The 144,179-nt window shown below is 42.5% G+C and overlaps 1 protein-coding gene across 1 annotated transcript; it reads right to left on the minus strand.

Annotated features, from left to right (window-relative positions):
• Nucleotides 1-14,448: 14,448 nt before the first annotated feature.
• On the minus strand, nt 14,449-111,707 carry lamc3 (laminin, gamma 3). The gene is made up of 28 exons (XM_062412181.1): nt 111,156-111,707; nt 102,611-102,915; nt 87,974-88,104; nt 85,708-85,874; nt 73,201-73,389; nt 72,106-72,223; nt 67,754-67,852; nt 66,790-66,926; nt 65,821-65,940; nt 55,648-55,846; nt 44,873-44,976; nt 42,076-42,303; nt 30,942-31,130; nt 30,426-30,671; nt 29,101-29,254; nt 28,865-29,007; nt 28,483-28,661; nt 25,659-25,839; nt 24,064-24,296; nt 22,380-22,456; nt 21,912-22,046; nt 19,342-19,561; nt 18,720-18,866; nt 17,989-18,091; nt 17,318-17,520; nt 16,406-16,546; nt 16,207-16,306; nt 14,449-15,677 (listed from the first exon to the last, which is right to left on the minus strand). Exons 1-28 carry the CDS (start codon nt 111,541-111,543, stop codon nt 15,415-15,417), a joined length of 4,899 nt encoding a protein of 1,632 aa, XP_062268165.1. The 5' UTR covers nt 111,544-111,707; the 3' UTR covers nt 14,449-15,414.
• Between the last annotated feature and the right edge of the window lie 32,472 nt (nt 111,708-144,179).

Below are 144,179 nucleotides of genomic sequence, written 5' to 3' on the forward strand. Positions count from 1 at the left end.
ACTCCCCTGCAGTGATTTGTCTCAAATGTAAAGGAAACGAGACACCCCCAAAATATTGCAATAGACGCCGACATTATGGTAAAATAGGAAATCATGATAACACAGAGGAATAAAGATGAGCAATTCAAACCTGCTTCTATGCGGGAAAAAAAAAAACATATTGATGCAAACTTAAACCTCCAAGCTCCAGTCCCTTATCTATCACACGGGTCTACAGTGGCAGCCCGGTAGATGAATGTGCAGTTACATATGCTGGATGCTGAATACAGGGGGAGGTGAAGAGACAGTGGAATTAGCATCCCGAGTTATTCATAAGGAGCGTAAAGGCCAGCTAAATCTGCGGGAGTCAGCGAGTCGTCAGCTCAGCACATACACTTCATGGAGTGAGCGACTTACTTTGCTAAGTTTCATGCTGAGCCGCTCAGATGAATGTCAGGGGATACACTTTAAATTCCGGCCTAAGTCATAGACGCGGGAATCCACATGGAGCCTATGACACTGTGGCAAAAAAGAGCCCTAGTCTGAGATGGCAATCTTCCTCCCACTGAACCTGTGTAGCAGAACGATTAGTTTAATGGTGTCGACTGAACTTTAAGGGTCTCTGAGATAATCTGGCTGTATTTAGGTTCCACAGCTCATCTGCTGGAGGACTTAGTGTTGAAGTAAGATGTGGAAACTTCACATGTTTGTACTTAAAGGTCCAGTGTGTAACAATTAGTGGGATTTCACGGCCGAAATTTAATATAATATTCATATATATGTTTTTATTAGTTTTTTTATCACACGGAAAAGAGAGTTGTTTTGTTTTCATTACCTTAAACTGAGCCTTTCAATTTAACACACAGCTCCATTACGTCCTCCATGTTGCACCTCCATGTTTCTACAGTGGCCCGGAAGGGACAAACCAAATAATGGCTCTACAGGTGCATTTTTTAATGTAAGGAATCAGATGCAATGTACAACTTTACCTCTAGGTGTCACCAAATGCTACACACCGGACCTTTAATACTACTTCCTAAATGCCTGTTAAACTTCAGGTAACTCTCTAATATTAACTCATGTGATCAAAACTGATTGACTTAAATTACCCCAAGCAGATAACTAGGCTAATTAACTTAATATCATGTTAAATAATTACAATTATAATCTACATTGATGACATGAAATAAACCCAGAAAATTCACTTAATTTGTTTTAAATGAACTATGAAACAATGACTGATGCACTGCTTAAACAGTTATTAGCGTTTTCAATTTTAGAATAGGAACTTTATATTCCTCATCATCATATCATCATGTTGCATAATCAAAGAATATAATGAAATAATGAAAATATTACTAATGGTGCTTTTATCACTTATTAAACTGAGCCTGCAAATGTGCCATTATTAATTAACCTCTCGGTCCATCATATCAATGTTCATAATGTTCGTTCAGGTAAAGGAAGTAAAAGTAAAAAGCAGGACGGTCCTGAAAACATCAATATGTCAGTGGCAAAATCCCAACAGTTTATTCTGGTTCAACATCATTTATGACGTCTCCATCGACGCCTCGGAGACCGGGATTTCCCAAATGCTTCCACGCACACGTCTGACGGAAACCATCACTGAATATCTGATCTTTACAAGGTGACTACGAGCTTATCGGACACTTTGATGAACATATGGACGGACGAGGAGTGGTGCGATAAGGAAGCAGCTGGACCCGACGTCTTTTTGTACGACGGAACCAATCCAGCAGAGTGATAACAGCCGCCTCCTAGAAGAATCTTCCCTTTTATCCGCTTACGTGCACAATCTCTCGGTGGCTTCTGATAGCCTGTGACTGGAGGGGATGGTCAGACCTAAAGATTAACGTGAAGACGGAGAGTTTGACTTTGTGCCTCGGCCCCCTGCGCACTCCACACGCTCTCCTGCAAAGTTTGTTTTACTGTGGCCGGTGCCTCAAACCGAGGTCAGTGTTGTGATCCCCTTCTCCACTGGTGAATAATTTTTTTTTTTTTCAGACGCTTCTTGAATTGCAACCTTATTGTGGTGGAGGTGGTGTGTGTGTGTGTGTGTGACCCTGGGAGCAGTGTTTTCGGGAACAGGAGCTCCTGTTGGGGACACCTGAGGTGAGCTGGTATCAGATAAGGAGTTATTTAAGAGGACTGTGCCCAGAATAAACACACCAGGGGCCATTTCTGGAGCCGGGACGGGCAACGGTGCTCTTACTGAGGCTGGTGACCCCTGTGGCGTGATCGGACACAGCGGTGTAGTGGTGCCTGGAGAAATGGGATTGCTTTGAATCTATGCCACAGATATTTTTTTTTTAAGGAGCCCGTCCAGCAAAGCACGTGTTATAAACAGGGACATGTCGGACGACTCATGATGACAAGCTACATGATAATAAACATTGAATAAACCATATACCTTAGTCCTTCCACATAAGTAAATCGAACGATTATTGTCTGATCTTACAAGTAGTCTGTCGGCCGGTAGTTTCTTTTGTTACCTGTCACCTGGAACCGCCGATTTGTAAGAAATAGTTCAGGCCAGAGTGTGACATCATTATATATTGGTCATTATTTGTCAAGTGGCAGTTTGCTAAAATTACTGTATAAGTAATACAGTTTAGAAATATATCATACAAAACTATATTTCCGTCAACCAGGAGGTCAAGTGAAGGGCAGGTGATAATCTTTCCTCAGAAACACAAAGAGTTCAGAACTGCCCTACTCCTCTTCTGATTGGCTTACTGTGATATTCTAACTGTCCTAACTGGCCAATCAACACCCCTCAAACCTAAACGAAGACTACAAAGGCAACGAGTACTAGCTAATCACTACTTCACAGACTCTCACACCGGACGCTGAAGCGTAGCGTTGCGCCGCGGCTGCCTCGCGCCGTGCAGCAAACGTTTCGGCGTCGAGTCTATTTTTTCCGCTTGACGCGAGCGTATCGCGACAGGAAACACACTGAAAAATGCTTTTAAACGATATTGACGACATATTTTATATGATATAAATGATCAAATATGCATCCCATACTTTGTATTCACCTTCTGTTGTCCAGGAGTTTTAATTTTACCACTTTTACCGACAACATTATCAAATGTCCCCCTCTGCCCATCCACTACAGCCACACAAGCAGTCATAAAGATAAAAAAAGAGAGAGAGGGAGGGGCTACGTATTCTCCACATAGGTTTGAGAGGAGAATACGTAATTTACCCCCGACACCCGACATTTAACGGAGCAAACAGCGGAGACGTTCATCAACATGGATGACATTAAATCAATAATTGAAGTGGAGAAGTACAGTGAGTTGTGTGATCCTCGGAACATGTTGTATAAAGACAAGACTAAAAAGGACACATGTTGGGACGCTGTTGCAGTTAATTTTGGAGCAACAAGTAAGTATATGCTTGAAAGAAAATATTAAATGCCGTTTTTACTGCAGGCTGATAACAGCGGCGCTTCGGCGTCGCTTCCGCGTCCGGTGTGAACCCGGTGTTACATCGGAGGTGATTTGCGAGTGGGTGTACGCTACGTGTAAAAAATAAGTAAACACCACAAACCCGCGGTTACTCTGCACAACACCACTGATTGGACATATTGTCACCACTGTTGACACATTGTCTTTGATTCATGCTCAGATCTGAGCATTTGTCGAATTTGTGACCTTGATTTTTCACTCTTCGCTAATGTTGCCATTGTAATGTGCCAGTCCTGAGTGAGCTGTCACCTGCGTGAGTAACAGCCCCCGCCGACCTTGTCTGAGTTTATTCATCAAGTCTCATGAGAGGTGCAGTTTGACAATGACTGAAAAATGCATTAAAAAGGGAACGTTGACAATGGCAGTCAAACCTTGAATGTAGTTTTTTAAATGCAGTTCTTCGGAGGATTACGTCTGTGTCCACGTCTGTGCACTTTAAAATGTCACCGTACCAAGATCACAAAGCAAAGTCAGAGCTCTATCATCACTCTTAAATTCTTCATGAACCTTTTTAACCTCAGTGACATTGTCCTCCTGTTCTACCAGGATCCGGATATTCACTTCTTAGCAAACTCTTAAACAACCTGAAGAAAGACAATAATCTGAACCTTTGAAGGGCTTAGAACATTTACTTCTTCTCATCTTGATTGTATGAGGAAGTGGAGACTTGTCCATCTTTACATGCAGTGTATGCTTTACACGCACATGTAGCTTTTGCCTCTGTGTTTCAGCATTATATCATAGTTAGCCATCCAGTTCATATTTATGGACACTTTTTTAGCCTGAGTCTTATTTAAAAACAGGTCGACAGGCCTGGAGTATTAAAAACGTCTACAGGAGTGTTTTCAATAAACTCGCGGAGCAACAATCATGGCAGGACGCAGGTGAAAGAATCTACCCAAGACGGGCATCAAGTTGGCAGAACTGATAGTCACTGATAGAGATGAAAAACATTTGTCCACCTCTGTATTAACTCACATCACCCACTGTTCAAAAATCATGAAACATTTGAGAGGTACCTCCCTACAGTTTCGACAGGAGCAGAAACAGTAGGGAGGTAATTGTGCTCTCGTCCAGAGAAACACTGAGCTCCAATGTAAATCACCATCTCAAGATGAAGCAGCAGCAGCAGCAGCAGCAGCCCACCACTCTGAGCATCCAGCAGTCACTTCAACGCAGCGAGGATCTTCCTCGGTTGTTCTGCAGGTGACCCGAGGAGATCTTTCGAGGTTGTGTGGTGATAGATTGTCTGGAGCGAAGGAGACACAGACCTCTGTTCATTTAAAAGTAAATATATTATCCAAGGATTGGGGGGGGGTATCTGGGAAGCCAGGTTGTTTTTTTTAGAAGCAAAAAGTCAGCTCCAGATCAAGCATGTCAGTGGTCGTGAGCATCAAACACTGGCCGGATAAATATTTAATGTAGCGTAGTGCTGGAAGTGCCTGCACATTCACTTGGGTTTCACCATCTAATGCTATTGCTATTTATTTACATGATACAATTAGAACATTTTCTGATACTTCTCTTTGCTCATTAAAATGTATTTTTCTTTAATCTGCAATTAAGAATGTCCAATGCCTCCATGTTCAGACTGGCCTATAAACACATTTAGAAGAATTCAAGTAAGTATTAATGCACCTTCCTTCCTTCCCACATTATCATATCTTTTTTATGTCTTCCTTATTTTCTCTCAAAGATTAATAATACCTTTGTTTTGTAAGATTATTGTTGTACTTATGTGGTTAGTGTTGGTAAAACATTATGATCATAGTGGTTAGATTATGATTATCATTAAAAGTAATCATCATCATCATCGACATCATTGCATTTGTGTTGACATAGAAAGCAACAACCACACACACACACACACACACACAGCTTTGCGATTCCATCCTGTGATCTGGCCTGTATATTCTTCTCTTGTCCCCCTTGTGTTGTTCTGTCAGTATCTTGTTTTGCAAACCTTAATAAGAATACAAAAAAATAAGAAGAATCCAAGGTTTTATCTTGACAACAGAGAAATGGAGAAATTACAGTTGCGGCATTTGCATCATCCCCAATGATTGTGCTTTCGAAAAGACCATTTACAGAAGGTGATGAGCGAGGCTGGATATTTAGTAGGAGATATTGTAAAGGTGATGACAGCAGGCAGCGGACAGTAGGTCCTGTTAAGCTCTCATATCTGTGGAAAATGAAATTATTCTGTGCAAAAGTACAGACAGCAACTCGTCTCCTTCTTTTTTTCCTCCTCTGAGTAAATGATGGTCTCCCCCTCTGCAGTCTCTTTCTCCTCCTCAGTCTGTATCTGGGGAAAGCCTGGATGAGCCGGTGTAGTGTCGGTGTCCAGGTGTCAGCGGTGCACTCTCACCGTGAGAAGGCTGAGAGCAGGGAGGGGATTAGCGAGAAGTGGTGTTTGAAGTGGGTGTTAGACTCTCTGTTCACCTCATGTGTATCTTTTTCCTCAGTTTCCCCGGCGTCCTCGAGCCGCTGGAGACAGAGGCGTGTCGGGTTCACGGCGGGGCGCCGATATTATTCCCAATTCAAAGCATTAGAGGACCTTATTTCAACTGTGTAATGAAAGACACAAAGAATTCGGCTCACAGAGTGCAGGTACATTCATGGCTTTATTTTGTAGACCTTCTGGAGAACTGTATTTACACTGAGACTAGCTTAATTTAATAAAATGTTATAATTTTAAACAGCGAATGCAACACTGATTAGAATTTAAATTGTGCATCCAGTCCAATATTTTCTCTCATATTCAATCTACTTTGGTTTCCACCAGCTCTGGCTCTTTAGCTCCACTAAGTTAATTATTATGTCTGTTTGTGGTTTGGAGCTTTTTTAAGGTTTTTAGATATGTTTCTCTGAACAAAGCTTCCTGCCTTGAGCCAAAATAAGGGTGGCAGGGGGGAGGGAGCTGGAGACAATCTCAGCTGGACAGGTTATCGTGGGACCACAGGGCCGAAGTCTCTGCATGGTTGATACAAGGAAGTAAAAGTTTTCGACATTGACAACATGCAAAATCCACATGGAAAAACCACAGATGAACATGCGAGGCCCACCTTAAAGAGTGTAAAACCAGAATATCCATCCATGCCTACCATTTATTCAAGCTTGGTCCGCTGATGTAGCCCACCAAGGTACTCCAGACATCCCAGGAGCCTGGACATGCTTTTTTCAGAGATGCCTTCTCTCTGGAGGAGGCGCATGTTTGAACAAAAATGACGAAAATGTACGCAAAAATGGAAAACCCCCAAAAGAAAACAAATATTTCCCAGATGTACAAATATAGCGATGACACACACACGTAGAAGACACTGAACAAGATGTCCGGAGAGTTCGTGGTGATAAGAGCCGACGACGATGTCACGGTGCTGTAATCGCGATCACGTTATCGCGGCAGTGGAGTTGATGTGTCGCGTCCTGCCTCTGTCGGCTCCACCTCTCGCCTGGATAATACAAAGGATTTGATGCTGTTGTGAACGCGTCTGTGCAGAAAAAAAAAACAACCTCCCGCTGTGTTGTGCATGTGTCAACTCTGTAGCCAATTCTCCGGATTTTAACCCCAGGTCACTTCTGAAAAACGACTGCCCCCCCCCCCCCCCTCTAACTGCACACACTGAGGAGGCCAGCCCGACCATTGCGACTAAAAAGAATGGAGGTAGGTATACATTCAGCAGCTAGATCACGTATAACTGAGCGAAAAAACTTCACTCATAACTCAAAGCAACGTTCCGCTACACAAAATCGGTTAAATTGAATGATCACATTACTTTGCAGCCTGCTGAATAACATAAATACAGGTGATGGAAGATTATTTCTATTTCTCCCTTCATGTAGTAAATGATAAAAGTATTTCCAGAATCAAATAAAGAAGGCAGCGTGCAAAGCGTCCTCCATCACAATGAAGCACTGCTACAAACATATATATTGGTTGTGTGGCGCGGGGGCCTCCACGGCTCCACGCGGGCTCTTTTTTCTCAAAGTCGAGTTATTGAGGCTGTACAAGTTCCCCTGATGGCAATAAGCGCCAGATAATGTAAACTGCACTTACCTGTCCGGGAGAAAAATAACCCGGCTTCAGTTTCCATTCCTCCCGTCTCCCTCTCAGGCCTCTCTCTCTCTCTCGCTCTCTCTCTCTCTCTTTCACTAGGAACCTCCAGAAGTTGCGTTTATGAGCCGACTCTATCATCGCCAATTTCCGAAGCGTGATGGAGATAATATTTGGGGACTCGCGAACCGAATGTCCCTCCATCGTATTTCGCATTGCACACCTGTCCTTGGGATGGCTCGCCGAGATAGTCCTAAGGTGGCGGGAACTTTATGACCCAGAAAAATATCAAATAGCTGAAAGGAGAAGAAAACTAAAATCACACCGTTTCCTCAAAAGTTACAGTCTCTCATCTCCATGTCTCTTTCTTTTTTTTAAGTCAGAGCCAAAATGATCTGCACGGCTCTGGAGAGACCTATGGGTTTTATTTGGGCCTGAAGTGCAGCACTGAGTCATCCCTGCTCCCCACGGCGTCTCATGACTCGCTGATGTCTGTGGATTCTGGTTATTGGGCCACTTCATTGTGTCTGAGTGCTCTTGCCGATTTTGACACATGGAAACGTGTGGTAGTTTTCAGATCATTTTCTGTTCCAGCGGGGAACTTCTGAGATTTCTCTTTGTCCACATCCTTAGCAGCAGCAGCCACCTGACTTCATTTTAGGACAGAGTTAATTTTATACACACTCACTCTCGTTTTCATTCTGCAAAGGATTAAACCTTTCTTATCATTTCCTGAACACACACAGCGGGAGTTATTAAACGGAACAGAACATTTTACTTTTGAATGACAATAACTTTTCCTCAAGCACAGAGGTTGTTTTTTGTTAGCCCTGTCAAATGAAACCTCAAGCCTCCTGAATGAGGAAGGAACAAATAGAACTCAACTCACTGACTAACTCAAAGTATTTTGAAAAGTAAATTGGCACACATACCTCCGCCAAGGCCCCAAAGGTATTCCTGGTTTTATTCATCAGTACCTCTGCATTATTTCTTTAGAAATGAACAATAATGTCACAAACAACAATGTTAAAAAAGGCAAAGAATATATATACCTGCATCTACAACCTTACCCGAATCGGCAGGGGTCCTCTTTGATTCACCCTTCCACAAAGTTTCAACAAAATATGTTCAGTAGTTTTTGCGTGATCCTCCAGACAAAATAGCAAAGAGAACACAACTTCCTTACATGGTAATCATTACATGGTATGGCACCAGTGTACACATGCAACATGCTTTGCCATTTCTCTAAACCATTTTGAAGCTCTGTGGATCTACAAATGTTAACAAAACATGTTTAATCACACATAGGTGAGGGATTACAAAAGTATGTAGCTCATTTTGCGAATAGATTCAGAATCAATATTTCACAGTGCTCTCTTATGTTAATTTAATAAAATATTTGAAGTACTTAAAATGTCTTTACTGTAAGAAAATTAGTAGAATCAAAATTAAGCCCACATTGATATAACTTATCTGGGGAGTTTTATAAGCAGGAATTAAAATGAAAAACAGCTTCTTAAATGAACCAGATGTTCAATAACATTATATATAAAAACAATTTGTTACACCGAATTATTTTTTTCAATTATTTGTGTTTATTAGACATCGGAGCTAAGAAAAGTAAATATTGGGCCAACACTTAAATATGCATGTGTCTACTGGATATAAATAAGAACTCTGAGTTAAGACTACTGCTATGTGGATTTCTCAGGTTAATGTTGAGTCAGAGTTGTGTGTTTACGTTGTCGCCTGCAAGTGCACAAGATATCATTTAGCAACAGGCTGGAGTGCATCAACTGTGTCACAAAAGGCAAATTATTAGGCACCTTTCCCATCAATCAACCGTCTTTAATATTCTGATTCATTCACAGGTTATTTTTAGCATATTCGCTGCAGTGAAGAGACACATTAGCATTCAGCAAAACCACAGATTTCATAGTTAATTTGTTTTCTGTCGGAGCTTAAGATTTCCCGACGGGATCCAGGGTTTATCTTCCTCAGTGGGAAATGCAACAGGACTTGAGGCGTGAGGTGTGATTATAAATGAGGTTACAATTATTTCATCATGCAATAAAACCCTCTTTCTTTATAGGTTTATGTCGAATGACTCCACCTGTTGCTGGAGAAGCAGATTATCACTCTGTCCTCACTCTGACTTCTCCGGGACAACTTATATAAACTGAATTATACATATTCATAGTCACCGAGGCTGCTGCTGGATATTTGGGGGGGGCCTGAGTGGAAGGGCTTTGTGCTGCTCCACCCCTCACACATATATTAAGCAGTGCAGATTTACACATTCTTTTTTAATGTCAGTGTTAAAAATGTGAAAACTAGGAATATAAGATAACACACTAACTGGGTCCTAGATGGAAACCACATCTAGGAAACTGTGTTGCCTTCTACTACTCTTCTGCAAAAGGAACTAAACAATCATGTGTAGGATTGTTCAGCCCTATATAACTGAAAAGTGAATATTTGCATATTCCTTTGCAGTCGTTTGTGCAGGGTACGACTGAATCGGTGGCCTCTTGCATATTTACAAGTCAACTGACATTCACCCCCCCTTGTCACAAGTCCGTTTCTTCTGCACACCGTACTTACAACGCGCCCTGGCCCCCACGCTCAAATCCAAAAGCAAACATAGGAGATGAGGAAGACTTGCGGCTCTCGGGTTGTATTTTTTTCTGACTGTGCGCGGGGCAAAGAAAGGGTTTGATCTGAAAAAAGTGAGATTGTTTTATTTTTTTCAGGAGTGGTGTAGGGGGGTGGGGGGTCCGTTTCCTGAACTCATTTGACGACTGGCTGTGAAGTGGGGTGAGAGGCGCAGTGGGGAGGGTGTCAGTAACTATCTTTGATGTTCAGGATTTGCACTCGTGTTGCCCGCTCTGACCATGTCAGCCATCTGCGCTCCGTGCTGCTGGGGGGGGGGGGGGATATTGGCTTTTCGGGGGTTTCACGCAGCTAATTTGACATTGATGTGTTTTTCTTATAGGAATGTGTGTCCGCTATACATTCCAGGAGGTGAATGTGAAGGTATATAATATTTGTTTGAAGGGCAAGAGGTAAGTGGACAGAGCTTTGTTTGCCAAGTGAGTCCTTATACTAAAAGGCTTTTTTCATTTGTAAAGATAAAAGAGAAGCTTATTGAACTTTCCTCTGAGTTTGTCTTTCACACTTGAACAACACAGCAGGATATTCTCAAAAAAGTAGAATTATGGACTAACTCAAATATTGGTTTTGACCTCACTCCTACATTCGCTCAGCAAACTATCAGTTAATAAATTAATTATTATAAATTATACATCTATTGTCAGGAAATGTCCTCTGTCTGAAACTAGTAAAACAGGAGGTTGATGGAAGAAACCGATGAAAGGTGGTCAAATAAAGACATGGGAAATATGCTTTATAGAAATTATATACATGTAAATTGTCAGTCATTTTAACTATCCTTTCTTTACCTTTACTTATTTCTACATAGATTTAGTTTTCAGGCATATTGAAATTTGAGAAAACCAAACATCAATGTCACCAACAAAAATCTTGCGTCGCGAAAATATCAGAATTTCAGAATTACAACAGGTTAATAACAATGTGCTTGTTAAGGAAGAAAGGTGAAAGATAAGCAACTCTCTAATCATTACTCACCTGATGTCTCGGTTGGTGGTGGGGTAATCCCTCATCAGGTTATCAGGTGGGTCAAATACTCCTGTGGTGGTTCCACCTCTTCTGTGACATCTTACCTCCTGGGGGCGCACCCACCTGCTCTAACACTTTCCCATGAACTAACCAATTACCCAATTGCCTGGAAAAAAGTTTTGTATTCGTTGTTTCACTTGTTTTGGCAACCGGATCCCCGGCCCCTGCAGTTTGCTCACTTTTCGCACATTCACAAATCACATCTTCAGCAGTGACGGTACAATTGAAATCGCGACGGGTTTACAATGAAACTGTGCTCATTAAAGAAGAACAGCTCAAGGGTTTCGGAATTAGCAGGGAGTCGCGTGGAAAACAACACGTCGCTGGTGCATGACGGGTCGAGGGTGTCGAGCTAATCGGGAAGAAACGGTGTGATCACAGAGAAGTGAGTGCTCCTCTCACGCTGCCATCTTTCTTCTCGAATCACAAAGATTCTCTGTGAAAAACAATTGCTTTAGAGAGTTATTTGTTGACCCCCCCCACCCCACACCTTTGTTACTGAGTGAGAGATGCAAATAGCAGAAGTGGTGAATACATTGTGTCTGGCACGGCTTAAATTATATTATTATGCTAAAATTATTATGCTAAAATTAATAAAATGCAGAGTTGTGTGTTTCAAGTTTAATTTGAAACTTTTCAGACCACTGAGTGACACTTGATACTTTCCCATAAATGAAGATGACTTGACGCAGCATTGTAAAGAATATCCCACGACACGAGATGTTATCTCTCGAACTACAGAGACAATAAATATCATTTGCTGCGATAAATTCTGATTGGCTGGCAGTTCCAAATTGGTCTTGTTTGTAGTTTTATTACAGCGCGCTAATATCTATATCACTGAGGTTTAACTACAACACACTGCGACATCACAAACTACAACAAAAACATTTCTGAAACAGAAAAAAAAAACATTTTAAAGTGACAGAAGTAGTGTTAAATGAACGTGAACATAATTAAAGCCTACCTAATATTAAGGTCCCATGTAATGCAAAATCCACTTTTGGTGGTTTACTGACGTACAATTTTTTCTACAGACCCCCCCAGTAAATTTGAAGAGCACTCTCTCTTTCTTTTGCTTGCTTAACCTTTCATAAAATAGATTCTCAAACAAGCCATTAAGATGTCTCGCCCTGTGTGACGTCTACAATGCTCCAGGTCGAGTGTCGAGCTGCACCCACTAAATCCGAGTAAATCTACGTCGCAGCAACCTTCATTAATTTCACCAGCTCCGGTAAACAGGGATGTCAGAAGCACAGAAAGCTCACCCGATGCTCTTCATGTTGTTGGCTGCACAAACGAAAACTGTGAAATGTGGGCGGTGTGGCCAAGGGGGTAGAGCGGGCGTTCTCCAACACAACGGTTGCCGGTTCAAACCCCACTCTTCCCCATCCGCATGCCGAAGTGTCCTTGGCAAGATACTGAACCCCTAAGTGGCCCCTCATAAATGTTAAGTGTAAAATGAAACCCATCCTCAGTAAATACCCACTGTTGGTCTACATTAAATTGTTGGTCCCCAATATTCCATGCAGACAACATTGTAATTAGTCCCCCCCTCCCAGCTGCTTTAAATGTGGATGACTCCATTATTGCTCGTGCTGTGGTTTTGCTGCACTGGGTAACAAGTTATCACAAATCCAGGTAATATCACATCTGATGTTAGACAATACATTACTTAACATATTATGCTCTCTAATTGTTCGATATTGATTCAGAAATAAGAATTACAACTTCACAAATCACACTGCTATGTTCACTCCATTGTGAAGCATGGATATTGTAAAGACTTTAAAGAAGTGTGCGCTGCTCTCTTCTGCTCACCCTTATGCTCTCAACAGTCATGAATTGTGATTTCATTTTCTTAAGGTAATGAAACTCATCTCTACGCTGCCGCTAAACTGACAGAAAATGATGTGTCTTTAAATCCCAAAAGACCTCTAGCTGCATTCTTCCTCATGATGGATTTCCATGGATGACTGCCCCTACCCCATCGCTGCCAGAATACTGGCGGACATTTGTAATTACGGCTTTTGCTGAAATCGGAATTACATTGATTATCTCAGGAGGATTCAACAGAGCCACAGCTGTTTCCTTGACCTCGTACGACATCAGGTTCATCTGCATGAAGTCGTCACGTCACGGGACGAGCACATTTTATTGCTGGTGCTTAAAAGGTCAATTGTTTTGTAAAATATTAACTTTGAGTAAAGCTTGACAATCAGTGGGTGATTGTCAAGGACCCTGTATCTGGTACAGGGTCCTGTTGCCTTTAAAGTACTTTGTGCCATTGTAATCTACTCAATAGTAAACACAGCACATTACTGAAAGAGCATATTGACTTAATGTTTTAACTGCTCACTGGTGTTACAGGAACAGTTTGACATTTTGGCAAACACACTTCTTTGCCTTCTTGCCAACAGTAGAATGAGAAGATCAATAACACTCTCACTGTTGTCGGTTAAGGTTAACCAAAGCTAAAAAGTTTCACCTACCAGCGCCTTTAAAGGTCGGAAAATGTACATGTTGTTGCTAACTTTGCTGAGATATAATGTTAAACAGAAAACTGCTACCTTATTCCATGTGTCCCGTCGCTACGCTATGCTAAGCTAACAGTCAGCTGGCTGTCGCTTCAGATTCAATTAACTGACATGACAGCTGGACGACTACAAAAGAGATAGCTGACCAAAATAAAAGTCAAAGTATACATTATGTAATTTTTCACAAAAAATGGTTTATGTCATTTTTCGTAGTTTATATCACACTGATGTGTGTGCAAGTGCTATTTTTCTGGTAGGATTGATATAAAACAGGGGCAAGACATCATGTTTGAGAGCTGAGTCTGACTCTTGATTGGCGAGCATGTGTATCAGTGGAACCTCGCTATTATGGCTCAATCCCCCCAAGCGCTATGCTGTTCAGACTCTGGCTTCAACTGTGCTAGACACTTTGGCTTCATTTTTTTGTAGTGGGAGGGTGTGGAGACGTGTCGTCCATCTTCGGTCTGTGCGTGGACGAAAGAGAAAAAGAAATCTTCCAACATGTTGCAGTTATCCTTCATGGAATCTTGGCTACTTCAGTGTCGCAGTTGTGTAAACCTACATTAACTATTTAAATAGCACATAGCACATTAAAGTTCTCTACCATTCTGTATGACTAGTGCTAATAGATGTAAATCCCAACTTCAGCTTCACTAAAGCAAAATTCACAAACAACAGGCAGGTGTTCCGAGCTTTAAATACTTCTTTTATTGTGTGTTTTCTGAGAGCTCCTTGACCCAAGATCTACAATTCAATGCTTTTTTATCAGCTAAATGTACCTTCACCATCGTACAACGCTTTCCATAACAAATTACATTTTGGTATGCGAGTAGCCCTCTCAGGTACACTTTACTTTGAACAGGTTTATAATGATAACAATTAGATGCCGATGTGTAACTAACTGGTCGTCTCTTTTCTGATTCCTTATCAGTAATTCAGCTTTTGTAAGACCCGAAAAATCTCTCTGACATGATTTCAGTCTGTTACCATTACACAGGTCTCGTGACCAAACATGACCCACAGACAGGGGGATGTTTGAGCTTTTGACAGAGGCAGAAACATGGAGGAACTATAAAAACCGAGAGGTAGGCACTGTAAGTAAGTAAGTACGACTCCTGAACACGGGTAGTGTGCTGTTGAAGCCTGACCCGAACCCCACAGAGGCCAATAGGACTAATTGTTAATTAAACCACGCTGATGAAAAATAGCTCAAGTGCAAATGAACGTGTCAGTCTGGAGGAGCACTCAGACACACCTTTTACCCCCGCAAAGGAAAATCAGCATTATTTTAAACTTTACAGTGCACTCCAGCAGTTCGGAGCGGCGGGGTTATTATTGATGGTGAAATTAAAGTTTGGATGTTGTTTGTGCAACGAGTGAGAGAAAAGGGAGATGGAGCACTCGGTATAAATCACAAGAGGCCGTGTAGATGTCTGTAGCTTTTGGTATATGTGTGTCTGTGGATGCATTGATAGTAATTGTACCTTTGGGCAAAAGGTGGAAAGAAGGAAGAATATAAAAGGATATCATCGACCTATTTGAAGCTGTATAAAAAAATGACCACAGATCCTTTTACTAACAAAATCCTCCCAGACATTCCTGATGTTCAGCCGTCTTATCAATAACTAAATCCCCCCATCATCCTCAGCACCTACCCTTTGCCTGCTCCTGAGGCCTGGGGGCAGGACTGAGGCAAGTTTAAAGTAATATCCCTGAGACTGTCTCTCTCCTCCCTGATCTCCTGTAAGTCCTGTTCAATGAGGGACAGCCGGCTTTGCTGCTCCTTAGCAGCCGACTGCAGCTTCTGGATCTTAGAGCCCAGCGTCGGGCTCTCCACGCTCCCGCGGAGCATGCTCAGGCGACGCGCCGTCTCGTTCAGGATCCGGTCGAAGCGTTCCAGTGGCACGTTCGCATCTGGTCCGTCATGCAAGACAGAGGACAGATGGAAGACACAGGCTTCAAGAGTTTGTTTTTCAGATTGTAATTGGCGATCCTACATCTAGGATACAACCAGTGGATCATTCTGCCTGATTAAAAATATTTATAATTATTCTTAGTGTCTGATAATAACATATTGACCATAAATCTGTGCCAGAGCCTGGTCTCGCCAGTTTATTCACCAAGCTGTATAATATATTATACAAGAAATGTGTCTGAATGAAGAGGTCAGATAATAATAAGCTGAATACATGGTTAAATTATTTCATTACACTTAAATCTACCCACAAAGAGAATGCTGTTGGTCGCCATGAACTGCAGTTAGTCTTGCTATACCATTGGGAAACAAAATCTGGGAAATATTTCCAGGTTAAATGAGGCATTAAAAAGCACGGAGCTCTTTAGTGAACCGACATTTAAGGTATAATGAAGATTAATGGGTTTATAGACACATGAGAACCAAAAGGTAGCCACAGTGGAAATCATCTATGAGAGAGTGACTCACCAATTTTACTGATTAGGTCAGTTAGTGTGACAGAGTAGGCCTCCAACTTGAGCTTGGCGGCTTCCATGTCGTCCCTCATGTGGGTCAGGGAGACGTCGGACTAGGAGTAAGACGACATAACATAGACACTCTGCATTAAGCCGCACACAGGAAGTATAGATCAATACTCAATGATGAATCATGTGTCTGTGTTCAGTACCTCTGAGGGGATTTGGGACTTCGCAATGCCAGTTAGCATCTCCTGTTCAGCCAGCTGTTGTAAAGCAGAGTCAATGTGGGAGCTAAGGTGAGCGGATGCAGTCCTCGTGTGTTTGGCTTTGGTCAAAACAGCCTTGGATTCCTGAACACAAAGAAAAGAAGAACAATTTAGGTGACTATTGACAGTAAACCTACTTAAGGGGGAAATAGTCTATTCTGATTCTAGCAGCTCTGCAGGCTGCACAATTTTAGCTAAATGGTAATGCTAATGTAATGTAATTTCATGCTGCTAACATGCTCAATGACAATTCTACAATGATACTGTTTATCAAGTTTAATATTAAGCATGTTCATATTCATGGTAAGTGTGGCAGAATGCTTGTATTTATAATATATATGTTGTTTTAGTGCTAATATTTGCTATTTAGCACTAACCAATAAGTACAGTTATGACTGACATGATTGACTTGATGATGTCGTTAGATTAAAAATGAAGGAATTACCAATCTCAAACTCAAAAAATTCATCCTGGAGGAACATTGATGACTTAATTGAATATGTGTATAAATTGGACCTGCAAGTGGGTTTGCATGAAAAGATCAGGTGATTACGATTCATCTTCTGGGGACCATAAACGCTAGAGTTTCATGTCAACCTGTCCAATAGCTGTCAAAACAGCTCACGAAAAACTTGAACAAAAATAAACCTCACAGTGGTGCTACTAGGAAAGTCAGTAGGTTTTTGATCACCTGAGCAACTATGGATCCTTCCACTGGAAACCATGAATGACAGAAATAAATGTAATTGTCACAATTCCAATAATTGGAGAGGTATTTCAGCCTGAACCAAAGTGACCAGCAATGCTTCGCCCAAAACCACTATTAGCATGACTAAATGAAAACAAACTCCGTGCCTTTGCTACATCATGTGCTGTTAGTTCTGCTTCCTTTGTGGTGTTGCTGGAGAGCCTGGAGTTTTCCAGAGCTGGTTTGATCATCTCCTTGATCTGCGAGACCCTTTTCCTGACATCGGCCAGGACCTTTTCCTCCAGGGGTTTCTCCTTCTTCATTGCAGCCTTGGTCTGGGCCTGCCGATGGGGCCACTCCCTCACCATGTCTGAGTTGAGATTGAGAAGAAAGCAAATGGTGGAAATAATACAGATTCAGAGATGTACTAGATAAAAGATATTTAATAGATTGAAGTCTACTAGCTTAATTTTATGTTGAATGTATTTAATATTTTAATGTTCTAACATGTTCTTATTCTATTGTATGATCTCTATTATTATTTCAATGAAAGCCGAGCAGACAAAACTACTTCAGATCTTCTTCATGTGTCATAAACAGCCAACGTTTAACTTAAGTTTCTGCTTGAATTCCCTGTCACTCCATTACATTCTTCACATAAGCTGCAGCTGCATTCATGTCGAGCGGGTCAAAACATCACAGTGGGGATGACACATTCATTATAGTGATACTTGAATCCGCAGCCCTGTTTGTTTTCAGTCTCAGAACTTGACTTTTACACTTAGACATTCAACAAAAGCAATAGGGAGAAGGACAGATGAGCTAGATAGAGACTTACTTTCTAGTTCTCTGTGAAGGGAAATGGCTTCTGATTCCATCTCCTTCCCAGCCACCACGGACGACAAAGCCAAGACCTTGGCACCTTGAGCGCGAGCTCGAAGCTTTGAGATAGACAAATAGGAGCCAACTTTATTCAAAGCTTATTATCACATTCCTACCTCGGTGTAAACTGAAGGGAGGATAGCAAATGATACAAACTTCAGACATCATGCTATGAAGCTGAAAGGTACTTGGACATAGCAATAGTTTGAGCTGAAGATACCTTCCTGATATGCTCTCAAAGCTATCTAGAGACTAAAATCAGCTATGTCCAAATGAAATTTTGATCCGATCATGTTTTGCAGAAGGTTAAGGGATCATCCAAGCTTTTACAATTTATTCCCAGAGGAACATGAACATCTAAAACAAATCTGTCCCACACTCTCAATACAGCTCAATACTCAATATAGCCTACAATAGAAAGGTAGATATAGGAAGATAGATTCTTTATTCATCCTGGTAGGGTAAATTGGTTTGTAGCAACAATCCCTGGGCATTTCCCACAAACCAACAAAAACATCAACAGACATGAACAACACTTAAACTTAGATTGCACCTTAAGCAGTCCCAACATTTGATCCCAACCGGCTGGAGAACCCTGCTTTGTGCATCCATACAGTAATAAATCCCTTTCCAATGAGCATTTAAAATATAATTCGATACACAGCAAACATATCTCGCTGTACTCACCTCACTGATGTCGTCCACGCTCTCCAGGTTCACACTGACCGTCTCTTTCAAAGGCTCCAGCCCATCTTGGATTTTACTGATGAGATCATCTTTGGTTTGAATTTGCTGCTCCAGCTCTTTTGTCTTATTAATCAAGTCCTCACCCCACTAAAAATAGATGTACAGATACAATGCTTTGGTTCAAACATAGCCTAATTTTGATTCCTCCCCCACATCTGAAAAAACATTTACACTGACATTCACAACGGGCGCATTAGCTTCCGTGTTTTGACTGCTCGGAGATGGCGCGGTGGTTAATCGGACTCCTAGGAACAGCATGTACCCCATGAGCAGCGGATCCTGCCAGAACCTTCTCTTGTGTGCCTACTCAGTGTCCCCCTCTGAAGGATTGCTTGCCAAATGTTAAATCAAGAAAAAAACTAGGCAGAGTTAACTGCCCACTTTAAAAAAATCAAGAGACGCTTTTATCCCTGCGTGAGTCTCGTTAGATGACAGGGAAGCGGTTTCTCATATAAAGCATGCGGCTTCAATTGGACTAAATGATTCACTCATTGATGGATAATGTGACATGATAATGCTTCTAATCTCATTTGCGCACTGCAGGTGCTTTCCACACACTGACCTGTGTTGTGTGGTTGGTGGGATGCGTTTGGTTGAGCTGTGTTTGGTCAGGCTCTGGTGATGGGCTGGCATCTGTCAGAGCCAGCTGATGTAAGGATGATGTGATGTTACCCAGGGCAAGCTTTAGACCCGCAGCGTCCTTCTCCAGGGACAGCTGTTTGGAAACTGTAGCGTTCACCTGCGCTGTCAGATTCTCCTTCTGCTGCTGCATTTGTGTTATTCTGTGGGTTAAACATGAGAGAAAGCAAATAAAATGAAGTAATATACAGTAGTAATAATACTGTTATTAACCTTTATTCATTAAGCTCCTTTCATAGAAAGCTCCTAGCTTCTTAGGTAGTTAAAACCCGAAGAACAGATGCTTAAAGACAGAACATATTTAGACAATGGAGGATAATTAAACAAGTGGTGGAATTAACAGCACTGTTAGGATTACAATAAAAAGAACAGAAAGTGTTTTAATTAATTAAAATCAAGACCATAAATGAAAGTTTATACCATTTTTTTTAATTGCACCTACAGAGTTTGCTTTTCTAATGTGTGATTGGAGGATGTTGACACTAGAAAAATATGTACATATTACTATTTTTTTTCCTTATTATTTTATTATCTCTCTCTTTTTGTGTCTCTCTGTCTCTCTCACACAATTTGGTCTTTGAGATCTGATCATAGATGTTCACAGGAGACGTGTGGAGATGGATATCACATCTTTCCACACACAGGTTCACAGCAGGTCTGACTCTGATCAGTGCCTGAGCGATAACATGGTGCCAGACAATTTTTGGCTTTAATACCAAGGAAAATAATTAAAAAAAATCTATTCTCAGCCAGTGAAGCAAGGCTAATACTCCTATCTTATGTTTTTGTTTTTGGTTAAGATTCTTCTTGCTGAATTTTAATTAAGTTTAAAGTTGCAGCCGATCAATGTTTTCCTTTTAATAAACCAACATAGGGAAAATTACAGAAAATTAAGTGTCAGAGTGCACAAACATATGATGTAATGGCCACTTTTATATATATATACCATTTGTATTAATATCATGATGACCTCTGATCGGTTTATTTAATAATTTTGATCTGTTATTAAACAGATTGAGATACTTTGCTTCAGCCTCACACTGTTTTAGAACTCATGAAAGGTGTGAGGCAAAGTGCAGTACAAGTGTCATCATTATCACATCTATAGTTGTAGTTATAAACAATCTGTTTTCCCTCAGCAGAGCAGATCCCCAGAAATGACAGTATACATTTCATTTCAGCATCATGCATTTCTCAAGGGCCACTAAACATACTTGGTTTTATTGTGCTTGAAACTTTACCCACATATGCTGTATAACAGGCATTTTATATAACACCTGTATATTATGATTATCTTTTAAACTAAACCACACAGTAGAGGTCTGTTTAAGTAAAGACAACTATAAGTACTTGTTATGGTCAGGTAAAGAGTGCCCAGGGATGAAGAGGAGACAAGTTGACTACATGTGAGAAACGGTATAGGCAAACTGTAGAAGAGGCTTTAAATAACAGTGCAAGCAAAAAAGTAAAACTAATTCATTGCAAGTAAAAGTCCCTTTGGACTCCTGAAGTACTTTATACTACAGGCGGAAGAGAGACGATGAAAAAGTATCTTGTAATTATCACTGCTAAATAAATGCAGCCGGGTGGGAACTAGATAATAATTTGTCGTGAATTTGATTGGTGTAGATGTATAAAGTAGCAGAAACTGGAAATATTCAAGTTGTGTGTCTCAAAGAAAAAAGTAGCCAAATAATGAACTTGATTAGTTTCCATCACTGAACTCTGTTAAAGTCACATACTTTCATTGTGGTGTGATTTCATACTGCTTCTGCTGGTACCAAATATATAAGCATAGAGATTGTAAATAAAAGATATATAACTCTATTGTTGGTGACTTTTGAATATTGTATTCATTTTCTCTGATTGGACGGCCGTCCTGTCTGTAAAACCCATTTGATCTGCCACACGGGTACATAAGTGTGGGAAATGCAATTCTACGCTGCCTATCTGTGCATAAAGTGCTCAGTTCACATCCTACAAAGTGACACAGACACATGCGTGAGCCCTCGTACAGCAGTGCTCCGGAGATTAACAGAAATGTCCCGCGCCCCGGCTGACGACTGTTAGAAGTGGGTAATCAATTTTGAGTTCCTCGCCTCTTGCTCTCATCATGGCCACCGGAGGGCTTTTTGCATCATTCTGTCTAGCATTCAGGATAATCCTCACAGCAATCACACGCTAGGAGATGCAGCGAGCGCGCGGCAAATCCAAGAAAGCAATAGGCTTACAGTGGAGAGGAGCCGTCCCCCCGTGGCTAAATGTCTTACTCCTAAACTCCGCTTTAAAAAGGCTGCTGAGGAGACCTTGAGCTGTAATACAGGGATAGGTGCAATTTGTTTGAAATATACCGCAAAAAGCACAATAATCCGGGGAGTCGTGCGACTTGTTGGGATTTCTCAATGAGGGACGCTTTATGAGAACAGGAGACATCCTTTCTGCTTGTGTTTGTCGCGTGGGCGTGTGTTTGGGTTGGCTGTGTGCTGCTCTCACCGCTCTGTTAGGTTGCTGATGTACTCCTCGGTGGAGTTGTCCTGCAGTAGATCCATCAGGAAGGCGAGGGTTTGCTTGGAGGCTCCTACCGCCCCGCGGGCAACAGCCTCGATGTGGTCAGCTGTTTCTTTGTGTCTTCACAGTACGGGAAAAGAGGAGGACAAAAATAAATGGGTGGGGGTGAGAGGAACGTAGAAATAACCGACCTTTCCAGTTGCCTTAGGAGAGATGAAATGGATTTCGGCATCAATGACTTCCCATCGCTGGCTCCACAGTTCAGTTTCTGTAACTACCACATAATAGCCCTGCATACTCAGAGCAGCTGAGGGCATCGATTCACAGTGGCCTAACCACAATGTAAGTGACAGGCTAAAGGATGGAGAGAAGCCGGGAGAGACAAAGTTCCAAGGATTGCTCCGGTGGTCTCTGCTTATAATCGGCCACTGAAAGTCCATTCACTGAACTCACCTTTTCATTAGGACCTGTGAGTCATTGACCATTATGTTCCATTTGTTAGGTCCTGACGCAAAGTCAAAAGGAATGATCTGTGAGAAAGACGGAGAAAGCGACATCGTGACTCGGTCTCAGGGATGAAGAAACAAACAAAACAAAGGTCTGGCCTTGAAGAGACGTCAAACTGTTCTGACATGTTTAATTATATCATGTGAACTATAAGGTATCAAAAGAAGGTATGAACATTTTTTAAATCAAGGATAATGTCATAATATTTTTAGAATAAAGTCATAATTGTATAGTATCTGTATTTATATATTATAGGAATGTGAAGGATCTAAGGAAAACTGGTTCTTGCCAAAATTCCACTCCTTCTGAATCCAAAATTTTGAACCAATCTCATTGATTCTTGAGAAACTACGAAACTCCTTTTAATATCATCCAGATGTAACCAACAATTATCTCACAGTTGAGCACTAACAAAAACATTTCCTACTATTTATTTCCTTTCCTCCAAGCCTGTGTTTGTTTCGTTGATACTGTAGTGCTGAAGACCCAAGAGATATTTAAAGATAAAAGACATTATACAGTATTGTTATTTGTAGTCCGGTAAATGCTCCACATTCCTCATTTTAACGCAGGTGATCTTCGGATCATATATTCCTCTTCTAAAATGACCCGTAGCTTAAAATGATGACTTTATCCTCATGAATTTACAAGTTTTCCCCCCAAATCTCGACTTATTTCCCATCTAATTGGTCCCGATACAATGTTGTAGAATTTTGCATCCATGTGAAAGCTGCTGGAAGAATCTGGGGGCAGTCCAGAGAAGCAGTCATAGCGTCTGCCTCAGACTGTTAATGTGGAGGTTTGCTAACAAACAATAAACCTCTCCACAAACAATGAGCCTCTCCACTTAAATATACGTAATCAGGAAGGTTCAAAGGAGGGGTATATGGGGAAAAACCCTCCCGCAAAATAAATCCCCTGAAGTTTCAGTCCTGATAAATGTAATGTGTGCACAGTCGAATGCAGCATCCTCCCCCGGGTGACATTTAATTTGAGAAAATGCAAATAAAAATGGGAAAACTAAATCAACAATTGACACAGTGGCATTTTTTCCCCCTGCTAAATAATATGGAATTAAATTGCAGCTGCTTCAGGCTTACCAAAGTGATAAGGGCTACAGAGGTATCCCTGCACTGACACACACGCAATCAGAGAAAGAGAGCTACCGTATATACTGGCAGAACAAGCCCTCTCATCTCCCCAATGCTAAATAACACGGAGCGGTAGCTATAATAGATTCCTGCGAGCGTCGAGGAGAGGCAGTGAAAGCCTCACGGTGGGTGAGGAACAAGTTGTTAATTTTAGCGTCCGTCAAACGCATCGGTTTGAGTTTGCCACTCTCGAGGAGGGAGGGAGGGAGGGAGGGAGGGAGGTGGTGCGAGGGTGGAAATATTGTGTTGCTTTGGGGGATCTTTATGGATCCATACGAAGGAGTTTCACCACGGGTAGTAAACTGCAGCTTCTCAAAATACAGACAAGAAATCGATCACGTTACATACAATAACAGCGTGCTTTTAGAGCGGGGGAACAATTAAATCATAGCCACCCTTGAGCATTCTGTGATATTACCCAGACTACCTGCTACCTATGCGCACAAGGTTGTAGGATGAGGTGCGTTTGATTCGCCTACCATGCTGTCCAGGTCCACTATTGCCTGCTTTAGCTGTTTCTGAGATATTCTGATCATGAGCACAGTGTCTGTGAAGGTCTGACACACAGCGCTGCTCCCTTCATCCTTCCCCGCTTCCTCTGTCATGCTGATGCTGCAGTTCAAAGTGGTTGTAATGCCATGCAGCTGGGCTAAGAGTGCGCCCGTGGAACCTTCCAGCGAGGAAAATTGCTTTACGAAGGCCTCTCGAGCTTCTGCGAGAACAAAGAGCACAAAGCAAACAAAACCATATTCAGACCTTGGCACATTATTTCACCAAGAATATTCTTCCCTCCATCTCTTTGTTGCTGGTAAACTGTATTTTAACACATCTCTCTGAGCTGATGTAAGTTATCAGACTCTTGTCCATATCTCTCTGCTTGCAGACGTAAAAAAGAAAAAATCCAATCCATAAAGAAATTCTGTCCAGATGTTGCCGATTTGTCACAGTCTCACTTTGTCTTCTGAGCTGTTTCTTTCCAGCCGCGTTGTTAGTTTAGAGCTGAGGACAATAACTACATGTGTGGATGCTTGTTGCTTCTCACTGACTTTGTATCGATCTGATAATTCCAGAAATATCTGTCTGTCTGTATGTGGAGTGCGCATCTTGAGAACTGGTCATCATTTCAGCTTCACATTTGGCACGTCTGTTGGTAAAGGCCCATCGAGGTGCGGCGTCGAATTAAGTGCGATTTGGACACGCACTACATTACAAGTATTGATAAAGTTTGAATAAACAATTACTGCAGGTCATTTCTAGACAGGCAGGTTTAAAACAGGCACTGCACTCATTTTAAAGAATGAGAGCTAAATGTGTGCGGCTGTGAGTGTGTCCACAGTGTGAGCCTGTCGCACCCACATACTCATTAAAACATTAGTGGGCCACCCAGGGCCAGAATAAGCAGGGCTGGTAACTGTGTATGTGTGTGTGTGTGTGTGTACAAGTATGTGGGAGGGCTATTCTCAGGGAAAAGGTTACTGTAATTGCAACTGTAATCATAATAAACCAGAGATTAGAGATGTGCTGCCTGTCATATAAATGGGGATTAAGTTGGTCACATGGCGCCTTGTTCTATATTGTTATGATTTGTCTCCATTTGGCCTGTGCAGCTGAGCCTGTAAGCCCCTTCCTCTCTAAAGATAATGACGATACATCAGCATTGTGTTAAAGTAATTGGGAGAGGTTTGCATTGTTGCCTGCCTCCTGATTTAATTGCTTTGTTGTGGTGTATCCGTTACGGCGTCACACCGAGGAGGCACAGACAGAGCAACGGCCCATTTGCAGAACGCCAGGGGCGGATTCATGTCATTTATCTGAGCCATGCTTGCCGGTCTTGTATGTACTGATATGGCATGTTATCATCTCACAGCCAAAATGAGACACAATAGTTACAATGGCACATTAGAGGGAGAGGGAGAGAGAGAGAGAGAGAGAGAGAGAGGGAGAGAGAGCTAGAGAGAGAGAGAGAGAGAGAGCTTCATGTTTCACAATGCAACAGCATCTCTTCAGATGTCATGACCATATCGGAAAACATTAAAACGAGTGACTCATTATCTTGGCTCGTGGTTGCTGTTACCTTGGAACGCCAGGAAGTCCTCCAGAGCGTTGGGTAGAGAGTCCTCCCGCTGGTGCTCATGCTCAGAAAGCCTGGCCAGGTGAGCGTTCAGCAGGTGGTGCTGCTTCCCAAATCTTCCCCGGCAATCAAAGTGAGCCAGGAGCTTCTCCAAATCCTGCAGGCGAGTCTTCAGCTTTTCTGCCTGTAATAGCACCGAGATTTATCACTGACGGTGTCAATGAGAACACACATTTTGTGAAACCGAAAGGAAAGAAAAATCTACCTCAACCCCACACGCGGGGGCCATTTACAACGAATACCACAGAAAAACATCTATCCATCCAGATCTGTATTTATTTATTCAGACACAAGGATTGAGATAGGACTCTGATTCTTGCTACACCATAACATCAAAATGTAGTATTTCAACAAAAGCAATGAATAAATGAATATCAACAACGGGATAAGGATAGAATACGGTTTTCATATATCCACTCACTGTTCCCTGCATCGCACGCGGCCCGAGGAAGGCATTTCATGAGATAACTAGATTAGACTTCTGTGAGAATGGAAGCGCAGGTCTCGAAATGGAACGGAGGAGCTGGGATTGGCCCCAATTTCTTGACCCGGGCCCTCAAATGGTCCAGACCTATATAAAGAGTCTGTCAATGTGGCTGTGAACATGAATCTTTCTTCAAGTCGTGTCGCGCAATAGGATGCTAAGCGATCTAAGCATCGAGGTGTTAATGAGCTCACATCTTTAAATCGATCTAACACCAGCTACAACATATGGTTCATAACAAATCACATCCTTTCCTGCAGTGATTTATTTTTGCCTTTGAACAAGTATGGTATCCGTTTCATTATTTTCTCTCCAGTTTTTTTTTTTTATCTCTTTCTTGATCATCGATCTCACATCTCTTGTCGCTTCCAACCTTGTTCTTTTAGTGCTTGTTAGTCCTTTCTTTCCCCTCCCTGTGCGTACGCCAGAGGAAAAAATGTGAGCGGAAAGAGAGAGAGAGTGGGAGAGGCAGCGAGGGAGAGCTGGGGGGAGACCGAGGACAGAGAGAGTAATTGCAGGTGTTCGCAGCAGACAAGGCTCGGGATGTTCACTGAATTGGTAACACTGTGGAAGTCACAGCATGCATTCACACAGGTACAAGCTTGTCCAGTGAGAACGCACGGCCACTTTACCCAGAACAAGAATATGTACAGAGGGGAGACAGGACGTGCTGGGGGTAGAGGAATGGCCTCATAGGGCACATCCAGGGAAGCAGCACCTTAGCAATGGGACGTGGGCTCCAGCAAACATAAAGGGACAGAAAGACGCCGCACAGGAGATCATTAGGGCAAATGTCTCTTTCTGTTTCGCTGCATATCCACTGTTTTCTTGCAATCTACAAATACAAAAGAGCCATATGGCTGCTGCGAGGGTCTACAAAGGCAGGATGTGCTGAGGGAATGTGCTTTTTCAAGAGCGCATTGCACCTCATCATAGAGAGAAGCGAGACACGGTCTATACTTATTACAGGTTTGCAAACCATTGATATAAAGATGTGCCACTGTAAATGCAGCAAAAGCAAGTGAATAGACCTGAATAAACACAGGGAAAGATGAAGAAGATAAAGATTCCAAGCAGACGCATTAGCCCATTTATTCAAGTATGCTTGCAACTTCTACACCGACACTTACTTGGAATGTATTATTTAAAATTACTCTTATTTTCCCTACTTCATTTCAGAGGCTATGATGACACTTTACCCAGATTTTATCTGACAGCTGTGTTTTCATATGGTGTTACATTTAACAGGTAAACTGATCAGGATTTAATGATCTACAGGAAATTAAGCAACATTCAAGGAAAAGTACTTTTTTTTACACATCAAATAAAGTAGTAGGCATTTTTCAGCATTTTGTAATTCATGCATTACAATTTTCCGCCGAAACCCTAAATCTATGATAAGCTCAAAATGTGAAGTATTTATATACTTGATACCATCCAGTAGTAGGTAGACAGTGGCTACAGTCAACATTTTTATTTGATCTGTTTTGTTATATTAACATGACCACTTACAGTGTGAGGCAGCTCTACAGAGCATTTTTTTCTCTTTCAACTCACTTTTGAAGTTTTCTTGCCAGCAACATAAAGGTTTTGTTTCACTCTGTGCTTTAAAGCTGTGTTTCTGGCCAGAGAAAAAACACCAAAAACAACACAGAAAGCCTGTGTGGGATAAAACCACATTTTGTGACTATAAAGACAACCATTTCCCGCAGTTCTTTTTATGGACGTTGGCATACAGCTTTTTGGTACATTACACCTTCTGAACTGGGGTGTGGAACACTCGTGTGATTAAAAGTGACTTCACAACTTAAACATGGTTTTCTTTTGTGTTTCAGGGACCCCTTTACCGTCAGAGACCCCCTGGAACCCTCAAGGACCCTTAGGAGTCCCCGGACCCACTTTAAGAACCCCTGGTTTAAAGACCTTCAGCAAAGTGAAGATGAGCCGTGCAAATAATTGGCTGAAAAGCTAATATGCAGTTGAAGAATTAAGTTGAGTAATAATTATGATCAACTACCAATATGTAATATCTATGTAATGTATAATTGATAACATATCTAAAGTAACTTTTCCAATAATGTCCATATCTACTGGAGGGCAATATTTTCCTTTAAATGCTTGCTATATTATCTTTAAAGGTGATGATATGTTAAGGCTGCATTCACATATTGTTTCTGTAGGTTTCCGATCACTCTCAGTGGTATTTTAAAATTCCAGATCTCTGAGTTATGGCCCTCAAACAAATATGCACACACAAATATTCACAGGCACCTGTGAACTCACCTGTTTCTTGACGAGGCCATAGCAAACTGGGCACTCCTCACACTGGTGCGTGGCTCGGTTGTGGAAATAGTTCAACTCACATTGGTCACATTTGTAACCGACAAAGCCCTGGCGACAGTGGCAGGTGCCGTTACTGTGACACTGCATGGAGATGGAGCCCATAGGGTCACAGTTACAGGCTGTTGGGGGGTGGGGGAACAAAGGAAAGGAAGGCAGGATGGGACCACAAGGAGATGGGGGAGCAGCAGGGGAGGGGGGGGGGGGGGGGGGGGGCAGAGATACACATTTAAAGAGTTAAAACTGCCTCCATGTGTGATCTGTATTAAAAGGATCAGAGGATGGTAGAAAGTTCAGTTGTGGTGCCTCGAGTGAAGTCCTGTACCTCTGCAACCTTGAGACGAGAATCCGAAGAAGCCCACGCGGCAAAAATCGCACAACCTCCCCTCCACTCCTGTGCGACACATACACTGCCCTGTGATTGGATGACACGCGACGGACGACGAGCCAATTGGATTACACTTGCACCTTAGGGAGTGGCAAGAAAATTGTTTTTTCTTTAGTGACAGATTTAGTTTTTGAGTTATATATTTTCATGTAATGCACCATGAATGTTTTTACCTTTCACATCCTACGCCGGCTTGGAGATGGAAGAAGCCAACTTCACAGTAACTGCAATCCCGACCGGTCACGTGAGCGAGGCACGGGCAACCTCCTGTCTGCGGGTGACACTCATCTACAAGCCCTGAGGTTCCAGCAGGGTTGCATCTGCAGGCTAGAGCAAACAAATGTAGTGATTTAAAAATTAAAAAACCAATATACTAAATTATTCATCTTAAATTTTACCCTTAAACCGCTTGTCGCCCTGAGGATTTGTGTTGATTTGATCCCATAGTGCTTGAGGCCACAGGGAGGAGAAAGAAAGACAGTCCCAAATAGACTTGTTGATCCCTCCCTGAGATTATTCTGTATTGAACAGTTACTGGTACAGACATAACTTAATTATTATTATAATGAGAAGATTGAACAGACAATTGCTATTACTCTTTGGTTCTGTCTGCCTTTTGTAACATAATATGAGTTTTCACTCGTTTAAAAACTCAATGACTTCAACATCTTTTAGACTCGCCGCCATTTGTCCGCCCCGTTTTCAGCTTTAACCTTTCATGACTCAAGACTGCAACACCTGTTCAATCTGAACTCCTCAGTTGATGAGTCAAGACCATTTCAATGCACCGCGCTCTACGTCCCTTTTAAAGCTAAGACCCTATGCCATGTCGGCCTCAGTGGAAGCAATATGAGCTCTAACAGGATTCCTGTTAGCTTTTCATCATATCGAGTTAGAAGTAAAGACTTCTTAAAGATTGATGCATAGGAAAAAACACAATACTTTTCATGGCTTGTTTATGATATATGATCGTTTTCCTCTTCTTTATTATCATTTTTCTACTCGAGCTACTTTTGATTACCAACAACTCCTTTGAATTCAATAGATTTAGCATTCACGCCGCATTTCCAGCATTAAATGCATTTTCTAGTACAAAAAGTAAAAAACTTGTAAAATCCAGAAACTATGGAAATTCAATTTCCATAAAGTTAAATTACTGGACACAAAATGTCTCTTACTTCACTTAAAAGTCTTTTCTCAGTGTCTGTGCTCTTCGAGTTGAGACATTATAATGGTTCAAATTTAATCGAGACAGAATTAGCCACAAAACTACTTACAAACCAAGCTCATATGCACACATCTTCAGCACAGAGGAAAAGGCTTTCACTCTTCAGGTGACTAACATTCAGGTAACGGAAAAGTTAAATACATTTTTCAAGTGAAGGCAGACTTCAACATTGTTTTACCGAAATAAACTTTTCCTCTCTCTACATTTCTGTCAATAAACTATAAACATTATATTAAACAATCTGACCCCTGATCCTCCTCATGTTCTCACCAGTGCACTTCTGACCAGCTGCCTGGCTCAGGGCATCGCCGTAGAAACCCCGCTGGCAGCGGTGGCAGTGCTCGCCCTCTGTGTGTCCCAGGCACTTCAGACATCTCCCGGTGACACGGTCACATATTCCCACTGCGTTGAAGTCAGCGTTGCCGTTGCAGTCGCATCTCACACATGGCCGAACTGCCCCAGATTGTCCCAGGGGATCGCCATAGTAACCGTCTTCACACATCTGACAGCGCAGTCCTACACGGCGGGGGGGAAGGTGAAAGAGATGGGCAGGAATTAGATGGATGACTGAGCCGGAGCGCTGCTGGAGGTCAGTCTCGTGTCACAGCAGGAGTCTGTGTGCCTGAGTCTCAGGTGGCGCCCTGGCAGCGAATGAGCTCCTTTGAAGCAGCAGACTTTTCAGCATCGAGATCTCACGTGCAAACGCTCATCTCAATTTGTTCTCCAAACCAAGCTCATTATTCACTAGTGAGTTTGATTTCGACACCATCGGCCGTCTCATCTCACCTGTCTGTCCGGGCGGACAGTTGGTACAGACCACCTGTCCCGTCTCCGCGATTTGGGCACAGCTGGTACGGTCCGGGCAAGGACATGGCTGGCAATCACCAGGAGTGCCAATCAAAGCGTTACCATAGTAACCGTCCAGGCAGCGCTCACAGGCCGTCCCGGTGGTGGCGTCTGAGCAATCGCACACACCTGAAAAAGAGAGAGAGGAGTGTACCGATGACCTGCTCCCACTATTAACATATATACACACACACACACACGCAAACACACACACACACACACACATCTGTTCACTCACTGTATTTCATTGTCTCTCTGACACACACACACACTGCAGTGGGTGGCTTTTCCCACGTCTCCAGCAGAGTGTGCTGTGTCTCTGACCAACAACTGCAGCTCCTCCACACTATATCCACAGCCCAGTATGAAAACATTCCCCGCAAACCCACCATTGAGAGCAGAAGACAACTAAATTCACCCCGGCTATAATTGCTTTGGGAAATATAAGAGCCGAATGCAGTCCGAAAGACCTTCAAGAAGTAAAGCAATTCCCCCACCAAGCAGGAGAGATTACCAATTCTATGATGTCCTAAAAGGGAACTGTTGTTTCCAATGCCTGAGAAAAACAAGTCAGGGTTTTTTGAGCGACTTTAAAGTTCTTCTCTTGGCATTGATTAAACCCCTACAAACTCTCTGTTCTGCAACATTACATATTTATGAGTTTTTATTTATTAGCCCTGCCAATCTCCTCCCACCCCTCGACTGCTCGCCTGCAGCGCAGACTCTGTTCACCGCACACAAACCTCCGGCTGGGTTATGCTTTTATAGCTCGTGAACGCTCCAAACAGAAATGTGGGAGAAATTCAAACATATATGTTCATACTGAAAACAAACTCCAAAAGATAAGGATTGGTGAGGGCTCTCCTTCAAATCAATGTATCAGTACGTATTATAGCTCTGCAATGTTGGAGAAGCGTTATCTAACATTAGTCTTTGGCTTGAAAACATTTTCAAACAGCTGAACCGAATGTCACTCAGAAGAGCACACACAGTCATAAACTCAAAGATATTACAACCCTTTATCTCATCAAGATCCAAGAATTATTCACTGAGAATAAAAACAAAATATCAAAATATGCAATGTTAAAGAAGCTCTAGATCCATTCTGATCCTTTTGTGGTTTTGCGGCACTCCGTCCTGTACTCCTTCTTGATTGACTTAATATTGTGTTTCTATAGGGAGATTAACCTTGGCCCTGATATCAGCCAATAGCCTAAGCTGAAGCTAAAATGCTTAGCTTGCTACTAGCCCCACCTGGCTGATACCCCTGGTAGTGCCAGGGCAAATCAAGGGCTATTAGAGGTATGTTATGGTGAAATTAAATATTACGTTTTCCTCTACCTTTGTTGATAAATTTTTGAGATTCATTAAAAAACACTTTTTAGTGAAGTGGTGGGGCAGGACCCAAGGAGGAATCCATTCGATTTTGGCGCATTTCTGGATCGAGGGTTTCTTTTCACTTTCTTTAACATTGCAAGATTTTGAAAACTTTTTCATTTCAAGAATTTCTCAGGGAATTCACTGGTCTTGATATATAAACAGACATTTTAAGGGGACTGATGTTTATTTGGGGACAATTCGGTGCAGATCCAAATAAAAAGTCTGGATCTATTGATTTTAAATGTGGCTTCCTAAGGGGACTGTTGGGGACAGTATGAGCTTCACTGAGATCCATTCTAGTTTTGCTCTTGATATGAGATAAAAAACACCATGTGGGCAAGTTAACAAGGTTAAAAACTGGATTTTAAGGATTTGTTCATGTCCAGCGTTTGTTGATACACAGCGCACATACACACACACACACACCGAATCTCCAATGAATTCAGCTCAGTTTATTGAGCAGATTTTCAGTCCTCAGTATGGCATATTTCAAATCCAGTAAGCCACAGGCAGTGCTGAATGGTAGAACATGATAATCAGAGAAAATACCCAGAGCAGTGAAGGGAAGTGGTAGCATGACTGTAAAATAACTAAAAACTTATTGGGAGTAAAACAACCCAGACTCTTGCTGCAGTTCAGTGACCTCCATTGGCTCCGACGTCCCGATCGGAGATAATTGGAGCCTTACAGATCCTCAAGACTTTATTTCAGTGGTTGTTGATGCGAGAGTGAAAAACTGACATGATGTAATGTGGCATTTTAATCTAATGACTGAAGGACTAGTTTACACAGCATCACAAAGTAATAAGGGTGTACATTGTTGGAAAACCGCAAAGACAAAAGCAGTTGCTCTGACTCCTACAAAGTTAAATCCCTCATAAGATCCCAATGAGCAGATATTCATCACAGTTTAATCACCACTTTAATCTGCAACAAAACAATAGGTGCTGTTGTGCTGCAGAGTGTAACTGCAAGGAGATATTTAACATTCCTGCTGCACTGCATGATCTTTCTTTTTTTTTATGCTTTCAGTATTCTCTGAGCGTCTGGATGTCAGAGAGCCTACACCAATTTGAAACATTTCAAAAAAGTTCTAAGTTTCTCAAATGACCCCGGCGTGTGTTGATAACAATAATTGCGCCGATTTACAAGAGCACACCAATAGGATCTCAATGTAATTAATCGCAGGCATGCAGTTTTTTCCTTTTGACTTCTCATTAAAATGTCCCAACACTCCCTAATAGCCTACGGTGTTATTCATAGAGAAGCTCCTCGCTGCATTTTAAAATCAGCACACACCGCTAAATATTATAGTAAAGGAATTCTCGCCTGTCGTTGGGGGGGGGGGGGTGGTCCAGCCAAAGTTTCCCATCGCTAACAAATACCATGTTAACTTTTGACCTGTAATTCAAGTGTATGAGATAGAATAACAGTGGCAACGATCAATTGATCACATGGCCATTAGGGGAACAATTATCCTATTGAGGTATAGACGTCTGGGTAAAAATCATTAGTTCTTCAGTTGAGGTGAGGTGGGTAATACATACAATACTTCCAAGCATGTAATAAAAGTCTATAAAGGAGAGTATCAATATCTAGTGATAATTATTGTTCCGAGCATAAAGAAGTGAATCCTACTTGAATTTCACAAGGCATTACAATGACACTGATAGTGTGGAGTGTCAATCCCCAATGAGCCATAGTCAATTTAATGGCAGCAGAAATGTGCTGACTTTACTGGGTGTGAAGATGACTGAGCGTGATATGAGGCGGCGGAGCCACCGAGGGCCTCCTTGACACTATTATCATTCCGCCGGCTCCTCGGTAAAGCTAACGGCACGCACCACAAACTGCCGGGCGAGGGCGGGATCGACCATATTCCTCAGTGTCATGCTAATTCTCACATTATACTACATAACAGCCGCGTGGAATAATTTTGTATCAATGAATCAATGACCGTTCATTCAGATTTAATGAACTGGGATTTCTGCGAAACTCCCCCGCGGCGCCGCACGCTTTGAATTCTCTGACAAATCCGCACAATCCCACTGTTCTGCTCTCGCTCTCTTGTACTCCCGGCTCTTTCAGAGCTCGGCACTTCAGCTCGCTGCTCTCAGCCTCAACCCTGCGTGTGCGCTCTGTGACGGAACCAGCGTCTGAGTTTTTTAAATGTTGTTATCTTGCTTTCATTCCTCCTCCGTGTCCTTCATGCTCTTCACAATACACACATGTTCAGGGCTAATGCACTGCATTGAGGTAGCCACTTGTGGATGCTGTGAATACATTGGATACATCTCTCCATGAAAGCCTCAGGCACTACAGAATGAATAGAAGACTGGTAGTTTTTGCATTCCACTCTTTTTCCACATTTCTTTCTTTATTTGGGGCTAATAGTACTCCATCATTCGGTGTTCCTCTCAAAAAAGCGCGTTGATTACCTCTTCCAAAGATAGTGGTTATCTTTTGTTTGCAGAAGCCTGTAATAGCCTTATCACAAGATGGGGATAGAAAGAAAGTGGAAATGGATTTTAAATAAGTATGTTTTGGGTTCAGGAGAGGATCAGAGCGCACCATCTTCTGTCCTCGCTCTCAAGCACTCCAGATTTATTTTCTAACCGAGGTGAGTTGCTTGAGATGCATGTGACCACCCTGTTCTAATGAAGGGGAGAAGGAAGCAAGACAGAAAGAGAGAGAAACTTTGTGTCTGCCGCTCTAAAGCCTCCAGGGTAGAAAATCTGCTGCAGGACTGTTTGAGGGCGATGTTGCTCTCTAATTCAACACAGATATGCTGCCAGTGCCGGCAGCTGCAGATGTGGCTTGTCAGTGGGGCCTGAATGAGTGGACTGCTCCAGAGGAGAGAGGGAGGCTGTTGAAAGAAACGAGGAGGGGCCGTATATATTCTGTCCACCCCCGTGCATAATCTGCACAATACGGATGACTGGGGAAATATGTTTTGTCACCTTGCGACTGTGGGAAATAAATGCATCAATTCCTGTTTTGTGTACAGAGGCTGTCAGCCAAATTGTTATGGCCAAGGCCCTCGGGTGTCGGGGACGGGAACATGAACAACAGTGGCTGCAGCTCATGTTGTCTCAAAGGTTCTGAGTCACCTATACAGGAGCTATGTGAACCTTTTCCTGTGTACTTTACACACATGTCAATGCATTCATGGAACTAATGGAAGCAGATAATTATCATAGATTAAATGTGTTTAACAATTACATCTTTATTCATTTCATTTAACAGCTGGGGTGAGACTTTCCCTCACAACTTTTGATTGCACTTTCAACTTTCTACATGCATTGTCAGTCGGCCATGTTGGATTCATGGTGCCCTGAAGATGTCCTTTAAAGCATTTTTTATGACCTAATTTTTCATCTACTGCAAACAAGTCAAATTTTTGTGAAATATCACAAAGGTTTAAGGTCATTCATGATTCCCAGATGAAAATGAACCCTAATGATTCCTGGGACCACCTACAGTTATTAATCGCGCCACCATGAGGTTTACGTGTGTTTTGAGTGGAATGCTTTGAAGTATGTGCTGCAACCCATGCTAACGTGCCAGCATTGTTAACATTACACTTGCGAGCATGTTAGCATGCTGTTATTAGCATAGGTCAAAGCAACACTGGGATATAGCCTCACAGAACTACTAGCATAGCTTTTGGGTCAATAAAGTGTAAGAGCACACACTTTCTGCATTGTCTTTACGATAAGCACTACTGCAGAACACACTACAGCATAATTTACATACACAATACCAAGCAAATTTGGCACACAACTATAAAGCTACACAATCAAAGGGGGGCAGTGGAGCTTCTGTTCTCTTGAACCAAATAAAAGGAATTATTTAGATAAATTCCACCTCAATTTATCAAGCTGTAACCATACAAACATGTCGAAATTAGACCGCATTGTTGTCGCTACACCTGCATGTTAACATTAAACTTCAGCAGTCCTGCGAGCATGTAAGCAACTAGGTCAAAGGACAAAAGAAAAAAAAAATCTAAATTAGCCTCTTCTTTGAGTCTCAGTGACTTTCTCCATTGTCTTCAACGGTAAGCACGGCTACAGAATACGCCATAGTATCATTTACATACAAAATACTATACTAGTTTGGCACAAAACTATAATTGTATGTTTATTGATTTCAAAAGACAAACAATCAAAGGCTACACTGCAGCTTTTGTTTTTTATTGTTAAAACCAAACAGGCGGAATAATTTGTTTAATTTCCTTTCAGCTTATCAATGACTCTATTAAAGAGAAACATCAGTTGGGCTAAAAGTTATTGACCAAATCCTTTTGTGTAGATTTATAAGGTTTGTATGATTGACTTTAAATGAAACCACAGGTTTTCACCCCATATCATGCAGTTATGAAGAAGTTCCTCTTTGGTCAGCTATATTCTGCTGACCACAAATACCTGGATGCCGCATGTGCATCCGATCCACAAATCCTAGCATAAATAAAGGCTTCTTGTTCCTTGATCTGTTTCGTAACAGCATATGCATGTTTCTGGCTTTGACATTTGTGTGAGGCCAAATTTCTTGAATAATGCACAGTGGTTTTGTATAGCTAAATGTCACGCCCACTGCGGTCTGCTGGAAGAGGATGAGAAATGGAGGCTTATTTGGTCTCTGTCTGCGGAGGGGAACGGACGACCAGGGGCTCCTGCAGCGAAATGCATCGAAGTCGTCCTAATAAAGGCCATCACGCAGAATACCTGTCTCATTGTATCACTTAGGGTGCGGATAAAGAAATTACAATGCATGGGTAAAACAGAGAATACTGTGAGTCAGTGTTTACCAACAAAGTGCCGCTTTACAATGAGAGAGAGGAAGCCAGGGCGTGCATTTCCCACATGCCTGCTTAAATGCCATCTTCAGCCCTCAGAGGTCATTAGTTACAAAAATCTATGGGAGAAAGTTGAGGCAGACAAACTGATGCGCAGTGAAGCTGGCGCCTGCGCTGGCTTATTCAACCCGCTAATCTCTCTGGTGGGTTGTGTTTGTTGCGGGCTAAGCCCCGAGATGCCTGGCCTGTATCAGCCTGATGGGATACAAGCAGCGACAGCGGGGGGAAAAGGAAGTGAGAAGGAGCAAAAAAAAAAAGAAGAAAGATGGATGTAGTCAGCTTGAATGAATCTCACCATGTAATTTCTTCTGCTGATCCTATTCAGTACGCTTTACTTATCTGCTCACAACCAGCATATTCGTTTCAACACAAAAATAAACAGAATGATAGACAATGTGCACACTCTGCCTGCCTGCCTTGGTTTCTAGGCACACAGTATGAGATCGCTGATTTGAAGAGGTTTCAGATTTTTCCCTCTGTGAGTTTAGGCAAAAAAAAATATTTTGCAGAACCAAGCTAGTGCTGCTCAAAAGAACAAGTTTCCTGTGTCTAAAAATAGCCAATAAGAAAAGAACCTTGAATGTATGTAAGCACTGTATCTGTGTATTAGGCACATATCAAAGGAAAAAGAAAGCTTGACATTTTTAGAAGGATTTCATGACAATAAAGTCGAAATATTACAATAATAAGGTCGAAGAAAGAAAAAAAAGAGGTGTTTTAGATATTATTCCAGTAAAGATACCACTGCAATTTGGTGCTGCACTTCCTTGTAGTTGGGAGACTTGGACTGATTGAAGAAGACTAAGAGTCCACAGCCAGGCTATAGCTGCTCTGTGAGGCTGTAATTGGGCACAGAGGTGCTGCACTTGTCTGTTATAAAGTGCAGCCCCATGACAAATAACACTTGAGTAAATTTCTCAGACTTAAGAACGTGCCTGCGTCTCTATTCACATAACATTTTCACAGGTTGAGGATATGTGTGATTTGACTTTGATGGAGTTTCCCGGTAAATTCATTGTGGACTCGCAGGCACGCACCAGTACCCCCCAAGAGGATATGAGTGTGGAGGACTAACATGGGTCCATTAGGCGAATGGGCTAACAGAGGAGCTCTAATACAGCGCCCGAGCGCCTAATGTCCAGGAGAGAGAACAGCGTCAGGAGCATCATGTGTTTCATTTGTTTCAGTGATTAATGATCCCTCCCCCACAGCATGGCCTGCAGAGAAAATTGAGTGTCTCCATGTTAGCTATACATTACAATCATCTCTCTTCTTCCTCAACACTCCCCCTGGACCTTTGTAAATCATGGCGTGTGCCCAATTTTATGGAAGGTGTGTATGCAATTAACACAGTGTCCACACTTTATGGATGCATATGCACTACACTGGTAATCTGAAACCAAAGTTATGCCCCCAAACTGTGCAACACACACATGGTTTAATATCTAAAGGACATATGTTTGACTTCATCATCCGAGCAGCACCGGCGCTCAGCAGAAGTCGCGACTCGCTCGTTCCACCACAAATATTAACATTTCCAATCTGTTGTGTTGCTCTACAAGCAAATAGGACCGACACGACTCAGGGAGTGTTAATAAATCATGATTATGAAGCACCATTGGCTGCGGCTTCCCCCGGCAGCCAGCGAATAAACTCCATCCCGGTTCCTGTCGGCGGGCACACCCTGCATCATGATGCAAGTCGCTTGGTAATTATACAGCAATTAAGATTCTGATAGGAGAAACAGCAGGTTTGTCTGCCCTCCCGGTGACAGCCGATGAACAGGGTGTCTCTCGTCGGCTTACTTTGATAGCTCCCCTTGACCTGAACTTATAGATTTATGGCCAGCTTGTTTGCTGCATTCTTTGCTAAAGAGGGGCCAGCGGGCCTTCGGAAGATGACATGCCATCATCCATTTCAAAAGGAAAGGCTAATTTTAACTAGCTTCCGTTTGCTGATTATCAGCTAATGCTATTCAAGCCAGGAGCCTCATGCCAAAGGACGCAGCGCACAAGGGATTCTTGATCCATGACTCATCGTGTTCCATATTTCACGCTCATTCATCATTTGTGTGGCGCTATAAATATTTTTGAAAACATCCTGAAAAGCATGTCGGGGAAATAATCTTTCGTTTACGGAGACGCGTCGGGTGCGAATTCTGTCAAAATGCCACTAACCAAAGCCACTTTGCTGTTAAACAGGCTCATTAATAAATACTGCAGCTTTTCTTCCAACAGCTCAGAACGCAATCACAGGTTGTTCAGATCAACCGGGAACTATGACACCTCTTCCGGCACTTTCAACCTGTTTTTTTTATCCAGTGTTTTCCTCTCATATCTGCTCTCACAAGTTCAGGTTGGTAACTAAATCCTCTTCTACAGTAAAACAATTAAAAATCCAACACTGCATGGGGAAAAACAGCATGGATCCACCTTTGAGGATGTTGAGCATTAAGTAACAAAAAAGGAAAGACACCTGCGAAACTCAGGAAGAAAATCCAAAGAGGAGTAAACTTGAGAGGAGTAGGCACAGACGGGAGCCAAGGACGCTGTCAACTTAAATGAAGGTGACTGAAGGGAGCAGTTGCAATCCTATAGCTGAGGAAGAAGTGAGGAGAAGAGAGGCTGACTGGGGAGTCTGGGGAGACGAGAGGAGTCTGACAGACTTGTGTGTGTGAGACCGAGCGAGACAACCAGATTGAGAAGAGACATAAGAGACACAGGAAATCTGCAAGCAAATTAGACATCATTAGCCGAGAGGCGGTTAACAAGTCTAATTAGGGGGGAGGCAGGCAGGCAGTGATACCAGACTTGCTTCCGGACCTCTGACTCACACACACTTGCACACACACTTGCACACTCACTTGCTCACACACACACACACACACACGCGCACACACACACAGACACACACACACACACAGTCATATAAACACACACATAGTCACAAACATAACACACATACAGCCAAAGCTTCAGGCGTCTCCTAACTAGGTCAGATCTCTGAGACTTTAAGTTGGAGGGTGGGAGAGGGAGATCGAGAGGAAGAGAGAGATTCAGGAAAGATAAAAGACGGAGGATGAGACCTGGGAGGGGATAGTTGTCTGCTCTCGGTGAGATGGAGAGACTTGTTTAAAGCTGTGAGAGAGAGATAGGAAAACTCAGAGAGACTGCATCTAGTACACACCAACAGATACACACATGTATAAATAACTGCATCCAGGTTGTTTACACACCCAACAGCTGTTGTTTTACTTCTGTCACTTACTTGACGTCGCGTTTAGGATATGAACCTGAAAGACTGCCGTTGTTATCTCCCGTAAAAAATGTCAGGTGCATTAAATTCCCTCCTCTAGTTCGCCTGTTATTACAAAGATTAGCTGTGTGAGATGAGGGTATTGCTGTATTAGTACAGCCATCCAGTTCTCATTTTGAGTGATGGCTTGCCAGTGCCCCAGAGGGATGACTGAGTTATGTTCCCCTTGATGCGATGATGACTGAATGTCAGCTCTGGAAAGACGGGAAAAATGCTTCAGTCGAACAGCCTGCATCTCTTTTCTGTTTCCCTCTGCTCTCTCACGGGCGCAGTGACAGAAAATATTGTCTCAACAACCTCTGATGATCCCTCATCTCATGTAACTCTGGCTGGATGCTTCAGAGGAATGGCTTTATTGTCCAACTAGCAACTTGGACCGCTTTTATGTCATACGATACCATTGTTGCGACTCCAAATTGCTCTGTTACCAATAAGAAAATGTTGTCATATCCAGTCCCGAGAGCAGCAGCAGTGAGCAGTGACTTGTGAAGTGGTCGGCCTTTTAAATCACTTTGTGAAAACGCTCTAAAGTTACTCGAGCTACAGTATGTTATGTTGGGATTTAGTGTAAAATGGGAAGTTATGATTTTTACCCTGTGCGCCGGCTTAGCTGGAAGCGGTGTATTGTTTTCTCCCTTGTGTGTTTGTGTGTGTGTGTGTGTGTGTGTACAAAACAACCCAACAACGTACGGATGGATGGATTTTCATTAAACTTGGTGGAATTATTACTTGTGAGCGAATCTCCAGATGATTCAGTTTTAGAGCTGATCGGTCAAAGGTCAAGGTCCGAAAAACACAAGATTTGTTTGCAAATAATAAGCCAAGAAAGAGTATTTGGAACTTATATTGATCAGAAAATGATCCAACATCATATGATGTCATATTTCAAAGCCACGATGACATTAAAGTAATACACAGTTAAAAAAAAAGGCATCACTCTGTGCGTCTCTCTGCATCTTAAAGGACTATAGACACAACCTAAATCTTATTAAAATAAAAATAAAAAATGTATAATAATGTTATCATAAAGAATAATAATGGATCAACCTCCTTGTTTGTTTAGTCACCGCTGGTGACCCACAAGATACATGTTGTTAGAAGATAAATCTTTCTGCTAATGATGTGTCAGTTGCAACAAGACTTAAATGCTACAAGATGGAGACTGGGAAACACAAACACAGTAAATCATTCCAGATTGTAAACTGTAAACATAGCTTTACCTTATGTGTCAAGTTTCACCCGATACACTCAGTGAATAAAGCCAGAGCAGACACGATACGGCTGTTATCACAATCTTTGAAACAATGCCCATGACTACTAAATATTCTGCAATTGATTTATTATTTCACCTTTTCAGGCTTTTCTACCTCAGCAGCAGTCATTGAAACAGAAACACTGTGTCACTGTTTGTCAATGAAGTGACACCAAAGTCATCATGCCTGCTGACATTTTTTCCAGATTTGCTATTTGAACACAGTTGTGTTTAAGTTACAAATATACTGTAAATGTTAAATTTATTACCCGTCTCTGGATGGCAGGTTCCGTGCTGGTGGCAGCTGCACGGCACGCATGTTGAGAAGGACTCCCTCGCAGGGACTTCCCACGTGAATCCCGGGGCGCAGCGCTCGCAAAACTGCCCTGCGAAACCTGGGGGGCAGGAGCAGGATTCCACCCATGGAGCAGGAGGGCTGGCCGGACCAGGGGAGATTAAAGCCGAGGTCAGGGAGACACCGCGAAGCTGGGATGTGTCTGGAGAGGAAGGGAGAAAGGGAAAAGATGAGAAGACTGCTTAGTCATAAATTGGACACTTAAAGAAGTCCGCAGTCAACTGATAATTGTCACCCGAGAGACTTGTTGAAGTGTTTGGGCACCTTTTCCCTGGAATGAGGGGTATGCATATGAATGTGTGTGTGTCTGAATCTCATTAAACAGTAGGTTATTAGCATTTGTTGCAGTGCTGTCCCTCTCTCCCTGTCTCATTACAGGTGCTGGCCTATGTTTACAGTTTGCAGTCTGACACACACACACACACACACACACACACTCACACACAAAACACACAATAATAGGTTCATCCACCCACATGCAGGGAAGTGGCACACTTAACGCTCACTCACACAGGCACATGCAGGCAGCCACACACGCACGCGCACAGGCACACACGCATGCATGCACACCAACCAGGTAATCTTTGATATAGCAAATGAATAAATAGATGAAGCCAAGCAAGGCGAGAAGAAAAAAGGAGACAGAGGAGAGTCGGTGGTGGTCTGTCAGACGTGCCGCTCCTTCGGGCTTTTCAAGATCTCTCTCTCCTCTCATGAATAGTGATGGGGCAGGACATCCTGAGCCGAATCACTTTCATCCTGTTCTCTCTAAACCACAGCCACTGAAAACAAATCTGTATTTCGCCCCAGAGAATGCGGGAGACGGACAGATGGACAGATGGACAGATGGACAGATGGACAGATAGACGGATGGACGGAGAGGAGAGTGTGAATGAGCAGCTGCATAACAGGGAAAATCACAATCAAAGAAACAGTGAGGAGCGAGAGAGTGGAAGAAGCAGAGGAGAGGATGGACCTTGACTTCTAACAAGTCGGGATCCAGCCATTCCTTCAGCGCTGATGAAACCCGGTCCGTGTGCAGCTCTGAAGGATAATGAGTGGCCGGCTCTCTCCTCTTCCCTTTTCAAAACTCGCCTCGGTCTCTACCTTTCACTCTCCGCAACCCCTCTGAATCCTATTAGCTCATTTAAAAGGGGGATAAATGTGTGATTTCAGTTAATTAAACACTTTTCATTTTAAGGCACACTGTGCAAGTTCGACCGATCCATCCTTCCTCCCAGGAACCTTGTCAGACAAGTTGACTTTAAGTTCCCTTGACTGCCTCCCCGCCAATTAGGACACTTTCGGCCTCTTCAGGTACCTGTAAATTAAGTCCATGAGCCACCGATTTCTCTTAGACGCCCAATATGGCCACTCTCAGGTCAAAATGTAATTTATTCTGGCAGAGAAAATGAATGGCTCGCCGTGACTGCCGTAGAAGCGTGTCTTTATAGACCTAAAACAACTCTCATTTAAAATAACACATTTCTGTCCTTCGAGTCACACTGCGGTAAAGAGAGACATTTAAAAAGTAAAGGAGAGCAAGAGATGAAAACGGGAGAAAAGAGGAGATGAGAACTTTAAGGGAATCTGATATTAAAAGTTTCTCAGCTTCCCCCCCCCCTCCCCAATGGATGTGGTGCGAACTGTGTGCTTGACTTTGTTTGCACTTTCATGTGGGTGGTTGGGTGGTTACAGGAAACCAGTTAGATGGAATATGCATGACTGTGCTTCTGTGCCTCTACCAACTTCTGCGTCTGTCTTTTTTTGCACGCCCAAGTGCACGTAGCTAGCTACACGCCAGTGAGTGTCAGACCGCCTGCACTGCCTGCAACTAATTAAAACGGGTGTTTTTTTTTGGCCAGCTGTTCTGTCTTGCCGGTGCCTTAATCCGCCATAATGCCGCTCAGATCCTGCCCGCCCTTTACAATGCAGACCATCAGATGGAGAGGGAGGAGGAACGAGATAAAAATAAGAGGAGGATTTCCAAGGAGGAGTTACAAACATCTGGGAATAAATGTCCTGTTTTCTGCTAAGCCAGATTTGGAACAGTCAAACTTGTCCCTGAACACAAACACTGTTTGGTACAGATTAAACAAGCTGTGCCGTTCATTCGGAGATGAAAATATTTTTTTTTATTCCACTTGATAGCAATGTGAAGGATTTGAAATATTCTGTGGCACAGTGACTGTTGTTTTTGACAACGGCCATGCGCCTAGGTATGCGACAGTGAACAACAACAACAACACATAAGGTATACTCTCAGTGCATACTCAGTCATGTTGTGATAGTCACCCTGAACAGCATTAAAAATGCATAGATCCCACAGCATTGAATGTACATAAAGAAGGACGGCACATCTCCACTTCCCCTCTCAGTCCAGAAAGGAAGAGAAAATATCCCAGATACAAATTCTACCAACTTGAGTCAGTCTCAGCTGTCAATCATGACATTTCAACTGGTCTTTATAGCATCAAATAACTAGTTGAAACTAAACTTGCCTGAAACATTTGTGTACTTTGAGTTTTTATTTTGGGCACTGCCCCATCCACCGGCGTGGAGGAGGCAGGATGTATGACCTTTGCTGCCGCCAGCCACCAGGGAGCGATCAAGACACTTGGGCTTTACTTTGTGCTAGCTGCCAGTTCGTCCATCTTCATATACGATAGCAACATCTGTGCACACACTAGTACACACAAACACACACTTACAATTGTTTCCTCCGGCGTTGCTGATGCTGATGGCAGTCAGGTTGTGCAGGAGCTGCTGGAACTGAAAGGGCGACAACGCAGGCTTGAATCGGGACTCGTGGAGCCTGGGGAAATGAGAAAAGAAAAAGAGAGGATTTACAGTGTGTTTGTTCTGTGCGTTCAAATACAACTAAACTCTGATTAAACAGCAGAGGCGCCAAATGTTGAAAACCTCAACAGAGTAAATTTGTTTGTCAGGCTGATTTATGTACAACTGGAGTGGCTTTTGGAGCTATTTAATTACTCTCCATAACTAACTAGGAGGATATAAAAATGCCCTGGCACACATGCGGTTGATTTTTTATGGTAGGCTATATAAAGCGTAAGAAAAAAAAAACTGAATGTGCTGACTTCAACACATATTCAAGGTCTTGATCACTGAGCTCTGCCGTCTGCTGAAGGATGTTCTGCAAAGCCAGACTGTGCGGCGGACATCTGCCCGTTTTACTCCGGGTGTCATGCACTGTTTCCATCTTGATGACAGGTGCTGTGTCAGCTCCACACAGCTGATGTTGTGTTACAGTGCCCCCCCCACTATCGTTTGAAGGTCCCAAAGGAGAGGAGTGAACAATATATTCCTATAATCTGCATGTAGGGAACAAAATAATGGATGACAATTTTTCAATCAGGGAAAAAGAAAAAGTAGGAAACCATTATCAAATTATCATAAACTCCTACATTTCTACTCAGGACACACAAACACAAAGTGAAAAGAACAGCATAGATACATACAAAAAATACTGTACTCCTAATGCAACTGAACCACAAGAGACATTCTAATTCACAGTGAAGTGTGTGTGTGTGTGGGGGGGGGGGGGGGTCATTCCCGCTGTGCCTTAGTACTTCAGTGGGAGAGCTATAGTTACAGAATGCGCGGCAAATGGCAATAAATAACGGTGAGCCATTATAAGCGATCAATACAAATAATAAAAAACATAATCGTTTCTTCAACGTATGACATTTGCCGCAGACATGATAACAAGACGGACAAAGCCACGGGCAAGGCAGATAGATCGAAATGAACGTTGTTGTTCCTTAAATAAAATTCCACTTGGTTTGAACATTGTTGGAAACACTTTGGATAATACAAGTGCACAAGTCATCAAAATATATAACATAGGTTGTGATATTATATCTTAACAGGCTCCATTGTTACCCCCATCAATAACACATAGTGAATAACTTCTAGATGCACCACTTGTGTGGCTCCATGGAAAGCCATACTGGTCAACACACATTGGTTTGGACTGAAACTGAAACTATGGGAATAACAGCCATACAGGTTTGTGCAGATATGCAAGGGAGTAACACATTCGGCTTTTGCAACCTGTAAACCATATTGCATGTGTGTTGCAATCATAGGCTTAAGGAATAAAATGGAAAACCTCCGTTTACCGGGCCTTTCATGTATAAGTGTTCAGGGGGCCGCCATTTTATTAAGCCAATTGTTTTCAGCCTCTAACACTTGTTTTAATGCTTTATTTTGCAAATGGCCTCTGTCTCAGATTCACATTTACACTGTTTGTATGAGAACGTGTACGTGTGTGTGCACATGCGTGTGTGGATGCACATTCCTGGCATGCCATGCAGACTCTCCATTGAAGCGGCGGGTCCTTGTTCCCTGGCCTAACATGTAGGCACGGTAATAAAGAGAGGCAATTACATACTGGGCCTGAAAGCCATGGTAATGGAGCTGGTCAGACGGCGATAAGCAGAGTGTGCATGAAAGTGAACAAACTCCATGTCATGCTTTCCCTATGGAGCGCCACTGTCCCTGTTAATCAGCACCGAGCAGAGCTCAGAGAGCCACACTGTAATTAAGCCTGCACCGCGGAGGATGAGTGGAGATCATCAAGAGAGAAAAGCCCCAAAGAATACTGGACACACACACGTACACACACAGTTTACAGAGTGTGTTTGTGTGTGTGTGTGTGGGGGGGTATCCTTAGAGAAAAGCACAGATGAAGATGCAAGGTGAGCAAGAAAGCAAGACATAAACAGTGTGTGGGGGGAACAGACACAAAGAAATGATAAGGTACTGGGATGGTAAGAAAAGCATGCCAGGGATTTGAGAGATAATAAAAGAAATACAATAAAGATAAGTTACAGAAAATAAAACATATATAGTGGCATTGTAATAGTCTAATTGTGTCAGGCTGCCTTAAAGAAACACTTTATATTCAGATTTATATAAATGCAAATACATATTGTTACAGTGTGGACAAGACTTGACTTAATAAATATTTAAAAATACTCTCAAAAGCCCTGTTCTAGTCAAATAAGCTTATTAAGGCATTTCAAGCCAAACGACAGTTCAGCGAAAAAGTGCATTTACTTTGATACTGTACTTAAGTACATTTTTTATGTATCTCTACTCAAGTATTATTATTTTAATTTGACATATTCATAATATGCAGTGTTGTCTTTATTAATATGACTGTCTTTACTATTTTTCGGTTGAACCAATTAAAACAGAAGCCAATGATGGTTGACATAGTTGCAATTGGTAGCAGGATACATTCTGTACTTTTAGAAAAGTTAATGTGGTACTTTTACAGTTCTTTTCTGGAGCAAATGTCTGTCTATTTATTTGTACTTTTACCCAAGTAAAATGTTAGCGTGCTTCTTCCTCCAGTGGTTATATGTCCTGTACTCAGAATACGAACTACCTCCATCAGGTAGAAGCTCCAGGGTTCAAAATAAATACCAAAAGAGATACGTGACTTCGAGTGCATTTGAATGTCTGCTTATATTGTATATAATCCTTAAATATGGGAAGCGGGAGCTGTTATTCACATGAAACAATTTCTTGTGCAACCCTGAGGTATTGTTAATACAAGCAGAACAAGGACTGAGTTTTTGGTCTGGGTCTGTTACACCATTAGAAATAAATCATATAATAAAGCACATGGTAATTTGATGTTTCTCCTGATTCTGTCACCTATAGTAAGCATTTCATTTTGGCAGCGATGTCTGTTTTCTGTTCAATATATTTAACCGGCCCTGATCTATGATCAAAGTCACAGAATTTTTGAAAGATGACAGAAATGAGCGCTGTGCCAGATGGAGAAAATGCCGCTCTACAATACTACTGCTCTCCTGACTGCTGCGAATTGGCCCGCTCCCATTTCATTTGAGCAGTTTTTCTGAAACGCTTCTTTTGGCCGTTTGAAAAGTGGACAGCTGATCGCCGGTGAATCACTGCATGTAGAGCATTTATCAGTCGATTGTACAAAGTGGCTGAGCATCTGAGGGGCGCCTTGTGGCATAAATCTTACAGCTTCCGAGCTGGAGACGTGCACACGCAGCCAGGAGAAGGGCAATAAAAACGCCTACGGGTTCCAAGGAAACACACAGCCAACTGAGGGAACAGCGGAGAATGGATGCCACCTTACAAAAGCCGTTCACCTCCTCCTCTCATCAATCCCTGCTGCATGAATCCCCAAGCTATGACATATTATCTTCCTCATCAGACTTTGCAATGCTCCATATTAACCAGCTATAGATGCTGGTAAAGCAACTCTGGGGTGTCTGTGTGTAAACAGGAGCATATTGGATGCACATGTTGCACCTCACTGTTGGAAATCCCACTGCCAGATCAGATTAAACTTGCACAAATGTGTGTATGTGATAAAAAATAAAAGCAGGAGGAGACAGATGGAGTACGAGAGAAAGACACAGAGCATACGTGCATGTACTTGAGGACTGTAATGAGATCTGTAGAGAACTCATCCAGAGAGGAACACTTCATGACAGTTTCTGGCTCCCCCACAAGCTCCGCTGAGATTCTCAGAGGGAACCACAGAGCACCTTGAGCCTGTGCTCTTTGTGCTGAGGGGGGGGACTCATTACCGGAGCGCAGACACCAGAGTGTGCCATGGAAGTATTAAGCCTGAAACATGCTTCTGCGACTGCGTCTGCGTCTTTTCACGCCGCTGTGGCGCAAGACTCGTTTTCATTCATGCTTCCCCAACCGTTGCGCGTCTTACAAAGCAATTCCGTGCCAGAACACTAGGCGGAGTAATGCTTTTTGTCGAAGACGACCTTAGAGACGCCTTCTTTCTTCTTCGTCGATTGTTTATTTACAATAAACAATCACTGCGGCTCCTCGTAGCCTTTTTCTGGCGGACAAATCCGCCAGTCAGTGACAGGTTATACAAGTGATCATACTATCGGATATCTTCTGCCAAGTGCTCTTCTATTTGGTCCATATTCGTTCTTCTAAATCTTCCGTGATTTCTGCCGGTATTATGGGGCATGAAACCGGAAATGCAGCTCCAGAAGGGATGTAGAGCAGACCAATCACAGCCTTGCGGGCTGAGTGAGCTTGCGGAACTTTGCCGTAAATTTTAGAAAAGGGGGTCGACACCCGTCAGCACGTAAGGAGGGATACATAAGCACGTAAGGGACCCGGAAGGGCTCTTGCGCTTACGGGCCCGTGAAAACGCAGAAGCATGTTTCAGGCTTTAGAGGGGACAAAAGGAAAAAAGCTGTGTCCCATTTTTTTTTGATCAAGGTCAGGGCTTCAGGTTAAGAGGGTGCCCTTTTCCGGAGTCAAAAATAACCAGGCTCAAGTTAGCAAGAGCCTGACGCACAGAATCAAGCTAATGGCGCATCCCAAAAAACATAATCATCAATAAATCATACAATAGTATTATTACTAGTAATGTATTATTATTATACAATTGTTATTAAGTTTACTATCACCAAAAGTAATTGAAAAAGTTTAACTTTAAAAAACAATGTTTCTCTGATGCCCTCTGGCTGCTTGGCTGAGCTGCTGCTAACGTTAGCACAGCTTGTTTTTAGGTCTTCTTCAGTGATCATGGTTAATGAGGTTTTTACAGAGAGCTTGGGTGGAAAAAGGATGAGGACTGTTTTTTTGCTCAGACCTGTTATCTGGTAATGTAGGATCTAGAAGACTGATGACTAAAATCATTCATCCAGTAAAAGATTTTAAGGTTTTTAAAAGTGATGGTGAGTTAAAAGAGTAAGAAAGTAGCTGGCTGTCCGGACAGCACCTGGATCTTATGGATCTTTCCTAGCACCTGACGTTGGGGAATACCAAGTTTCTACAAGACTGAAATGGCCTTTGCCCAGTTCATTTTCCACGACCATAGGAAAGTATAGTGTATCGGCTCCTGCCCAAAACTGCCAACAATCATAGAACGATAAGCAACCGCTCTATGGAGCCTTCGATGCAATCACAAGCCGATCCTGTAGGTTTCTTCTTTACAACATTTATCAAATCAGACATTTCCTCGCCAAGGATTCTGCTTCATCTGGATTAGTGCGCATCCTTTCATTGCGAGACTATCATTTACTTACGATGCTAAAAACCTACATTTTCTTCAACTTATCATTTTCTTGTCATATCTCTGCCTTTAAAGATCCCTTTCAGCAGCAGTTAACAGTCTGCTGCACGTTGTTTTCACTCAGTAAAAGAGTGTGATACCAGCATTGTGTGGAGGCTCTATGGTTAACCCTTGTATTTTGTTCGGGTCTGTGGAACCCGTTTTCAATGTTTGCTAAAAGAAAAACGATGCGATGAATATTTTTTTCAACCTGAGACTCATTGGCCTTGGCTCATTTTCTGTGATGAACATATAAAGGAACATATATTCAGTGACTTTACACTGTACACCCCCCCTACACATTTATATAACATATGGGATGTTTGGGTCCACTGGACCCAGGATTACATAAAGTGTTAAATTGTACCAGTTACTGCATCTCACAAGGATTCTGTTGATTCCGCTTTGGATTTGAAAACTCCAGCACGGATAATAACCCCAAAGTATGCAAATAAATGGGTTTGGTCCATCTCATTCCAGCATATTACGAAAACATGCTGTCCCTCCAAATTAGTGCAATCCAGAATGATTTTCTTAATGACAAGTTCGTAAGAAGGCTTGATGTCCTGCACATGAGTCACTGCTATTCATGTCGGCCCTGATTGCACCTTATTACATTGGTAGCCATGCGGGGTGGCTAAAGTGAAAAAAAGACCATTAAATTGTCATCATTTTTTGTCATCCATATGTTGGCTGCTGATGGCCTGGCCTTGATTTGGGACTGGCTGCAGATGAACTTTTTACATAGCTGGCTGATGGTCAATCTCATCCTCTTCTAATCCAAACTCACTGTCAGACTCTGAATTGACAGAAACATGATCTTCATATTCTCTAAACTCTTCACCTTCATTGTCTTCCAAAGAATTTCTCTCTTCAAAAATCATTTATAGATACTGTATCTGTTCATTTGGGCTTGTGTGTAGACTGACACGAGTGGGGTAAATGACAAATATTAACCATAAATGCTGTTTATATGGCTTGTAATTGGGATAAAGTTAAAATCTGTTAAGTATTTTACATATATTGTTGTAGCTGTATTGATTGAAAGACAGAATAATGCGGTGGGTCCACCAGACCAACGAACATTGGCTGGGTGACCTAAACATGAACACCACACAAGGGTTAAGTTTTAATCTAACGCACTGGAACATACTTTGTGCAGCACACAGAGAAGACAATTGAGACATTCCCTGTGCGCAACGTGTCAATCTCCACGTGAGGCCTTAAATTACATTAAACCATTTGCTCTTTCCCTTGGTTTGCTCTAAAAACCCTGGAAAAACAAAGAAAAATAAAATCCCTTCTTAGGAAATAAGAGGGCTTCCAGGGCTGGCTACACGGACAAAGTTAAGTTGTTCAGCAGGCGCTGGAAATGAAAATTTAAGATAGAAATAAATTATAGACAAATTACAACAAAACAGTATGAAGGAGGTGATGAGGGGGATGAGACGGATTACCGGCTACAAGACGCCAGGCCAACCAGGAGAAGAGAACAAGAACATTGCGAATGACTTAAGGCTTTAATCCCACCATCAGGTTCAATGTGGAGACCGGGCCAGCTGCTCCCACTCCCCAAGGTTGACAAGCTTATTGAGATCTCTCTACAACGAAGCGAGTGATTACACTGCCGCTTCCCCACAGACTGTCACACCGGGGTTCACCTCTTCAAACTCAGACTGCCTCCTCCAGCGAGTCACGCCTCCGGATTGTCCACTTAACCATGGAGGGGAGAAAAAAAAAGGAATGTCTGCAGGAGTCTTTCAGGTGAAACCACTGGAGGTCTGATGCGAGATGAAAGGTCCGCTGGAGGATTTCCAGCAGGGAAAGTGGCGGTGGCACAATCCTACGAATAGCTGGAAGGGGTGGGGGGTCATCATTAACAATAAATTGGACTGGCCTGAGAACACAGAATGATCAGGTCAGAGGAGACCGTGGCATTTCACCATGGTACCCGTCGTCTCCTCACCTTTTTGGCCAGAACTTGGACCATCACTTCTCAGCTCACATAAATTTTCTCATTCTCCTTACTTCACTTTGAGCCCATGATTGTTGGTGACTCTGCGTTTCTACTTACCCTGTTTCCGGCACGTGCTTGGTACACCTGACTCGCACAATGCAGCTGGGGTGTGGGGAATGAGATTACTTAAAATGTAATGGCGACACATTCCCAATATATATAAATTGTATTTTTAGTGATAAGTTAACTGCCTGTGTTTGTCTTTTTTATTTACAGGACTTTATTATGGTGTTATATGCACAGGAATTCGTCTTTTTTCTGTCCGTGGATGTCTCTCCTTGCTAAGTCGATTCTCTCTTTCTTTGCAGACCTATCATCTTGTCGTACGTCCAGTGACAATAAAGGGAATCTAGCTATCTACATGATCTTAGCATGGGCCTGAAGGTAGCGCTGCTTTCAGGAAGGACAAGGCTGATATTGTCACTAAGCCACAACACATCAGCTCGAGAATACACGCACATCTTTCCTGGGTCTGTTACCCTTATACTCTGTGAGAAATGTATATTTTAAGTCAGGCTAAGGCTCGTGTGAGGCTTTAAAAATCTCAGACAGGGGAATCAAGCAGGTGTCTTTAAAAGTTACATAGTTTTTTTGTACGACATGTTTACTTGTGTTATTATGACTATAACTCAGAATGGCTCAGGAGGAGGGAGTTTTGCACTAAACCCACTTAAAATAATGTGTCAAATGCACACAGCTGAGGCCTCATTATGATTTGTATCTTAACTATTATAATGAATTATTAAACAAAATTAGGACTGTGGAATTCATTATCAGTACGGACGGGAGGGAATTACAGGCTTTTTCAGTATACAGTACATAAGTACATGTGAGTATTCCTCAAAGAGAAAGTACGAAACAAAACATCTATTTTTTAACTCAACTGAATCTTGCATTAGCTCGGATAAAAGAAAATACACTTGGAAAGTAGCTTAAATAAACTCAGGGACATGGCGCAGTAAAAATGGAAATGCTGGGAGTCTCAAGACCATCAGTGCTTTTGTTTCATTTTCCAATTAGAGACGCTAATTAACCATCTACAACACAAACACGCTATTACAACTGACACGTGTACAACTTAATACAATCTAACAGGGAGAAAACAAGGAGCAGACTGCCAGCAGAGGCTAATGCAAACACCATCAGCTCCGTGTGACAGGAACTGTGCCGCAGCTTGAGTTTGAGTGCTGCTATCTTTATTAAAATATCCAGCCTCTGATTGCTGCAGTATTAACAGTGGTGCACTTATCCTTATATTATATATAATAACTGCAGTAAACCTACCTCCAAAGTCTAAATAATAATATGTATTTCAGATATAAAGTAGTGGTGAAAAATTACAAAATCTGCAATCAGACGAGTTTATATTGGTCTGTGTATTTGGAGGTGTATGAATGTGAGTGTGCTTCTATAGCAGGTGTGGGAGGCTATAGAGTCCATTATACCCACTTTGACATTTGAAAGCCACAGCTCTTAACAGCAAAGTGCTGCTGAAGGTCAAAGGTGTTTCAACTCATAAATTTGTGGATGAAAAAAAAAATCTGAACAAAATTTTAATTCAAACTTAATTGTGCCATTAAGTAAGAAAATCGCTCAGCCAAAACCTGCAGGCTTCATTGGACCAAGCCATTTGCATGCGGGGTACATCACACACACACACACACACACACACACACACACACACACACACACACACACACACACACACACACACACACACACACACACACACACACACACACACACACACACACACACACACACACACACACACACACACACACACACACACACACACACACACACACACACACACATTCTCGTGTGGAGTTATCTAGAGTATGAATAGTAATATGATTAAACATATTCTGTGTTTCTAGAACAAATCTTCAGAACCCATGTTACAAAGTGCTTTACATAACACAATACATTTAACGCCAGACTAGAACTACTTGCCCTGGTATTGTTTGTCTCTGTCCACCATATTTGTTTCTCTAGACTCATATGAAGTCACTGTGACCATTGAGCACTGAATTCTAATCAGTTACCCGCCAGTCCAAGAGACAACTGGACTCAGTGACCTTGAACTGTGACTTCCCAGATCTAATCACTTCATCATTTAATCTAAGTGAACATTTGTACAAATTAGTTCAAGAGATATTGTTCCTATTGTTTGACCCTGGCCTTTGACCTTTGACAGCCAAATTAAACTCAGTTCATCTTTGAGTCAAACTGAACATTTGCTTCCAACCCGGAAATATAATCCGTCCCCCTGCTGGCCGTCTCCGATGCAGCGGCATTAAAAATCCATGTAAAAATAATGCATTTGTATTAATTCACATGCATGATCTTCATAAGAACATTTTGGTGCAATATCATTTATATTCTACTTTGCCTTTACCTCCCTCAGCAGCCCAGTTTTCTCATTGATTTCCATACTTTTCATTTGACTGGCTGAAGCTGCTTGTTTCCAGTAAGAAACCCTGGTTTTGGCATATTAGCACCCACTACCCACATACTGTACCTTCCGGCAATGGCCTCCACATATTCACAGCATCCATGTGCTCTGCTTGCTGTTTCCTTAATCCACTTAGCTCTCCTTTCCCTGCTCCGACATGATCTCCGTTCCAGCAGGACCCCCCTCTTCTGCCCCCTGGAGGCTCACAGTGGATCGACATCCCCACTTTAGTCAGAATATCAGACTGTAATGAGCTTAATTTGATGCCGAAGGACCCAATATCCTCCTCTCAGCTCTCACTTTATCTGTGGACCAAATTTTTGGTTTACCATGATCGTTTTAGGTGCACGGTGAATTTCTCCGATGAGTGCAAATTTGATTGTAGCTCCCCTTTACACTCACGACTTGCGACTTTCCACCGCGGCACACATTTCACGTCACTCCGGCAGAGACGATCTGCTAAACGTGTAAAGTGTAAAGTGTAAAAATGGAAATGTAATGCTGCAGCTCGGTACCTGCCAGACCTACATGACAGCCAGCGCACGGGGGAGCTGGCTCATCACTACATTCCTGTCCTGACACCGTGCAGGGACCATGACAGCACAGTCGGTGTGGGTGAGCCGCAGTGGCTACATGGGTATCCAGGACAGTCTTACTCTGCGAGGCTCGATATATATTGTAGCGGAGGAGCGAGTCAGGCAGAGGGGAGAGTCGGATGCAGGGAAAAAACAAACATCACAACATCTATTGTTATGCACGGATTCAGGCAGAGACTTTGGTATTTTCCATGGAGACTCAAGTTCAACGGTGAAAAAAACAAAAACTAAGATAGAAGGGAAGGAAAGAAAGAAAGAAAAACATGTGCACAGACTCACAAACTGACAGCCGCATGCCTGCATCCTCGTACCTGACGACGAAGGAGTGCCACGGGGAGAGGCCGGGGTTGTGGTGGAGCACTGGTTGCGGTGAGAGGTCGGCGGAGAGGTCGATTCCGGAGCCTTGGAGGTGCAGGGCGACGTGGTCGGGCAGCAGCTCGGGGGTCTCGGAGGTGAAGGTGATGGAGAGGAGCTGACCGTAGCTGTGATCATGGCGACCCAGGAATTTCTCTAAAGGGGAGAAGGTTTGGGGTCAGATTATCGAACCAAGTCGGGACCAACTCAACATCAGCCGAATAAAAAAATTAAATTACGACTTCCTTCTTGTGATATTGTGACATTTCTATGATTCAAATAAAAATTATACAGATTTTTGTTTTCTCATTATACATTCCTCAAAACAATATTGTTAGATTATCTCGTAGATTATACTTCTAGATGCTGGCAGTCAGATTTACAGACTGCACTCCCACAACTTTGGCTTGATGAAATAAATAAAGTTTGATATAATGCCCAATTGATGGCCTGATAACAGTCCAGTGGATCTGTATGTATGCGTGTTGTGGTTGAGGCTGAATTAGTATTTATTCAGAAATTAGAAGTTGGAAATATTCTCCCTGCTCCTTTCTCTGTATGCGTTTCTTGAATCCACACGGAGCACCGCAATAGTCAACGTGTAATTACCAGCCCACTCATCTCTGCCTCATTACAGCACATTAACAGGACTTCAAAGAGTCCCCCCCACCCACACATGCTCCCTGTTCCCAGCCCCCCGAAAAGGAAAATCACAAGTTGTACTTAAAAAAAAAAAAAAAGAAAAAAAAGACACACAAGTCTCAGCCGCCCTCACTGTGAAAACATGGGACGACATCACTGCACAGGGCATCAATTGTGCTCTGAAAAAAAGTGAACAGATTAGAACTCTAACGACTTCGCTGGCAGTCAGCTCTGGGTGAGTGAGTGAGGGTGCAGAAACTGACAGGGTGCACGCTTGGTTGCCACCTTGTTTTTGAGTGTAATCGCTTGTGAAGTTCATCCTGAGCTCCTCTGGGGGCCGGGAGGGTGATTCTTGCTTCGGGAGCGGCCTCCTGGAGCAATTCAAACTGTCATCTGATCGTCTAATATCTGCTCAACCAACAGCCCCCTCTTATCCTCTCTGCTCTGTTTATTTGACCCGCACCGCTGTTGTGAGGACCCAGGGTTATGCAACTGAATTGAGCTTGTTGACTGCTCTCTGTAATGTATTACTCAGTGATGTGTTAAAGTTATGAGTTGTTACTTTTTCTAAATTAAAATGCAATTAAATTAGTATTTCAATGAAGTCTTTCTTTCATCATTGCATGAATTTCACAGTCCAGTACATAATCCCATATTCTCCACTCATCACTTAATGCGCTCCATTATACATTATATATACATTATATTGTTTAATTAGTATCCCCACTGTATCATTCATCTGCTTTCGCAGCTGCAGGGACTTAAACTCTTTTTTCTAAATGTGAAGTGACACATACTTTGTCCATTTCCTTTCTATTAAGCTGCGAGTCAAACCGAGCTGCTTCAGCTTCATTTTTACAGCATGAAACGACACATCCCCGCTTTCATCGCAGCTTTCAAACCATTTCAATTTCACTGTGGGGACACACAAATGATTGAAAAGCGAGAAAGTTATTTATCATTGGGCTGCGGGATCAGTATTCGAGCTGAAAGGGGAAATGCTTCAATTACACTCATAATCAATAGCACTTTCTGTTCTCAGTTCAATAAGACATCATTCATGTCAATGTGACTTGAGAATCAATAGAAATAGACAATTACAGCCAATCAGATGCAGGGAAGTGGTTTGCCAGCAACCACTTCCCTGCATCTGATTTGTTTATTTCACGACTACTTCCAAAAAATATTTTCTTATGCACTGTTACAAACTATCTACTATTTCCACAAGCACTTCTTCCAATAAAGACTGAAGACACTGAAGTGTAAACAGCTTCTCCAGTGCCAATTAGCATCAGGTAAAGAAGATGATTAACACTAGCTGCAGTGTAGTTACATAAATAAAGTTGCAGCTTGATAATTAGCTTAGCCACAGGCTTTACGTTAAGATGGTCGACGTGATACGTGAAGCCAAAGCGTCTCAATCACCACCTGGTGGCTGGCTGTGGTATGGGTTATAAATCCTTCCACCTCCATGTCAGTGGATGGGACATCGTTCAAAACTAAAAAGTCAAAGCACACATCATACACATTTTTCGCAAGGATCGTCTCTTTCATTTAGGGTGGTTCTTCTCAAACTGATGAATATCGAGGTGGTTGGTTTGGTTTACCTTAATTCTTTGATGCTATAAAAATGAGTAGAAATGTCATGATTGACTGGCTCACAATTGGTCGAAGGCGTGTATCATTGGCTCCAAATGTGCTGATGACAGTGTTTATATAAAATTGGAAGAAAAATTGTTAATTGGGTTAACTTCCACCAATTCTTAAAAAATAGAAAAACTAATAAAAGATACAAATGGATGAATTAAAATGAATGTGAAATAGGGTTTATTTATTTGATAGAAATAACATAAACAAAGCTCAATATAAAGTAGGGACCTTAAGATGAATATTTTGTTCTTATTTATCAGATATTATTTAACAGATTTTTGTATTGCTTATATTTTTAACGCATCTGATCTAATTGCCTTTTGTTGGTTTCCAAGCTCCATGCAGTTTTTTTTTAAACCTTTTTGTAAAACCTGGACATCATCTCTGTACTCTCTTCCCTCTGCTGTTTATTTGCCATTAAATGAAATGTAGCAGTTCGCACACGCACTCACACTCACACACACACACACACACACGCACGCTCCTTAAACTGCACTCTGTAGAACAGCATCTACCCCTAGATGATCATTGTTGCATTACGTTTACAAATGAGAACAGTCTCAGCGGAGCAATCTTTTTTTTTGTGAGCAATTACCTATATTTGGTCAGTGACGCACTGTAATAGTGAGTAATGTAAGAACTCATGTTCACAGAAAATAAAAGTCAACGAATATTACTTTAGAAATGATTAATAGGAGATATACACCGCACATTCCTTGCATAACGGTGGGTAATGAGCCCAGTAATGCTATTGTGTGACTAAGCTAATACTCTCCCATAAAGTGCCCCCTTACAGTTGTGAGTGGTTATGTTTCAGGTATACCCTGCCGGCCATTACTCTGCTGGGGTCAGTGTGGCATCCTGGGTGTTCTCCCTCTGCCTCTGATGATAGAGGCACCAAAGCAATAATTACTCTCAACCTTAACAGACCATCCAAGAACGGCCCCAGTGGCGGGCACCTCTCCAAAGGCAATGAATCACTATGAAATCACAATTAAAGGATTATTCATGTGTAAGTGATCAAATATCCGTTTATTGCCACGGATTTATATTCATTATTTTATCTCACATGACAAATAGGAGGGAATTAAAAAGTTAAGCCTTCTCTAAATACCACAGTGTACAATCTCTGCGTAGGTGAGAACACTGTATGTTTTTTCTAATATCATAATGCAAAGATTCAATTTCACTTTTTAACATTCAGTTTACTGCTGGACCATTTGTCAACTAATTGAGCAAGCATAACTGAAATATGTGAACTATCATAAACAGTCACTACAATACGCATATTTGCCTCTCTTGCAAAAATGTGTATAATTGGAAATGTATTTGTGAGTAGGATCAACAGAGAGCGTAAGCCGTCACCTACTCCGTCAGCTACACCCTAACCTAGTCCGTAAACTCTGCTGTAACCTACATGCAGGCATGCCCTCTTAACTCATCTGTAAAGTAAGCCAATAAGGTAACATTATTTGGTTATGGAAAAATGTATGTACTGGAAGGTGCACGTTAGGATATCAGAAATAAAAAAATTGCATAATCAAAAGTTGTGGTTTTGGCATCATTTTGATGCTTTGGATTTCATACAGGTTAAGTTGCTAACAGAATATATATATATATATAAATATATATATATATTTATATATATAAGTTAGCTTTGGAGTTAGCTTTGGAGGCGCTAGTAGGTGGATTTAATAGCTTTTAAGAGAACCAAGCTGGCAGTGCTCATCCCCCTCATTTGAGTTTAATATTTTCGAATATGTTAAAGTAATTTTTATCGTCGAAACAGAAAACAATGTCTGGGTTCAGCATGAGGATTTGTTGTTGGTTGTCAGTTTTATATATTTTGGGACAAAACAGAATTCATCATAGGCATGGGAACTTTGAGAGGCGGTGGACTAGTGGCAGAAACTTGGACTATGGGCAGAAAAGGTCTCTGGTTCGTCTCTGGTGCGACACAAAAAGACGAACCAGGATTGATCTGTCCAAAAATCCAAGAGGATTCTCCCTACCCTGTCTAGTGCCCCTGAGCAAGGCACCTTACCCCCCAAACATCGCTCCCCGGGCGCCGTACATGGTTGCTCACTGCTCTGTGTGTCCTGCACCAGATGGGTTAAAAGCAGAGGTTAAATTGCCCTACAATTGCATGAGTGTGCCTGTGCATGTCTGTGCATTTGTTTGGGATAAATACATATATCTTAATCTTAATCTTAAAGAAATTATCAGCCGATTATTTGACAATAAAATGAAATATTACAGCCCTATGTTCCGCCAATTAAAACTGCATATATTTCAGTCTACATATTGAAAAAAACTGAATGGAAATAAAGCTCGAGTTCAGTCTGCGCCACACTTTTTCCATTTTGTCTATATGAGCCTGTCAGAATGATGTGAAGTCCACTGACTGTGCTGCCGTTGACATTCTGCCAGGAACACATAAAGCCACCATCACAACAAGTGATAGATGCCCGAATAACTTTTGGGGAACGGCGGCGGAGCTCACGATCAATCAGGGGGCTTAGACTTTCCTCCAAACAAATTAAATCAACTCCGTTTCAATTAAATCACTGACGCCTTGCACAAACACTGAGTCCCACCGAGGCTCTAACATCGACCACCATGCAGACAATCTGGAGGTAAAGGCTGGACGGACAAACTTTAAACTTTTAAACAGGGTGGGTACTGTCAGGACACAGAGTCCAAGGCTAAACTACACCGCCTGCAGTCGCATTATGGATGACCCAAAACATGATACATTAAAGGAAGATCGTTTTTTTTTTATATTCAAGGAAACTGCTATTGCAGGCTGACACACATGCACATTCAATATAGCTGTGAATCTGGCGATTACATATTTCCGTTCTTTAGTTGAAGTAACAGGGAACAAATTGGAGTGCGGAGAAGAGTGTGAACCCGGGGTCGAGTGGAAGCAGAGAACGACACAGCAGACTCGTCTGGGCTCTGAGGGTTCTTATCGCACAAGCACGAAAGAGGCTCGGCACAAATGTAAATGAAGTAGTCTTAGTGTTATTTTCATTTAAGTGTTCAGATAGAAAATAGAACTGCATTAGAAAACAAGGTGTTAATCTTGTGGTCTTAAATTTCTGATTTCTAAAAAAACGAGATAGCGCTGGTTAAAATGGAAAGGCTCGTCACCAATGGTCTGATCAGTCGTACCTGTAATGAAATTGCTTGTCAGATTGTCCAACGGCACCTAACACTTTTCTGACAGTGTCCAACATGTTTTGTTGACTTTCTAAAAGAGTAAATCTCATCAACGCAGCGATTGGTCGAATGTGTGAAGGTGAAGCTACAGTTGGAATTCGTTTACAGCACGTTGAATGAGGATTGCAGTAGGACTTTGCCCAAATGATTTATTGGATACGGTCAGCCCAAAAAAACGTAGAAAACAGAAAGCTCTCGGAGATACGTTTTCGTATCTCCATTCAGAATGGGTAGGAGCATTTTTTATTTAAATGTGGTGGGATGACACGTCGCCTCACTCACACCGAACTCCTTTCTCTCCCGCATGAGCCGCACTCTAGCACTCGATTCAAATCAATCTTCTTTTGCAACCCAATTAAGTTCCATTTGTACAAAGTTAAATCACATATTATCTCAAGGTAGTTTCCAGAGCAGGTTGAGACCTTACAGTATGATAGAGGGACACCCATCAGGGACAGAGGAGAGAAAAGAAAACTCCCTCCAACTTCCAACCTCCGACAGACCGATACTCAGGATTATCTGCTTTTACCCGTTGGGTTAAAAGGACAATAAATAGTGGAGAAAGGGGAGAAGCAGTGAGGAGTTGTACATAGCATTATATGACCGTTGCATTCGTTCTTATAATGACAATAATATCAAAGCAGTGGGTGTAAAGGGACCAATTAATAATATAATAAGTACTTTTCCAAGTCAGGCGATGCTTTGTATTCCACATTTCCAATTTTATTCTCTCCCCTACCTCGCCATTTCTATGTCTCGGCTCAGTGCTTTGATTTCGCTTTGCCGCAGCGCCTTTCTGTTATGCTTATTCTTCCAGACGACAAGGCCTCCAGACTGGATTACACGCAGACCCGGGTGCAGGTAGCGTTCAGGTTGTGTGAAGCTACAATTGCCGCTTGAATCGGAGTGACAGGTCGCCTGGAGCGTCTCTCATGGATCTTTGCTCTTCTTTCTCCCTTCCACTCCTGAACTGAACACAAGAGCAGCCATATGCTGCTCTCTTGCCTTCTACTAGAGAGTGATCTCATTAAAATTCTGTCTATCTTTCCCTCCTTTTCTCTTCTCTCCTCTTTTTCGTTTTTTTTCATAATTCAGCCTCCCTGCTGCTCCGGGCAAGGCAGGTTGGCCTGTGCTGCAGATATGAAAAAGGATCAATGCTGCAGCCATCTCAACAGATGGCTCCAAGGACTTATGTTAGATGATGTCCCCTTCAGCATGAAGCACTGCTCGGCCAAGAGAGCCCCGGTTACCGTCCAGCAGATTCAAGGGGTGACCACAGTTGCTGGAGGCAGGTCAAAGCAACTGTTTAGGGAGGTACTTCATGTTTGCCTATGATAGTTCCTGGCAGCTGCGCTCAAGTGTTCAGCCTGTTGAGGCACTGGAGGGGGCTTGAACTCAGCCAGTGTCAACTATCAAGCAGATGTCCAGGATCAGGAAGGAGACAAGTGGTGATGCACATGTTTCAGAGGAAGAGTGCTCCTAAGTACGCACACACACACACACACACACACACACACACACACACACACACACACACACACACACACACACACACACACACACACACACACACACACACACACACACACACACACACACACACACACACACACACACACACACACACACACGCACACACACGCACACAAATCCACACAGAACTATGTACTAGCGATAAGAAGCTCAATCTTTTGTATGACCCCCAACCACCTCATCCATTATGAGAGCCAGCCCACACCACCTGACCTGCATAAATTTGCCTTAATCTACAACCTCAACCCAACAGACTACACCCCCGCTGCAAGACGCTTTGACCATAATTATGACATTTCTAATTCTACAATTATATTTGGTCCAATTTTAGTTTCCGTCTCCCCTCTCTTTCCCTGTTGTCTTTTTATGCCTGTACATTAAAGTAATAGTCCTGACATCACAGGCCTGCAAGCGGGGGGCCATTTTAAGTTACATGACCTTGAATTAGGTAACCACGGCAGCTAAATGCAATCAGGTGACATTACACCAAACATCTATTGGATAATCTACATCGGACCACAACAGCTAATTGATTATAGAGTATTTGTTGAGCCAGGACAAGACAGGCTCATTATAAGTCACTTATGACGTGAACCCAGTCCAACTCATGGGTCAACATGGAGTTAAAAGTGAACTCAAGCGTCACAGCTACCACCAGATATGTATTATCAGTAGTGTTGTAGGGAAAATAGAGAGAAATAGTTCTAAAAACGAAAAGTACCTTGTGCAGAGCCTGTTCTCAACCTGCCTGGCCTGTGGTGATTCCAGCTGCAGTTGCAGTTGTTGTTCTCTCTGAAATTGTTAAAGTGACCTATGATCAATCAGATTGTGTTTTTGGCACAGGCTTTAAAGTCAATGATGTCATAATATGAAACTACATTTGCTTTATTACTGTTTGCATATGCGGTTTACATTAAAGTTTAAATTATTTACTTAACTAGTGTTGTTTTTTCATACATTGCTTGTCGGCTAATTCAAAAGTATTTTAAGCAACTGAAATAATCTTCTTAACACTCTAGGCCCTGTCTTCTTAACTCTCTAAAATAAGAGGTCACTAATTCCACTTGGTATAAAGGCGGTGTGGACTAGGGAGTAGAGGGGTCGTTTTCCAACAAGAGGTTGCCGGTTCAATCCCCACTCTTCCCCATCTGCATGCCGAACTGTCCTTGGCAAGATATTGAACCCCTAAATGGCCCCTCATAAATGTTGAATGTACTAATTGTAAGTCGCTTTGGACAAAAGCGTCAGACAAATGACAAATGTGCTTTTATTTTGTATAAAAATTGTTGTATAGGAAGGGATTTGATGAATGTGGTTTCTATGATTGAGATCCACACCCGCGACATCTGTGAAAGTCTGTGTCAGTCAGATTTAATGAAATAAAATAATCAAATGATGCATTATCTGGTGGGATTTTTGGAATTAGTAGATAGATTGAATGACTTCATGTAACGAAAAAGAGGGCACAATCGGATGTCCTGGCACAAATACTTGTTTGGCACGGTGTTCTTTAGTTGAATTCTTTGTCCCTCTCTTTTTCTCCAGGCTGTCTGGCCCTCTCTCTGACTGGTCCATCAACTCCTTGTCAAACACAGTTGAGAATCTTTGTTGTCTTGTCCTTTTCCAAGGAACAACTAATATCTCTGAGGCCAGGTGAGCCACTCAGATCCCAACCACTTCTCTCTAATGCCCCATCAGTTCAATAATAAAAAGAAAAAAAGTCATAGTCCTGTCTCCTATGTGGCAGCTTAAGCCCAAGAAAAACTATGGTGACAAATACTGTCCGTTCACAGGAATCACAGAAATTGCAGTCTGTATGATGTTTGACATTGAGTTGTCACTCAGAATTATCGCTCACTTTGTTGAAGACACACAGGGAAGGGATTTCAGCGCAAATCAAAAGTGAAAAAAGAGCAGAGGCAGCGGCTGAGTGAGAGAGAAAATTCCAGAGCTACTTCCAAAGCCTGTGCCGCTCTGGTCTAATCTTTAAAGTAACTATACACACGCACAGCTATGGAGAAAAAAAAAAGGCGAGAGAAAATGAGATCATTAATAGGGATGGCAAGGCAATAGATTTGTGCTTTTATTACGTGGAGAAAACAACATAAACAAGCACTGGGTGAAGTAGATAAGCAGGCTGCCACAAAGCTGTTCTTGGCCAGTTGGGCCACTAATCTGTGTGGCCTGCAGAGACGCCACTGTGGACTGACTGAAGAAGAAAGCAACTTTCAAAAACACTATTAGCTATGTGCATTTCTAATTACACATATATATGGGGGAAGATGCAAGTACTCATTACGGACTGACTTGTGCCTCGTGTATTCAAACACCGCACAAAAATAAAACAGTCACACTTGCACATTCACAGCGGAGGCATTTAGAAAGATGTTTTTATAATTTATGCCGGACCACCAGGGTTTGTCACATCTTTCAGCTCGGAGCATTTCATCGTTCTAAAAAAAAGTCAGTAAAAAGAAGATGTCTCCAAATGGATTCGTTCTCCTTTGATTGTGCGTTTTGAGCATTAAACCTCCAAGAAGTTAATGGGATTGCTCCTCTTTCGCTTCGGGCTATGGACAACTCTGGGCCTGGAGGGGCTGTGAGTTGATGTCTAGAACCGACTTAGCAGAGACAAGAGGAGACCAAGCCAATTTTCCCTTTGTTGCCTCTCCAGCATGGCCGAGACATCCAATTCCATCAGGCCTTAGCTGCTGGGGCAGCTGATAGAAATGAGCCCTAAGTCCTGTAGCTGGGCCAACATATTCCCTTATCTTCTAATGGCTCTGATAAGGGCTTGGAACGAATGGTGTCAGAATAACCGCCGTATGACCCACTGCCAAAGAACCTGATTAATCTCACTGAGGAACAACAGGAACAAGCTATGGGTATTACAGATGCTCCGCTAATACTAATATAATTCCCACATTTGCTACGGGTGCAACAACAGAGAGATTTATTATTAACCAACCCTGGAAAACACACACTCACTCACACACCCTCACCTCAGTTGACCCAATCTGAGGTAACGATCTGTCCTCGTGAATGAATTTAAATGTCTTGTATTCTCCGTTGTGACTCACCAGGAGCTTTGTAGAAGCCGATGTCTTCCTCGCTAAGAGGCAGCAGGTAGACTTCTCCCTCCTTCCACAGCAGGGGGTACTCTTGTCCCAGAGAGAACTCTCCCAACCAGCCATCTTGATCTGGAGAGTCATAGTAGACATGTCATACCATGAACCTGCTATCCTCCTCTGCCTCAGAGAAGATCAGGATGTATACAGTACTAACAGAATACAAATGTTTAAACAGCAGCAATACAATGCGTCAATTTTGCTCTTGTAAGAGTTATGTTCTGTTTGTTTTTTTTTATATTTTAGTTTTATTCCTTTCGCCAGTTAATAGGAATAACTATTGGATGCATTAGCAATAAACTTTGTGGAAGGACCCATTACATTTTGAAGTGGATCTGAATACATAGGCAGATCCAAGAGTTTAGTCTCAATTTCTCTGCAGCGTTTCCCACAGTATTCATTCAACCAGGGGCGACAGAGGGGAAGCAAGCACATTGACGTCCCTTTCATGTAAAACGATTCCAGATGGGAGATAAACAGACTAAAGGGTGAAAGACAAATTGAGAGAGCTGTATTGCATGCCACAACTACAGCTGAAACTATGTTGTCTGACTGTCTACATGGATGGTAACAACTTCTGAGTAATAGCATCGCACACAGCTATTCAATTCGGCAATTGGAGCAAACCACCAAGTTAGAGTTCTCTTATGTTAAAAGTAAAACATTATTTTGGTTGGTTCATTACGAAACTGTGTCACGGCAGATACAAAACTGGTGGGTTACACAGTTTAGACCATTTTTGATATGGTGAGATACGAAATTACCGTAAACTGAGGTATGTGTTCTCCCAGCAAAATACATTTAAGTTAAGGAAAATAAAGAGGATGAGGATTCAGAGATACTTTTACTGGTCTGATTGACTTCTGAGGATAATCTTGTTAATTATGAAAGCTTATTAATGGCTGCAGCTTGAGAGAATACCTTCCATAAAGTCAGAAGTGATGTTGACAGCAGCAAAGTGACTGGACGACGTGCAGGCCAGCGAGTGGCCAAAGCAGAAACAAGGCTGGCAGCCCGCTGGGTCTTCTTGTTGGAGGTTGAAAAAGCCCGGCTTGCATCTGTGGACACACACACACACACACACACATATATAAACACCTAATGCATCCAATGTTATTAACACGCTAATGCTGCACACTCTCCTCGGTGCAGCTACAAACAACACCCTGGGTGTAATGTTATTCTTACTAATATCTTTAAGTTGTTCTCACTGCAGCAGCAGTCAAAACTGGTCCCCAGAGCAGTAACAAGGAAAAAAAGAGCCAAATGGAGCTCTGCTGCACAGACCCTGACCTCTGACCCACAGTCGCTAGCTGGTACATGGGTGGGAGAGGAACACTGCTAAAAATCAGGAAATACACAAGTCACGTTTCACAGGAGAGTGGCCGGCCCAACGAGCCATGAAATCAGGAAAAAAAGTCAACAAACAGGGAGCACAGAATTATTCAATAGTTGGAGACCTGGGGCTGTGTGCATTACTAATGTCCCAGTGAGTTTATCTCGTATCCCAGAGGAGCGAGATAGAAACACACAGCGAGAAGCAGAGACCCGGCTGCTGACATATTGTAACTGTCTTATTCAAGGAGTCAAAATGACAGATAGCCCCGAAACCACATTCTTACAGAAGCTTTTTTTGTAAAGTATTCTCCTGCAGATCTGGTGCTGTAATTTAGTTTATTTATATAATTACATTACTATTGAACTGTGATGTAATGTAAATGTTATATTTATTAAATCAATATTTTGAACAGCAATTCATATTAACATCACTATATTACGTTCATAAACCGGTGAATGACTAACATTCTCCCGTGCTGCAGGAATTCAACGGTTGCCTAGGTAACCAAAGGTCCTGCGTCATGCAAGCATAAAGCTGATAACACACCTGTCACAGCTCGTCCCCTCCACGTTGGATCTGCAGTGACAACGTCCGTCCAGAGGAGAGCAGACGTCCACAGTCCCACTGGGGTTACACTCACACGGCCTGCAGACAAAAGGTGATGTGGAGATGGCACACAGGTACATTTTGATGTGTTGACTTCACTGGTTTCCATAAGAATATTCTCAATTTGCTTACGACAAAACATTTCTCTGCGACCAGTAGGGTGTCTTGCTCAAGAACCCTTCAACAACAAGGATACTTGTCCTGAGGCTCAAACCCGGGAAACCCCCGGTGACTAGCCGACCCTGCGGACGTGCGTTTTTCCGTGGCTGCGCTCGTTCAAAAAGCACAACAAGTTTTCGTGTGACAAATCATCAACGCTGAAATGCTTGGTAGCACACAATCCATCATGCCAAAATTAAAGGCTGTGCCAACAACCTTGATAAAAGCAAGTGAGTAGGTGTACGGGTCAGCTGTGTCTTGGATCGTGTGTCAAACTGGGTTTGATCACCTTCATTGATTGATTACTTTTGTTTGTAAATGTAACACAGGATCTATTTTTAATGAGGCGCTATTACAAATAATTCAATTATCCCAGGGCAAGCTGTCTCTGCTTGCTTCTGCTCCACTGGTCTGAGTAATTCACAACTCAACCGCCTGATGTTGCTGCATGAATGAAAGAAAGGTGCGTGCATGTGTGTTGCATGTGTGCATGCATACATGTGTGTATTGCAAGAATAATTTTAAGTATCTGCAAAGGCTCAAATCTAAAATTAAGTTTGTATTAATAATCGTGTTATTATCAACCTTGTGATATCTAAAAAAAGGACTAAAAGTAGGATGTTATTCCGTAAAGATTTTCAATAAAGCTGCCTTATTCTTGAGCCTCACTGAGGATTGCATTATTGATGTTTGTGGCCATGTGTGAAGAGCGGAAATGAAGTGTAAACAAAACGCCGACATATTCTCACCTCCAATGCCGACATGTTAGCTAACGTTTCCTCACACATCCATCAGATGTAGAGCAGCTTCGCCGTGCATCTGGCAACTCGGCAAATTCAAGTCAAATGTTTCTTCTCATTTTAGATCCGATTTGGTCTCCACCAGCTCCTTAGAAACTTATCTGGCTCTTTGTCTTAATGCTACACAGTGTTGACAAGCAGGTCACTCACGTTATCAGTTTGTGGGGCTGGATAGGAAGTGTACAATATGATTTTGAGCATAAAGAGGGACCCTGTTGCGGCCGGACAATCTGAACAATTAGAGAAATGCTTAAAAGCCCAGACGAGCTGAGGGAAGCGGCAGAGACTAGTAATCGTCTGCGGTTCATCACGGTGAGCGACCCCTTTCACGTTGGACGTCCTTATTAGATTCATGTATAAATATTTATTACAGTGGGTTTAAAGTCACAAGAATAAATATCAAGACCGTTTATCAATGGTTTTCAAAGGGAAAGCTAAATGTTTGTTTGTCTGTCAGTCCCACTGCCTGTTGTCACAGTGTCCACAGGAAGGGGGTGGTAGAAATAATATTATCACCGAACAGTCATTGATATGCGATTCAACACTATCACAACTTAGTATTCCCTCAGCGGGTGCAGGGGGTCAGGGAGAGCTGGGGTGGTATATGAATACAAATACTGCATCATACTTCTCACACACACACTCAGACACACATATATGCACTATAATGGGCATATAACTGCAGACTCGTATGTGCACATACTTAGCGAAAGAGCTCTCAGGTCAGAAAGTTAGAATGTGCTTTTCATCCTCAAAATGGATGCGGCAGGTCACTGCATATGCAAACTGCAGCAATGGACGTAGAATAACAGCCAGACTGAGTGTTTGTGTGTAAAACACTTTCATATCTTAGGAATGAAAGCGACTCTGCTTATCTTACAAGGAACTGAACCGCCTGAGCTTAGCGTAATGACACGATTAAAATCAGAGAGAAGCACAAATACAGAAGAAAACAGTGCATTCCAAACGATGCACTGTTTTGTCCTTATCCAGGGTGCCAGCTCGCCTAATGGAGAACATTCAGCCATCAATCTGGCCACTTGATGTTAGTGATTAGTTTGTAACTGCGAAGAAAAAAAAAAAACCTACTTTCCATGAATAATTAGCATTTATTGACAACGCACTGTCGTGTCCTGTTTTCCATTTGTGTGATATTTCCTGTTTTATTCTGCTGTCACTTACCCTCGTCTCTCGTCTAAGGCCCCGCTCGAGTGTTTCATGCCTCTGTGATTACCGTTTGTTGTCACTGGCTTTTAACTTTGATTTATTCTGACCACCTCACCTCACATGCATACTCCGTGCTATATCTGATTGCCTGCTGTAACCACGAAATGAAAATTCTCTCATTATCCATTCACCACAATGCCGATGGAGGGGTGGGTGAAGTGATGTAATCTTCAGATTCTTCAGATGTAATCCATCGGCATAGGGGTGAGTGGATAATGAGGGGATTTTTTTATTTTTCAGTGAAGTATCCCTTTAAAGCTGTTCCGTTAAGTTTCTGAAGTCGCCAAGGCGGGATCCAGTCACCATGACAACCGATGCAGTAAACCTCATCGGTCTCTGGATTGGTTCTAAGGGATCTTCAAACACCAGATCTTCCTCTCCTGTTGGTCGAGATGGCCGATTGACCAACCAAAACTCTGACCGTGTGCAGCAGAGGAGAATTCACAGCAAAAGTCGGGGGTGTGGTGTATTAGTAATCGGGAGGGGGGCTGCTTTACTAAATCTCAACAATGCAAAACACATGCATATAGAAAACATTGATTTGATGTATAAATTTATTTGTTTTTGAAATTGAATAAGATATTTAGGTATTATTTCTTAAAGCTCAAATAACCATTTTTGGTTCTGTAATCGCAATATAATTTTGTTGTAAGTATATATATATATAAAGAAATGGCGAAACTAAAGTTTTGGCGACAAAATCTGTCCTCTTTGTAGCTCTGTTTTGTTTTCAGCCAGCTCCTGAGGCAAGTATCTGGCTCCTTACGCGCTAAGGGCTCCACAACGTTTGCCAGCTAGCAGCTGACTTTTATCGGCCTGCCTCTTACCTGTAGGGTGTAATGGGAGCAGGGAGAGCGAACCAACACAATAAAGCTGCGGGGCCATAAAGACAACACAATCAGATGAAAGACAGTGAAAAGCTCAGGCTATTTGAAGGGGGACTGAAGAGTCAGATGTTAAATCTCTGTGGGTTTAACATTGCAAGCCAACCCTCTCGTATTACACATAGACATGGATCCATGGTGGGAAATTCGTACATTTAGCTTTATACTTAATAATATTTGTATAGAATGAACATGATCGTTTATTTGCAGATAGCTAATGAAATCAAAGAAATAATCCCATATATCACGTTTGTCTCATGAAATTCAGACAAAGGTATATATGAAACAATGTGGAGCTGTGATGATCTGTCTTATCATACAAATTGGATGAAAGAAAAATAAATAAAACACAGCATGCCAGAGGCAGGACATACCGTGTTCGTTCTGCAGAGGGGATCACGTGTTTTTGTTTACAGCACATCAACAGCATCAGATCACATCACCGAAAGCAAAGGGATCTAATTGTCTTTCTTCTACAGTGTCTTCTCCGTGCATCGTACCACCTTTTCATCCTTAAATTCTTGTATATCACTTTTGTTTTTGAGTCTGTTGCTTGTTGGAAAGGTCATCAACACGCCCGCTTGCTCACGGTGAAGCTTCCCAATAATCTCCTGCTGTTTTCTCATATGGAATCATTGGGACATTATCCAGAGTTAAGAACTCAGCGAATATTTGCACACAGACCAGAAGAGGCAGAGTAAAATTATACATCTGCATTTTAGTTATTAAATTACCAAATTAATAAAATGGGTTCTAAATTAGATTTAAATCTTAGCTTAAATCTTAAATTGAAATTTTTACTTCCCCCTTAGTTCATGTGTGGAAAAACAGACCGGTCTGGGCTCTGGAATAGTTTGATATCAGTATTTTGCACATCCTGGTACACAATGATACGAGGATCGCTAATTCGCAGTGGTGTCACTTAGAGAAATGAGAGTCCTCCTGTTTACAGCTGCCTAGTAGTTTGATAAATGGGGGGGGGGGGGGGGGGGGGGGGGGAGTCTGATGGTGACTGCAAATCAGGGGAGATTTATTGAACAAATTCCGTCTGCTCTTTCCTCAGATCCTTTTTCTTTGTGTTTGTCTTAACCCCGTCTTCTTTTTGAAAGCTCAGTTCTTTGCAAAATCTTCAGAGCCCTCTCATTGCGTTTGCCTTTTTTAAACACCTCAAGTGTGTCAATATGTGCATGCGTCAGTGTTTAGGACTGTGCTTGTTGCTCACCTGCAGCCACCGGGACCGAGCGAGTGAAAGCCGGCCCGACACGTGTCACACTTCTCCCCTGTCACGCCGACTCGACACGCACACCTTCCTTCCACATCACACTGCAGACTCACTGAGCCTGAAGGGGACAGCCGATGAATAGTGCACAAAGAAATAAAAAGAGAGAAAAGAGAATGGAAAGGGGTCAAAGGGGAAAAGATGGCCATGAAGACAACTTTAAAACTTCAGAATCCATCTCACATAAAATGGATCAATACATTCATTACTAATTTGCCATGGCAGGGACAACTGAAAAGCTGTTACTGGATCCCTTTTCCAGAAACCACAGAGGGGGGCTTGGAAGATCTGAATAGAACCTTGCAACCATACAGTCGTTAACATGAGAGAAAGGTGGAGCGGCGTGGAGTCTGCTGTAACCTTCGATCAATATAAAGGACTCCAACGGCACTGGGCAAACGCCTTACACTATTCAGGAAACACAGAGGAGACCAGAACTGATGCATTTGTTCATCTCTCCCGCTGGTTCTCCCCCCTTCACCCCGAGGACGGTCTAATTAGGGGCACAAACATTTAATGTCCCTCTCGCCTAAAATTAGACTGTGTTCAACAAACACCGGGCCTCTCCACCGATAACGCTCCGTGACTCGACTGGATCAATTTACAACAGCCGGGCCGAGGCGAGTCATGGATTTCTTTAATGGTCCTTTTTGGGGAAGCTAAAGAGATAAATCTGATGGGATGAGCGAGACATGAGAGGAGATTGCGTAAATTATGAAATGGAAAGGATTCTACTCCGAGGGAAGGTTTGGCGGTTGAGTCGTCCACGAGTTGGGCTAAATATTAAAGTAATGTCTTTAATGAGCGTTTGGCTACAAAAGCTGCAAAAAATAATACTTTTCCGTCCTTTTTGCCTGAAGCTAAATCTCTCTTACGGCGCCCTTATTGTGCCCACACAGCATCCCAGTTTAACCATAATTATTATACTCATCCCAGGAAAAAAAACCCAGTAGTGAGCAATGATATTGCCGTGGGTTATACTTGGGGTTTCTCTCATCGTTGTTTGAAACAATCCCGTCTTTTGTCCCTGCAGCTTACCGTCGACATCGCAGTTGCAGGGAAGGCAGGGCTCTTGAGAGGACTCCCTGTGGTGGTGCTCTCTGCAGCGCTCGCAGTGGGGCCCGTCGGTGTTGTCTCTGCAGCTCGCACAGCGCCCCCCACTGCCGGTGCTGCGGTACTGCTCCATGTCAAACACACAGCGGTCTGATCTCCCGCTGCAGTTGCACTCTGCGTGCGAGGGGGAGAAGACAAGCAAGAAAAAAGGAGAGACGCGAAGGACGTGGAAAGAGCAGCCACGGGGGGGGGGGGGGGGGGGAGAAGCAAGCAGCGAGGAGGCAGCAAGGTAGAAAGAGCGAAAGAGACAAAAGGGGAGAGACAAGGGAGAGGGGGGGATATGTGTGAGAGATTATGTGTTCTGGGATTGGATCATAATTTAGAGGCTCGTTGCTAATCTCATTTCACACAGGCCTAATGAGGAGCCAATCGGCTGTCAGGGGGCACTTAGATAACAGTAATTCATGTTTATACAAGAGCAAATTACTCAGCTGATAACACACCGTCCCAGCTCTCATGCCCCTCACATCAAATCCCTCCTCTCTTTACCAGTTACCCTCAGGGGGGGGGGGGATTTAGGTGAAATCGCCCATTTTATTATGAATCAACCTGGCATCAGTAAATTATTATTTCTTCCCTGTTAATAAGGAGTCTGAGCAGGTTCACCCGATTTGAACGATGCCTAAGCTAGTTGCTTAAAAAACTAAATCTACAAATTTGGGATTAGTGAAGAACTTGAAAGAGATCAAACACGAGCTTTAAGTTTCACTTGACTTTGACCAATTTTGCTCAGATTGGAATTCTAATTAAACACGAGTTTACAAAGTCTAAAACATGCATCCATTATAATTGGAAACCCTTTATGGCCAGCATGTTAGCAAACATGTGCCTACTTATTTGCCACACAATGTTATTGACCACTCAAAGTGCTTTAGTTCACAAGCCACACTCACCCACTTATTACAAATCTATTTTCAATCTATTACTCACTGCCTGTGATTTAGGATTTGAGTATTTCACCCAAGGCCGCTTTGACTACAAGAGCTGGGGATCGAACCATCAACCCTCTCCAGCCCCTGAGATGGATTGCTAGTTACTCTTTGTACGAGTGCTAAATAGAGAATGTGACAGATTTGGCTCATGATTCTTTCGGATTTTAGGTGTGATTAAAGAAAGAAGTGTAACAAACTGTGTAATAAATAATTTTTGGCAACATAAAGGACTTAATTTTTCAACAGGTGAAAATGAATTAGAATTGTTTTTTCAGGCAATTTGTCTTTTGAGAGCCCTTTTCACTGATACAAGCTGTGAACCATGAGCTAAAAGATGCAAAACAGCTCACTAGATAAGAGGAGAGCAGCAGATTTGTGTGGTTTCAGGCATCTCCTGACACATTACACACCATTACATCCTATTGTTAATGTTAAATATCAATCGGTTGAGCTTAAAGCAAACGTCCTGAAAGTGTAGGTCTGATGAATAAAGTGAGAAGAGGCTGTAGGAGCCAGCCTCTGCTCTGCTCCGAGTCGGGTTTGGAACACAACACGCATCATTTGACAAATGCTGAATCCCCTGTTATCGCATCTGCAATCCCTCTGCCCATGGGGCAACCGAATCTGACAAACCTGACACCCCACATTGAAAGGCGCCGCAGCACGACTCAGGTCTGATTGGCACTGGCAGGCAACTAGTGCACGAATACCACCAGCCCACTCTGCTTTCCAGCTCCCGTCCGCTCATATCTTTATCATAGACGCTGTGGTTGTGCTGCCACTGACGGTCAGGCTAGCTGTTAGCCGGGTAGCAGTACTGCCAACAAGTGCCCGAGCCTCTGTTGAATTCACTTGAGGGGTAGAAATTCATGTTGACTCTGCCAACATCTCTCAAAATGTGATTCTGGATGTCAGTGCTATAGATTCTGGGGGAATGCGGGTTAGTCTGATGCCATTCTCGACAACTATATTGTATTTAATCGGTTTTAGAATTAAAGTGGAGAAATGTATTTTACTTTTGTATGGTGGTTTATCATCCTATGACATATTGAAGCACCTTGTATGTAACTATATATATATATATATATATATAGATATGAAGATGATTTCTTATTATTAGCTTTCAGACAAAATAAAAATATGGTTCTGATCACTCTAAGCTTTTATTCTTACTTTCACTATTTGTATTTCATTGATTTGGTTTTCTGTAATAAAACTACTTTATCTAAACTATGTTTTATGTGTGTATTTTATTCAAATATTATTAGTTATTGCACACACACAATAAAGGATATAGGGCACAGCTAATCACTTGAAGCTGTTCTGAACAGGTTTAACACAAACACCACTAGGTTACACAGGTTTACGTCGGCCGTGTTTGGCCATCTTCCCCACATTTATTGGTCTGCCCACACACAACCATCACTTCCACATGCTGCTTCCATCAATCCTGTTCTGGAGACCACATAGCATGTGCGTCACCGCCACTGTGGAGAGCTCCGTGCAATTAAGGAGGCAGGCTCAGCTTCAGACTATAGGAGGACTGACGCCGGATCTTTACAGGGCCACACAGTGACGTCAGTCTGGAGCTGGACAAATCAGATTAATAAGCCTATACCCTCTCACCTCCCATCAGCTGTTCCAACTGTTACCCCAGGAGCACATCTGTATAGCTCTGCTCATGGCCAGAATAATGCAGCGAAGGTTTTCTGTTTCAAGGAGCAGAAAACTGTTTACTTTAAAAGGATCTCATCTCAGAAGTGGTCGGAAAATGTGATTTAAAGCCTGAAGCCCAAATAAATATAAAGGTTTGTGATACAAATACCTAACCCTAAATGCTACGTTGGTGATGAACAGGTTTGTTTTGCACTTTATGTCCTCTATCCACTCCACCCACATCCCTGTGACCTTCTGCGTATTTGAATGAGGCAACACTACCTCCTCTCAAAAACGACGGGCCTGTTTATCAAGTATTAAGCAAATCATCTAGAAAAACACTCGGTAAAGCTCCACCAAGGCCCGACAGTCTCCTTAAATTCATAAGCTACACCGTTTCACATACACTCAAGAGATATCAGTTCCCTTATTTGGCCTCGTTAAGATACATGCATTATACATACATGTTGAGAAACACTGTGTCTTGCAATGTTAAAGAAAGTTAAGAAAAATAATATCATGGAAACACCTCCTTATTCAGATCTGCACCAAAATTGAATGGCTGACCCACACTGCGTCCTCACAGAGGGGTTCGTAGAATTCATTGTTTTTGAATAATCTCCGCATACAAACACACAAACGAATCAACAATTAAAATATAAACTCTTTGGTCGAGGTAATTCGTAATGTAGGAGGCAGGGTATGTGTTAAGGATGATAACCCGTCACAGCACCATCGTATGAATAGTCAAAAATGAATAATCCTGTGTCAGACAAGAGAGAAGATCAAGGTCAGGATCCATCTTAAAATATTTAAATCGACCTTCACTACGGATTCTGACCAACCTAACTTTAAGTGTCTAACTCCACTAGAGAAAAACTTCCAGCAGGAAAAGGGATGGACTCTCAGCGAGTGGCACGGACCTCTCTCTAGAGGTCGATCCTGCAGCACTTAAGACTTCCGCTGAGGGCTTCTAAGGACATTTCATTTCATTATCGTGTCCATTTAGGTGCGGACGTTACCCTCGCGTTTGCTGCTCGAGGCTTCGTCAGACAGGCTCTGTTCATACTTGATATGAACATGTATCTGAGTGATGTGATCAGAAGTCGACAGCTCTGCTAACCTCAGTTCAAAGCTGGCATTAGAGCCGTGTCCCTGACCACATCCAACTGACATTGTGTATGCTTGTGTGAGAAAAGGAGAGAGAGCGGAGGAGAGGGACAATGAGGAGCCGAGCAAATCGACCTGCTGTGCACAGCTATACATGAAATAGGACTCTACCCATTTGAAATACATACGTGGCTGTCAATGAAAATATTGCATTAGGCCGACACAAATAAATCAATGTGGTGAACACTGGGAAGTGAACAAATATTTTTGGTTCATTATAAAACTGTGGTAGGTCAGAGGAACTCAGCTGAGTCAGCTGTCCTTCGATGTATCCCAGGGCGCATGTGCATTGATACCAGGGCTGCAACAACTAATCGATTAAATCGATAATATTCTATCTAAGGCAACATCTTCTGAGTTTGGGTCAGGAAGCCAGCCAATCCCGTGCCTTGTTTAGCTCATGTCAGGACGCCGTCTCCCCTCTGGAGTAAACATTTGAAAAAAGGCAGAGACACACATCGCTCTCGACCGAGCAGAGAAAAATCTTTCTCAAGTGTGGGAATACTTTGCATGCCTTCACAGACTGCAGCTGCAAACTGTGTAAAGCTGCTTTCACATGGAACAGCAGCAGAGCATCACTGTGGTATGAACCTGCTTGGAGTTGGAGTTCTTCTTCTTCTTCTTTTTCTTCTTCTTCTTCCTCATCCGCTCCTCCTCCTCCTACTCCCATAACACTATATCTCGACTTAATAGCACACAACATAGAGGCCAGAATAGACAACACAAAATCATGAGAATTTAAAGCTCAAAATAAGGTTGTTTTCAAGAAATACTGAAACACAGACAGCTCACTTTTTCTCTTTTTTTCTCATATGTCATAGTCGGACTGGCCATTGGGAGCACAGGGAGACATCTTGTTGCGTCAGTGAGCTGGTGGACCCTCACGGAATCCATAAAGTTTTCACTGTCCTTGGCAGCCACACCTCAGCGTAGCATCAGTAGTTTCCACATGAGCTGAATTAGTTTTCACAAGGAAGCAAGCAGACCTCAGTACAAAACCTACGTGTACCCGTTAGAGGTGATGCAACCCAATCTTCTTGTTGTCTTTTGCCCTTCACATGAAAAGTGTCTCAGTACTGTTGCGGAACACACTGCAAACAGAAAATTCAACCCCTGCAGGCCCAATGATTTCTCACTTTTACATCTAATTTGCCAGATGAATGAGATGTCACAGCAGCCAGGAGGATAGCACGTCAGCAGTGATAAGAGCCATTCTGTAAGAGACTGTGCTGCACATAAACCAGCACGTCCTTTAGTGTAGAGCTACAGACAATCCTCTGCCTACTTCACACATTCATCAGCTATTTCGGTTAAGCTATCACTTTTGTTAAGAGGACATGCAAAAGCAGCATTTGCAAAGTTACATTGTTTTTTATTTTGTAAAATTCTCCTAATTCATGTTATGATATCTCACAGAAATATGTCTACAGTGATATATAAAAACTGGGGCAGGTAATTTTACATATTTTTTTACTCTTAAGCTTTTTCGATATTGGCAACGTTACATGTTTCCATATACATTCTCTGCCATTTTAGTTTGTGGGAGTATCAAAGTCATGTACTCATACTGTATGTTTACATAATCAAAATGGAAGAATTACATCTATGTTGAGCATTTTAAAGTGATTTTATTTTTTAATGGCCAAACGATAGCCCGAAAGAAAGTAATTAGCAATCTGGGCAGAATGACTACAATGACATTTCAAGTCCCGAAACTCAGTTTTTCCTATTGACACAAAAACAATATAAACTGTTTATGAAAATGTTTCCCCTGAACAGAATTTTGGTAAAGCTCAGATTTTAGCAACTTAAAACGAGGATTAAAGGCAAAGAAAAAGATAAATTTCAATTGACTTCAGCCTGTACATGTAGACAGGGCCTGTTCCTTAATGATGAGGCCGTGCTAGGTTATTAGCATTCTGATTTCAGGAGATATCGCTCAATAAATCACAATAAATAGGTCAATGTGTCCAATACTTACTCACGACTTTCACATGACGTCAAAACCGTTATTTCTTTACATTCTTTAAATCTTTTTCAGAATTATTTGAATAAGATACTTAAGTAGTTTTCCCCTTTAATAAACAACAATAAATGGACAATTAATCATGTGTTAAATAGGGCGCCCACAATGGAGACTATATATTGAAGAGAGGTGTCTTTGTGACAGTGAATTTATATAGGTTATTTGTCTCTGTTGTGATCAGCTGGTGACGTTTCCAGGCTGGAGTCTTTCTCTCCCATGTCAGCTGCGATTAGTTTATGCCCCCATATAGGACCAGTATACAACTATAAAGTATAAACAGTTCAGATGATGTATAAAATACAAATGTATTGACAGTTTCTTGTGAGTGCACTTTTGCTTGACGGAATCTATGGGTTCAGAGGACCGTATGTTTTTGCATTGTCCAAAATCGCTTAAGACAGTACAGTCCACAGAGCAAACACAAAGAAAATAAAAAATACAAGTTAATACATCAGATTTTTGGCTTAAATCTACTTCTATATCTACTACTTTCAGGAGGCTTAGATTTTAAATATTGGGATTTATCTACAGTATCATATTCCTATCTGAGAAAATGATCACAGTCTCCCACTGACGGCTGCAGCCTTCAAACTTGAATCAGCGGTAAAAAAAAAGGGTTTAAAGTGTCTACCCATTGGAAAAGCCTCGGGCTAAGCCGACGACAGCGTCAAACAAACAAACAACGGAAATCACGAAGACCTGCGGGGACCTGCTCAGGCTGTAAATGATTTCAGTCTCGGAGGGGGAGAATCTTGAGGAGAATGACATCCCTTTACAACCACATGAACACACACACCAAGCAAACTGCACAAACCTTTGCATATATTTCACCAGAACTATTTAAGGACCAGAAATGAAAAAAAGTTGAAAAAATCAGCAGTCCAATGTCAAATTTAGACAAACAACCTCAAGTGATAGTGAAATTACAAATAAAAACAATGAAACAATCAAATGACCTCAAGTAAAAGGCCCCCTGAGGCTTTTATTTACCACCTTGCACTGCTTTTCACACATTAACAACAGCGAAATGTAGTTGTGATAATCACACATGATTGTCACAGCCTCTCCGCGTTTTGCTTTGGAAACAGTCTGCCTAATATTTACTTATTCAAATACACTGATAGCAATCAACCCGTGCCTGTTTTTAAAAGGTCAGAACATTTCGACGTGATGTTTCTTTACAATCTGGGGGAAAGAAAAAAACGGGGAAGGAAGGGCCGCCGTCTGTCAGCGTGGCTGTCAGACGGCGTTTAGTAATATAATATGATGGAACCTTGCTGTATCTTTAAAGTAGGTCGGTACTGAGTCACAGCGTATGGAGGGACAGGACACATTAAACTGACACACTCCATCACGGGTCACACCAGTGGGGTGACTTCAACATGTGTGAGCTGCTGTGATCGTTCACTGCTGATTCGGACGCTCCGGTTGATGTATGTTGTCTTTCACCTGTAAAACCACACTATTATTCCTCCCCTCGTAGAGGACATGGATGCTTGATTCATATCAGTCGCAGACGGATATAAATTTCCAAATGCATACTGCAGAGACGGAGATAAAAAACCAATGTCACAAACAGAGCACGGAAATTAGTCTTTTGAGGCTGCGCGGTTGGAGCGTGGTGCCTCAGCAAGTTCATTTTGTGGAGGAGAAAATTTGAGCAGTAGCTTTCAAATCCTTGCAGTTAGAGCAGAGCCTGATTAAAAAAAGACTCACAGATAAAAAGATAAAGACACCAATGCAAGAAAATAAGTGGTGAATGAACCACATTTATCTATACTGCTTCTCCAGTCTTAATGATCACACAAAGGGTTTTGCACTACAGGTCACATTCAGTACTTGTTTTACAAATGGAGTATTTCTCCAGCACACACACACTCACATGCACACACACAGACCTACACACACCTACCTCCTGAGCCAGAGCAGCCTCGATAATACGTTATTTATTGAGGGTGTACCACTTTGTTTATATTTTCGAAAGTTCAGGCTTTATCTTAATTATTTTCTAATTGTTGGGTTTCATGGTTTTGTAATCCTCCAAAGGCCACGAGTGTGTGGCGGTTTATTCCCCCTGCTAAAGGATAACTGTGTTTGCCTGAAAGAGAGACACTTGACATTCTTGGCAGATTTGTTGGAAGTTGTCGGCTTCTATCAGCACCGACAGCAGTCATCATAAACGACCAGTATAATTGCACTGCATGTGGTTTGTCTTACCTGCACCTTTCAAAATCACTCCTTTGTGCTTCAATAATTGGCGTCGATCTGTTTGGGAATTAGTGGATTGAATTACTGCCGCTTATTTGCCTGAGTGCACATATACATAACTTTAATGTATCTGTCAGCTGCTGCTGTCGGATTGTCGGCCATCGTCATTTCTGTACTTTGATCAAGTAAAATAACCTCACAACAATATTATACACAAATATTATGTAACCTCCTTCAATTCATGAATTTGCAATTTCGATTATTTCTGTTTTCTTCATGTGAAAGTATGTTATATACGCACACCCACACACAGATACTTGAGGATGTAAGTGTATGCAATTAACTTGACATGCCCATTTAGTCAGGGAGAAGTCCCGCATTATGGATAAAACGCTTATTGCAGGAGGTTAGTTGAAAATAATGATAACCCTTTCATATCCGTCAGCTAATTATATAGCTACAGTCAGCACCTGGTTAGAATGGTTTAAAAGAAGGATGTATAATTCACAATGAAAGTCTTGTTACCAAACTAACTGTGATGCAAGTGGAGAGGGGCGATGGATACAGAGGGCAGTGCTATACGCTGGACAGTGAGAGACATGGCAGAATGACTTTTCACATTTTCTTTGGCCATTAAGAGACCGAAAGCTCAACATCGAATGGCGATAGGGATGCAGGGGGTTGAAAAGAGAAGGGAGAGGGCAGATATGGGATATATGTACTAATATGTATAAAGTACACTGTAAACCCAATAGACACTATTGATTTTTAACTGTTTTAAATGATGTCTAAATATTTGCAGTAAACTCAATGAAGGGCAAACAGAAAAGTATTTGAGCTAAAACTGTGCGTACTGGTACTCAGTAGAGTGTATAGTGTATAGTGTACCTCTGCCAAGGCCCAACACCCCCCTCAACAGTTTCTTCCTAGATATCAAATTTGTTTCATGAATTATCCCCTGAGGGAATGATGGAAATGAAGAAAAAAAACGCCCAATCTCCAGTGTTAAAGAAAGTGAAAAAAGAAAAATATCCTGGATGCGCACCAAAATGTAATGGGTTCTTCCCTGACCCCTGAGGGATCCTCGGTAATCAATTCACTTGTTTAAGTGTAATCTTGCTGACAAAAAAAAACAAAGCAACCGACAAACCAACAGACAGGGACGATTTAATCTTCTTAGTGGAGGTAATGAATACAACACAATGTTGCGTGTTGCAGCCAAGTGAAGTCTCAGTTTTACACAGCCCTTTCTAGTTCAATTTGAAAGTCTGTCAGGTCTCTGTATGCTGACCATGTCCCTTTGAAATAACATAGCACTAAGTAACACCACAGTCAAACTCATTTTCCCTTCAACACCGTGTTAATAATCGTGTTCTTACAAAGCCACACAAATACCAAAAGGTCAAGTTACAAGAAAGGAAACAGACATATGTTGTAACTTAACAATCTTGTTACACGTATACTAATCACACAACTCTTGATGTTTGAGATAAGATGGAGCCCTGCATGTGAAGAAGAAAAAGAGGGGGAGGTGTTAGCTTGTTAGCAATGTGCGACTAAATGAATGCAAATGACTTGCTACAATTGAAAAGTTCCACAGTGAACGAAGGCACGACAGGAAGTATAAGTCTGCTCACCCACATGGTGAAACTTGGCGTGAACAACTTTAATTGCCTGAATTAAAACAAACCTTGTAAAGCTGTGTGCTCACTGTGTTACATTGTGTGCCTTTGTTTGACTTGTTTTAATTTGTGCACTCTTAATCTTGCACAAACTTGCACCATAGTGTGAACATGAGAAAGAAGATTAGCATATCCATATAGCAAATACAACTACAGTATTTTCTTTAACCACATGGTTACGGACCAGTTTAATTAAATATACAAAATATGTGAAACATGAGACCGGCTTGGTTCCCTGGTTTTTTTCTATGGCTCCTGGATTTTTACAGGTCAAAACTGACTGCTGAGCCAGGTGCTGTATCTGAATGAAATCTATGCGATATCCAGAAGTGTAGTGTCCCCAATCCAAATGCATCAGCAATTAAACATTCATTAATGGCTGCATTAAAAATAAAACCCTCAGTTCCTGCAGAGCCAGAGATCGTGTTCTTTTTTATTCCATTAGGGCTTATTTATACGTTCTGAAAAAGCAACTTATCCACATTAGCTTATTCCAGGGGAGTCTAAAGTTTCACACAGCCGAAGCAAACGTCTCACACTGGAAACGCTGCTGCTGCTCAACCATCTTAGATTTCTGGTGCAACTAATGTCTCATCCCCCTCAAGCCCCCAGATGTTTCAAAGCAAAGACCTCTGACAGCTCGGCCTGTATTCGTTAGCATGAAGACATCGCTCCCATAACTAGCAAGTAGAGGAGCGAGACCGTCTTGACCTCGTTTCACATTCACTAACAAAATAACTGTGTGTGTACGTGTTTTCTATGGCACTACAACATAGCAGCAAAACACTAGAGGTGGACACAAGCTTTGAAACTCAAGATTTTAGACAACGAAACAAAGCGTATTTGTAATATTTAGAAACTGTATTGCAACACAGAAACCCATTTTTCCCCATCATGCGTTGTAATGCTGAACCTATTTATAATCTTTATTCTGTAACATATAAGGCAAGTTACTTCGGGTCTTTTATATTAACAGATGGAGGAGATCCTAGTGTAAGAGTAAAACTAATCAACACCCTTCTCACCTTGTGTTGTCTAACCAGACATAACTGACAGGACATGAATTAATTATGGGCAAAGACTGTGTAATAATCCATTACTGCTATTATTTTGTACAAAACACAAAAACTACCTCCGACGCTCTGACAAGGAGGTTGCTTTATAATAGGATGTTTATAATTGTCATGTCCCACATTATTAAGTACAGCATGGTTCAACACAGCAAATATCAAGCTCTCCATCTTTGCTCGCTATGCAAACTACAGCCAAGTTGGGTCCCCCACACAAATGTCGTTGCTATTGGTTGAGGCTGTGAAGTTCACCAACACAGGAAGTGAATGTTCAACTTCCCCTCTCAGTCGCAATGAATGGAAGTGAATGGGAGTCTATATTTGTTGTCGCGTGACTGACAGAACTGCATTGAATCTCATTGGCCCGCATGTTCACAACTGCAGCTAAAATTATGAGGGCTGACCGTCTGCATGAATGGTAAAAACTTTATGGAATTAATTTAGGGTGAGTGAGCACACAGCAAATATCGTGCAGATTGTTATTAAAAGCAGCAAGTAACAAATATCCTTTGCTACTATGACAAGTTCAAATATTTCTTGGTTAGTTATGAAACTGTGGAAGGACAAATTACAATATGGTGGGCGGCCACAGTCTAGATAATTAATGGGAAACACTGCTTTGACATGGATAGGGCTTTAGCTTTGGTGGAGGTATGTGCTGTCTGTGTTTTTATGTTTTATATTTTCAGACACATATAGGGTTTTCATTTATTTGACTGTATACATTACTACTGTGCTATATTTAATGTAATTAATTTCCCCGATGCAGATTTTTATTGATAAAATGCTAAATGTCTTTGCTCTGGCTGAACACAGAGGGAATATTGTTATTGCTGCTCTAACACAGAAATATTACAGTTTGGAGCAGGTAAAAATAATTTTGTGCCAAAGAGCCGGATAGAGATTTGCAATTACACTGCGCATTCATTTTTATGCTTTAACATTCTGTCTCTCTTCAATACGGGCATATGTTTAGTTATTAATATAATCTATTAATTGAGTTGGGTGCTGTACTCTATTTAAGATGCCATCTGCTTGGAACCAAGAGTAAGAGTAATTAAAACAAGCTTGCTACTTAACAGAATTCATGAAATAAAGAAGTGAGCCACTCTCCTTTTATGGTTTTTATCCCTCAGCCAATTACAATTACTCCTCGAAAGCAAGAAAGTGCAGCGTGATGAGGCAGACCAGATAAAGCTTATTTATACATACATTTAAATTAACACACATCTTCTAAGGTGCTGTCGTTACCAATATTTGCCTGCATATTAATATAGGCTTTACAATAAAGCAATATTAACTAATTACTAAGCTTTGATGGCAGTCAAATAGTTGAATGCTGTGTGATGCTGAGTTCAACATAATAAAAGACAATTCAATTTGCAGAAAAATGCAATAAGGTTCGGCTGTAATAAACAATTGTCTTGCCAAACAGACTGCACTCCATCACTTCGGTGAGGCAGTATCTCCTCACTCATGCAGCAAATATAAAAGCTGCACGTGAGGAGATCCCAATTTCTACATACACTGGGGACTGATGGAAGGTGGTGAACAGATCTTTGTTTTTGTTGTGGACCTTTGAAAGCCTGAGTAGAGCTTGACACTTGAATTTAACACTGCCCTGAGGATTTTGCAGACGGCTGCACCCGATGGGGTTTGTGACAGCGGCCCAGAAACAGGCTACTCACTCAGACACTCGTTGGCGGAGTCCCCAGTGGCCCTGGCCCAGGGTCTGTCCTGGTAAAAGGGGTGACATCTCTGGCAGTCGGCTCCCACTGTGTGATGCTGGCAGGAACAGACCAGGCCACCATGTTCCCCATCAACGCACTCGCTGGCGTGACCGTTACACTTACATCTTAAGGGAAAAATAGACAGAGAGTTATGTAAAGGCTGCGAGTTGTTTCCCAAACACACACACACACACACACACACACACACACACACACACACACACACACACACACACACACACACACACACACACACACACACACACACACACACACACACACACACACACACACACACACACACACTTCTCTCTCTCCCTTTGCTGATTCAACTTATTCACACAGAGAATGGAGTAGATGGCTGAGGAGAGGGTGACATAAAAAGGTATTTCCACTGTAAGGAGTTGTCACCTTCTATTATCCTTCATGGGCACAAACATGGCCTGAGATGAGGTGGGGTTTTCACTCCTCTTTGACCACTGCACTATTCATTTGTGCAGCCAGTGCAATAAAATACCAGAACGGGCATCTCTATTTAAAGCAGCTCTATGACTATCAGTGTGGGCATTAAATATATCATATTTAAATAAATGTATGTTTTGTGTACACTCCATATAAGTGCATGTTTTTTTTAAGGAGTTTATATGGGCTTTATTTGATAGGACAGGGAGAGTTTTGGTGGGTAAAGGGGGGCAGAGAGAATGGGCGATGACATGCAGCAAAGGGCTGCAGGCTGGAATCGAACCCGGGCCGCGGTAGAGGTGTGCAGCCTCACAAGGCGGCGTAAAACTCACCTGGTAGAGCTGCCACCCCATTAGTGTATGTTTTAATACTTTCAATTGTATACATGTAATTGCACAACAAGAAACAGAGTATCCGCTAATAGAAAGCCGTTTCATTGCAGAGTTGTTGTTGACGCGTGGCTGTGAAAGGGGACGGGGACGCTTTGTGGCAGGTTCTGTCAAATCCAGCCAGCTGTCCGGGGTCCAGACGTACGCTCGCCTGAGGCTCAGACCCACTTATTTCTGTGCTCGTCGAGATGACAACAGCCTTGTAGCTCAGGATCCACAGATCACATCTCTCTGCTGGAGCAGACTTGAGCTGCTCAGTCATAATTCTAACTGAATTTGTTATGAGGGAGGTGACCTGAACTGTACGGGCAACATATGTGCCGTGCACAAAAAGCGATGAGCAATATGCAGAGTCCTCGTGTTGCACCAGAAGAAAAAGATGCACATACTGCATCTTTTCCATATATGTGGATATTCACCACAACACTGTATTTTTACAGAAGTTCAACTTTGGGCGTCCTTCCATTGATGTTCTGTAAAAATCACATCATCTGTGTGTAGGACAGGTGGAATCTCTGAGGTGTAGCACTGAGGTGTAAAGGCGTATGTCCACGTACAGGGAGCAGTGGCACAAAGCTAACATGTTGTCATGAGGGTCTCTCCCCCAGGTGTTGTGACATTGATGGGTAATTTGTCATGCTGCTGCCGTGATCCTAACTGTTTATGACAGGTGTCAGATCACGTTTATATTCTATCTGAAGGCTTCATCTCAACTATTTAATCGTTCGCTTCTTTCTGCAGTACGAAGGTGCAGCCGGGTCCTTGGTGCCACGTCCTCTCGCATTACCATGAGTTATAAACTAAAAGAACTGGAAGGAGGTTGGAGAACTATCTTGGTTTACCCTTCCTTTTGGCAACCTGACAGGGGGAAAGGCTTTGTTGAATACAGCTGTGCTTCTAAAGAATATTTTGACAGCTAATTTACACTATAAAATATGTTTTGAAGGAATTGCAATTTCTCCTGAGAATGATATTTATCCACGTCAAAAGGACAACAACATCCTGACTGTATCTGGAAAAGACAGGTATAAAACTGAAAAGTCACAGATAAAAATGTCCCCAATCTTAATCTGTAGATTAGGTTTAGTTTAACTATTTGTAACATACACAATGCTGGACAGCTGTTGTGTTTCCTCCTAAGCATATCTGCCCAACATAGATAAAACATGGTTGGTGTTGCATTGTGGTCGAGATCGGACACCTTAAATGCCAGAAGAAAAATAAGTACACAAGAAAAAAACATGGACGCAACAAAGCTTTTGAGGTTAGGACACGTCCTAAGCTCTTAAATGGCCCATTATGAAAGTTTCAGAAAGGTCGCTGATAAAGCGTAATGACTTTGCATAGAGGGCACATTGTTCAGTGTCTCTTACCTGCCCCCCACGGAGACATCGGAGATGGCATAGAAGTATGAGCGTAACACTTTAGCGTCCTTGAAGAACTCGTCTCCAAAGGTGTTAATCCTGTCCAATGAGATGAGCAGGTCAGTGGCGGTCACCCATTCCTGGAAAAAAATAAAAGAGAAAGGACCAAGAGGGTGAGAGGGCTGTTAGAAGCACCTTTTGATGTTGTCCACTTAAAAAATGAAAAAAATGGAATGAAAGCGAACCAGAGGGGGGCAGTCTATCAGCTAGTGCCGCTCTTGGAGACACAAGGACGCAGACGGTAAGAAGGAACAAGAAGAACAAAACCTGGCCCAGAGATCCAACTGGTTTGTGAGACGTTGGCTGAGGGAAGAAAATAATAAGTGTAGTGTAATTGCAGGAGAGCAAGCAGATGCAATGGTGGGATAATGAGTGTGGTATGGTAAGTAGAGGTGATGTCAGCAAAACAGCAGAATACAGAAGGGATAAATGGCGACAAAAAACAAAATATGAAAGAAAAACATGAGAAAAAAGACAACACGGCAGCGTTTATTCAGTATAATGGACATCACTTGGCAAAGCTCCCTTGCCCGAGATGATTCAAGCTCCTGTTTGAGCCCACCGCAAAGGTAACGACTGGCTGAAGAGTGGGAGAAGAAAGTACAGAGGGATAACGCAAACGGAGGAAAAGCAAACGGGAAGTGCAGCAGTGGCCGGAAGATAAAAGTGAGGCCAGGTAAAGGGAGAAAATGACATGAGGAATCTCTTACCTGTGAGCCAACTTTTAAACAAATAGCTGGAGAGAAAACTTTCTGTCAGATTCTTGGCTGGCTCGGGACTCTGTGGCAGGCCTGAAAGAAGCTTGTAATGGCGTACGTTTTGAAGCTCCCCCCAGAGGTGCCTTTGAAGTGTGGCGATGGGAGAGAAGGCGATCTAAGCGGATGGGCCTCCAACTTGAAACATGTGTGATGAGTTCATTCATTCATGTTTTTCCTAAGGAGCCACACTTTGTCTGCGGTAGTGCTTAAGCCTATCAAATAAGACCTGTCAGGTAGGACTGGCTTTTAAATATAATAGCCAATCCATATATAAATATAGTCATCTTTCGGAAAGTGTTCCACCGGCAAACCATATTCACCCTTATCTCTAGACAATGGAATCCGTGTTACCTAGAAACGATGCTTCGAACTGAGTAAGATGATCCATTCGTGATGAAAGGTAATAACGTGATCCTGTAACTTTTTATCTAGCACACAAGTCAAAATAGGAATTTGTCCGATATTTTACCTCGGTCATTGAGGTTATGTTGTCACTCCTGTCCTTTTGTTTGAAAGGTCATTTTGCTTGCAAGCAGGACAATGCACGAACAACTGAATGGAAGGACTTGATGGAAGGTTACAACATGGGCAAATTGGAAGACCCCCTTACATTTCAGCGTGGGGAGGAAAATCTAGGACACTTTATTATTTATTAAAAATTAAAAAAAGGAATTTTATTTTCTTAAAATTGTGAGATTTGCCAGGGAATAATGCAATGATGTTGATTAAAAAATAAATATCTATGGGCTTGTTCAATGTGATTTGGATCCATATAAATATCCAGATTTAGCAATGTGGTTTATAAGGGGACTGTTGAACCTTGGCAGAGGTGCGTGCTCGACTTAGTGTCATTCTAGTTTGGATTGTGACCTGTAAAACTCTAATGTCAGCCTCAGCTATAATTTCTGTGGAGTGTTAACTTGCGAATTGTTGAAATGCTATATATGGTATCAGCCATTGTACGCATGTTAAATAACAAAGTTGGCAATTGTTTCAAAGAACTGTAAAAAAGGAATAAAAATAAGACGATCACCTAGGAGAGGTGAGAGACTCTTGATCCTATTTAAGGCTGATTTCAATCGGGCAGCTATCTTGCTTGAGACAGCGATCACATAGTTCTTTGTACGTTTTTGTAAATGTTACAGCAGTTATGCAGGAATCATTTTGACAATACAATAGTGCATGTAGGGATACACCTCCATTAGCTGCTAGGTTGCTATGCTTGCTTATGGCTTTTATTAATGCTTATGCAATAAAAAAACAATAAAAAACATAGATTATACATTTCTGTACATATATGTCTACACAGCAGAGAATGGAGCAGAAAACGGTGGCTGTTGATCGAAAACCAGTTGTAATAAATACAATAAAAACCGTATTTATTGTTAAGAGACCAAAAAGCACCGAAATAACTGATAAACTCAAATGCCCTATCATAATCTGTACAGCCCCTGGTGACCACGGATCAAATGTAATGACATTTGCATTCATTTGTGTCACATCGACAACCGTGTAAAATAATTCTGTGTTACCCTTTACTCGGAAAGTAAGGCATATGGCTTAATTGGTCGGTAGCAAGAAAAAGTTGACACCGCTGAGCCCTCTGAGGCTCTCTTCACAGGTACCCACCATGATCTCTCACTGCTTAAAATAGCTTTAGCAGCAGTGCAGTACAAGTTTAGAACGGAGTTATCTTGAAAAGGTTTCCTTCCCTTTTTCCAAAGGAGAGGTTCTTGGGATTCCGACCACCTGTGTGGTCTGTGCCTGCAAGAGACATACTGCTGTGGCATCAAGAGGTCACAGCCCCTTATTGGGACATCTGGTGTCAATCTGCTACGCATGTCTTCCTGATTAGTTTAACCCTTTCATGGACGGTGGCACAATGGCTACTGGAATTCGGTGCCACCTGCAGGTCACATTTTTCATTAGAGGTAAAGTAAAAATATATATAAGTAGGGCTGCGTTCAGGAGGCTGTCGTGATACCCAAGTTTGGTAGAAGACATGCATTTGAATAAGTGTTTAATACATAAAACATGGCAATTATATAAACAACAAGGCCTGCATTACAATGTTGAAATGCTTCAAATAAGAGGAGAATGTTGAAATATATAAAATGAGTTAAGATTAGATAACTATTACTTAATTATATCAAATAACTTCCAAGCAGTGGCGGCCACACGTGTACAGAGCATTATAATCCATTGTGTGCACTGTCTTTTAAATATGCCAGCACTTACGTCGCTGCTGAATGGATCACATCCACTAAATGAAAGGGAACGCACCTTGGAGCCTGTTGGACACCGTTGCGAGGAAGCAAGCCGTGTTATAAAAACTGTAGCAAAATGGTGCAAAACATTTTGAAACTGAACATGTCCTAGGTCTTTTTATGGATGGACGATTTTTTTTCTTTTACAAGGTAAACATGTGTCTGTCTTTCAACAAGAACTCTGCCAGTTTCGCTGCAGTAAGTCATCCCACCTTTTTTCTTTCTTTTGAAATTGCCCCTTCACTTTAGCTCATCTTTACTTTCTTTGCCAGCCTTACACTCTCCCTCCGGCTGAAGTGCACTTCAGGATTTCCAGACAGTCGTGTGCCTTGGCAGCCCATTTAAAGCCATAGAGCTGCTATTTTGTAGTAACCGTAACTACAGAGTTGCAGAATTGAGTGCAGTTGGCTGGCGCGCTGTTGTGCCGGCTCTTGCTTATCGACTTTGCCCCTGCTTGACATGGCTCCACTGGCTAATGGGGTTTGGACAACGGTGAAGGACCCATGATGCACTGCTGTTGCCAGGGAAAACAGATGCTCATTTTTCATTTCACCTGGACATGACAAGAGTTTCTCCTATGGTTTATGAGAGGAGCTGTGCAGTTAGAGATGTGAAGCAAAGTTAAATGAGGGGAAGCAAGTTTGACAAAATTTAAAAAACAAATTATGCTTTAGCCTCCCGGTGAGGAAAGTGGTCCGAACAAAGAAAGAGAAAGCACAATAAATAACTCAACTGCAAAATGCTCACTATCCATGCTTTACTTTGACATTTCTACATCTAATATATCTCTCCTGAAATTCAGTGAGATGAGAATAATCGCTGCCTTCAAAGGGGTCTTGTTTATTGTGTTCACAAATAGAGTCCATATGACTGTGAGCAGTATTCACAACCTCGCACCTCTGAATTGTCGAAAAACGTTGAGATGTGACGTGTTTGCTTGAGACTCTGTCTTTGTTATTCAGTAGTACATATGAGAAAAATAATAATATTCTCAAACCCTCATCATTTTCTTTCTGACATTAGGCCGTTGTATTTCCTACATCAACTTCCTCAAATGCTTGCTTGCTAAATTCTTAGCCTCTGCCACATCCGTGTTGTGGAAGACAATGGGGAAGAGGGCAGTGATGTGGACTGGTTTTATACAGTCTAAATTGTGCAGAACCCAGTTCACAGCATGTTGACATTTTTTCTACGTCAAGTAATAGATATTAAGTATTCATGACTGAAGGTTGCCCCTAAAGCACAAAGACTAGCTAACTAAAGACTAAAACGCTGTGGTGAAAGTATGATGAGGTACGGCTCCTGTGTGAATAGAGGGTAGACCGACAACACATTGAATGTTAACAAGACATAATTGATGCAGGAATCCTCTCTGTTTAGTTAAACAGCCAACCTCTTTGAGGTTGTACTTGCACAGCAGTGCTTTGGGCTAAATTCAAACATCCTGAACCCCCCCCCCATTTTCTCCCTCGCTCCCCCATTTCTGTCCTTCTAACCCAACCAGAGGCAGATGGCCGCCCACCCTGAGTCGCGTTCTGTTTCAGGTTTCTTCCTGTTGAAGAGGAAGTTCCTGTTTCTTTTCTCTACTGTCACTAAACACTTGCTGATTATGGTAACTGTTGGTTTGTAAGATGAATGTATGTTGTGGTTTGGTGCTTTACAAATAAAATTGAATTAAACTGAAACAATTTGGATTCAATGTACAGCGGCGTTACCCATAGTAAAACCTATGGTTGCCATCTGAGTCGTATTGTTGCAGATCCTGACCAGGTGATAACAGCACTCGATGAAAACTCACACCCACCTTGGTCCTTGGTGTAAGTGGGCGACAAAAGTCTGCAACAAGACTCTTGGAAGTCAAATGAGTAGATGAGCCAAACCAAAAGTCAAGTGATCGCAAAGATCAATAGGACTCTTGTCTGAATCAATTTCAGAGTAATTGACCCAAAAGTTGTAGGGAGATTTTAGTCGGGGCCAAAATAATGGGTTGACAGAATGACATTGATGTCTCCAGAGCCTCGCTGCTAGCTAGTGGTTAAGAAATACAAGCAGAAATAGCCTTAAAAAAAAAATGTAAAAAGAAAGTTGAACATGCCAAAAGTCAACACTGCATAAAGCCATTCCACTTGGACAGGCCAAATATTGACAACGCGTTGGTTTTCACAGAGGTGCCTTTTTGGTTTTGATGACAGACAGATTCTGGGACAAACAATTTACAACAAGAAAACTGTGTCTCTACTCTTTTAAGGTCATGTTTATTAAAGTGTTGGATTAGATCTCCTCTAATGATAAATGATTCATTTGTGTAATAATTAGTGAATCTGGTACTGCTCCTCTTTTTTATTAATTGTTGCTTTTATGTACTCGTAGGTCATTTGCTTAGCTAGACTAACTTCCTTTATTCCATTTCGGGAATGTGATCAAGCCTCAAGTTATCGCAGCAATTTATAACAAGTAAAGGGCATAGTGGACATGACCTGCCCTTTTGTTAAATTATTAAATAAATGATTAGCATATAGTGATGATCAGAGTGTAAGTGCATGCGTTTCACCTCTCCGTACTAATGAGGGGACATTCTGGACGCTGGTGGTGCATCGCTATTGTTTCCAACGGCACGGCTTTCATGCTTTAACACACTCATAGGTGATGAAATGATTTAAATGCATTGTTAGCATTTCAGGACTCTTCCACGCTATTAAAGGAAATACCCTCTTCCATTTATCATCAGAGTATGAGACCATTATCGTATGGAAGAGTTATTAGTTATGCTTGGGAGAACAGTGCTAATTGTGTAAGGAAAAGCAGACATAGTTCCAAATATCACTTACTCCACTGAAAGGAAGCAGTTTCTTAGGGTTAATTAGTAGTCAGCCCATTACTTATTATTTGTGCAAACCGCAGCAAAAGCTTAATTAACTTTGATTCCCGCTCCCTTGGAATTTGGGCTCACAATGCTACAATGATGCTGACTTATGTATAGGCTGAGGCGTTGAGGAAGGCAATGAGCCAGTCCTTCCACCGAAGACAAGAACGTTCTCAGGAGCAAATTGGCAGCTTCACACGTGTACGTCACCTCGCGCACAACAACGTTTTTGAGGAATCAAACAGTGTTTTAGAGGTCACCTCTGCTCCGGGCCGTTATAAACCTTCACCCTCACCTTTCAAATCCATCTTGTCTCTCTCTCCCCCTGCTTGGCTCCTTCCCCTCTCCCCTCTCCGTCTCACTGTGTTTTCCTGAACTCTGAAGCCTCTGGCTGCGGGCGGTGACAGGAAAGAGAGCCATGTGCCTCATTCCAAAGTTAATAACTTTTTAATATGATTGCTTAAGTTCACTGTGCCCTCAATATATATTTCCCCCCCTTTTACTCATTGTCATTCGATGCTGGAGCTCCAATTTGCCACACAGATTTCTAGAGAGAGAGAGAGAGAGAGAGTGTTTGTGAGAGAGCGAGGGAGGGAGGGAGAGGATGGACTGGTGGCAGGGGAGACAGACAAACTGCTTTAATGGATGGCTGAACAAATTAAATTCAAATTCATACAGCAGCTTTCATCTCCTTCCTGATTATTGAAAAAAAAGCGAGAACGCTTTACAAACTCGACAACAGACCTCCCTTTGAAGTAAGCCATTACTTCGGTGAGAACATCTAAATGCCACCTTACGAGGTGACGGTTGTTTATTCCGAATCGAATCATTTACCAATGGAAACACGACACATAAGATCACTAGTATAACACAGACCACTTTGTGCAGATGATTTACAGCACACATGACAGACAGAGGCACCTGCAGATTTAAGTGTCACCCGTTGTCTTTTTTTCTTTTTTTCAGCGCAATTTTGCTTTGACCTCCCAAATATGACAAGGAGATATATTTTAAAAGCAGCGGATGAAGCGTGTGAAGTCTCTATATTGAAACGACGCACTCCTCCGACTGAGGCACAAGCGGCAAATCTGCAAAGGGATTAAAATGCTAATAAAACAGGCAGGATGCAATTCCTGTTTTTTAAGCCTCATGAAATATGCATAGCTCGGTGTGAGCCATATGCGGAGGAAATGGCACACTGTCATGCCACAGAGAGGGAACAGGGATCATGTTATGCTCTGTTGACAATCTGTATGTAAAGAGTAGGCTTTTAACCCCTGACACAAATGCCCAATCGTTGCCTCCCAGCAAGGAAAGCCAACTGAAATGTGAATTCAGAGGATAAAATATTCCTTCTGTGATCCGTCCGCATTATTATCCGTCACTAAAGCAATTTGAAAACATGTGTTTCTTAGAGCGGGGGCATTTTCTTTTACATAATGTAGGGCATGTGCAACTAGACAACAAAACTATTCATTGGTGCCGATGTTGACTTTAAAATGCTTTCCTTGTCTACGGTCATCTAAACAGGTCAAAATAAATCCCACACTGACAGCCAGATAGTCTAAATATGTTCGGCTACAGCCTGGTATGTACCTCCAGGCTTGGTTTTACTGCATTTGCTGGATCAGTGCTCATATAAATGTAATATTATTACAGGCAATTGAAAAAAAAAATAAGCAGGAGACAGAGCTTGGGGTGTTTACTCTGATTACATCAACTTTATGAAAAACACATTCCGACCGAGCAACGTTTTTTACTCGAATTCAGAGATTAAAGCATGTTTTATTGATGCGTTTTCATAGAGGAGCATCCCACGATCACTGTTACTACACTAACTATGTTCTGCTTCTCCACCATGGTGCGAGAGCTCTCTTAGGTTCGCTTCTCTGAGGAATGAAAAGAGTTCAATCCAAGTCCTCTCACTGCAAGATATTAGTGTTCTCCAGCTCCTTTACCTCGGTTCCACATGAGGAAAGGTCAGCTCGTAACAATGGCAATGTATGAGCATGTGTCATGTGGCAATCGTGAGGCATGTGGCGCACTGAAAGTAGAAGAGTCATAAAGGTGCTAAAACATGACATGTGGGCTCCATTTATTACCCTCATCCCATATAAGCCATACAAAAACCTCCCAGTAAGACAATCCCAAATGCATATTGCGATATAATCATATTCATATAGACGAGGTTTGGCTAAATGAAGAGGTATGTGAAGATGACTGACTTCTTCAGGGAGTGTGAGTGCTGCCAAAGTGCTATTTAGCAAAATTGCCAGACCCGTCTGGAGGTGACAGCAGATGTACATTTGATACGTGGACGAACAGAACTCTTTTGAGACGGAGACATGATTAAAGTATCATTACGTCTTTTCTTGGAGTTATGGTATTCAAATACCACACTGCACACAAAGGCTTTTGGTGCTTCAATTATTTAAGATATTAAATCAGCCTCAAAGAGAAAGGAATTCACTTCTGCATCATTACCTGACGTCGGATAGAGCACAAAATCAGGGAGCTACAATAGCTCAGCTTTGCCCGTGTCTTACATTGAAAGGTTTTGAATTCTTTTCAAAAGAAAGAAGTCAGTATGTTCACCTGGTTTTACCTCGCGCCACTGCAGCCACGACATGCCACAGGGACTTGTGCTCGAACCCTTCCAGATCTGCATATACTTAACATTAAGTGCCCCTTTAACACAGCTGACAGAGTACAGAATCCATATGTATGCTGCTGATACCGTTCTCCACTGCTCAGCAAAAAATGACAGACAGATGTCAGCAAGTGCAAGCGCAGGATGTGGACACTGCAGGTTTGTAGTTAAGGGAATGTCTAAACCTCAAAAACCAGACTTTATATATGCTCTTTTAACTTTTTAGCAACTTTGAAGCACCAGAGAAGCCTCAACGGTTCGTCATGGGATTAACATCTGTGGGCTTCTTGTTTACATGCTCAGGTCGGATCCTTGCCAACAGCGGAAGCCGGATAAGACCATGGTCATTAAACATTCAGCTGCAGGTTTGGATGCAATGCAGCAAAGGTTCACAGGAAAGTCCTCCTCCACACCGTCATCCCCACCATATACAATCCCCTCAACCTTCCTCAGCGTAGAGTGAGACCAGGTCCAGTGAGTGATCGACAGAGGTTCTCGTCTGAAGATAAGCCACAGTGCGCAAACCCTGAAAAAGTTATAGATCCCTGCATCAGACTGGGGGGGCTTCTACCACCAGCACTAATGGTCACACGTCTGCAAAAAATGTCTGGAAAGCCCAATTTATTAAGTATCGATTTAGGACTGGTATCGGAACAAAACCCAAAATGATACCCTAGTCACAAGGCTTTCCCATAGAAATTAAAATCTGGACAACAGAACATTGTAAATCATCAATGATAATCATTAATAAGATTAACATGTCTTATTATTTGGCATATATAGTATTTACCCGGGAGGATTCCTTGAAAGCAGCTTTTCTATGGGTTCTCCGGGTAAAACAAAGTAAATCTATTCAGCATTTACAGTACAAAGGGAAAGTGCCCTGATTTGTGTACGGTGTTGCATTTACTGTCTAAAACAAATAGCTCACCGTGTTCTTCCCTCCCTTTCCCCCTCTCCTCCATCTGCTTTACACCTTCATCTTATATTCAATAAGTAGGGCTGTTGTGGGAATGATATTTTTGACTACTCTCCCATCCCCGCCCCTTTGTGTTGAGTTTCCTGTTTTCCTCTTGTTTTTTTTTTGTATTTGTAGCTCAAGCGGGAGTATGCCTCAACATTATTTTTATGATTCACTACGTGGGAGAAAAAGAAAAAAAAAGAATAATGTTCTTTCTCATTCTACTCGCATCGCTTGTGCATCAAGAGAAAGGCTCATGTGTGTTTGTCTCTGTGCGCGATACCCAGCTGCCCCATCACCCTTAAAAATAGAAGGGGGGATGAGAGATTTAATGAAAGAAATGGTGAAATTGATCCACCTTTTTATTCTAATGGGAGAACAGATCACAGTCAATTATGGGCCTTCTCATCTCGTTGTTTAAGAGGGAGGCTGGGAGGGAGCGGTGGAGTGAGGGAGAGCAGGTGTTTGGCAGGTCGGTTGAGAGATTTGCCACCCAATCTATGTATGCTTGGCTTATATTGATCCCCCACAGCTTTATATATCAGTGGGTCGATGACATCCAAAGCATACTGAAATACAGCCAGGAGCGCCATTAGTAGCCTGCTTTTAATGTAACTAAGGCCAGTCACACGTCCATGCACAGACTTTGTGTCTTTACTTGACTTACTTTACCTCACCGTGACAATTAAGTGAGACGGTACAATATTCCCGGGAATTCAGGCATGTTTGAAAACGTTTTTCTTTTACCTCCGCCAAGGAGGATATGTTTTAATTGCCCCTTCACTCAGAAAGAAACTACTAAATATATTTCCTTAGAACTTGGTGGATGGGACATGGGTCGAGGAAGACCCTATTAAATGTTGGTGCAGCTATGTAAAGCTATTGATCACTTTCTTGAACAAAACAATCTGGCATATTTAATGGACTGATGAGTGTGTACTACTTGGTATTGATCCAAATAAAAAACAGGGTCTAGTAAATTCAAATGTGATTCAATAAGGGGTTTATATAATGGCTTAAGAGTGCATCCCTCCAAGGCCGTATATTTCATTTTAAACAGAGCTTTATTTATTGATATTTACATATTTTAAATCCAAAATGTTGAGTGCAGATTGCTAAAAGTCTGTGGTTGCATCCCGTGAGAACCACGATTGGATGTCTCTCCAATAGTTGATGATGTATTCCAAAGTGTTGGCAACAGTGTGACGACATTTGCAATCTGCACAACGACTGTGTGGTTAAAAAAAGACACTAAATCAGTGTCATGATCGTTCATGGCATGTTCACACATCAACAAGGTGTTTTTTATGTACAAATTCACTTTACAAGGAATAGATTTTTTAGATAACACCATTTAATTAACAGATCAAGACGCATTAAACAAAAAATATCCTTCTTGTGTGGCTCAACTGAACAAACAAGTTAATATAAGCAGTGAGATAACTGGTTTAAACTCAAGTTAAGGTTGATTTTGCTCAAAAAATATCTTTTTCATTTTGTTTCCTTCCATGATTTGCAACAGGTTCCATTGTCATTAGAGATTAAGGCAAGTGTCCACCCCGAACTCAATGCTCTTCTTCTTATCACGCTATTGACTCAACCTGCTTCTCGCCATGCCTCCCTAACAAAATGTCCTTAATTCCTTAATCCCACATAATCTTTCTGTACATGTGTTGCTGTTCGACTACAAAACACTGCTCACTTCACAAAATTCCAGCGGAACAAGGGGTCAAACCGGTACGTTGTGACAAACCCAGACTTCTAGTTGCCATTGTCCAGATTCCACATTTATATAACAAAGAGATAGAGGGGACGGAGTGGCAGAGTGGCAGAGGGCGAGTGTGAAGGGATTAATCAGAAAGGAACAGTTTAATAATCTCTAAACCGGAGAAAAGCTCCGCAGCCAGAACTTTTTCCTGTAAGCACTTTAAAACTGCTCTCCAGCAAAAAGTAAAATGTAGAACTAGCAGAGCAGGAGGTGAAGCAAAGTAATACACACTGACCGGGGAGAAAAGGGATGAATCAGGGAATAATGGGGTGGATGAGAGAAGACCCAAGTGGAAACTTTCAGAGAGTGTGTGTGTGTGTGTGAGTGGCTATTGCTAAGCCACAGAAATATTTTCTCCCTTTAATTCACACTTATTTTAATTCACCCGCTTTGTTGTCCCTGCAAGACAGATGGAGCGGAATCTCTGGACTTGAAGCTCAGGAGGCAAATCCAGTCCAGCGTGCAGATTCCTCTTTCACGCGGCTGCATGTCGTCTTACTGACAGCAGCCTGCCACACAATGTGCCCAGCCCATAGCGGCGCTTGAGCTAATCCAATAGTGCACTTTATTTCTATTTTCACACGCTGCAGATGCACAGGGACCTCACATATAGCAGAGACGAGGGGGAGATGTCTTTATCCTGCTGCTCAGCGCAGCTTAGCATATGCTTGAGAGCTGATGTGGCTTCACCACTTCTGTCTTCCCTCCATCCTTCCCCTGTTTAAAAATGGGACCGCTCTCGAGGAAGGCTGCCTCGTTCTTCTCTGTCGGAGGTTGAAGATATGTCACCCACTCACAGCGCCGCGCCTGGTGGTGGTGGTGGTGGGGGGGGGGGGGGGGGGGGGGGGGGTTATGACGAGACAGCCTCCGGCACACCAGGCATGTGTGTGTCAAAGGGTGGGAGCCGTTAAGGCATTTGTGATTCCATATGCAGCTTCAAGGACTTGTCAGCTGCATCACACTGTTACACTTTAAAACAATAATTAAAAGGAGCTTTAATAGTGTGATTAACACGATGAGGGTGTCAGAATATATATTCTCATCTTCAACAAGCCGTTAGAATCAGCTGACATACGCTTTATGCCTCTAAATATAAATGGTATAACTTCACGTTGTTAATCTTACCTAAATATAGCTGCTTTTATTTGCAAATTAAATTATATTTTTTTGGGGGGGAGAGGATGAAACATTACTGGGAAGCAGCAGCATTGGTGAACAAAAAGCCATCCTCTGCTAGAGTCAGGCTTCAGCAGTTTCCGTTTTCAGAGATTTGAGACACGGCGTGTGTCACGGACCCGTTTCAGGAGAGAGCTGGGGAGAAATATCGGTGTTTTGACTTCTCTATAGACAAATTTTCTTTAAATTGATTTATAACAGTCTTATTCAATAAACAGGAAATACACTGGGAGGCTGAGCGATGAACATTCTCAAAAAAATCCCCTCATTCTTATAGTGGAGAAAGATGTGTTTTTTTTCCTATAGGGCTGGGAGCTGGTTACGGTTATGCAGGCTTGCACTGCAAATCCTCCACACATCCTCCAAAGACATCCTTACTCTTCGTATTTAATGATGTGGAGGAGGACAGCTTCCCTTATGGAGGTGGCACTCGTGCATTTCCCAGACATACCTCTACACTACATGTGAGGAGAAAGGTCAGATAGAGGAAGGTGTTTATCATTATTATTGTCTTAAGGAGCGTTTAGCTCATGGCAGGACAGGGGCATGACTGTGGACTGATCAACCATAGACTGTATAGATAGATCTACACAACTCATACCTCCCTCTGAACTAATGGGAGATTACTGTAACAGATGTAGGTAGGAGTTTTTGTTGCTGCTAGTTGCCCACATCCTGTGGTGGAGGAAGTTGTGCGACTTTGAAATGATGGATACAATTCTGAATGTGGTTTGTTCATCATGTCACTCCATGCTGGGGTCATTTATGTGGGGTTTCACAGACTTGTGTTATTATTGCCTTTAGCTCATCTATGATTGACAGCGTTTTTGATTGATTATGTTGTACCTATATATATTGTATAATCTCTCACTGCAGGGTTTGTGTGGTAGGCAAACTCCAAACATAGCCTTGATTGTTACTACTTTTTCCACTCATTATACTTGGCAAAACAAATTAGTCAAATTAACACGCAATCATTATCCTACAACTTTGGCAGAAATGCGACATCAGCAACGGACAAATGATTGGGATCGATTTTGGCCTGAGACTGAAAACCTGAGGAAACGAGACGTCCTTTGCGCGATCATAAATTGATATCCTGATCTGCTTATTCTGGGAGGATATGCACATGTTTCATCTGCTCAGAAATGGGGATATTTCTTATGATTAATTCATTCAGCATCATGATGTATCTTCCTGCAGTGGATGGATCTGTGGGATCCCTGCTCTAATAACCTCGCTTATTTAATTTGTCATGACAAGAGTCCATTTACTGTACATTTGCTCCATAACAAGTCGCTGCAAGCAAGGATGCAACCTGGAAATGCATAGTTTTCCCTCATGGCAGATACTGTATATATACACACACACACACACACACAGGGAGATGCAATGCTCCGTAATTTAAAAATAGTTGGTGATTATTTTTCAGCAGATGAGGAGCACATCCGTGGACAAATGCATGCATGCACACTCAGAGCCCTGTCAAAGGAAAAGGAGTGGCTCCATTAAGGGCTTTATTTACATTTTTAGTCTTGCTTTACTGCGCCCGTCCCTCCCAGACTCGCCCTCGAGAGGCTGCCATTAATTTCGGCACAGCCCTCTCAAGACTTCATCAATGTTAATCAGAGCTAAACATAACATTAGATTCAGCCGCCTTGAAGAAAGGCTCAGAGGCATGCATATCTGCGCTGCAACATCATGTTTGTTTGGGTTAAAATGCTGGGGAGAGGAGAGAAGGGGGTTCCGTGAGCCACACTTGAGGTTTCTGACCAGGAGCATGATAGGCAGTTATTACCCTTATGGTTATACAGCAGTGAAATGATGTGCAATTAATGTTTGAGATGAGGTCAGCCCCTAAGTCCAGTGATTAATAATAACGATTCCTTTAGATACAACTTCACACTGTCAAGCTGAGACACAACCACCCACAAGTTGACGGGAAAACAGAGAGAGAGTTTGAATTGTAACACAATGCACAATAAGTTACTCGATTTTGTTTTTCCCAGGGTCAATCTATAGATTTCTTTATTTTAAGAAATTTTATTTTCAATATGTACGACTGATTGTAAGCTAGTTCTTTCTGCAAAATCAGGGGGTTGGAGGGTTGTTGACTAATATGCATAAGAAAATGCTGCCTCACCTGTAACACCAGGCTCTGGTCAAAGTTGTAGGCGCTGGGTCGTCCCTCCAGGGTGGAGAAAGCCACGTTCCCTCCACTGAGCGGGGAGATGTCGCTGAACTCGTCCGTGCATAAAGCCGTCCTCTCGTCGTCTCCCGGGCGAATGAAGCCCTTGGCGTCCTTCCGGTAGGTCTTCGCGCAGGATCCGCTGTAGTACTGGTAAGGCAACCAGGGCCCGCTCTCCTCCGTGCGCTTGTAGATGGCGAAGCTCTCCGGCCGACTGGTGTAGAATTTCAATCGCAAGTAGGTTATCTCAAAGGCCTTGCCTGTGGAGAACACCACACGATAAGATTTGAATTGAATCGTCGAAAGAATTGCGGTATTGAAACACATTCACTGTAGTCTACAGCTAGATGAAGGCTGGTTATGTAAGAGACTAATTCTGTAGGGTGATAGTTTAAGGCCCTGGAGCAAACGGGAAAGAAAACAGACATAATTGCATTATAGAACCAGGGAAAACAAAGGGAGACAGGCTTAATTTCCCATGCCTCGCAGCAGGGAAAAAGAATGTCATTCCTGTAGGACGCGCAGAATCCCCAGGATTATTTTCTTATTATCCAGATCATAATGAACCACGGAAGTGAAACACAGGTCAAAGGGAAAGAAACAAAAAAGTACTTTGTCTTATATTAGCGGGAACATATAAAAGGCCAATGAGTGCAAAATCCCAAAGGGAAGAAGTGGGGAATCATTAGAACACAGTCTGATGCAACATTTGAGGTGTGACATGAAAGCAGCCGATGTGATCAACAAGAAAATTTATTATGCAAAAATGGAAAATGCTGACAGCTGGGAGGATTGAATATTTCCTTGACTGAATGATACAGCTCAGGTTTCAGCAGCTCACAGGCACAAGGAGAATCTCAGAAGACGAGAAGCAGGACTTTTTGGTAGATCTGCATTTCCACCTTAAAAACAGTGATTTGACTTTAATCTCTGAAATATTGGTTTCACTTTCAAAATGGGTCTGTTTGTTTGGAGGGATCTCGACCAAAGGAGGAGATATACCCGGATTTCGTTGCACTGTATTTGGTGTTGCATTGTAATAGAAGAAATGTCTGCAAAGTACTTTTTTAAGGTGGAGGCCTGTGTCTCTCTGGTCGACCCTGTGTCACAAAAATTATATTACCTATGTGAAACAACTATATTTGGCAGAAATTGTCATTCTTGGCTGGATTATGTATTTTTTGAATGAATGAATAGATTTATTAACAATCAAATAAGGTGAATGATAATATAAGTGAATAGTAACCCAGTCACTAAATTACAATTCCTTTAGTGAGTATTACTGAATTGTAATTGTAGACAGGATTGTCCACGTACCTCTTAAATTAAAGGAGAGGGAAATGCATTTTTGCATATTTCACAGTCAGATGACTTCAATTAATGGGATTTTTTTTAGTTTTTTAAGTTTTTAAAATGCTTCCAAATGTGAGTCCTTATTTGGATTTTGAAAGAACATTCACATATTATTCCCACCCCCCCACCCGCAGCTACAATTTCCGAGCGCAAACACGCATTCAGAATTTGCCAAGTGTTGTGCAACTCGAGGATGAGATTAAGTGAGCAGACACAAACTGAAGCCGTATTGAGACCAGACTCAGAAGTAACATGCAGAAACTCTCCTAACAGGCGTCGTCTTCGTTGCACTCTTGGGGATTTCTCTCTACATCATTAGATACTAAGTCTCAGTCACTGTGCATTTCCATGCAGGGATGACATCCTCGGGTACAGCCGTAATGACATCTGTTTCTTTCCCCTGCCAAGTCAGAAACGGTCGACTCTGTCTCACGTCTCTGCAGCAAACTCTAATGGTATCCTCCCTTATAGGAGCCCGGAGATCATTTAGCTTTCATTTACTCCCCGCGTGAGGTGAGCTCGGCCCCGCTGAGGCGGAAGCAAAAGAAACATAAAAGAGACAGAAGATGAAACATTTGTTGAAGATCCCCCTGTGATGAGCTGCAGACTAATTGCAAAGGATATTTGTGTGTTTTTTTATGCACAATGCTAAATGAACCGTGATCCAGTGTCTTTCAGGAGTGATATGGATTACATAAGCACAGCAGAAAGGTTTCTTCGCTGTTAGATTTTAACAAAGCCAAAGTAACCGATTGCAGAAATCGCTCTATGTCTGTCTGTATGTGGCTCGGATATCTCCACAACCATTCATCCCATCAACTTCACACTTAGCATGTATATTGGTAGGGGCCCAAGGAAGAGCAGTAATTTCTTTGGTGCCATTTGGACATGTGCTGTGTTCACTATTCACTTCTCACAGAATGTGTTGAATTCCAGTCAATGAACACAAACTAAAGAGTGAAAGGTAAGTGCAGAACTGCATTGCATGCAACAACTGCAGCTAAGAATATTATGTCCGACTGTTTGTGTGGATGGTACAGACTTTATGGGCCATTGTGCTAACACGCAGCGAACATGTGACAATTAATGCAGTAAATAGGGCTGAAACCTCCAACTTAATTATGAGAAGTGTAAAATATATTTGGCTCATTAAGAAACTGACGGAACAAATGAGAATATGGCAGTCTAGATAATCATGGAAAAACCCTAATATTCCAAGAATTCAACATCTGATTCTCCAGTTTAATATCCTGCATCCTGAGTGAAGCTTCAGTGTATTTTGAAGAAGCCAGTGCTCTGTGTGCAGCAGTCGGTCTTTACTGCAGGTCACTTTTACAGTTTCGGAAATCAAACTGCTGCAACCAGCATTTCCACGGGCCAAGCAAACGGCCCGTTACTAACAGGCATGTTGAGAACGGGCACTGCAAACTACCCTCCCTTGAGATACGACATTTCACTTTGACCCGGAGTCCAAGCTTGAGTTCTCGGGGGACTGAAAAATGTAAGAAAAGTAAGGAAAACCAGTGAAGAAACTGCCTTGTGTGACTTTACAGGGCTGAGCCAGAACTTTTTGACCTCACGGGTCAATCCGAAGCCTTTGGTTAGTGCCCAGACACAGTAATTGAAGGACTGTTTGGACGTAGAACACTTTAAGAGTCGGGGGCTGTGGGGGCAGCAGGAGAGCAGCGTCTGACCTGTTCCTGAGTCACTCATGTCAGCTCGACACAGCTGCTCTCGTCTGCCCATTCCCAGGCAGGCTTAGACTAAACTTGCTACAAGTACTGTAGACTCAATATTTACAATGTGTTTACTTCCAGCTGGGAATTGTGTTTTTTTTTCGCGATCAGCAAATACACAGACGAGTGGATTTATCCTCTCTAATCGCGCGACGTCTCAAAGTTTTAAAAGATGAATTCTCCGTGTGTCTAGAGCGCACACCAGCGACCGGGCTGTGAGCGCGGCACGCCGACTATGGCAGGACTTCTATCATTGTTTTACATTCGGAGACAGGATGTTGCTTCTCTTTGTTGGCGCTCAATGAGAACCAGCTGTAGACATCAATGTGCGCTGTTGAATGTGTGTGTGTGTGTGTGTGTGTGTGTTATCTCTCACCAAGTCCTTGTGGGAAAACCCTGACCCCAATTCCTCACCAGCAAACCACCCTGCATTTCTTTCTTTTTCCCCCACCTCTCCCTTTGCTCCTTCCTCCTCATTATGTTTTGTTTACTCCCCTCGAAGCAGCCCGGCCCCCCCGTCTTCTTTTTACTCTTCCACAGACCCCCGCTGACCTGGCTGCAGTATGTGTCCCCGCATCCTAGTGCTGTGTTTATCATCCCAGGATTTGCCCGTCTCCCCCTTCACAGGGACTTTGTTGTGTTTGGAGAGGCAAAGGAAAACATTAATGTCGAAGGCACATACCCCCCCCCCCCCCCCCCCCCCCCCACCGACAACCCAGATGGATCACAGCGCTTTCGAGCGGACCACAAAGACGGCACACATACAACATTTAGGGGTTTTCGGTTACATAAAAATCCTGGGGTTATGAAAACATAATCATCCTTATTTTTAGAATGCCGAGCGCAGGTAGAATAATCCAGAGGAATAGAAAAACATGTCTGGGGGAGATGTGCGGAAAAGGGCAGAGGTCAATTCAGTCTGAGTGAGACCGACTTGTGGGTGTTTGGTATTTCTGAAGAACAACAAACCCTCCAGACAATGCAAGAAAAGGAAGAAAAAAAGAAAACTCTTCAGCGGCTCCACTCGCAACTTTCTCCCGGAGACAAAGAGCCGTAGCCAAAGATTATGAACAACAAAGCCTCATGAACCCTGCCAGACATCAGCTATTGGAAATCGATCTCCTGCGTTTGACAGCAGCACTTCCTGCTTCCAGAGCACGTGACCTAACTGCCCGTCAACGTTCAAAGCTCTGACATTTCCAACTTCTGTCGTCATTTTGTCCCCGTCTCTCGTTGCTTTGAAGCAGAGCTTTTTGATGGGGAGCGCCCACTCCCCACCTGCTGAGATGGGGAGGGAGGCAGACCTGTCAAGAAAATTACTAGTTTTGAGCAAGAGCTGCCTTCACACACACACACACACACACACAGAGGTACAGTACTGAGCAAAGGTTTTAGGTACTAAGCTGTTGTAATGGTTGCACCACCATCAGGAGATTCAGTTCAGTTCCCTTATACTGCGACTCGTAATGCACATTGTCTGAATGTGCTGTGAAGTGTAAGGCTAAGATCTAACAGTCTGAGCAATCATTTCCACCATGAGCAAACACCTGGTGTCGGTTAAAAAGGGGAAAAAAAGCCCGATCACCACAGATTCATTCTGTGGCATGACAACAACAAACCAGAAACACAAAACCAGAGTCGTAAACCGTTTTCAGATGTGAACTCCGGACGATTGGGTCGGAATGTCCTCCTGCCTTTGCCTTTCAGGAGATCATCCGAGTCAGACGTGTTAACAACAGCAGCACAGTGTCTGGAGCATTCAGGGGAGGGGTGGCCACAGAGCATGAAGGAGGCAAAAGTTCAATTCTGCTGCATCATCTTGATGTTTGTTTTAAGCATAGCAACACCAATGTTGGCCAAATAGCATTTGACACTCCCACTCGCTCACTGTGAATTCTCCTGACATTGTCCTACAGTGTTCCCACATGGAAACCTTAGAGTTTTTACTATGGGGCCGTCAAATGTCCAGATCAACTACCTTGGATATTTGCGTTCTCACATACAGCCCGTCCAGAACATTTCAGTTAGATGTCCCAAGTTCGGTGCATGTGTGAAAGCACCAATAGAGAACAATCTTTACTGATGAAAAGAACAATGAGGCCTGCGAAGGATGGTCTGGTCCCCACAGAACTGTAGACCCTCCCCTGTGGAGTCCTGGGGCATTCACATTGTTATAATCATTAAAAATATGTGTTCATGAATAGGAAAATGTATGCACGCCACCTTAATCAAAAAATCGTAAAGTGTGCGATAATTTAACTTAGTTCTTTGTTACTGTGTCAAAAGTTTTTCCAACAACAATGGATCAGATCACTTATAGTGACAAACATACAGAGTCTGAAGTTTCCCCACACAGCATCTTGCAGCTCATGGTTCGCTCTCTCACTGCTTTTAGCATTTAGCATCGTTAGCAGCAATAAACAGAGCTTTCCCCCTTCGGGACCTGGTGGAGACCGAACAGAGCAACACGCAGCTCCGATTTACATCTGTCAGAAGACATGAATAGTGATGAATTTCGTAATACCGGTGATCTCAGGTGAGTGTTTGCAAACAAGTTCTCCATGTTGACCAAATGTTCAGGTGGGCTGTTTACAGCTCGTTCGCGCTGCCCCCCTAGCGGCTAAAAGCAGCTACTGCAGGTTGTAACACCAACTCTTTCATCAATTCACCTGAATTATTATCAAACTTATAAACAAGAGGTAAAACAGATCGATCTACGGGTGATGTGGCCCGTGTGCACTGGAGGTTTGAGAAATTAATTTATCAATGCATTCGTGATCGGGGTGACTAGACCACTATCACCTGATCAGCTGTGATGGATCAGCTCTGCTCTAACAAGTCGATTTTCACACGTTAACATGATCACTGTATTCTTATCTTTAAAAAAGGCTAAGTAGAGCAGCACTTGTTGCCTGTGTAGATTCATGTGTCGTGAGTTTGCTTGATTTGAAACAATCTTCCTCCGATGCACACACACACACACACACACACAAACACACACATTTGGTTTGCATACATTCCTCTACACGTTGCTTGCAGAACCAGATCGGAGCTCTGTGAATCTAAGTGAAGACAAGACAGGGTAAACAGCAAGGGGATTGCCGAGAACAAAATCAATTTATTAAAATGTACTTTCTCCAAAAACGATTAATTAAATTCAATTCGATAACAGAGGAGGGGCCAGAGCAATTGTTGTATTACAGGGCCCCAAATTGATGTGAATAGCCTCGTCGATACAAAACCCTCCGTTACAAACACACACACACACACACACACACACACACACACACATATGCACCAAAACGCAGCTGAGAAAATAAATGGAAGTTGGAAAGGTAATTTCATAGAAAGATTTGTATTAATTTCATTTGTAGCATTAATCGCCACAATTTAATTTAGTTAAAGTGACAAATGTGCTCTGTTACTTATTTCAGCAGTTTTCCGCAGCATGGTAATGGGATAATGATGCTAATGGCTCCGGCTGCGCTCATAAAAATGTGTAAAAAATGAGGAACGTCTTCAAATGCAAATATGTGTGCAGTGCACAAAAAGTGAGGCGAATGCATTTCCTCAAAGGAAAAGAGTGGGTGAAGGAGGAAATCCTTAAGGTTGTTGCGCTGGCATCCAAATAATGCAGTGTTATAAAGAGGGATGCATGGTTTTATATTGGCTGTCAAGTGAAGTTCAAGTGTTCCAGCTGGTAGGTTTCTCATTTTACCACGAATAAACCAAACATCCAAACATTTACCCTGTGTGATATTAAAAGAGCCAGGCAGCACAGTGAAGTCCCACTTGGATTTTTTTGGGGGGGGGGCCCATACTGATAGCGATATTGAATAGCAAAAGAAGCTATATCGGCCGATATATTAAAAACTGCTAAAATTCGTGTAGAAAGTATTTGTGTACTTTAAGTTTGATATTTTCCAGCTTATCCATGAACCTAGTAGCATTGATAGATACAGTATATATTGAACCTAAACAGTTTTTCATATAAAATATAACAATAAATGCGTCTTTCTTGCATCGTTTGTTCAGTAAAATAAAAGTTTTGATATCGTCACATATCAGCACGCATAAACTCTGATACTTATACATCTGTAAAAAGCTCATATTATTGGTATTCTGTATTACTCGTGACTGCTTAGGTTGTTTCTGCAGCTGTGATTGGCTACAGCCACTTTACTTGTATATATTTGACTTGTTTAAGCTTTTCAAATGCTATTTCTCTGTAGCTGTACTTTATTCTCTTTTGGTTAAAATTGACTTTGGCATTAGCTGCAAGAACTACAGATGTTTGACTACGTTTTAAAAGCTCCAAACACTGAATTTAACTTGAAATGTATTGTGTGTAAAAGTTCTGTGACAACTTTCATTGAAGCGAATGGAACATGAGCATGATTTCAAGTGACAGCCCAACCACTGTCCAGCTCCTGGTTTTACAAAACCAAAAATGTAATTCCCTGTCCTGAAAAGCTGTTGTAGTTTTTGAATTCCAAATTCCTGACGAACAGCGGGAGCCTCTCTTCTCTTTACAATGACCAATTCCTGCAGGTGATCATCTGTTTACGACCGGAGATATTTAGCACCTCCTGTTTCTTTCTCAGCCAGATGTAGTAAAACCTTATGATTCATGAAATGAGAACAATGAATTGAGCTTGTAGTAAAAGATTAGGGTTGAATCTGTACTGTGATATGATGAGAGATGTTGATTTCAAGCTAAAATGATGAGGTATAGGTGGAATTTATGGCCGGGGTCGATACACGAAAGGTTTCTGTGAGGGGTGACTTTATTCCAGTCACGTTTGGGCCCGAATCAAAAAAGCCTCTTGAGATATAATTGTATTTTCCAGACAGATTTGGATGGTTTCATCATCAATACTCTATTTGGGCTGAATGAAATTAAACGTGGGCCTTTGTGTTTCTTCTTTATCCACTTTAAATCTATATACATTCTCAGACATGCCCTTGTGGCTATGCACGCACACATAATCCTTGTCTGGGCCGAGGAGATTTCTTTTTTCTTTTATGAAGACAGCTCAAAGCTGCGAGTGAATAATATACATAATGTGTTGTTAAGGACATCTGCTTTGTATTAAAGGTTTCCCCATCAATACTCTTGCAGTGCATGAAACAATGAAGTCCAACACACGGCAAATAAAAATGAAAAACTGATGACACTCAAATGAAGCTACCTTGGAAACCATTTGCTTTGAGTAGACACTAATATTCTATTCATGGACAAAGGAAATTAACTTTTAAATAAAGCAGGACATTATATGTTATATTGTGAAAAGAAAACACTATGGAACCCTGAGAAAAAACCTATTAGTGTGAGATACAAATCCATCTACATTGCAAGTTGAGGTCCCTGGGGGGGTGGTGGGGTCAGACCAAGCGAGGGATGCTCTTACCCAGGTGGAGGGTGAGGTTGACAGAATTCGGGTACTGGATCCCATAGAACATGGACTGGCTCTGCCACCACGTAGGCTCCTCGTTCCTGTAGAAGTCCGTCAGGAGGCTGGAGTTGTGGCTCAGCTCCGGGTCCGACGCGTCGCAGCGGTGGCAGGAGCGCGTCGAGCCGGTCTGCATGCAGTAGTCCTCAGGTGGGGAGCCGCACGAGTTGGACGCCTCCACGCTGTGATTGAAGGCCACGTTCTCGAACTTGGGCATGCAGCGGCTGGGCAGGCCGTCCTCATCGTAGCAGGAGTCCATCGCGGCCCAGACAAGGAGGTGGCAGTGGAGGTGAAGGGAGAGCAGGAGGGCCGGGAGGAGAGGTCTCGCGGCAGAGGATGTATCCATGTCTGTGAACACTTAAAAATCCCATTCACACTTCAGACAGACACTCTCATGTACTTTGACACAGAGACGTGAAGACATACAGGCCCAGATTTGATAGAAATACTCCAACGACAGAGAGATTAGGTCCAGTGTGCACAGAGCTTTGTTCCTCTACTCTGCCTGCATGTCCTGCTTCTTGTTAAGTGTCCAACATGTGTTCTCCCTATGTGCACTGGAATGAAGTTGGTGCAGGGAAACTCACCAGGAGCAGCATGACATGAGACAGAGGCGGGACTGGGAGGGGCGGGGGTTGGTCGGTTTGGAGGGTCCCAAAAAACTCCAAAACTTCTCCACCTGCTGGTCAACCCGAGCACCGCACCAGCTCTGGATGTGAAGCAGACGTGGGTGAAATAATCTCATTTGACGAGGAGAAACACACAGTGTGACACAGTTTAACACCTTTTAACGATGCAGTCCCGAGGCTGCTACATCTCTGGGGCATTCAGGTAGCGAATGCCAGAGCACCTGCCTTCGCGGCTTATAAGAACACTATTCACACACAATACCATGGATATGGAGGTAAACGCACTTGGCAGTTGGCCCCCACAGCGGGACATTCAGGGAGATGCTGACTGTGGTGATTCCCAGTGGAGATGAGAGGTAGAATATTTCAGCAGGAACATAACATAAAGAGATGTCATCTATACAGAGGGTTTTTGACCTAAAGGGACCATTTCTTTAGAAAATATCTGCTTGGCTGTTTAATTCTCGCAGGGTGCTTGTGGTTTTATGTGTTTGATTAAACCCATCAATGATTTAAAGGTGGTATATTGAATAGATTAGAATGGAAAGCCTTTGAAGTCGTGTTACAAAAGACAGCAGTGCAATGTAATTAGAAGTGCTACTCCTGAAAAAACAATTTTAAACTCTGACAAAAAACACAAACCAATTCATACAAAACCAATAAATAGGAGACTAATACATATTTAAAGATGAAAGAGTGCTTTGGTATTGCACTTGTGTTTTTGTTGAATATATGTTGACATATTTATAAATGACAAAATAATTGTAAGTCATTGTATAGTCCCTACTGTAAACCTAGCAAGCCAGCAAAACTGACTTTTGAGGTTCACAGGAAATAAACATGTGGAATTAGAGATGCAAATATTCACAACTATGACACATTAGATTACATATTAGCTGGTGTGATCGCATCAGTAGAAACAACAGTTCATCGTGAGGGTTGTAGAATGAAACATGGCCAATGCATATCTGCACTCGCCGGATTTTGCAGCGTTGGTGAGAAAATGCATTGCCAAAGTAAAACAATGAATTAAAAGCCATTTGGTAAAAAGGCGTTTTGAAAGACAATTTAAAAACAGACAGGGAGGTTTGAAGTCTGATTTCTTCAGATAAACTGTTCCAGAGGGTCTGGGCCCTGACAGTAAACACCTTTCACCTTTGTTCTGCATTCTTTACCGGGGAATATGTTGACCATGACATAGCATGTGTGTGGGATCCGGCATCGACTGCCGTGTCAAAGTGGAACGAGTCTCACGAGCGCAACAAGTGTTTGCAGGGAGCCACGCTCAGCGATGTGTAATCCTCTGCACTCCATTCCTCTTTCTGTGAGTTCACTGTCGCTAAATTCCATTTGATGCTTTGACACAATCATCCAGGAAGCCTGTGAACATTTAAAGTGACGGCGCGAATCAGCACCGGCGCAGCCAAAATAATGATGGGATCGATGTTGACACGGCAGTGTTTGAAGAAATGAAAGAACAACTAAGAAAGAGAAAAAAAAAAAAAAAAGCAATCATAAGACAGAGTGCGTGAAACACACATGTAGGCGGGCGGTGTGGACAGACACATTTAGACGCTGTACATTTATGATCCTGGCGGGATTTACTGCAAAGTCTTTGCCATATCTCCTCGTGATTGCCTTGATTTATTGGGGATCTATCAGTACTCACGCGGGGACATTGTAAAAGGAACCACACCAATTTGCAGTGAAATCCTCTGCTGGCTCTGGATGAGAGCGGGACGCATTTCAAATCCCCTCGGCTGGATGTGGATCATCTCTTATAATGAGGAGTCTAATGCCTCGGCAAACAGACTTTTAGTCATCAGGCGGGTACATAATTGCACCACCTGTATGAGAGGACACAACTGTTGCACAGGACAACATGTTTGGACCTTATGGTGAAATGTTTGGATGCACTGCAGTGCATTGTTTCTCCTGAGTTTGCAGCAGCTGAGTTTGCCTGTCAAGGTTTCATACTACAAATTAATCTGCAGAGAATAAAGGGCCTCGTTTACCAACCATTCTTCAGAAGAATTCTTTCCTGAAAACCCACTCACACAACTTTCACAAACAGTATTACAAAATGTTCTTATCTGGAATTGTTTTCTTGTAGGTAACAACAAAGAGCACTTCTTTTTTTTTTTTTTTTATTCAACTTTATTGTCATTGCACATTACAAGTACTTATACAACGAAATGCAGTTTAGCATCTAACCAGAAGTGCAAAAAAAAGGTAGTAAAGTGCAGAGTATTGTGCCTATTTAAAGTGGAATGTAAATAAATAGATATGTACAGTAAGAAATATGACTGCTGACATGCTTGAGCACAATTTTGTATCATTGTGTTCTCTTCAATTCTACTGTTATTTATAATGTGATAGAATTTAAATTACCATCTTATCGTTGACAGTAGTTTGCTGGTATGAGGTGCTTTATAGTTCATAATTCACCCTGAGAACCACTGAAACCCCTCCACACAGCACCCAGGTCCCTAAGCTGCACTGAGTTTGTGTGACCATGTCCCGGACACACATGGTTATTGCTTGTTTTTCAGTCCATCCAACATGAGCGACCTGAATATCATTTCAATTTGTTTTCCTAAGCAGCGTCTCAACAGGGTCCAGATGCTCAGCCAAGGGTTAACCCGCCAGTGCTGTGTTTCCAATGATGGCCCCACACACTGGTCCAGCTCAGATAACTCTGGGCAAGCCTCCCACTCCATTTTCCTTTTTGGTCTCTCTTCGGTCTTTGACAACATTTGAGTATTTGCATCCCATTTATCAGTCTTGTGTTGTTTTATGTCCACTGCCGTCACTACCAAATATAAGGTCACATTTATTTGCGCTTCTGAGTCCTGTCTTCGGCCAACTTTTGTATGGTCTTTTGACATTTTTTACTTCCTAGATGTTCTTTTCAGTTTCTGTGATTTATGTGTGTGGACAAGGTCCTGCAGTCACGCTTTTAACTTGCATAGACAATGGCATTTATCAATATAAGAACAGAGAATGAATCCGACGTCGAGCTTTGGAAGAAACAAATTTAAGAGAAGAACTTAGGAAATAATAATGATCAGGGCCCGATGTTTCTGTCTTTACTCGTGGCACGTCTGAGAAGCTGGAGAATCATTTAAAAAAAGAAAAAAATATCAGTCTTTTCTTCAAAACCGTGGCCGATATATGAGTTGACAGAGAGCTCAGCGTGGAGCCTGCTGAAACTCAAGGGGGGAGAGGCTGTGGAGCACCTAGGGGGATGGCTGGGGACCCCCCTGCTGTTTTATAACCATGCAGACGAGTCAACCAAACTCTTTGCTGGGACGCAAGGGGAGCAGATAGACCCCACACGCGGAGCATGACACTCAGCTTGTCAAAGTCACTGCGCCGACGTCATAAAAAAAGCAGTTCTCTTTGAAAGCCACATGTCCAATCAGGCTGTAGGACATCACTGCAGAGACAAAGTTACAACCTGCCTCCATGTACTTTTCTCGGCATCAGTGTCACAGTTGGATCACCCGGGAGTCCGTAGTTTTGCTTGAGAAAACCCTGCGAATAGAGATACCACGATGTCACGATTGTAAAGGGTTGAATCTCCGTTCCGGGCGTTTAAGGTAACACAAGGCGTCGGCTGCCATCTGGGTGCTTTGGGTGAGATTAGGCGGCTCCCCTTTAAAATACGCGCCTAAGCCTCGTGTTCGGACGAAAGTGCGAGATCGCCCCGGTGTGAGTGCGTGAACACGGGCAGAAAGTCCATTTCGAATGGAGTGCGTCTTAAATGAGATTACGGGCAGCCTGTTCAAACTTCATTCAGACACCATCCATCTGTTTCCTATGCATTGACCTCTGTCCCTTCATGTGCTTTACTCTCCTTTCTCTTTCTCCCCTCACGTCTTACTCCCTCCGTTCCATGGAACACCTCCTATCTGCCCCCCCTCGCCGTCTTTCTCCATATTCCCTTTGCATCCCCACCTCTCGCCCCCCCCCACCCCCGCCGGATCCACATGCCACCCACACCTTTTCATGCCGCAGATTGGTGCAGCTGGCTGTCAGGACGTGAAGCTTGTTGCGCCGAGACTTGCAGGTATGGCCTCCTTTTTATGATGACACAATGTCGTAGCGATGAGTTACGCTTCCAAACAGGGACTCGATGTCACAGCTGTCAGCGCTTCACTCGGCGATGCAGGAGGCGGCTGCCGAATCCCCACGGGGGAACCGGTATCTGACAAACTAATGAGCGCCGCACAACCGCCACGTCGCCATATAAATTACATTTCTTTCTTCTTCTTCTTCTTTACTAGCCCGACAAAACAGACTAATGTTTATGTATAACAACCCTGTTCATGGTGTGCAACGCTTTGGCCATGTTGATTCACACCTTCCCGCCGAACTATGAATATTTTTTTGATTTACAACATTTGTGTTAAAAAACGCATGTTGCAATATGTGTCCTGAAATAGAGACTTTTACATTTTTCACTTTGATCTAATATATGCTATATATTAGTAAATAAATTGGTTTCACCTACAGTTCAGCATTCGTCCTCCAGATTCAAATCAAGGCAACATTCCTTTTATTCGTGAGTACAATCATTTGAATATGTTCGGCTTTCTAGGGAAATTCAAAGTGTATATAGTCAACGTGCGTCATTGCTGTTCTCACAAGAAATGATTACCACAACGATGACAGCTGTACCAACAGAGAAGCTGCGTCAAGAACTTGTGGCACAGACTTGGAAAGATGCACCTTCCCTGCCTTGGCCGGGAAATGAAATGTTACTATAAAGAAGAAGATGCATTGTGGGAATTGACTGCTTTGCTTTTCTAGTTTAAATCGACCACTCAACGATCTTTACAGCGCAAATCACATCCACACATTCATACAGGGTTTCTATAGGCAGCGCTTTCTCTATCACGCACCATTCATACACTGCCTGCACAGCCATCACGGGCGATTTCAGGATTCAGTGTCTTGCCCAAGGACACTTCAACATGCAGACTGGAGGGGCAGGGGATAGAACGACCAACCCTTTACTATCACATTTATGATCAAATGTATTATAAAAAGAAACATTTATGGGTTGAACAAAGCTCATAACGCCACCTGGTGTTTGAACCCTTCTTAAGATTAAGATGCATTTATTAGTCCCAAACACATGCACAGACATGCAAAGGCACACTCATGCAGGTAGGGACATTTAACCTCCGCTTTTGACCCATCTGGTGCAGGACACACAGAGCAGTGAGTGACCATGTACAGCGCTCGGGGAGCAGATGTTGGGGGAGTAAGGTGCCTTGCTCAGGGGCACTAGACAGGGTAGGGAGACTCTTGCATTTGTTGACAGATCAATCCAGCTTCCTCTTTTGTTGTCTCTCCGTGGAGTCGAACCAGAGACGAGCCAGAGACCTTCTCGGCCCATAGTCCAAGTTTCTGCCACTAGACCACCGCCTCTCCTTGGACCTTGCAGGACCAATGCTTACGTAGAAAAAGTTTGTATTGTCTTTATATGAAAGTCAACGCTAAAGAAAGACTATGCTGTTTGTCATGGAAATTATTGAATCTAACTGTCATCTTTGAAATGTAACAGATCCTCCTGTCCTGACAGCTATGCTCAAAGTTCAGTTGGATTGACCTGATGAAGCATCATTATATAAATTCCACTCAATGTTTGCATCTGCCTGATATCAGGAAGTGTTAGTTACTTTGAGCCTAAATGCCCTTGTGACTATTTGATGTTTTACCCAATGTCTCAGGTCCACACATCCTGCCTGCATGATATCGAAGGAGGACTTGAACCCTTGAGCTGTACGTAAAGCTGGCACATCTCATCTCGCCTGTGGTCAGAATCTTGATACCTGCAGTGGTGTTGGAGATTCTGTCCCACTTGGCCAAGTGTTTGCTCAGTAACTTTGTCTGTGCTCAAATCTGTTCTCTGTAAATTGTTTATTGACCATTAATTAAATACTTTGAGATCATTGAATTGATCACTCAGTCTGATGGTTTATTTCCTCACCAGGGAATTAAATACAAATTCCCACCACACTGTTGTTCCATTAAGCCACAGACCAAAAACATTATACTGCACTGATTGCATAGACACAACGAATCTACTTGAAATAATACAGGTTTTTACAATTAGGCGAATTGACATTGACTATGAGACCAATGCTGTTTAACTTGGAGTAAAGGTCATCTTAAGTGCAGGGAATAATAACAATAAAAAAACGAGTTGGCAGTCAAATCCAAGTCACAATCATCTGTCATGTTCAACTAATCAAAAGATGTCCACTTCATTTACATTTGATTTCATTCATGGAATGCATACATAAAAGGATTTTTCATGTGGGCGTTCAAATGAGTAAAACACCAAAATGCTTTCAAGCTGTCACAATGAGCGGCCCCCTCTCCGGGAAGGGAATGTGAAAGGGGACATTGCACTAAGCAAAGAGCACGAATGTGGGCAACGGTGAAAAGAGGCCGAATTGGACCATTGAAATGATTTGACTGGTGGAGATAAGGGGCACTTGGATCACCTTTAAACCTCTGTAGTTTTAAAGAGAAACAGTGTCATGGATCAGGAACCTTGATCACCATGGATCAAATTGCAGAGTTGTGACAGAGGCAGAGGAGTCAAAGAGTTTTCCGGTGGTCAAAGATGAGTCAGTAAAATGCAGGCAGCACCAGGCACACAAACATAGAACACGACAGCAGACACACACGTATCAAAGAGATAGTGTTCAAAGCATGTTCTGCACCTCTAGATGAACTAAAGAGCTCTTAATGCACTCTACCCCTGAATAGCCTTATTATCCTAATTTTATCATGAATAGACATTCAAAAAAATGTGTTTGCACTCAAGGCCAGAGTGTAAATGAAAGCTGATGGAGCGTCGCATTGCAGACAAGTCAGATCACTGTTTGTTGATTATGTGTCATGTTCGTTGTCGAGCTGTCACGTGGGAACGTTTTGTCGCACGTTTTAAAACGGACATCTTCTGGGTCGCTTGCTGTAAGAAACAACATCTTTGACAACAACTTCTTTCACAGTTAGTCCTGCCCTAAAATAATGGAATAATCCCAGAAGGCTGTATATGTTTCTCTCCTAATGAAACTGACATCGCTGATAAGCCGACCATGTAGCACTTGGATGGATGAGATGAATAACCAATTGTCTAGTCGACCAGGGGTCCTACAGTGTTGAAAGCTTATTAAAAGACCACCAAAGCCACAGGAACTTTCATTACTGTCTTTTCACGGTTGCCTTATGAACCTGACAGGTGTGTTTTGTAGACAACTTGAATCTGAACTTACAAATGAACTCAAGAGTCTAATTCAGCACCAAAAAATGGACGACTTGACGGCTCCCCAATAAGTGAAGCCAAAGCATCTCGGTTGCCATCTGGTGGATGGCTGCAGTATAGGTGGTAATCCTGCCTCCTCCATGTTAATGGATGGGGGATGGACCAAACTAAGAAGTCATAATAGACATCAAATTACCTTTTTCTTAAAGTTGGTTTCTGTCAGCTCTTATAAGGCTGATGTTCAAGTGTTTATGTTGCCCATAAAAAGCCTAACCCTGACGGGAAGATGGCGGCAGTTGCATGCAGGATTACTTCAAGACTCTGGAAGGTAATTCAACCTACTACTTACATTTGCTCTGGAGTGATCAGTCAATCATCTTATAACTGTGTGGTGACAGGTGACTTGTTCGGTTGCGGTGCTTCGGTGGGAAACAGGCCGAAGACATTTGTCGAGGAAACGTGTCTGAAATCAAAGGGGAGTCTTGTTATTCATGCCACTGAGATTATACTGGATACGCAGTCCCTGACAGTTCTGTCACAAAACCATGACACAGGTTGAAACAGCCATAATTATCTTTCATTTCATGAACACTGGTTCCATACATACTTTTTGGCTCTTTCAGACTCAAACAGAGCTTGTCTACAGCTGAGTGTATTTAATGAGCTCTATAAAGCTTAAACCTCTGACTGTAAACCATGGAATTAATGGGGCTGCGGACAGAATTTTAAGCTTGATAATTAAGTCTCTCTTACAACAGCGCTCGCGGGGACTTGTATTAAAATTCAAAAGTTGTGATTCACAGTTTTGGACTTGTTTTTAAAAATAATCAGTTCTTTTCTTTTTCTACATTGGCTACAAATTACACACATTTATCTGGAACATGTTGTGCTCATCCCAATTGCGGAAGTGCATTGTCATTGGGAGATAATGCACAGGCCCCTCCAGCATGCCTGGTATAATTCACCCGACTTTTCCCTGCACTGTAAAGTGTTAGTCCGCACTGCATCTTCCGTCAGGGGTGATTTGTCAGCTTCCAAGGCTCATGTTAAATGCCATTCCAGCATCGGGAACACGGAGTGGAATAAACAGATCGATTTAGAGTTCTCCAAGACTGTTTCAAGGAACCGTGACACCTGAAAACATGGAAATATGACACCGCCGCACAGGGGTGTCATTAAGGGGAGACATCATTTCAAAGATTTAGTGAGGCGAGAGCTGGACAGAGGCCCTGTAACAAACCAGGGGTTGGAGATATTTATTGTGTCTGAGCTGTTGTTAAGCTGTTGTCAAGGGCCACAGAATGTGTGGCTTCGCCTCTGCTATACCTCCCATTATTGTAATATCAAAAAGAACCATTTTCTTAGGTTGGAGAGGGGAAGACAAAATGTTCCTATCTTTCCGTCCACCCATCTTCTTGAAACCAACAGCTCTTTATTCATAACACCCCGAGGTTTAGTAATTAGTGGACTGTTGATTAAAAAAGGGCTTTGGAGAGAAAGGAGAGATCCAGCAATTACCAAGCATATTAATCCCCTTCAGTGGCTTCATTAGAATGCTCCACGTGCCCTGGCCTCAAGTTTTACATTTAAATTTGACTCTGAGATTTTTACACTGCAATTTGCACTTTTAATTTGTGCCTCCCATAATTGGACATAGCTGCTTTTTGCTTGAGTTGGTTTGTGAGTGGAACCGCTGTTCAGGTCGCTTGGCAAAAAAAAGAAAAAAAAAGAGCAGGATCTTAAATTTAAAGCTTCTCTGGAGTTGGAGTGAAAAAGGGAAAGAGATCATTCTGTAAGTCACAAACACAATCGTTGGAGCACATGGAGTCTCTTCATTACTGTCTGGTTACAGCCACAACGTTTAAAACATGTAATGTGGGGAGTAGAGACAAGAAGCTGCATGCAGGCAAGCCTCTACAGGGCACTTTGCGATGACGCAGGGAGTTGACAGTGGGTCGTGAGTGAACGATCATACGTCAGAGCTGAATTTCAATTTTGGCTGAGAATGGAAAATGAATTGAAATCACTTCCAATCATGGCTGCAACCAAACAATTATCATCCCATCACTGTGATCCGACTAAAGCATGGGGGACAAATGATTCCGACGGATTATACTATGAATGCAGCAGAGCATTCTCCATCAAAGCTCCACTTCTGGAACATAGTATAGTAACAATGACCGACCCTTTTAGAACGGCTCTGGCTACTTGAATTTCCCATTTCCCATTCATTATCTCATTGGTGTTTTAGAAAATCCATTTTTTTTATTTGTAAGCCTGGAACAAGGCCGACCAGCTACGGGAGGAATTGTGACCGTGAAACATTTGATTCTGAGTAAAAAAAGGAAAAAGCTACAAGACTGTGTGCATTATTCTTTTAACAGCGAAGGACCTGTGCATCCCATAAACCATTGCTAATGATTCCTTCCCAGTGACTTCCAGCGTTTCGTGCATTTATCCTGCTTGTAAATATTTTTCAAGCCTCTCTTCCTTGCTCTTTGGCAAACGTGATGTAACGTTGAACCATTCAATTGAATCCGACTCGATTTCCATGGTTGTGACAAACATTTCCATGGTAACGGTGAGCTCCACCAATCGGCTATGTCACCATTAAACTTTAAAATGCAGTTGAGGTCATGTGGACATCTGGCTACTATCTACTGGCGATATGAAGAAATGTCCAGGAGAAAAAACTTAAACAGATAAAGTGTCATTAGTAACCCCCCCTAGGAGTAAATGTCTATTGTGACAGATAAACATAATATGTTATATAATCAATAGCCAGACGTTGGGTTGTTTAAATTAAAATTATTTAAATTATTTGAGATTCTTGTTTTTGCTCCTTCATAACCACACACATTTTTTACTCACACAAACACACACAAACAGACACACTCATACAGGCAGAGAGATTTAATGGCAATTCTACCTTAGATGAATGGAAAAGAGGAATGTGGGCGTTTATGCGCAATCTTTGCTAATTTGACCTTAGTGGTGTGTAAACACAGTCCACCCACACATGTAGTTAATACTCTCACACACACACACACACACACACACACACACACACACACACACACACACACACACACACACACACACACACACACACACACACACACACACACACACACACACACACACACACTCACACTCACTCACACTCACACTCACACTCACACACTCAACACACGCACACACTATTACACACCACTTCCCTACAGTCTCTGCCCTTCTCTCTCATCCTTCTTTCCACAAAAAAACATTCCCTACGTCAATATACACAAGCGCGCATGCACGCACAAACACACAAGGCACATAGTCCCGCTCACAAAACGTTGCACCTTCAGGCTACCAGTGTCTGCTTAATGGAGTCGGTGATATATCCATTGGGCGCTCAGCTCATTTAAAAGTCAGTGGAGGGAGGACAGGGAGGCAGGGATAGTGGAAGGCTACAGGCTACAGAGAACTGCCACACAAGGGGACAGGACATATGGAGAGGAGGGGGCGTGGCAGTGGTGGTGGGGGTGTGAAACAATAATCAAGACCACGAAGGTGCACTGAATATGTTGAGGCTCTCGCAGTGGCTCGCCCTGCCAGTGTTTGTCAGTAATCTGTGGTGTTTATTTATTTTCCAAAGAAAGGACAAGGGGGTTAGAAGATCAGAGATGGGTTAAGAGTGTTCAAAGTGAGCAATCAAAGGACGGAATCATCCGCTACCGTCCCTCCTCCAAAATCAAAGAATTCAACTTGACAAGCGAGGGACTGTTGGGCGATGCTCTGCAGGTTTGAGCCCGTAGGAGGGAGCGAGGCTGAACTCGTCTCTGCCCGATGCTTACACCAACTGGACTAGAAAATGCTCCCTTGTGAGTGTTGCTTTGCTTTTTCTATGTTTGTGAATATTGAGAATAAATAAAAGCCATTGGTCTTTGTGGGCCTCAAAGGCTGACCTGAGATGAGACATCAGTCTGGTCTGTGGAGAGTTTCCTTGATCGGTGTCCCTAGCTTGTCCCGCCCTTCCCTGTTGTTGCCAAAGCAACAGGGGCTGCAGTTTGACATCAGGAGAACATTTAATGCCCTTTTGTGAAACGCTGTTCTGTTGAGTTGACACATGACAGTTAAGTATCCGACGTCTCATTGTTTGCCGGCGTCATTCCCTCTCTCAATCACAGGTTGTCACCGGAGTGCAATGAATCATGGGACAGGTTGGCCAGAGAGGGTTCCACCCATTGGAGCCTCCGCTTCTTGGTGATGGAAAGCCGCGTTTCTGAGGAGCCTATGAAAATGCGACGTGCGTGGTCTTCAGAGGCAGCGTCGGGAGCTGTCTCACCTGGTGTGATTTTAACACAAAGCAGAGATGAAAGCACACGCACAGCTAGAGGAGGAAATCATTTGGAAACCACCTTCCCTCCAGTAAGAGCTGTGAGCCTGGAAATACAGAGGATTAGAGCTTAGAACCATAAATGAAAGCGCCGCGATGACCGTGGTCGCGCATTTACATCCGAGTATTGCGACTTAATGACCACCTCAAAGTGAGACGTGCAGGATTTACAACCGGGAGGCATTAGTTTCAAAGTCTCAGCCGTTGTTGTCCCTCTTCATGTGTTGCGTGCACCCTCTGATTCCGACAGGCCGAGTTTATAATGACATTACAGTGGCGGCTATTTGTCAGCTAATGATTCTCCTCATTGACCTCTCAGAGTCTTATCTCTGCGTGGTGACTGTGATCACTCCCGAGGCTAAGTGCTACGCTGTCCACCCGCCAATTTTCCTCTTTTTGCTCTGATACCCACCCCCAGCTCTCGCCGATGTAGCAAATGCTACGCCACATGCTTGACCTGACAGGGTTCGGTCCGGGCGCATCATTAATCTCCCATTCGTGTGTGTTGTGTTTCACACGCAGTGTGTTGTGGAAGTGCTCTGGGTGTGATGAATAGCCTGCGAGGTGATAATTCACGCAGATGTTCCTGCAGTGTGGCAGCGACAAGTGGCAGCGCTCTCCCTTTTTTTTGCGGTGGAAAGGATGTGCGTTTCCTGGCCATGTGCCTGCTCGATTGTTTGTTTGTGGTAACTGGCCCACTTTGCATTCAACGTGGGGAAAGGAAAAACACATCTCCACCTTTTCATGTGTTTTCTTGCTCAAAGGAAGAAAAAAAAAAACCTTCATCCTACGCCGGCTGAGAGAAACAAGCACTGTAACGGCAAATAGAAAGTCATTGCGTTGTTCTCACAGTGGCTTTTAAGAGTGCGGCAGAAAAAAAATAACACAATCATGGTGAAAATTGATTTACTCTGGGTGCTTTAGGTTGACCCTGGGAACACTTGGCAGAAATATTTTGCACCGTTTGCAGCTACATGTCATCCTCTCTGTATACTGCACACCGCCTCACCCGGCACTCTACCCTGGTGGCGACGATGCTGAAAGAGAATACCAAAAAAAGACGTTGGACATGATCTTCCAAATGCGTGTGTGGTGTTGAACTGATGACAAATGTCGATATTTCAATCCTCTGGCTCACTGGCCCTATAATCTATCTGAAGCCACAACTATTGTTGCATGTACCTGGTTTGTATGTGACAGGAAAGGTAAAGCAGGTGGTGTATTGATTTATGCAAACACTGCTTTATTGAACGTCGACCTAACTCTTCATCACTCCCTAATGAGTGTGGCTACATGCTCTGGACGCTCTGCTGAGGACAATGCTCCCATCACTTTCTATTGATATTAACCCCTTTCCCCAAATGTGCAATTTGTGATTATTCTGGAGGGGATCGGGAATTTATGGTAAACGTATTCACCTCTGCGCTGCTGATCATGGAGTGACCTTAAAAGCCTGCAGAGCTTGGCTTGAAAATAGACAAATGAATTATGGCTGATTTGATCCAATCAGGGCAAATATCACGTAGCGTAAGACTTGATTTGTCATCACGCCAGGGCATTGCACTAGTTACTGGACCGTCATCACCGTGATGAATCAGTCACCATTTTTAATCATAAAAATGAAAGGCTTTTATGTTCCTCATAGTCTCAGTTGTCCAGAATATGTGTCCTGATACAGTAGCAATTTAAAGCAACTTGATGTCATTGCTTTATGCCTTCAGGTGCGTGATAAAAAGGGAGCAGCCCAACTGATGGTGAATGGTTTGCATTGAATCAGGGTTTTCTGGTCTCAATCACCACTTCTATCAGAAAAGGAAATAAAAGAAACAGCCCAATATTTTTCTAAGAGGTAGCACTGCTCAGTCTGCTTCGAGAGAGAGAAAGAGAGAGAGTCCTTGCCCCCTCTTGAATTGGTTGCTCCCCATCAAATAACATGATTACCATGATGAGGGTGGTAATGTGACAGCTCAACCAGCAGGGGGGAGATAAGGTATAACACAGCCCAACACAAATGTTTTTCCGTGTAGTTTTTTTCCGCACCTGACAAGAGCCTTGTGCCGTTGATGTAAGCTGCACTGAGTTTGTGTTAGCCTGCCCCTCACACAGACCCGGCGCCAGAGCAAATCTATACAGGGGGCACGTCGATTTTGTGGGAGGGCCCGCATCAATATTATGACAGACAGGTGTAGCCTACAAAAAACTCAATTGCGACAGTCCACAGCAGCATGCATGGCCAACAGCATTGACGCACGCCGCTGGCAAATAATACACATTAACACACACAAACAGCCAAATATAAATCACATTTGCATTGTGTGCGCAAATAAACAAACATACAAAACATTCGCAACATTGAATCATGTGCTCGGCAAAAACATTGTCGCATGTGAACAGACTTCGTCTCTTTTCACTAGAATTTGTAGGAAATGAGCGACAAAAACCAAAACAATTACCATAACAAGTTGTGTTTATTTTTATTTTTTTATCGGTTCACTGTCTGTGCTCTCGGGAGCGGCCGGGGCATGCGTGTGTGCAATGGGAGAGAGAACGTTGAACTTTGTGTGGAGAGGAAAAAGGATGCACGGGAAACCCTGTTCAGTTCTGACAGTGGTCCTGTAAAGGAAACAAATAAAAAAAATAAGTTGACGAGGCAAAAATTATTTTTTATGAGCTGGGAGATTTTTTTTGATTTTATTAGATTTTATTTTGAGAGAGAACGCTGTGAGCAGGGGAGAAAAAAAGCTGATCGTCATCTTGTCCACTGCCTATGTTAAACACTGGTTAACTGTTTTAGACTAACTGTTCTCTTTTTAAAATTGTTACAATTTAATATGAGTAGTCTTATGAAACGGAGAATACCGGTACTTTCCACCATCCTCTGTTTGAATGAGGAGTTATCGCGGCTCCTGCAAACACACACGGGATCTTCAGTGATCACAGGCGGAGCATACTCCGCCTGTGATCACTGAAGATGTTCTTCAAAGAGGAAAATGAGTTTTCGCATGTGGCAGTGGAGGCTCCGAATGTTAAAGGAGACTTAAATGCCACCATGACACTGGGCATTGCTTCCAGGGTCTTGTGGAAAGTGGTGAAAAGTGTTTTCACAGTCCAGTTTTCATCCTCTGCGCGCGTGGAGCCTTCCATTTGGGTGCGAAGGAACTGTCGAGCTACCACAAACTCCGCATCGATAAGTTTTGTGCCGGTCAAATCTAAGAGGGGCCTCACTTTTTCTGCTTCCAAAAAAGTGTCACTCTCTGGGTCAAGTGAAGCCAGTGATTCTATCAGCGCGCTGTTGCGCTCTCCAAAGTGCCGTGCCATCTCTCCGCACACTGCGTCTATACATCCATAATACAGTGTGAGTCTCTGTTGTTTTGCTGTGTTTTCCTGGTCAATTCGTGCACCCACAGACTGCTCAACAACGAAATCTTGTAGACGTGTGTTGGTTTCTGTGCGTCTCCTCTTGCTTTGTGGGTTATCCTCTGGCTCTGCACACTGATCCCATAACGTACTGAACTCGGTTTCGGTGCGGAGGCCCTCGATACACTTTGTAGCGGCGTTCACCAGTTGGACAGCTGTGTGAAGATCCATATCTTTTGACTGGAGCAGTCTATTTGGTGCTTCAAACAGGGTCAGAATCTTGCTCATCAGAAGCGCAATAAATCTGAAACTGGGTTTGGAAATTGCGCGCAGCAGTCCCACTGCTTCCACTCTCACATCGGCTGGGAACAAGTGTGTGTCGAGTTCTGTTAGCAGCTGGGAAATGTTTTCATGTGCTTTGCTTATCACCTGCACTGTGGCCAAATGACCCGTCCAGCGTTGGTCAAGCAGACGTTTTAGCGTCTCTCCTTTATAATGAACAGCGACTGTGGGTCTTCTTATGAACTTGTACAACAGGTTACACACACTGAAGAAATCTATGACAGGCTGCTCTGCGGACATTGCCTGCACCACCACCAAATGGAGCTGATGATTGAAGCAGTGGACATAGGGGATTTCTCTCTTCAGTTCCTCTTGAAGGAGTTTCTGTACTCCACCATGTTTTCCCGACATCACGGAGGCCCCGTCGTACACTTGGCTAAGTATTTTGTCGGTGCTCAATCCAGCCTTAGTGAGTTCGGAAATAACGGTCTGTGTCAGAGTCTTAGCATCCCCCTCTTCTGCCGTGGCTATTGTCAAAAGCCGCTCTCTTATTTCACTGGTGTGTGCGTCAATAAACCGAAGAACAATTGAGATATTTTCCCGGCCGGTAGGATCCCTTGTTCCATCAACTTTGATCGAATAAAACTCATCCTCCACCTCTTCAACAATATGCTCCGTCACTAAGGTGCTCATCAATTCTATTATTTCGTTCTGTATGTCATGAGAGGTGTAGGTGGCCGTGCGGGGAATAGTTTCCATTATTTTGGCCAACTCTGCGTCTTTCTGCAAGGTATACAGAAACAGTGACAGGAACAGCCCACTGCCTGACTCTGACATGCTTTCGACTGAATCGTGGTCCCCTCTGAAAGGGAGTTGGTTGACAGCTAAAAATGCTATCATGTCGAAGTAGACACGTAGTATCGGTTCCGAGCAAGCTGATCTGTGTGCACCAGCGTACTTATTTTCTGACCTCTTGCTTCTCTCATCTGTCTCTCCCTCCATAAAGTCTCGTATGAGATGTGTTCTTTTGATGCGGCATGCCTGAGCAGTCCTTTATCAGTCTCTAAAGCGTGTTTCCAGTCACAAAAACCTTTAACGGTGAAAGCTGCATCACATGACGTACTAAATTTTCTGCATGGGAAACAAAAGGCTGCATTGGCTTTCACTGAATACTCTAGCCATGGTTTGTTGTGATACCACGCACTGGAAAAATTGCGCTTCTTCCCAGAAAACTATCTGGCTGGAAACGTATCCAGTTTCACCTGGTTGGGTTTACTCGTGCCAAGATCATCCGGGGCTGATGCTCTTAGAGCGTGTGTAGCTGGCCCTATTGCAGTAGCAGTACCGGCTGTTGAGCCGGACCCCTGTGATGGAGGCGAGTTGGAGGCGGAGGTTGAGGCGGAGGCTGCTCGTAGTAGCAGGTGTGGTGACAGCGGCGATGGGACAGGTAAAGAAGAGCTGGATGCTGGTGGAGGCGAGGAGCAGGCGGAAGGTGTTGGCAGGTCGGAGTCAGAGGTAAAAGGCAAGGTCTCGGAGGAGAGGGCTAGTGGCGGCTGCGTTGTTACAGCTAGCGGCGGGAACTCAAATCCAGCTCCAGCAAGAGGCTCAGCCCGGTCAGGGTTTAAGCTAACTTTAGGCCTACTTACTGTAACTGCAGGGTTTTTTTCCGGATAAGTTCCATTAGTTTTTAACCAGCGTCTGATATCCATTTTCAAAAGCTACTAATTTGAAGTTGCCGCTTAACGCTGTCGTTCCGTGTGACGCATTCTGAATAGTGTTTACACACATCACGTCAATCACAGTCTCTATTTTCTAAACATTTTTTATTTAGTTTAACAATTATTTTTTGAGATTTGAAATAGTATCTGACATCATATATATCTTAGCTTAAAAAATAAAATAAAAAAGTAAAATACATTTTATTTTTACAAGGGCAAAGACATCAAATGAGCGGAGGCAAAGACACCAAATGGGCGGGCCCGGCCCGGTCTGGCCCGCCCTTGGCGCCGGGTATGCCCTCACATGCATGGTTATTGCTGACTACAGTCATGTTCAGTGTCAATATCTCAGTGTGAGGGGCACTCAGAACAGGTCAATCTGAGGAGGGCTGTTTGAGACAGGTTAAAAGGGTGCTGTTTTAAATGATCTTTGTGGTGTTTTGACCAAAATATGTTACAGACATGTCATCAAGACCCCAAGACACCATATCAACATGTGGTAAAATGGGCATAATATGTCCCCTTTAACGTTTATAACGTTAATTCATTCAATCATTTAAAGTAAAGGTTTTCTGTGGGAGAATGTAATGGCAGCTGCAGAAATGTGTTGTTTCTGCTCTTGAGATACCTGAGGTAAATGTTAAGATATTAAGGACGAACGTTGAGGAGTTAAAAAAATCAAGACAATATTTTGTTGCCGTCCGAACGTTCACTTCATTTACTGACATTTCGCGCAGCATGCAGCTGCAGGGAGAGATCCTGTTTCAACCAAGCGTGGTAGACATGCGTCGACTCATGTGTTCCGTGGGTGTCGTGGGCGACGTGGGTGGTTTTTTTTTAACCGCTACAAACTTTAGTTGAGTGCGTTGCGTAAAGGCACACTTGTGATGATCTCAGCACTTGTGCGGCTTGAATCATTAGGGATGCTGCACTGGGAGAAAAAGTCATCCTGAACCCAACCGGAGGACGGTGCGGGCGCCTCAGCATGCACCCTCCATACTGTGCCATCGAGTTCATTGTTATTCTTCCCCTCTATCCTCTCACTCCATCACTTAATCAGTCGCCTTCAGCTTGTTTACAGCCTCCTTTTCTTTCATTCGAGACTTATCTCTAGTGTAAATGATGTCTTTTTCATGTGCGTATTATTCTCATTTAAAGAGAATGGCAAACACATCCCCAGTGTTGCCCTGGTGATACTGAGATTAATATTTATTTTCTGTGAATAGGAATACAAGCATGTGTCAATCAATTCAGTAAAATAAAATGAAAAATTAAGCAACACTTTTGTGTAAATACTACAATTCACAGATCAATACTGTGGACTGTGTTCAGCTAAGAGTCTTTATGTACAGCATCCCTAGACAGAACATGCGCTCAAGCCTCAGTCAGGTGGTGTTTTGGGGTCATTCTCCACGCATTACGTCACCTAATTGATAATAAGTGAGATGGAGCACTATGGGGGTGCACCTCAGCTCACCCATGCAGTAACAATGTCCTCACCCGACACTGCTGGTGTCACATCTAATGGAAGCGAGGTTCATCAATGACTCCCACGTCTCCTCTGGACATGAGTTCATCTTGTTCTCTGTCAGCACGTACATTTTATATGTAGTATTTTACCGCCTCAGGGAGCTTTTAAAGTCATAGATGTACTAGCTTATGGCCCCCTCCATCATTAGACCCTCTATGCAGATAATAATGACCCCCAGTAACCTCAGAGATCTAAGGAGAGGGTTACAAAGGGGCTATCTCCCTTCTAGGAAATACAGTTGGTTCACCCTAGTGAGGTCTGACACATCATCATCTACCCAGCCGCTGTGTCCACTCTGCAAAACTTTTTAAAAACCTTCCACAAGTGTTTACAAAACCCAGTGTTTATTGCACTTTGAATGACATCTTGGACATTTTTCAGCTAGATCTAATTTAACTGTTCACCATTGTGTTGCATATCTGTTTGATATTGGTTGGCTGTAGCTCAGGAGGATGAGCGGGTCGTTCATTTAACATGTAGAGTTTCTTGTTTCCCAGTGGTGTAGTTGGAAAATACCAGTATATCTTATAGTGCTGCAAAAATGGCAAATCTTCTACTTCCTGCACCTTGGAATGAGAACCCAGCTGCTTTTTGCTTAAAAGCAATTACATAAGCAAGAGAAAAATCTGTCTGTTATAGTGTTAAGTGTATCTGAAGTACATTTACATGATGGTATCTCTGTGGATTGTGTGTCAGGGGTAATAGGTACTAGGTTTCACATATTAAAGTTTTTTACACTTGCGTTTTAAGAGGTGAGGATGAGGATTAGGCTTTAAAAAGTAAAAAAAAAGACCCATTGAACATCCAGTGGGTGTTGGTAAGTTACAGTCCAATTGGTCCTTTTTTATTTCGCTTGGTAAACTAATTTGAAAGTACAAGTCCTGACAGGTGTCTCATTAAAGAGCCTTATGAAAATTCCTTAACTAATCATCAACGTCTGTGCACCTTTTTTGGACTGACTGACTGAGGCGTATGCTGCGTAACATCTGTTGTGTGCATTTCATTTATTTGGTTTGAAAAGATATATGAGCAGTGTAGCCAATATGAAACTGTTACTGCACAACGGCCCGGGCTGGGAATGAGAGATTTGACTACCTCCTACTCACCAGAACTTCATACACGATGAGTCAGCTGATAACCAGGTACAACGCACTCAGGAGGAGGCAGAGGAACAAAGGCACTCGAGTCAAGCTAGCTTTTCTAATCTTATCTAATATTGATGTCATACTTGACGTCAGATGTGAGCACGTAGTATGTTTCTTTTTCCTCCTCCTACCATCCCATAACTGCTCTAATTCTACTTTTTGAATGGTTCTGTTTGTTTATAGATGTTGCATTTATGAGTGGACCCTCAGATAACATTTACCTTGTCTCTATTTCATCTAGTTTATAAAAGACTCCTTCTCAAGGAGTGCATGGAGTATAATTCATAAAGCCTAGAAAGATGTCACATTTAAATCATTAATACTGCTCACTCTGGAATAATCCCAAAATACGCAATGGGAAGATAATTTGCTACTGGAGAGAATGGCAACAAAAAGGATTGTACACATTTGGTGATTTGTATTCTCAACAAAATTAATAAAAAAGGATTATAATCTTGCAAGTCAAGGGAACTTCTGGAAATATTTACAAATACAACATTATATTGGAAATATTCTCAGAAGGATGGTGAGCCACTGTGAAACCCTTTACCCTAGAAATTTGTCTCAGGAAGTTAAGAAAGATTTGCAGCACAGTGATACCTAATAAGAGGAAAACATCATTCAGTATTTCAGTTAAAGTTAATTTGATCACGTCTGCAGGACTAATATTAAAAAACTGGAAAATGATTTTGGATTGAAATGGTTAGAATGCAAAATGGGGGGCATGCATTGGTGAGGAACTGGTCTCTGTCCTCATGTCAGGATAAGCTTAAAATAAAATCAATCGCCATAGTGTCCAATGTTTTATTAGATTTCATTAATTGTTAATTGTTCTATTGTATTTGCTTTGGAGCACATTGCAGTGTCCATCAATCCATCAAATAGTAGGCCTATCCGATGTTAAATGAAGCATTGTGTAAGTTATCTATAATGTTAAAGCATCACCTACAGTAAACTTACCCTTTGCATGTGATGAGGAACTCATCGCTCAGTGGAGTCCGGCTCCATTGTGCAAACTTCAAAATCTATAAGAGAAGCCTCGGTGGTATATAGAATTACTGGAGTGGAGCACTGTGGAGTCTGAGGAAAGATATCCACAATATTTACTTCCACCACTGTGCTTTCGCCAGCGCCATGGATGACTTAGCCTGAGACAAACTAGGCAGTCCAATGGATAATTGACATTTTGTTTCTTCACGCTGTCTTCAACAAGAACCCTTCTTATATGTGGCTGAACAAATGGACTGTTCATTGGGCAATTGCTGGGCTTTGCTTCAAGTTTATATATTTGTATTCACTTATATTACATAACTACATAAACAGGGCATTTTGCACATGTTAGATTATAATAATTGTTTATTTAATAATAAACATTGTAGGGATTTGTAAGAGAGACAGAGAGTGAAGTGACCATCAATCGGACATAATGTGAGTTTCAAAATAAAACAGGAAATGAGCCGACAAACACTAGGGATAACAGGCCACTTTTGAGGAGCAAATTAAAAAGTCCAAGCACAAGGAAAACAACAGTATAAAAGTACCTAAACAATAAAGTTAAGTCCAACAAAAGATCCAAAAAGAAAGAAAGTTCTAACTTTGTGCAAAACTTGGTGGAAGAATGGGATTTAGGCCACAACAGAACCATTCAAATGTTGACTCAGATCCCAACAATAATCAGATCTAGATGTGTTTCTTACCTGAATTCCCAGGGCGATATTTACGGAACTTGATGAAAACAATTAGATTTTTATTTTTAATGGTAAAGATATTTATGAGTGTGTGCAATTTGGTGTGGCTTGATTGAATTTAAGGAGACTGATGGGCCTTGGCGGAGGCATGCACTCGACTGAGTGCCATTCTAGTTCTTAATGGGCTTTGGAAAGAGTAGAGTCATCTAAATGTTTGGCCGCATTCAGCCGTGCGTAATTAATTTGAAGTTGTTGATTTTGGGACTTCAGTCTCCCAAACATGTCTGAGCTGAGTGTGATGGGCACCAGAGGAAAGGAAGGCTCCTCCTGTAAAGTCGCAGTGATGCAGCCACACAAAGTTAGTTGTAAGGAAAATGTCTTCACATATTTCTCTGTTTCAGCCGCGAGCTGACTGTGCATTCACATGCTCCTCACAAGGCCCCATTTCACAAATTGTGAGGTTGTTGGACTGACTGTGATGTGTTCATGTTCTTTGAAGTCGGAATGTGGAAAAGACATGGGTGCTGGAAACAAAATGTGTTGTTTTTATGTATTTAAAGTATTTAAAGCAAATCCTGACACCTCTTTCCGATATTTACATGCTAAGGAATAGCAGAGAAAAAGGATCAGACAAATGAATAATTTAAGGCGTACGCATTTTAATCACGAAAGTGTCAGGTGTTGGTTGAATTTTTTTTTAATTTTGATAACTTCATGTTAGAAGCAACACTTTAGATAATGTTGTGAATTTATGTTTTAATTACTTTACACCTTTCGCTTATTATTCAATTAGATGTGCCGATTTGAGTTGACATTCACGTGAATTTTCCCAGTTGGTTCCACAGTTTTTTGATTATTGCTAAACCCTGTGAATTCAATATGAGCTACCTATCTGCCCCCGCTTTGAGGTGAATCCACTGACGGTGGAGGGAGCTATTTAGCACCAAATGGGAAGATGGAAACATACATTGTTAATGCTAAGATGTGAAATGCACATCGTTCCCTTCACTCGCTCAAGTTGAAATATTTGAATTAGAGCGAAAAACTATGAGCGCTGAGAATGAAAGTCACTTCAGGTCCTGGCACTGACCCGAGCTAGCAGGCAATCCAACTGGTCACTGGTCAGCTTTAGGTGGCGCTAGGAATGGTAGACCTCCAAAGGCAGTGAAGAACACAGTGGAATAGTCTGACCTGTGAGCCTTCAGACGGGCTTGAGGACTCTGCGGTGTATGACACCGGCCTATTGTAGTCACTTCCTTCTCTAGTCCGTCTCTCCTCTTTCCGGAGGAGGATGGATGAATACTCACGGCTTGCTTTTACTCACATTTAACAAATACTATCCCACAGCAAAAACGAGATGAAGTAACCACAAATAAGTACATTTTTTAAAGCAATTTCTTTCAACACAAGTCTTCAATGGATTTCTGGCTGCATGTTATTCAAACTTTAACATGCAACATGCAGGACAGTGTGCAGTTTTCCGACCAGTGGCAGGGCTGGCAGAATGGCAGGCGTGAACCCAAAAGCAACAACACTGAAGCAGAGTGGGGATGAGCAAAGTTCTTGGTTTATTAAAACCAAGAAAAGGAGCCAGGCAGTCAGTCCGATCCAAGTAAATCCGACAAGGAGCAGGCAGAAGAGGAGTCCAGGGAAAAAGCAGGCAGGTCACGATGGGGATCAGGAGATGAGACAGGAGGAAAACGCTGGAAGGATTAGGCACGAAACACTAAACGATCGGGGAGAGAACACAGGGGTACAGGCAGGCAGATATACAGGGGAGACCAATGTGTAGATGGAAGATAGGTGCGTCTGTGGGTGGAGCCGGTGAAGGGATAAGAGGAATGAGGAAGTGCAGAGCAGGAGGGGAGTGGCCGAGTTCTGAAATGACAAGGGGATTAGTATGCAAAACTTACAAACTGAAAATATCAATAAGAGGGTGAATTCGTGACACCCAGTCTTGCGTTCCTCCTGCAGCCCAGAGGAACCGTGAACTCTTCTACATTATCTGCAGATGGAACTCAGGCCATATGGACACTAACAGTCGGGCAGAAACAGCCCCGTGCATTAATTGCATACCGGGGCATTAAAATGGAGTGCATTATCATAGTGTGGAGTAGTTCAACTGCTGTGAAGTTCAAGTGAGACAATTAAGTGCCATATGTTCCTGGATGATATACTGCAGGTTGGAGATAATATATTCATTCCCTCTCTTCTCTCGCCCCTGCACCCACCGAGTAAGCGGGGAAGTAGGAAGTGGAAGGACGGATCATCCACCAGGGTGAAAGAAGTGTATCCTCGCTGATACTCCTCTGTATCACATGCTGGGGCTTTAAGGCATATTTCAGTCTTGCCCTGCTGTCCCTCTAATGATTAAAATCCTTTAATCTCTCTCTCTCTGTGCCCCACCACCAAAAGCCCCACACTGTCTCAGTTCAACAATGTCTGCCTCCTTATTAGTCTCCCCATATCAGCCTTAATATTTTCCTTTCCTTCTCCTTTTCTTTCCTCCTTCTTCAATTCTCTCATCTCCCGCTGTAGCCCCCCCACCGCTCCTCTGCTCTTCAGGTTGTCAGATAAAGGTGGAGATCTTCTTTCTAGAGTGCTTGGCTCTGCTTTTCCCCGTCTTTAGGTTTAATTTTTTTTCCCCCACCGCCACATCCCCTTCTCCCAACTTTAGAAAAAGCTCTTGTGGTGGCATTTCTGATTGTGCTGGACTGGAGAGGGAGATCTTCGCAGTGAGTGACCTTTGTGGATTTCTAAAGCTCATTATTCCTCATTGGGCTCAGTTGTGGCACCATGGGGGGGGGGGGGGGGGGGTGTCACGAGTCTTGTGACAGCTGCTGCTGGGCCAGTGCAGTTCCTGGTGAATCTCTTTTCTCTGCTCTTTTGTCTCTCTCTCTCGCTCTCAATCCTTCTTGTTCTCTTTCCCTCAGCTTCTCCCTCTGACCTTTTTCAGTGATTCCACTAACTTTCTCAGTGTTTCAATTTCGTCAAACCATTTCTGTGTCACTCCTCCATGTTGTCCTGCCGATAAGCTCGGCAAAGTCAAACTGCTGTCGACAGAAATGTGGCACTCTGTCATTATACTTCACATATCTGCATCCGCTGTGCACCTTGGTTGTATCTTTTAGAGCACATGAGCAAATACAGGCAGGCCAGTAGAGATTATTAGGAGAATTAGGGATTACAAAATTCGGCGATGAATTGAAACGATTGTGTTATCAAACAATCATGACAAATTATTTTAAGTAGGCTTTACACTTAAAACAAAAATATATAAAGCTAAAGAAAATAACCAACCGATTAAACATGTGTGTTTATTTAAAGTCTAAACACTAAGACTATATTTGAACACACAAAAACGAAGGGCCGGATCAGAACGGCACCCGCGGGCTGTTGCAGGAGTAATCACACCTCCGTGAGCGTCACAGATTGTCTTCTCTCAATGGTTTGGTTTTTATTCAGCGGTTTTGGAGATCTAGTGTTGATTATATATCCTCGACTCCAGCTGGTTAAAGTCTTCACTGTAGAGCAGGGGAAATATATTTCAGTCACTGGCAGACGCTGACGTTGTGTTTTTAGCGGCAGGGTTTTTACACCATGCAGGTGTGGGTTTGTTTGTGGATATCTCAAGGCAACGGTTCTGTGACGGCTTTCAACATGGTCCCAGGGTTACGAAAGAAAGGAAGAAGGTGTTTTCTCTGGGGAAAAAAAACATGTACATGCTGCTCCTGTAGCCTGATGCACACAATCTTTATTCTGTTGTGACAACACTCAGTTTAGCAACTTTAATTAACAAGGTTTCCAGAAAGACACCTACATGTTTTACCTGCAAACATAATTCAACACCATCTGCCAACAGATTATATTTGTACAAGTGACATACTTTAAATAAAGAAAACGTCACTACCCATAACACACAGTGAAGCTAAAGGTCCATGAGTGAAAAAGCCACATCTTGCTCCAAATCAAAGATTTTTATCCATCAATTGGATGTGTCTATGCTCATTTCATGCTAATTAATCTATATTAAATTAATTAAAAATAACAGGTTGGGTTAGGGTTAGGGTTTAAGTACATCAAATATATGTATTAAATCTACTTGGGGATTGTGTTTTGGAGGGGGGGGGGGGGGGGATACAAATCCAAACAATAAGACAAAGTGAAAAATTGGATTAAATGGAAATTCACTGGAAGGTGATATACAATTTAATCAATAGAGACCGTCAAGGACCCAATTAACCCTTATGTGGTTTGGGACCTGTTTTCAATATTTGCTAAAAGAAGAATTATGCGATTAAGTGTTATATCCACCTCAGGCTCATTGGCTGCGGCTCATTTTCTGTGAAGAACCTGAGAAAAGAACATATTGTCAGTGACTGCAGGCTGCACACCCCCCTTGTCTACCATATGTTGTGTACGGGTTAAATAAAAGTGGGAAACGTAGGTGCTACGTAGCTTCACTCTGTCCACCTCCTGGGCCTGCTGTTAGTGTGTGTTTGTGTGTTTGTGTGTGTGAATAATGTGTTATGTCTGCACGTGCTATTCCCTCACAAGGTTACATTTCAAGCACCTGCACCTCTCTGCTCACACGTTCCCGCAGATTTTGCCCTCCATCTTGACGGAATCATTGTGTATTTCTCACACTCTATCCCAGCTGAAAATCGGGGGCGGGATACAGAAAATAAATACCTTTACCCGTGCGACTCCTTATCACAAGTGATCAAGATGGAGAAAAGATTTTCTGCTCAGAAGGCCTTAGAAATGATGAGAGGAGCGTTAGAAAAATGATAAAGAGGAAGAGTTTTATCATATGACTATCACATTTCTGTCATTTCAGAGTGAGCTTGAAGAAGAGGATGAGATTTAGCCCTTCCCTTAAACCTTGAACTTTCTAGAAAATCAATCTGGATTGTACTAATTGAGACGGCCAGGGTGTTTTTTGGAGGTGGAAGGAAATAGACCAAACCAATTAGCAACAAGAAGAAACACTGCATTGTGTGTCGACCCAAGACGGAAAGGAAGAAGAAGTATACATTCTTCAAGTGCATGAAATACATATGAAACACACACAGAGAAAACCTCTGCCCCTCATGTGTTGTAAAGGCTGGCATGAATTCATTAGCGCTGATGTGATGTGCAGACTGACATGTGTGTTCATTTTCAAATTAAGGTAAAAGTAATATACATCAATAGTGATGTAAGAAACCTTGTTTGAAATTAGATTTGTTCCAGCCATATCTTGATTGTAATCGATTTTTCTTATTATTGCATATTATCACTAAAAACAAAAACGCACTTATATTCACAAATGTGTTCTAACAGAGGTAAATGGCAAATCAACTATCTATAGCACATTCAAGTGGGATAAAGCTTGCAGTTAAGACCATTCGGCTTGTTTGTCACATCGAAATATAATTCCTGTGATGGTGCGAGTGAACGTCGGATCACCCACAGTCTTGGTCAAATGACGGCGACTGGCCTCATTACCGATGCAGGCATGGGCTTGTTTCGCACTCAGCTGTGTTGGCTGCAGCATTGACACGCCAGGCAATTAGTCCGCGAGCTGTAATGCAGTTATGACATCAATTCCTTGTAATATATTCCGTATTGACACTCCTGTGATTTTACAGTGACAACGAATGACCTTCGTAAACACCCTCAGTGTACCCGGTGCTATTTAAGGTCAACAGCGTCAGATTTTCAGTGTCAGCTGAATGTGTTCACACATAGCCATTAAGAGAATAGTAGATCAAAGATCAACAGGGCATCTAGGGTGGAGCATTCAGTTTGGAGAGGCGCCACTGATTAAATTCCCTCCGAGTTTGGATGTCGATTTTTTTATTTATTAAGAATCTCTTTCCAGTTGGAATCGATGACAGCTCTCACTCCCTCCCCACTGAGGGAAGCAGTCCCGCCGCAGCAGCGGTACAGGCCGCACGCCTCTCTGCTCGACATGCTCGGCCAGATCCTTGCGTGTACCTGCGGCGGCTGTAATTGGGAGCCACTGAGCTACATCTGCCTGCTTCTGTCCACAGCACAGCACACAGTCCCGGAAGAGGAGGAGCCCTTTCGGTGAATGTGCACCCCATCGCCTTGGCTATCGCCTGGCTGTACATTTCTGACACAGCGTCCCGACATTCTCTCAAACGTAACGTTGTCAGCACTGACTCAGACGAGAGCCCCCCCTAGGATAGCTCCGGCACAGGTGACACAATGTGGTAAATACAAGAAGAGATGTACAGATATACGCTGGGATGTGAAGAGAGCTTTTGCTGTGTTGCTTCAAAGGCAGATGCTAATTGCTAAATTATTTATAGCAGCGCAAGTTCACAGTTAACAAAAGCTGACCCGACACACGCCTTCTCTCTTTATACGTCGAGTATTAATATGAGACAAATTACCACGTCCACTTGCTTCTGGCACATCCAATTTGTTTGTCAAGTTTGACCTTAAGGACTGACTGACTGCCCCGAGCTGCAATTTGCAAGCCATCAGGCTGAATTGTGCATCGAGCCAGTGTCCACGCCGACTGCATTAGTAGCCGTGGGAACACCATAGGTACGCATATAACTCACACCTTTCACCAGACGTTATCAGTGGCAGAAGAGATAAAGCTGTGTTTCACAGCTAAGTGCACTGGATGTCCAAGAAGATGAAGTTAAAACACATCCGGATATTTAAAAAAAAATGTAAATGAGATTATTTTCTTGTCCAGATGTTATATCACTGTCCAGGCCACATATGGTCTGAACGCGAACTAAAACACACTTACTTTGATTTGACTTTATATCCAGGTCAGGTTAACTGGAGGACCCATGTATCAGATACCACCTGTGCAAAGATTATTACTTGTAAGACTTAATCACATTTATTAATATATAAACAGACACTGTTAACAGGAACACATTGTAATTTTTTTTAAATTTCCAAGTGGCCTTTTTAAAAGGTGTTTTTACCCTCAGTAGGAGAAGAATGCAGGAATAACTTTCTATTAGAATGGTTGCTAGTGGATAAAGCTATTGACTTTCTTTATTTCAAGTAATTTCCTTTAGTAGATTCAAGGTTCAGTCGGAACTATCAGGATTAGTGCAACATTTTTCAATTTGACCATTAATTAAAATCTGCAAACCAAAAACATATTCCCATTGTTTGTCAGGATCGCTCAAAATGTACTCAAGTGATTTCCATGAAATGGATCAAAAGCATGGTTCTGGAAGAAGAAATCCCATTCACGTAATAAAAAGAGATATTGATTTTCAGCCACAACATTCCAACAATCCAAGGTGGACTGAACAAAAAACAAAGAGCCGGTGAATCAATGTTATCTGCTCCTGTAGTCGCCACAAGCCTATATGATGTCAACTATATTTAACAAAATAAAAGAAATTACTTTAGCTACAATTCTCATTTCTCTCCTATGATTGCTTATGTTTTTATTCTAAGCATTAAAATGCATTTTTTGCTCCATATATCAGATCACATTAGAGAATCAACTCAGCCGCATCGGACGCACCTATGGTTTACTAAAACTGAGAATATCATTTCAGCTATGATTGGATGTTCAGCCTTAAACATCATAAAGTCACTATACTTTACGCTATATATACATACATTTGTGTGGTTTTTTTCATCTTGCCTTGAATCAACTGCTTTCAGGGGTCATGACTGATTCCTCTTGTTGCTGGCCAGCCTGGTTCTAGGCTTACAAGTCTTTTATAAAGATTTTCTTAGATGACAATGAAGAAAATTAATGGCTATTATACTTTCAGGAACAGAGCAGTTATAAAAGTGGATGGTCAGGGTTAAGCCCTATCGTGTGGAAGAGAACGGCGTGATCCATGAATGAACCCATTAAACCTCAGAGTGGATCTGGATAAACTAACAGATTTTTTGGGGGAGCGGGGGGGTTCAAACCACCACTGTCCCAAAGTACACGCTCAACGGTCAGCTAGCGTTGCTGAGGCTCCCTTGTGTCTTACCTATTTGTGGGGGCGCTTTCGGCCCCTATTTAAGGCAGAAGCCCACTCGTACTCGCGGTCTCCCTGGTGCTGTTGTTTCGTTCCGGGACCTTGGTTGGCACACTTGACTGAGACACCTTGTCACATTGCCGGACTGGCTTACAGTGTGGAGTCGCTCCACCAGGGAAGACGAGTGCGGTAGTGCGCGCCAGCGGGCTAATGCTACAGGACTAAGCGGCGGCTAACAACACTCCCTCCCTCCGGGTTACGGAGACACTGCCTTGGCCTGACACGGTGGTTGGGGTCCTGCCCCCTCATCGGCGTCCTACAGCCCCTTGTACACAGATCTGGAACCTGCTGTTCTGGCACCCCTGGAATTTGGGGTTCACCTGCTGAAACTCTGGTTTTATATTGTTGATTTTAATATCACAGAGACTATAACATGAACTGACCAGCTCCGTGTCCTTGTTAACCAACACCCTTGATCTATACTCCACGCTACGCCTTCACGGCACGTGGAGGGAACACGTGCAGGGGGACGTCCATATTTTATAGTTACATTTAACTTAGTTTTATTGTGTTTGTATGTGTTATTTCGTTGTTTGTTTGTTCAAAAGTGTTTTAAACCCTTGACTTGTTTTAATAATATTTTTGTTGTGGTCAGGTGCTGTGGCCCGGAGGCGGCGACCCAATTCCTGGTGGAGGGAGTTTTCTTCACAACCCGTTTTGTTTGGTGTGCTGTGTCACGGGTGGTTTGTTTTATTAGCCCCTTCCCCCTTTTGTTTGGTTCTCGTCGCCGTGGTAAGTCACAGCCCTGTCCAGTTAGTTACTTATTTTTAACTCAAGTGTTAGGTTTGTTTTGTGTTTCGATGATGTGTATTTGTGTTTATTAAAGGTGATTTATTATTGATTTAAACACGTCTCTTGCCCCGAGTGATTTAAACGAACCTGTGCTGTTGCACATATTATCAATAGTTTTATTCCTGAGGTGAAACTCCTCAGGTGGCGTTTTGGGCAACCTTTCATTTACCGCGTTGCTACATATTCAAATATCCTGAGCTTGGAGAAGCATCCACACGATAAAATACAAAGCACAAAGAGGTTATGCCAAGAAACTGAACAACCGGAGTGAGTGGGAGAGAAAAGTGACACATTTTACATGGAACCAATGAAGCACACTGGGTGTACAATAAACCACATGGTCTCCAGGCCGCCTGTGTTTTTTATTTAAGCACACAGAGCTTTATATTCTCTGGACGGGCACCACAGACAGCAGATGCCTGGGAAATAATGATTAGAGGGACAGAGACTCGGGGCCGAGAGCAATCAGGGTTTGGTGATAGCCTGGGCAGACCAGGGTAAATAAACAAAGAAGCACGGGGAGATAGAGAGAGACAGAAGAAGTGACTGTGAGAGCAAAAGAGACAGGGGAGAGTGGTGTATAAAAGAGAGATGGGACCTTGGATTAATCCATACGCGTGTCTGTAGTTCTTGATTGCACATGTATACCCCTGCACATTTCTCTAATGGAAGAGTCATTTTGAGATGTAATGTAACAACCAGAAATTATATGGTGCTACCACTGATTACCTGCAGGAGTCAGGTTCATTCAGGAGGCTGCTCTACTCTCTCTGCCTTGGTCCAGTTTGGCTCTAACGCTGATAAATTGCACTCCTTGGGCCTTTCTCTACAAACCGGATCATATTTCATGCCATGCGGCTCAGGAAGGAGGAGGGGAGGGCTAGGACGCAAGGAGCTGGTCAGAGAGGAATATGAGAAGGATGATAAAAAAGAAGGTGGAAGAGAGGAAACGGGGGGAATGATATCACAAGTGAGGATGATCGTTTGTGTCCTAGGAATGAAAATTGTAAGGCTACAGCCAGGTATGGAGCGGCAGCAGGCGCCTTGCCTCGGGGGCCTCTGCTAACCCTCACATCCATCCTAATCCCGGAAGTCCGGGCCTGTTGCCACAGGTACTTGATATATACATATTAAGGCAGTTCATTGTGGAGGCTTGGACGAAAAAATGTAATCCTTGAAAAGTGTATATTTTAAAGCAGCACTGGGTAGTTTTTATACTTTAAAATCACAGCTTCAAAATGGGAAAAATTGCATGTCTGTCATTGCCACAGAGCTTGCTCGACGACTTGAACTGGACTCTGTTGTATCATTCTTATAATAATAATAATGAAATTAACCTATATTTATATAGCACCTTTCCAAAACAGGGTTTACAAGGTGCTTTATATGATTAAAAACCTGCGCCACATCATACTTTAAACACAGTCAAGCAGAGCCAGAGTGAGCAGCTAGCTAGGAGAGACTCACTTACTATTCTCCGTGCAAACGTCATCCCCAAAAAAAAGACATTGTTGGAGAAAATGTAAAGGATCGGAGTTTCGGCTACTGCACCAAATTTCACTCATTGGAGAGAGTTTAATTTGGCCAAAGGATGCAGGACAGATGACATTGTCGTTATTGGAGGAGTAAGTCTTGAATAACTTTTGCTTATTTCTATGTCTTGTTCTGCTTGCTTGAGGTTGAGCTGTGTAATAAAGCTGGCGACTTGCCAGTAACTCATCAGAAGCCAGGTCAACCCATTTTGATAGCAAACAACAAATTAAAGATTAAGATTAAGATACATGTATTTATCCCAAACACATGCACAGACATGCACAGGCACACTCATGCAATTGTAGGGAAATTTAACCTCTGCTTTTGACCCATCTGGTGCAGGACACACAGAGCAGTGAGCAGCCATGTACGGCGCCCGGGGAGCAGATGTTGGGGGTGTAAGGTGCCTTGCTCAGGGGCACTAGACAGGGTAGGGAGAATCCTCTTGGATTTTTGGACAGATCAATCCAGGTTCGTCTTTTTGTTTATTCTCCGTGGAGTTGAACCAGAGACGAACCAGAGACCTTTTCTGCCCATAGTCCAAGTTTCTGCCACTAGTCCACCGCCTCTCAGCAATGCATGTGTGTGTGTGTGTGTGCACGGGGAGT

Source organism: Platichthys flesus, chromosome 19 (genome assembly GCF_949316205.1).
Source record: "Platichthys flesus chromosome 19, fPlaFle2.1, whole genome shotgun sequence".
Lineage (NCBI taxonomy): Eukaryota > Metazoa > Chordata > Actinopteri > Pleuronectiformes > Pleuronectidae > Platichthys > Platichthys flesus.

Coding starts and splice junctions, on each gene's coding strand:
- lamc3 (XM_062412181.1), bottom strand. CDS start 111,543: ATGGATACATCCTCTGCCGCGAGACCTCTCCTCCCGGCCCTCCTGCTC. Junction 102,916..111,155: donor CAACCTCACCCTCCACCTGG/GTAAGAGCATCC, acceptor TGTTCTCCACAG/GCAAGGCCTTTGAGATAACC. Junction 67,853..72,105: donor CTCGGTCCCGGTGGCTGCAG/GTGAGCAACAAG, acceptor TTTTGTCTGCAG/GCCGTGTGAGTGTAACCCCA.